Source organism: Rhopalosiphum padi, chromosome 1 (assembly GCF_020882245.1).
Source record: "Rhopalosiphum padi isolate XX-2018 chromosome 1, ASM2088224v1, whole genome shotgun sequence".
Lineage (NCBI taxonomy): Eukaryota > Metazoa > Arthropoda > Insecta > Hemiptera > Aphididae > Rhopalosiphum > Rhopalosiphum padi.
Window position 1 is genome coordinate 45,028,080 of NC_083597.1, and position 144,179 is coordinate 45,172,258.

General features: G+C 28.6%; 1 protein-coding gene across 1 annotated transcript; it reads left to right on the plus strand.

The window, feature by feature from the left end:
• Window positions 1–51,772: 51,772 nt before the first annotated feature.
• LOC132923206 (death-associated protein kinase related-like) lies at window positions 51,773–108,568 on the plus strand. Its single transcript, XM_060987063.1, has 6 exons — window positions 51,773–52,537; window positions 97,503–97,715; window positions 99,108–99,246; window positions 104,161–104,336; window positions 104,458–104,637; window positions 106,022–108,568. The coding sequence occupies exons 1-6, from the start codon at window positions 52,374–52,376 to the stop codon at window positions 107,370–107,372; spliced, it is 2,223 nt and encodes a 740-aa protein (XP_060843046.1). The 5' UTR covers window positions 51,773–52,373; the 3' UTR covers window positions 107,373–108,568.
• Window positions 108,569–144,179: the final 35,611 nt, after the last annotated feature.

Sequence of the window (144,179 nt, forward strand, 5' to 3'; positions counted from 1 at the left end):
AACCAATATTAGTAAATTATTCAATAACCATAAGACATGTACAATATGTCCGACGTACCAGCATGCAGTAAAAATACTTGTTTTTTTTTTTTAATGACTCGCAGGGACAAGTATTTTAAGTTCACGCGTAGTAATTTTTCGTCGAGTACGAACGGAATCACCCGTACAATATACCTTAACAATTTACGATCCACAATATTTATAGTATTATGCCCGTACTGCTGCATTATTATAGCCGTCTCGAGGAAAACATACCTGCGTTATCCTGTGATCGGTGTGTGTACACAAGGACGATTTAACCTTTTGCATACCTGACATAATGATGCTCTGCAGTACTGCGCATAGTATAATACGTATGGGCCGCAGTACGCGTATAACGATAATTTACTAAATAATTATTTTATACCGATTCCCGCACTGTACTTTATGGTATTCTACAGTGTTTAACGTATCCAGTATTATATAGGCATTTCACTCGCAACAGTGACGCGCGTATATTTTGATATTATGCAATAATATAATTGTATTAGTCGCATAATATTATATTTTATACAGTGGATTCCGCTTAATGTGGAGACGCCGAAACAGGGCTTGTTTGCTCACGTTTAGCGGTTGCCCATAAAAACCGAAATTAGCGGTATTAATTATTTGGTATTGGGACCAGACCATTTTGCCCATTTTGCCCACGTTAACCGGAATCCACTGCATATTATGATTTGGCATATCGTAGAGCCAATGAAGTTTGCCGAACGTCACGACAGCTGATGGATGCAGACATACGGCGCTCGGTGCAGATCTGCATGGAGTTTTATGTAATATTTTGTCGGCGACCCGTATAGCGTGCCGGCCGCGTGACCGACTGTCCGATTACATGACGTGTCCTCGCGAAACTGATTTTTATTTTTTCTGCGCGACGTTTTGTAGCCTAAAAAATCGTACGCTGTCGTCGGTGCCATTCCGATCTGTCGCAACGAAAACGTTTGCTCTGTGCTCTGTCTCGCGGTATACCCATAATCTATACGTCTATACGTCGCACAAAACATTAATTGTATACATAACGCGACCATATGGTGACTCTTCGCGTTTTTTCCGCAAACACAAAAAAGTGACGTACACAGCGGTCACCAGGCTCAGTTCCAGGAGGACACATACAGATTATATTAAAATATTATTATATTTAGATGATTTATGACACGCTTATTTTTTTACAATAAACTTATTGTTTTATTATTATTATTCGCGGCAATTATGCCTCCTCATACGGTTATTTTTATTTTTATAAATTAATTATAATAATTGTCATTTATTAATAATATTATTTAATAGCACGACAATACGAAGCTGTACATTTTGAACGCTTATAATGAAATTTATCGCGATTTATTTAATAAATTTCATTTATCACGAAATATCAAATCCATGATTAACTATATCAACAAAAGTTACGCATATCATATATATATATACCAACTATCATACTTCATGTAATACTGTGCCAATGCTTATGTATTCTACAAATAACATCTTTTTTATTCAAATAAGCCTGTATTAATATATGTTTCTATGTTTATTTATTTATATTATACTTATGTCATAAACTGATAAATAAATAACAAAATGGTGAAAAACGGTCGTTATTATCACGTTATTAAAATAATAGTATAATATTTTATTGTTGTTTAAAAGCTATATAGTATATACGCCCTTAAATTTTACGCGCACAATATATATATTATGAGTCATAGTTTAAAAATTATTAACGATTAATTATTGAAAACAATTTTTTACAACATTTAAGTTATTAAACCCAACGTTTTTCTAAAATAAGTTATACTTTACTATTTTTTTTTTAAGTATTTTATTGTTTAGAATGACAACATAAAAATACTTAAATTAATAATACCTAAATAAAATATTATTTGGAATATTATTATTTTTCGAATAATAATAAAAATGTTGTTTTGCAATAACGACTTAAAAATATACGCAAAAGAAATATTCTCAAAAACATTAATATATTTTTTTTTAAATAATGATTGCTACATTAAATGGATCACTACATATAGATGTATATATAGTATATGATAAATACAACATTGGAGAGAACGTGAGTTTTCTCAACTACCCGTCCTTGATAAATCCTAGTGAAACGAATAATATTTTATCTAGTTAAAATGCATAAAGCATTTTTTCTTCTCGTTTAGTTCACACGTCGTATTAATTCTTCGTTGGGAACGAATGGAATCGTGCATAATAATATTACCTTAAACTTCATACCCATATAAAACCCACAATACTAATACATTTATAATATCATGTCTGCACTGTTATAGCTGTTTCGAGGAAAACATACCTGTGTTATCCTGTGATGGTTGTCCTTCAATGCTAACGCTCTGTAGTCTGTACTGTATGTATGTGAATAAGCATAATGATAATATTTTAATAATTTATATTATATTGATACCCAAGTTATATTTGGTATCCATACGGTAATTAACGGGTGATGTTTTGAGTAGGCAATTTCACTCGTGACGATGGCGAGTACATTTTAGTAATATATTAAATCGCATATTTATATAATGAACCTATACTCGATGTTATATTCTAACACGTCGTAACGCCAACAATATTTGTCAAATAAAATAATAAAATATAGAAATAATTGGTAATACATTGTTATTATTATATACCAAAACTTGCTCATAAACGACATAAATTGTTGTAAATATTATTTTTATATTCAATTATAATATTATATATTGTTGATCAAACGGCCGACTTAAACCGGTCCACAAAATATTATATGAATCTATCTGTAAAAAATATAATATGCAGCGCAATAATTCTTTCAACTGTAGTGAATCTGCACTTTATTTTTTTTTTTAAATCCGAGGTTTACAAGAGGAAAGCTACGTATGCGGTTCCAACATTTTTAGAATTATTATTTCATCATTTTTGATTTTTAAATGATAATCTAGCTACAGATTTTGAATTAATTTTAAATGATCATAACAGTTCACATTATACATTTCGCAGGATATCCACACTTGCAACTATTATTATTCACTCCTCTTATCAGCTAAATGTATAAAAACAAACATTTAAAATATTTACGAATGTTGAAGTATATTTCGAAACGATGTTAAAAACAAAACAAATCATTTTATATAAAAGTCTTATATATGTAATAGGCATGTGTTAACTATTAACGTCACTAAAACGTCATATTATGTATGAGATAACCAAAATCTTGAGATGTTTCTTTTTCATACTTGCAATAATCACAATGATTCACAGGTATCTTATGCATAACCATTTTGAGAGTGTAAACTAGCACGTATACTAATGATTTACATATTCCAGGTGAGGTTAGGTTAGGTTAGTACAGACGTATTAATTTCACGCAAAAATCGAAATCATCGCAGTTGGAATAATGCGGACGAGTATAATTAGAATTCTAGTCATCCATTATATATTAACGAGGATGCGATCGAAACACTATTATTATGAAAATACTATTACTGCAATCGCTAGTCGTTTTACCGTCGTTGAATTGGTTATTGATCAGCTGTGGCTTATCGATTGAACCGGTCAAATACAGCGAGGTATTTACGTGTTTGACAATTACACGGATACGTGTTTGTAATTCAAGATGAAAATCATAAACATTATTTTTTTTGTTTGGCAGTTAATACTATCTAAAGACTTTCTAATCAGTATTCTCCGTATCACCCGCTTCAAATTTTAGAGAAGAAATTTATTTTCGGAATAACATAGGTAATAAGTGTACATTACTTTAAAAAGTAGATTTTGCAATATTTTCAGAAATATACTAACGCAACAAGCGATAAAGAATGCAATGTGATTGGTTTTTATAGTTCCCTGTTCCCCACCCCTATATTTATTTATTCCACTTGAATAGTATTATTCCTATAAAATATAGTATAATGGACACGACTTCGATACTTAAAATAATACTCGATTAAATTTTATTTTATTTTTAAACTAGCATTATTTGACCTAAAATATTTTTATGTTAACAAAGTTCGTACAAAAAATATGGTGTTGTTGAAAAAATACATTTAAAAATGAATTGTATTACATTAATTTATCACCGGGATTAGGATATTACCATAAATATAAAAAAACTGTAATTAAAATAATGGTTCAGACTTAAAAATTATTATAATCATATTTCTATTATTTTTCGTCAGTATAATTTTCCCAAAGAATTTTATAACAAAAAAAATGTAAAAATAATGAATTAATTTCTAAACGTTGGTGTTTTTAATATTGGTATCATAACATAAAATAATCTACCTGGGAAAATTGTAAATTTCTTCAACGTGACCATTATTAATTACATAGAGTGGTATATAATATTAAGAAGTTAAGAAGTAATGATTTTAGTTTTATATATTATTAATCATTATGGAGTAATTTTTAATATTATTTATTATTATTAGCTATAATATCCTATCTCGCTCGGATAAAAATTGGTAAAACACGATTTCGTATGGTTTTTAATGTACGCAATACTAATAGTGAACATTTGATGTACATGCTATGACGTATGATAATTACTTGCAAATTCATAAAAATATTGTAACATATTTGTCAAAAATTAATAATTTAAGGTACTCATAAGGTATACAATTTTAAATTGAATATATGTATAGATAATTCAAATTCGTCTTTACTCTTTATTGTTTTTAATTGTTGTATTTTTTTAATAGTATAATATTAAATAAAAAAATAAATAAATAAAATAAGCGTTTTAATTATGTTATTTATTTTAAGTGAAAATCTTAAATGTGCTAGCTTTGAATAGCAAATCATATGCGATCGTTTGACTTTTTGGGATGCATTTTGAAGTTAATTGTTTTATGAAATACGTATGCAATCGTGTGGTACTCATAAAAATTAATCTATTTTTCTATCGTTTTTCGTTTTGTTTCAATTAAAATAATAAAATATATAATAATTACATTACAATAATTAATTGTATTACTTACCACTTTAATATTCGATACTTATTTTTTATGTAAACACAAAAAACTGTAGATAGATTCAACAAATTCTTTGAAGCCGACGTCATTCCAATATTGTTCAGATCGGTATTCATTTTTGTATGCGTGTTTACATAAATTCTAAATTTAGAATAAGAAAAGAAAATCATAAAAGTAATCGCACTATGATAAAATTGTGTTCATAATAATTATTTGATTTTAAGATTTGTTTTTTTTTTTAATATATTTGGAACGATTTTCATATGCTATATTTCTACTAATTGTAATAGCAACATAGTAAACCTGCAACAACTTGTAACAAAAAATTAAATAATATATATATATGTTTAATTTTCGTAAGCCAAAATTAAATTTATGTGTGATCCACCTATGACCTAAATTAACGTATAGGAGTTGAAAAAATTAGCGATAAACGCCCTTTGTATTTCAAAGAATCTATAGATAACGGTTTATAGATATCTGCTATTAATAAATTATGTTATCAATTTCTTTTGGTCTTATGTTTTCAATAAAATAAATCAATTTTAAATATGTACACGTAGGAAACCTAATTATTAGTTTTTACTATTTAACGGAATACTTCCAGTAACGCGTTTCACCGAATATATCGTGTTTTACTATTAAACCAATCAACGATTTTAAATTTTACTTAATGCACGTGTACTGTGAAATAATACCGTGGTGATGAATTGTTAAAAACAAAAATCAATTTATATATATATATAGCTAGGGGTAGAAAAATAAATTATATAAACACTCCAAGTCTCAGGGAATCTGTAGAAATAATTTTTATTTAACACGATTAAGTCATTCAGAAATAACACGATCACAACAGACCGACATAGAAGAATTATATAAAATATATAATGATATGTATTAGGTAATTATCAATACTCATTATAATTAATATGGCATTCAATAGTACGTATAACTGTATAAGTATGTAATTTTCATTGAATACAGATTATTACCAATAACGATTTTTTCTGAAATATGAATATTATTTAACAATGATGCATTTTATGAGATCTTATGTTAGTCATTATAACATAAAAACGTGAGGCTTAAAAATTGCATATAAATAATTGATAATAAATCAAATATTATTTTCCAATAAATGCAATCAGTGTATAAAATAAAACTGTTTCCTTGCATATGAAATATTTAAGCTTCTTGATTTTGAAAATAAATGTATATAAAATACCTAATATCATATATTTTTTTTAAATGTAATAATCTATAAAACCAGTTTTTAAAACTCTCTAAGTTGGTATTTAGCACTTGTAAATACGGAAACTAAACTATAATAATTTGCATAAATTCCATAGTTAATGTTGAAAAGTGAACACTTGTACCAACGCTACTACGTGCAGTTAATATATTTTATTGTTTAAGTGATAAGGAAGCAATTTTTAATGCAACGGTCAATTATTAGAAATTAATAATAATTTAATTAATATTAATTAATTAATATACGTCAATCAATTTTTATGATTATTTTATTCAATATTTATGCATACAATACAATTATCATGATGCACATTCGGTATTATGCTACCAAACGCGTGGAATAGTCAAATAAAGTAATTACCTAAGCCCACTTTATCATAATTTATAACATAAGTAGGTACTATATCAAAACACAAATATATTCTTGATTTCAGATTTCAGTATAATACGATACCTAAATTGTATTTTTATTATCATAAATTATTGATGAGTGTTTAACTTAACACTTAGCTCATCTGAATTATTTCTTAAATACCTATAAACAATTATTTAATAATATTAAATTAAAATATATATGTGATGTGTATTGTGTATTTCGAAACATAACATAACAACGAAAATCGGGGACAAGAGTGAATTTGTTGTACAAATAATAATTACTTTTCAAAACGTTAGGTATACATCATAAATGTTACAATTAATTTTTCATGACAAAATCAATATAAATTATACTAAAATGTAATTTATGATTAATCATCACTACGTAGCAGGTATATATATTTATAAATAATCGTATTATTGTAGTCCCGGGCTGTAAAAAGAAAAGAAAAATACGATTTCATGTTTACATAACCACGCCAATGCCACAACGTATGAAAACATTTTTAGAAAAAACTAATTCTCAGCCCCGTCGCATCATACTGTGTGCAGAATAAATGACAGTATTAAAACACGAATGTCACGATACATAGAAGATGCGGACATGTCGCCACATGTCGGTGCAGATCTGCATGGAGTTTTATGTAATATTTTGTCGGCGTCCCGTATAGTGTCGGCTGTGTGACTGACTGCCAGATTATAGCATAATATGTGTCCTCCCGAAACTGATTTTTATTTTTCTCGCACGTCGTTCTATAGCCTAAAAAATCTTACGCTGTCGTCGATGCACTTCCGATCTGTCACAACGAAAACGTTTGCACTGTCTCGGTTTACCCATAATCTATATGTGTATTGTACTGTCGCATAAAACATTAATAATTATATATATATAACGCGGCCATAGTGTCTCATCGCGTTTTTTCCGCAAACGCAGGAAAACAACGTATAATGGTCACCTGCAGGCTCAGTCCCAGGAGGACACATACTGATTAAATTAAAATATTATTACATATTTTAGATGTCTTATTATGACACGTTTATTTTTTTACAATAAACTTATTATTTTATTATTATAATTATTCGTGGCAATTATGCCTCATATACTACAGTCATACGATTATTTTTATTTTTATAAATCAAGAATGATTATAATATTGTAATTTATGAATAATATTATAAAATAGCACCACAACACGAAGCTGTACATTTTGAACGCTTATAATGAAATTTCTCGCGGTTTATTTGATTTTTTTTTTCATTACTTACAAAATACCAAATCTGTGTAGTTACTGTGTAATGTGTACCTATACGGTACTGTGTTAATACAGATATATGTTAAGTAACGAATACAACTGTACACACAAAATATATTCGACCTTCAAGCGTAAATATTTATCATAATAACGCACTATCAATGCCATGATAATGCTGATTATACATTTTATTATAATACACGCGTTCGAAGAAATTATTATACCACGTATCAATTTGTTTATCGGTAAATAATTATCGAAAATTATACTCACGGTAAGAATGCATATGATTTATTGATAATTTTTTTTTTTTTACATATTACAATTTGTTTCACCTCACACTTTCGGTTTTCCAATGAACAATATTATACACTGCATTGTATGTGACTGCAGTTGTTTTGTTTGACACATTATTCAATCGTCATTCCGTCGTACTATACCGATGTCAATTAATAATTATTATATTACACGCGCTCATTGCACGAACTTTGTGCGCAGCGGGTTTAGGTATGTATACTATATGATGTTAATATACGCATTGAGTTTGGTTGGCATTTAAATTTAGCAACTAGTCGACCTAAATTTAGAGCACCGCAGGTACGCAGATACGCGGCCGAGATAAATTGCTCGTCCTACGGAAGAATCGCACAACACTTCATAATATTCAGGGGACAGCGAATAAATGCGTATGACTTTAGTTTTTGTTTTTTTTTTTCACGCCTAAACAGGAGAGCTGCGTGGGACATAAATTATTACACGGTTGACAGGTAGACGGTCGTTTCGAGGTAAACGTGTTTAAACTCAGGTAGCATATTTATGTGAAGTCATTGAGAAAAAAGTTTAGGAAAAAGTGAAACACGTTGCTAAACCTATATAATATGTTGATATAAATGATTTATTTTAATTAAAATAAACTGTTTGCCATTATAATAATATGCGATTGGAGGTATTTTCATTATTTGTTTGGTACAGCAAATTTCTCAAATTATAATATTGTATATACAATATACATTTTAATAATTAATTATCAAAGTATGTTAATAATTCTATAATCGACCAAAAATCTATAATTGAATTTTATAGTCATAAAGTATTAAGTACACGACGATGGTATAAGTATAATGCATGTTAAATTATATGCTTAAAATTAATGCTTTAATACTTTTCTAAATCCATTATGGTTGTTTTCTAAATTCAATTTTAAACTTGACCCGAATATTTTTTTTTCTTAATTTAGAAAAAAACAATATCTATTAGAGTCTAGTGGTCAAACAAATCCTATTATAAATAATATAATCGAGCTGTTCGTTTGCTTTTTTTTATATGTCAAATATTTTCGTTTTACTCGTACTTTGTAAAATAGGTAATGATTTTTTTCAATGTAGTCCGTATAATTTACAAAGTGAAAATATCGACAATTCTAAAATATTATTATTGTGATTATTAGTGATAACTGATAAACAATTCTGATGAGTACCTATCTAATATATAATACAAATACATTGACTAACTTACTATACTTACTAAATTATAGGGACTATATAAATAAATTTTGGTTTCGGTTAATATCATGATAAAAATAAACATAATCATGATACTATGATAGAAATAATGATTATTTCTATCATATACAACAGTATATAATATTTATTATTTACCTACACACTGCATAATGCAAGAGAATAACCGAATAATAATAATTTATACTCTGGTATCATAATATTAATATTATTATATACAAATTTTAGAACTGATATTTTCTTTTCCTATAATATGTAATACATTTTATGTTTATAATAATATTTATATTAGGTATACATTCATTAAGTAGCTATATTAATTATTTACAGTCGACTAGTGGTAACCAGAATTAATAAACACGACCGCCGCGATGTGTCCGTTCTCTTTCGTGACCACAAGCGATAAACATATCGAATATAGGTAATATATAAAATATATAATAATAATAATAATATAATAACCCATTTCTCTAATATCTATCGGACTCGCAACAAAACCGGTCGATCGCGCATTTAAGATCGGTGTGCATTTCGAAATTTCGATTTTCTATCAATACAGTTATGCTTTATGTACGTCCATATTGGTGCGACGTTATCTACTACACTTATACCAAGTACTTACGTGGCAACGGCTACTTTTCAAATATTTTCTAGTTCTAATTGTTCTAAACCGTAATAAATGTTGTGCCGAATTGGCCTTCGAAAATAAATCAATGATAATGATTTTGGTTTATACTCTCTAATGCTCTACGCTGTACAGTCTGCAGTGACACATTACAGGTTGATGCAAACAACGTGCGCGTTATACACATTTTGTTGAGGCCATCGTTCCAAGTTAGTACCTGAACACTACTTGGGTACTACTTGCGCACACCATATTTACGAAAGTATGGACAGAATATTCAGAAAGCCGACTTAACATTACTAATCATTAGCACGTATGATTACCCAAACGAAAGTAGTTATTTTTACATATTATACAATTACCACTAATTATAGTAACCATCTATACTAATCGTAGGTAATGATGATGTTTTTTCTTGAAAATCATTTGTGTCGTGATTAATTATTATATTATTTTGTTCGGAGAAAAGTCAATACTCGATTATAGTGATATGAGTGATATGACATACTTGAGTTAGACTAATTAAATAATTTGTGTATTCGATTCAAATGCGTCAATTATCTGATTTAAATTCAATTTAATATATAATTTAATTCATTAAGATGTATATTGAAATTCATGTTTTAAGTACCTACTTGAGCTATACAGTCAACAACTTATTTATAACTTTGATAAATAATTTATTATACTTGCAGTTAAATAATTAAATACCAATTGGCAATCATCACTAGATATACACTGCAATTTATAAATGTTTGTAAGTTCTGCGTAAGACAGTAAATTATAGGTAAGTACATCAAAAATAACTTAGAAGAAATGGACTATATAATGAATTGAGTGTATTATTTTGTACTTTGATATTAAATCATATTGTAAACAATCATGAATGAAACTATCGAATATCGATTCAATCAGTATTTAGCTATAAATATATTAAACTTTTCGACACTTTTTTTGTATTTATTATTCGTAAATAAATAAATTTAAACAAAGTATGTCAAATTATCAATAATATGCTAGATTTTCTATCATAGCATTGTAATTTATGGCATTTAGAAATATTCTGAATATAATTCACATAAATAAATGTTTTTAATAACATCGCAAATGTGAACGGAATACCCATATGGCTTGATAAATTAAAAATTCTTTCTTCGGAATCCAAAATTGAATGATAACAGACAAAAAACAAAATAAAAAACAACTATATTTTCGACCAGAGTTACCTATTATACTTACTCACTCTACTTCTCCCTACCCACCACTAAAACAAAAAAATTGCCTTTTTAATTTGATTGTGCTCATTATATACTATATCGAAATCGTTTGTTTGTTGTCGTACGCGAATGATGCTATTTACACTCGCAGCGCGTTCTTCGATTGCATGTATCATAATAATTCATAACTATATAAACGTCTGTCGAATTTTTGTATTCTATATATTATTCTAATTATACGATTCTTTGACGAGTCGTTTTCACACGCCCAGAGTGCCCGTAATATCAGCAAAACCCACACAAGGTTTATAACATTCATTCAAAAAGGATAACGCGTACCGCTGCTTTCGGTTGTTTTCAATATGCCGCATACAAAATACAGCTAGGTAAACGCCCGTTAAATTTTTTATTATATTATTACTATAATAATAACATTGTCTAGGCGTGGTCGGTCGGCTACTATGTAATACGTCTAAACCTACTTTATGCTATACGCACGCGGCTAGGTTACTATATAGCCTACTCGAGTGCACCCTAGGCAAAACAAACATTTTTATTCGGATAAATCGTGTGTTGCACGTGTTATGACGTGTATAAACGTTCGCAGTCGACCATATTATAATATCATGCCGCTGTTATAGTGTTCGTCCGAAATGATGTATTGTTCCCAATAAACAATATAATAATATATACTCGATGTTTATGATATAACGAGGTGATTCTTTATTTACCCTTGTCTGTGTAGGCCAAGCGGCCATTATGTATATGGATAATAGACAAACCATTTTTTAAATGATTCTTATAAATTAGCAATCCCCGAGATCTGGCCGATAGTAAATATTATAATGTAATCGAACTCGATTGATCGTGTACCTTTATATCAACATGATTGGAAGGTATAGTAGTAGTTATCCTGCATTTGATCTTTCGACACTGTTAATTATGTACAGGCGCATCCTATGTTGTCATAAGCGTTACTTTCTGATGATTATCATCTTATATATATTGTACCTACAAACGACAAAATCAACTTTATTTTTCTAAATAGTAGCGACTATTTTTTTCAATAGATTCCGGTAATTAGTGATTTTTTTTTTTAATGTCGATGACCAAATCATCAATTTTCGCTTACTATTTCATTGACTATAATATAGTAATTTAAAGTTTAGTAAGTTTAGTGTTCATAAAACATTTTAATTAAAATAACTATAATTATAAATTTATCTAAATTTTCAATCATAAAGATTCATTAATTTTGGTTTGTATATAATATATATACTTATTATCTTTTTTTAACACTTTTATCTAGGTGCCCATATACCAGGATGTAAAACTAATAATTAACGATCAATTTTTTATTGAATCTCTAAACTCTCTTATAGTATACCGTATTAAGTTGAATAATTCACTTTTAATAGGTACAATTAAAAAAATATAAATATTATTTTAAATTAGCTAGTTAACACATCGCTGTCGCTTAAAAATTGTAATCAAGTAAATCAGCATTAGCTTTTAAATATTTAGTTTTGTTAATTAATTCAGGTTATCCCAATACGAGACATATCATATATATATATATATATAATATAATATATATATTAACCAGCATTCGGCAGCTTGCGCAATCATCCACACCGCTGTCAATCTTAATAATAATAATATAATATTATTTAAGTCAATACATTGTTTATTTACGTGATGAATATAAAATCCTAATTACTTCGGTATATTAATACCGCTGTACTAAAATATTGTATTCGTGATGTCTAAACTTGCGGACAACAAACGAATTCGATAAACGCGTAAAGTCATTGCACGCGTATTTGATTAAGTCAACGCGTGTTTATAACATATTATAAACAGAAAGAATTAAAAGTTTTCATCTGAGTTTAATATGTGTAGTTCTTTAAAAGCGCTTTATTGTGCATTTGTACGATCCCACCTTGAATACGGTGTAGTGATCTGGGACTTATACTGCATATTGACTGCCTTCCACACGATTATACACGTTTTAGTGAAATTAAATTTGGAGACGTTGAGTGTTAGAAGAAAAAAGGCAAATTTGGTTTTCTTGTCGAAACTCATAAGTGGGGAAGTTGACGCTCCAGATATGTTATTTTAGGGAGGATTAATTTTAATGTTCCCGGTGCTAATTTGCGCAACTTTTCTGCTTTCCGGGTCCCGTTCTGTGCGACAAATTATTTATATAATGAACCCATTTTGCGTATGATGACATTAGCTAATGAATCAAATTACCTCTAAGCAACTTCTTGTTCTTATTATTTTATATTATATTATTGTTATCTGTTAAATATTATGTATGTATTAGTGAATTATTATTATTAATTATTATATTATTATGTCATATAAGTGTCAAGGGCCTGTCCCGTTTACTATTAATAAATAAATAAATATTATATTATAGTATATATTATGATATCATTATAGAATAACATAAATCAACGAACGTTTAAATAATTATACGAAATATACTTATATACCCATAATTTGAGGTAAAACGTATTTCTAATGGGCACTGATAATAATGCATCGTGCAACAAAAATAAAAAACAATAAAATCACGATATTTGATGGTGGTCGCATATAGTATAGTTCAGGTGGTGACGGTATACTCGTTTAATACATACACACACACACACATATATATATCGAATTTGTGCCGTTGCAGGTGATTCGCGGCGTGTCTGGCGCGTGAACCGACAGCGCGAAACGACCAAACCGTTCACCGACACGCCTTGTGGCCACGGCGCACGTGCGGGGTGACCGACGGTAGGCACTGCACTTGCAGGACTGTCGCACTACCATATTCATAGGGGCGATCAGAGCCCCGAGTATCACCACACGCATACGCGATGGTGTCCCGTCCGGGTTGGCCACCGCGCGGCCGCTCGGCGAGCAGCTAGACACGCGACATCGACATATTATCATGTCGGACGCGGGTTTACGAACGCACACTACTACGGGACAGCCTGTCGCAGCTCGACCAAGACGACAGCCTGGCGCGGTTTTCCGGCCATACGACGGAATTCAGCTCCACCGGTCACCGCGGGACCGGCCGTGCGTGTGCCTATACAACGTAGTTACTCGTCGACGATCAGTTCGCACGTTCCAAACGTTTTCGCTCTTCACTTCCGCAGTCGTGGCCCTATTCAGCATGCACGATGATCCGGCGACGCACTGTCCACTGTTCCCGCGCCAGTGCCCGGACGGCGATCGCCGAGTCGTGCACGACTGTCGACTGTATATACGCCGACGCCGAACGGTTGCGTGGCCGGCAGATGGGCCGCCCGAGCGTCCGGTCATCGGGCCCAAACTGTTTCGCACACATCATCGGCATCACTATATAATATCATACTGACACTATATCGTCAGCCCCGTATGTACGTCACGACGTGTTCGCGTTCCGCGCGTGCCGATATAATATTATGGACGAATACAGTATACTATAAGCATGCAATCGCCTATCAAACTTTGTTACAAATATAATTTGAAATAACTAAATAAGTCTTACAACTTTTTAAAAATAATCTAAGTAAGTACACGAAAAACTACGAAAAATAAAATAAACCAAGAGAAGAGTCATGTAGTTAAAATGGTCAATTATACATGGTTTGTGAAAAAATATTATAGTTTTTCACATTAATTATATTGCAGTTGAACTTTTAGCACGACCTAGTACAACGCCCTATCTATATATTATATATATAATTAAAAATAAGTTTTCTTCTAAGTTCCAAGAACCGATAATCAAATATGATGTTTATTATATGTTTAACCTAACCTACTTAACCAAAGAACAATTAAACTTCACTGTATATTTTTATTTTTTTATTTTTACTGGTATACATAGAACTTAAAAATATATCGAACGAGTCGAGAGATTTGTAATCATTTGTATTTAAATTATTCCGTCATGTTTACTCCCTCGTACAATTATTCGCAAGGATGTCCATTAACATAAATTTCGACTATTCATTTTTGCACATTCAAGTAGGTTACGTTGTTACGTATAGATCAGATATCCATTTATATAGCCGGGCATCGTGGGATTAAAGATCAATTAGATTGTGATCTTTCTCGATTTATCATATTGAATCAATTTAATAATACGACACGTCTTAAACGAACGATCTATGTTGTCATAATATTAAATATTAGTAGACTGACCTTTTGTATCCATGTTCCGTATCAGTTAGAAACATCATTGTATAATCTTATATTTGTATATGATACAATATGATTATAAACTCTTCATGAAAATGTGCTAATCACAGATTAAACGGTAAGTGTGCTAATGATTATCAATACCGAGTATTTCAGCATTTGATTACTGTCAATGTTAATCGTATATTTCCGAGGTTCGTGCAGTTCTCGGAAATAATTCGCATATATTGTGCTCTTTGGTACACTGTTATACTATGTAGGAATTTATATAAGGTGTAAGTTCCACAGTATTGACCTTGGAAAACAGTTATTAATGCGGTCAAACCCCATAATATAACAATATATAATTCAGTTACAATTGGGATTTTTATAGTGCGGAGGTGGTGAATATTGACACATAGTCGAGTCAATTGGTACATTTGAGTGATGGGAAAAAATTGAAAATCGAAAATTTATGATTTTACGGGTAATTCATATAGCATAAATATTATTTATACCTACCTATTATATTACATTAGTGCTTACAATCAGTGACGTTATTTCACATTTCGAGACGAAAACGCGTGTGTTAGTCTACCAAGAAATCGTTCAACTACAGTTTAAACGTTGTATGTACAATGAAAATTCATGTCACAGACATTCAGTGTTTTTATAACCTTTACGCACTCGTATATACCAGTAGTTGTATAATAATACGTTATAATATTATATCAAAGGCTATTATTTTAATGGCTTCGTTGCAGATCGAGGGGAGTCTAATAACGAATTAATTCTAAATTGAGTATTCGTAATCGAAGTGGAACGTTGCACGTGTTAAGTTTCGTGTGTCAATAACACGAGCGAACATGCCATGTGTATACCACGTCTGTAGTGTTTCGCACACGGTGAAATTATAGCAGGTACATATACACATATATATATATATAAGTATATACATTATATTATTTATAGCTACAGCAATGATTACAGTTGTAGGAATTTAATTTAGCGGCGACGGGCCCTGCGTGCTCAACCAAACGTATTTTTAATCGGGATTTACGAAATGACTTGCGTACCAAAGTGTCCATCGATTCAATAATATTATTATAAAGTGCACGTCCGTTTCGTTCGAAACGAATGCGCGTTTACCATTTACCATAACGCTTATCATAAATCAACCGCTTGCGAATAACCCTCTGACGTATCGAATTATTACGCGATAATCCAGTCAAAAAAAAAAAAAGACAATCCTTTTTCGACTATCCCCCGCACAACATTATTACGTGGCCGCGTATTATATTACCGTATGCATCATGCACATGGGGTGAGAAAGTTCACCCTCGTTCGACCGCGGAGAGGGGCGCACTTGCAACGGGGAGTCTAGTGATGCGCACTTGTTGCCAGATGTCCGTGGAAAATCGTTTGTTGAACCCAAAACACTATACTGATCGTAGTCATAATCTGTATATTATTACAATTTATAATATTAATACTATACAAACAAAAATTCGATCACTATATGTGCTATAATTTATAATATGATAAACTGCAGTTTTTATTATTATCAGTGTAAGATTGACTCGATAAAAAACACCAAATTATTGAAGGTATGCATTTTTGTTATTAATATATTTTTCAATATCCTGATTTTACGTCGTCGTAAAAAAAAATTCGTAGTAATTATTAACATATACTTTTTTTAAATTTAGAATTTGTTATTAGTATCATATTATAATTAATATTAGAAGTATTTAATTTATAACAGAATATTAACATGTTGTTAAATTTACGATGGATTACTGATGGACGGTCAGAAGAGTTCAAGAATAATTATTTTGAATAATAAATAGTTATAAATAATAAACTTAACGAAAACTAATAGGCAAAAAATTTAATACTCAGTACAATATTAATCGTTTATCACCTATATATACTTTAAAGGTATTCGATATTTTTAAATACCAATAGATTAAGTTTTTAAAAACCTAAGTATAGTAATTTATACGAGTAATATGTTAATTTCTATGTCGTTCAATATTTTTTTTTTACTTTGATAAGACTATACGTATTATACTATACTTAAATGATAATGAAAAAATAAAACCAAACGTGTTAATAACAAAACAGTATTCAAATATTAAACAAATGATTTATACGAATATGGCGAATTATTTTTCATAAAGTAATTACTGCAAGTCTGAAAAGTATACTATACACAATGGTATAAATCAAAATTATTAGTCCGATAATGAAATTCAAATTATCTTAATTGTTGTGATAACAATAATAATAGTTATATGAACCCATGTTATTAAAAATTAACTACGCTGTATTAAAAGTTATAATATAATATGTTTTTGATATTAGGGGAAGCTAACATGCGATTTAAACGAGCATATGAAACTGTTGGTTTTACTGTAAAACATTATACACTCGTACTGTATGTATAATAACGAAAATAAACAAAAATAGTATGGGAGGTCGAATAATTCGATTGTAATTTGTTTAGAAAACATAACTCGTTGTCAATGTTTCGCCTGATGTACTGTAGCGTATGTGCGATGTATAAACAAATTCCACAATTTATTATTCGTTGTTTACGGTTTTGATAAAAAAAAAAAACCTATTTGTGTTGCTGTATACATTTTATACCTATATGTCAGTGGTTACGTGGATGATGATAATATACGAATTGTAATAAATTATCCACAAAACATGCTTTAAATGACTGAGTGAATGTGAAATAAAAATATATTTTTTATTATAATAAAATGTATAATTTACTGTAATTTTGTTCGTATTACAAAAGTGAAAACTGTCAAATTAATATTAAGTACAGACATATTATATGATGTTTCTTAAATTATGTTATATAAATTTATAAACCATTCAATATTTATTGTTCATTCCTCTATGAGTATGGAATAAATGGTTTGGAAAACGGCGCTAATAATATTTTAATGTATTAAATAACCAAACATTTTTTTTGGTAAACCTTTGAATCAACGTTATTTATTGTACTGAGTGTAGTTTATTGTACAATTTATCTTTCAGTTTTGATAGTGACTTATGTGTTTTGTTGACTTAAAAAAAAATAAAATAAAAAAAACATTGTTAAATGTTAAATTACATATCGATTATATTGAGTAATGTATAAGTTATTACTCACTTCATAATATTATTCTATTAAAACATAACATAATGGAAATATTTTTAGTTAAATTGAATTATATAAAATGAAACAAATCGGATATTGTTCACATTTTTAAAATATCCGTGAAATAATATTAAATATAATATGATATAATATTATGATCCTAAATATTTTGATGGTACCAAAACCACAAGGACAAGGGGCTACAAGCCCATAAAACATATTCGATTCTTCGTGTATCACGTCTTACGTTTATAATTAATCACGTTTTTGATATTGTAATACAATTCACCAACTGTAAAAATAATGCGATTGTGCAATGTGCCAATATTAAAATATTAAATATAATAATTATGCAGAATATAATATTGTAATATATTTTATGTAGATAATATGCTATTTATTATCTGTTCCACTCATTTGATGTGATTGAAGTGTTCGTATATTATCTATAACCCAAACTATAGTAGTTATTATACTTTGTTATTATTAGATATAACCACCGAAGGACTTTCTGGTCATTCAAACCCTCTGATCTTAACGATCTAAAATATTATGTTTGATATTTGTATAAAAAAATGTCTATAAAAAAAAAATAATAATAAACTTTATACAGAACAGAAATAATGTTCCAATCATAATTGATTCTTTGGACAAGTACTACTTATATAGAAACTGCACAACAGAGTGTACAATTAATAGTTTTTTTTTTTTTTTTAAACAATTATATTAAATATATATAACTGGTCGTACTTGAAAACTTTAATCGTATTAATTAATTAATCATATAGTCATAAGTCTGTAGGCTTATTTTTAAATATTTATGGTATTCTTGCAGTGTAATAATTTTAATTCACGCACTTTTAATGTAGTGTTCCTGCACTGGCCCCGAATTAAATCATGACGTATAATAATAAACAAATATCCATTATACTTAACGGCCGGCCGTCGAAAGTTCAGTCTAGACCAAATTACGCGTAGACACTAGACAATATAAAATCACGTTAAAATAGATTGATGCTATCAATTCATTACGTTCTTCAATTGAATTCAAGGTTTGCTGCCCCTTAATGTAGCTATTTTTTAATAACGAGATTCGCATTGATTGTAATTATTGACATTAAACAGAGTTGTTCAATTCGTTTGTCGTAGATATCCAACAAATTAACACGCGGTCCTGCGCCGAATCGCGCAATTGTCCTAATGGCAAAATGTGTATTTTATATATATTGTGCACGCTTATAATGAGAAATTGTGAAACAGTATACAAGGTTTCCTTATTAAAACGAAATTATCCTGCATTTTTTTTTCCCAGAAGAGTGCAGTAGTTCACGCTTAAGATGGTCTAAATATACTGAAACAGTACGAATTCAAAACAAAATGTCTACTATTCTACTCACGCAATACGTATTATATTAATATAATACTCGTGATATATTTTGGAAACAATTATGTTTCTATTTCCAAGGTTCAAATCAACGCAATCAATTTAATGTCAAAATGAGTAAGTTGTATAATTATTGTAGTTGTGTCGGTACTTTTATAATCTAAATCTAAAATATATTATAATACTATATAGTATAGAACAAGACGAGTTTTTCATTAATGAATTCGGCTCGTTTTGTCTGTAAGCATAATTTTACTTTTTATTTTTTATTGTATCTTACAAAAAAATAAAAATAATACGTTACTACATATGAATAAATATATTAGATTGAGTTATACAAATCAATAAGTTTTAAAAAATAAAATAATTTTTTTGCTGCTATTTTCATTGGGTTCAGAGCTTCGAAGAGTATGTCTGGTAGCTACTTCTGGTTTCCATATGGTTTCGACAGTGCACAAGGAGGTGTTTGACTGTAAGGAGTTCTCCGCAGGTAAGGCACTGTGTTGGTTCTTCCCTTCGCATAAGATGTCTGTGGGACATCCTTGAACGTTTTACTTTTTACACCCTTCATTCCACAAAATAAAAATAATAAGACATAATATTGTTTTCCAAAAATTTGACGCTAAAAGTGTAATATGATACATGTTTTATCAAACAACAACAACGTAGTGTGAAATAATATACTATCCAAAGAAAACTTAATAAAATCAAGCACATATAAGGTGTTTGCAATTGCACTAACTATATAGAGCACAATAAATCATGAAAAATCCATAACAATCCATCTTCATTACAATAACTAACAATCACTCAAAAAAAAATTACTTAAACCAATATAATAAATATGTTTCAAAAAATAAACTAAGCAAAATTTCTAAACTATAAAAATTGTCATTTTTTTCAGATATACCTATCTGATATAACTTGTATTTAGATTTAAATTTAATAAAACGTAGGAAAATAACCAATGTTTATGAAACCTTTTAAAATAATAATAATAAAAAAGTTTAATTTTTTTTTTATTGTGATGATTCATTTTAATAGACGGAATTTTGTTCCTTTTATTCCTGTGTACCTACGTTAAAATCGCAAGATGCAAATTTTTACGACACAATCACTGAATCACATTTATAATTTTTAGATTTTCCCATTTTAGCATACATACTAAAATTGATTATTCTACTATAAATGGAGTATTATACTAAAAATAAATAAAACATACCTACTTGTGTATATTTTTTTAAAAATGTTTTCAATTAATCGTTTCTTCTATTACATCAATAACCACAAGTTGTATTCGCTTAGTCATTACTGCATAAATGTATAGGCAAGGGCGTACGTGTATTAATATTTATAATAATTGGTTTTTAATTAATTTAAACCGTTTTTTTATTATATAAAAATATTAATCAATTTTATGTACAGTAAAATAAAAAAAATCCTATACATGCTAGATAGGTAATAATAATAAGTTATTTTTAACTTAATTATAGTTTTGTCTGAATATTATTGTTAGTAAAATTAAATATATAATCATAATTATATATTATCAATGATATAATACATATATAATAATAAGTATTTATAAAATAAATAATGACAATTAAAAATAGTTCATCTTCATAAGCATTTCTATACAGAAAAATTCTACACAACCATTTAGATTTTAGAAAATTCAAAAAACATAGATGTGATTAAATATTGTGAAAAAAATTTAAATACTAAACAAATCATAATTCATAATGATATATTATTAAGTATAATATGTCAACTTTAATCATATGCATTTTTCAAGGATTTATTAAATATTGGTATCTTAATAATATATTAAATTATTAATAGTATATTCTTCATTGGCTTCAGACTATAATTTGTATTCGCTGACCTCTGTAAAACAGTGGATATCAGTTGAAAATAATACATATTATTATGATTTAACTTTAACAATGATACAAAATAATTTCTATATTAAACATTAGTTAAATTTATTACATTTGATATATTATATTTTAATTTTAATTGTAGTTAAAGTACCTATAATTTATACTTACTATAATAAATTGTTTATGACTCGAACTTGAAATATATCACATTAAAACTAATAATTAATTTTGTCTTTGTTAACGGTTTTAACACATGTGTTTTTAATTATGCTCAACAGTTGTACATATTTTTCCTATGTTTAAATAGTATATATATTATATACTCATTATACAGAATGATTCACCGAGCAAATTCACCCCAGTTATTTTGTTTAATAATTAAATTATTCAATTTCTAATTTTTGGAACTTATAAGTATACCTATATGAGATGTTCAATTCTTTGATTTATTTATGGTTGATGTATTTATACCAAAATTGGACGAATGAGTAGTTTTTAAGTTATACCTATAACTTCATATATTAAACTTAATCATTAAAAACGTTTATAGTTTAGAAAATTGGGAGATATGAGACGAGATCTATGATTATTTGAAAATGTTAGAATAGTTAGTAATATTAATTATAATCCATCCATCAATATTTTAAAATTTTGTAGCTATTGTCTGAGTATAATAAATATTATATCCAGTATAACATCTATTTTATATTTTTCCAATTTTTAAGGAATATTATTATTTTTATATTTTACACTTCAATAACTCAGAAACTATTCGTTAAAATTATGATTTAGATATATCTTTTTTTTTTTTAACAAAATTGTTTGATTAAAAATGTACAATAAAGAACGTTATTGGTTCTTTTTGAAAAAATAACTTTGAACTATTGTAAGACATTTCTTAAACGATAAAAAAAAATCTAAATAATATAATTTATGGCCGTAAAGTTTATACTTAATAATTAATTATTAAATAAAAAGCTGTAGATGGTGCGCATCATATTCAGTGAATCATTTTGTATATTAATGATACTTACAATACTTAGATAGATACGCGTTAAAAATGTTTGTCAAAAAAACTGAATAATATATATATAGATATTATAGTATCTATTCAGCATAAAATACACATCATCATTACATTCATAATATCTATAAATGGGCCTTTTTTTATTAATCAAGACGTTAAAAAATCGTATAATGTGTTAAAACATTTATTATAATAAAAACTTGATACATTTTTTATTCCATTTTAAATAATTACAATTTGCAATGACAAAAAATGCGCTTATTAATTATCGTCGAATTAACACTGTAACAATATAATATATAATTGCGTTTAAATACACGCAGATAAGACTATAGAAAAACAAATAATAGTAAAATCACGACCTTACGGAAAACAACTTTTGTGTTGCACGTTGTATAAATCGAATAATCTACGATCGCCGTACGCGTATGCGCGCGCAATAAGCGTTTAGCCTTATCAGTTTACAGTAATAACATAACAACCATAGACAGACCGCACGCAGACGCATAATATTGTCATTGAAATCGGAGAAGAAAATATTGGTAAACAACATCCGAAAAAATCATCGTCCCCAGCCGATGCATTATGGACGACGGTCAAATATATTTTTGTTTTTCGGCATTGAGAACCTACACGGATAGCACCGCCATCAGACTTTTGGCGCGGCGCAGGTCAGTCGTCGTCATAATCGCCGATTGTTTTTTTCCGCGTACGAAATGCCATTTATAAGGATATAAGATCGTAGGACGAGCTCCGGACGAGGTCGAGCGCGGACGCCGTTTTCGTGTGGACTATACTACAATATTATGTCGTCGACGCGTCGACAGCTGCAGACTTATTATAAATTACCAAAAATGATGAAACCGGGAAGAAACAAAAAAAATCACGTGGCACATAATAATATTCTACCGACGTTTTTCTCCGCCGCACTACTGTTATAATACACAAGTATAAGTACGCATATAAAATATGCCAGCGGGTACGTCAACAGTGTCATCGCACTCAGCGGCACACACGCACGGTCGTCTGTATAGCAGCGCTATCCACCTCTTCCGGTCGGAAGCGATCGACAACGATATTAATTTGGACGCGAAAATTCGTTCTTCCGCACGCGCGACCGACCGACCGCTGCACGACCCACCGAATAATACGGACGGCGGTGGGCTTAAAAAGCGGGGCCGGCACGATCGACGGTCGACCGTTTTTGGACAATCGGAAGCGCGACGTCCATTCAATGCTAATGACGACGTCTGCCGCAGAAAATATATTATTATATACGTATTATCATATGTATATATATATATATATATATTTATATATAATTAATAAAATACATAAAATTATGTATTATGATATCACGAAAACATTTGGGTGACACGCGCGAGGAGTGAAGACCCGAGTGCGTTGTACTTAGCGACGTGCACTGTTCGGTAATGTGATATTGTGAATTTGTGATAATATTATTCCTTTTCAATAAAACACAATAATAATAATTGTCGTGGAATCACGACTACCTATAACTGCGCGTCTCCGCAGTCTGCCACCGTTCCAATATTCGGGTGATCGAGTGATAATTGTTTCAAAGCGTAACGATAATTTACTGTAAACGACGTGTTCATATTTTGCAGAATGACACAGGAACTGAAATCTCGAATAAAGAACAGACGTGTTGGTTCAGGTCTCGGTTTGGTTTTTACTAAAAACGAAATTTCTGTTTCATTAATCAGCAGTGGATGTTAGTTCCATTACAATTCATGTATAAATCGACACAAATGATAACGAAAAGAAACGATTACAGACATTACGTGAAAAAATATCTTTGGTACCTACTCTCAAAGTCTCGACTGTTATCAATTTCAAAAATATTTTCTGTTTAAACGAGGTTTCCATTGATATTCCGATTCCAGAACTTTTTATTTTCCATATGCTAAGGCCTAAGATCCTCTGATTAAAAACATATTATAGGTACTTATTACATTTAAAAAAATAACTTTAATGTGTATACTTATTTTCGTATAGTATTTCTGACTTATCTTATTATTTCATATTATATTTAAATTCGGCTATACCAGTAGTAGCTAAATTGCGTATATAGCCTATACAATATATTAGTAGCCACATCTATAGTCTATACCAAAATCATTTCAAATGGAAATAGTGTTTTAAGTTTTAAATTTAAATCTTAATAAAATTCATTAATTTTAAAAATAAAACACACTTACTTATGATCTTGAACATTTACTTAATATAGCATTATAACCATTGCTGATCAGCCTATAATGTACAGAATATAACAAAGTAGAACATATTATAATTTCTAAAACTAAAAAGTTTATTCTCAATGTAAATTTTAAATTACAAATTATGTTATACCATTGATAAATAGTATTTATATATAATCAATGATTATACTAAAGATACTCGGTGTTTGAGGATTTTCACCAATTTTTTCTATAAGTTTTTGAAAGTTTTTAAGTAACTCCATAACTACCATCAAAATGATAATCACTTTATATGTTACTAATAAGTTATTAGTTGTAAGTTAGTACTTATATACTATTTACCTACTTATATATTTTGGTCTTTATTTTCTTTAAATCTTAAACCGTTTATATATTGATAAATATGAATTTTTCATTTTAATGGTACTATGTCTATATCTAATACATAATATTTTATATACCATTTGAAAATGAGGTGTTATAATTTATAGGTTCATAACTAATAATAAATAACAATCTCGAATCCTAAAGAAACAAAAACATATTGAGCATGACAATAAGTAACATAATTACTTTACAAAAAAAAAAAAAAAAATCGAATCGTTTGACATGAGATCACCGAAGCTAATAAAATTATTTTTGTCGACAAAACAGTATAAGTATCCATATAATAATATACGTCACACTTTTGCAAATTTTAAAGTGCGCTATTAAAAAACTATCGAGTTTTGTTTACCTACTATTGCATTATGTAATGTATAATGTACAGAATGTGTAGGTGAGTCATTTCTGTTATGTACTGACATACATAATAATTGTGTAAAATAATAACCATTGGCAGTGTTTTGCACTCTGCAACGTTAAATAAATAGCGTAACGCTGATTTGATTATTGCGCGACGACATTACTGAATGTATCGGATAAAATAATAAATAATAATAAATATTATGCGTTATTTGTACAATTAAAGCCTTTAATTACACACTACCTGAATATTAATAATTAATTTCAATTATACCTGCCGGTGATATACTGATATATTGTTGTATTCGAGGTACGGTATACCTATATTATAATAATATAATATGCGAGCACCCGAAATACAAACAGCTCATTTAAAGAAACCTGTTTTTATTTTCTGTCAGATTTACATAATATTGTATTTTATTTGTTTTCATTAAATATCGTAATAGCAGTATAATAACGCCAATATTATAATACACCGGACGGAGAGTATTAGATACGTAGGAGTAGAGTGTAAAAAATATGGATCCAAACAATACACCCAGTCGTTCGAACAGTCATAATTTTTTTATGTAAAATAAAAATCAACCTAATGCGTTATTTGAAAAAAATGTATTAATAAATTATAGTTTATGAAATTACCATTTATGAAATTTCTTAAAAATACGCCGCAAAAAGATTTTGTATCTTCTTGTACTTATTTCGGACATGTGAATATATAATTGCAAGACAACGCTTTCACGCAGATTTTTTTCGTATATTAATAATTTAACCAAGAAGTTATTTTAAAGTTATGTCGCCGCTTAATGACCAATTATAAAACGACAAAAAAAAAAGAAGACTGCATAATATTTTCGCCAGAGCCACGACATACAGAGTCATTTTCTGTATATTTTATTAAAGTCGTATTTTAATGAAAAAATCTGTTATTAAATTAAAAAAAATAAATATTTACTGAAAAAAAATAGTTAAGTGAATATTATAAATTTATAACATGCAACCAACTCAATCTATTTTTAAATTCTGAAATAATTTCCCTGTTGTATGCGGTTGATTTATGTAAGTATATACTATATAGTATAGTGTGAAAATGTTTTGTAATGTCACATACAGGTAGATTGATACTCGTATTAAAGTAGAATGTGATAAGACAAAAGTAATAAATCTTGATAAAGTGTCGTTTTAATCATTTGCAACTTAGCAAGCAAATGCAATTGTATGAAAACTAATTTTTTTTATTTTTTTAAATTTTAAACAATATATATATATATATATAATAAAATATCTTATTAGTTTTTTTAAAATAACTTGTTTATTCACTCCACAAACTTAGCATGTTTAATATAGGTATATAACAATATGTATATTTTACATATTTTATGTAGGTACTATATAGTTGTACACAGTATGTTTTATAGTAACGACTATAACAACGTTCAATAGTGGTTACATCTTACATGCGTATTTTTTAGTTTATAACTTTGTCGTTTCAAATATTATTTTATATAAACCGATCACAAACAAGTAAAAACAGTACATTGTATGAAAAAACTTAAAAATAATTTTAAAAGTCAACATCCGAGTAGGTACGTAAATATAGAATAATTTATACTATACAATTTATTTTATTTTAATTTTAAACTATATATTGTTTCAAGAATTTTAATATTATTGTAAATATGCATAAATATAATATTATTTTAGTAGAACTTCGTGAACTAGTCAAGTACTAAAAGTTATTAGAAGTCGAAAAGATGTATTGGGCTCATACAATATTATTAAAACTATAATATATCAATTATGATTTGGACGGAACGGAAATGTTGCAATATATAGTATTAATCAGTAAGTAGTATGCACTATAATAGATAAAAAAAAAGATATGAACTTAAAATTAAAAGCTGTACAAACGACATTTTAAAATACGAAAGCATTTTTTTTATCAGTTGTAATTTGTAGCACAAAGAAGATTTATTTATTGTATTTTATTATATAATCCCGTTGATAAAGAATACAATTTAATTTAATTATAATATTATATGATAATAATATATTATATATATTTATTTATAAGTTTATCAGCAAGATGCACTGCTTTGATACGAAGAACAAGAACGACAAAGACTAAAATATTATTATAAATATTATAATACTGTTTGATCAAGATTACGAAACCGACAATTTTTTACCGTATACACTTGAAATGAAATTGATTTTGATTCGTTTAATTTATTTCAATCACATAATACCACAGCTACTGAACGGAACGACAGGATACGGGTGATGGCGACGATATTATATTCGTGTATTATATGTATACGCCACAACGAAAGTATGGCAAGGACTTGTAATAATAATTTATACACGCGAAGAAAAATATCGGATCGACATGGGAATAGACACGCGGAATATAGCACTATAACATAGTATGTATAGTACTTTTTTTTATTTATTTTTCATTCGTTTTTAATTCGCGGTTTTCCAAAACGGCATTATTTTACAGCTTACAACGGTTCGATCAGTCATACAAATAAAATTACTTAACGGAAAAATTGTAAATTATAACACACTGCAATACAATGTATTTTTATACATGATTATAATATGTGCACACATGCAGACAAACTAGACAAACTGAGGATTATTTTAATAAAATAGTCATAACTCATTATTTAAGTATTTAATTTTCTTAATATTATCATTATAAACAAAATCTGAGGTCGATAAATTGTTGATTGATAAAAGATTTTAACATACTTCATGATATCAAATAAGTATATTAGTTTTTTTTTAAATAAAAAAAACACAATAATATAATATCAGTGTTAATTTTTAATTTTTTGTCGCTATTCATATATTTTATTCATTATAATACACATTTTAGAATTTATATAGGTCTTTACTATTAATAACTAATATTATTAGTACTTAGATTTTCAATTATATTTTATATTTAAATTTTAAATTTTAAAGATTTATTATTTTGATTTATGTACAGTCTATGATAAAAAATAATGAGTATCTATTTATATCCAATGTTAATTTAAGTAAGTGCCTAAAAGGAGTCTAAAAATATATTTATATTTTTATAATTTTAAATTTGAATTTATATTATCTCGATAATATTAAAAATTATTAATTTGTATCAATTTAAAAATTATCTATATCATATCAATGTTACAGGCAATATAAGTGAAAATTCCAAGCTATACCTATCTACATATTTTAGCATTAGATTATTAAAATTGGTCTTTTAAATGCATGATGTGTACCTATAATGTATAATTTTCATAATTTTTTTTTCTTGTCAATTCGACACCTAAGACAATATACGAATTCGAAGTAGTTGACAAATTCTGTGTGTGGTGGCGAAATGTGCGGGTAAAGTACAATAATATTAGAATAATTTTAAGCATCAATTCGTCGTATTTTAACAACAGTGGTTGCTGTAAATATTATGTATAAGAATGATAATAATATGTATATCAAACGTAATCATTATGTTATACACCAGTTTTGTGGTCGAGAACGTTATTACTTATTAGTTATTACTTATTACTATCGCAAACCAACGGGTAAAATCTGAATTATTGATACATCAACCTGATAGAGTCATCTCCGTTTGATTATATATATATATAGATAGATATTGTATTTGTATATACAATATACATAATAATACGTGTAGGTACCTATAATACGCTTCAAAACGAGGATGACACGTCGAAAAATAAAACTAATGATAATATCTATATCGCGCGTACGGTAAAAAACGATCCGATAATAATAACAGTACGTGTCCAAGCAACGATAATGAATAATAATAATAATAATAATATATTATATATTATTGACTTGGCGAGTCATACCGTTGGTTTTCCGTCGTCGTGACGAAAGTTTTACTAATTTCAAACCACCCGAATAATAAAAATCAAAAAAAAAAAGAAGAAGATCATCGCTCCACCACATTTATATTAGCTGTGGTAATCGTACCTACCTATCCGTATTACATTAAGCCATTACGCTACCTACCTAAATATAATGTCACGTTTCGCGTGTACATAATGACTTATGCAATATACGAATATTATTATGTCTAGTCGGACGGGAATATAGGTATTCAGTGGGTATACAGATCATTACGCACTCGTTGTATTTTCAAGTCTAAACTGTCGGACAAAATAAATATGCAATACTATATGTTTTGATCATTTTCGATTACATAAATATGCATGCCTGAGTACAACTTTAACGTGATATTTTATTCGTGTGTGAATGTGTTAAAAAAATAAATTTAGTATACTAGCAAATTTATGATGTTTTTCATCTGCACTTTTACAGTCAAAGTTTATGCTAAATTAAAGACACCGCGCTGGCTGAAACGGAGATAACTAGCGCATAATTAAGTAATATATTATATCGCTTTATTATGTATATTTTATACAAATGTAATTATTGTTATTGTATTCGATGCAGGCGGAGTATTCATCATAAATGCGTTTCTCTATTTATTTTAGCAGTATAATTTTATATATTAAACATTTTTAAATAAAAAACAAATAATTCAACAGTGAACGAAACTCGGAATGATATAAATATGTATAAATAATAATTCATTGATCAAACACTATTGAATATTTTTAAAAATGGTATTCATCTCATTTCTATTATTAGCAAAAATAATAATATGAACTATGAAGTCGGAAAATAATGAATTGGTGAATGATTGAATGAACAGAAAAAAATTTCTCATACAATATTTATTTACAAATTAAAAGTATATGTATCTATAATATAGGTATGTCAAAAAATTGTGACATATCTTGGAATGCACACGTCTTACCGGTTTTAAGTCACGTATAATATCGGTTATGTTTTTCTCCAGATTCATGTACTCGTATATATATTATATTGTAGTTTTTTTCTCTTTTCCGTAACTATAGAACGGCTTTAACAAGTTTTACAAGATAATATAGAAACCAGCTTAAAGCGTGGCTGTTATTATTGTTATATATTATGCATTTAAATTTTGAATTTCGCAAACATTTAATTGGCCAACCCTGTTGACGAGCAACTGCGCACAAATTTTATATTACCTATATATTGTAGATAAAAATGTATAATATACTTGAATATTTATCGCTACATCGCTGCCAAAACCCACGAGAACTATGCTTTTATTTCCGTTTATTTTTCTATATTTAACTTCAGTCGGTAGTTATTTATAATATAATATAATATTGACAATTGTATATTAATAATATAATAAACCATTTATGGCCCATTTGGTAGCATGGTAGCATTTGTTTTTCGATTTCCGAGAATTCGTATTGGCGCCTTCCGTATGTTCTAAAAAAACAACAACAAGGTTGCCTATAATAATAATATTATAATGATATTATTATTTTCGAAGAGAACTCAAATTAGAATGTACAGTTGTAAAACTTTTTGTATTTTTTTTCAAATAGGGAATTGTTACTATATTATATAGGTTTTTCAATTTCGACTTCTTCCAGAAGCCTGTCTCATTAAGTGCAAAGTTTTATAAAAACATATTTTTAATTTTAAATAACAACAATGATGGCTATTATGATCTAGATATTATTGATGACGTTTTGAGACCGCTATATGGTAGAAATTAACGCATGGCCTACCAAACAAATTACAGTTAATTGTTGAAAAAGTTCAAAACAAAAAACTTGTATTGAGGACTTTGGATAATTAACAACCAACTGGTTGACTGCAGGACAATGGGTTTTTAAATGCATTCATCTGAAAAATGCCAAACTAAAAAGCGTACTTATTTCAAGAATAATTAAAAATGAAATTTTAAGTGTCATTCTTCTCATCCGTATTTCAAAAAATATTAATTATAAAGAATGTATAACTACTGTATATTGTATAACTATTGTAAATGTTCTGTGAAATTACTAGTAATTTTATATATTGCCTAGTCAATATAAGAATACAATTGAAACATAATATTTTTATTATGTGTATTGCTAAAATTATTCACATAGCCAATAACGAATTGAATTTTCACTTGTATTTTATTTTATTATTTTTAAAATAGAAATGTTAAAACCATAATTGTTTTCAAACATTTTGTTAGTATAATAATATGATTGCGAGGAAATTATAAGCAGCGTTATACTTTTTGCTTAGTACCCATTTAAAAATCTCACACGAGTTTCAATAGACCGTTTAAACGTAAATCGTCAGTTTGAATATAATTAAGTGTGGCGCGGAGGCACGCATTGTACCAATAATAGGTACATTGTATAAGTTCATTAAGAATTTTTACAGCGTGTGTGTTATAATACTTACAGTTTCAAGACTTTATGTATTGCAACACGTCCATTGCTTGGTGCAATTTTATAATTCGCGTGTACCATCATAATATAAGTACAGAAAAATATACACATGTGGCAATGGTCGGAAAAAATATGTAAAACCTAGTTTCACATTCTAATTTTTAGACTATGGCAATATAATATTGTATTCTACGATATTGTGATTATTATATATTAACGAGCTGCAAGTGCCTCTATTGATTGATTACCCATGCCTAACATAGTGCCCACGAAAATTGATTCGTTTTTTTGCAAATTTTGAACAAATTGCTTGTCCGTCAGTCGCACACTCGCCCGTCTTCGGAATAAACAGCATTCTTCAGCCTTCGCTGAAGCACATGCAATAATTGCTGATTATAAAAATGTATTAAACTTTTGTCGTGAGTTGTACCGGTTATTTGTACTTCATGTACATTATAATTTTTCGATATCCAATATCGCTTTGTAAACGTAAATACACCTAAATTATAATTTTTTTTTATTTAAAATTATTTTTTATGAATTTTATTTTTTTTCTCCGTTAGTCACAATTCATAAAATATACTTAATTGACAATATTATGTAATATTTGACTTTATTATCCATGAGTAGGTATTTGGTCTATATTGTTCTAGCTTATAATTAATATTAAGAACTTTTATGTTATATATCTATGGGTATTAATTAATTGTAAAAACGTATCTATTACCTATACTATCAGACAATTTGTAATAAACAATTATTATTAGTATGATTAATAAATAAAATTATTATTTTTCCTAAGATACGAGATTGGATGATCAAAGTGTTATATCTTTACTTAGTTAACTGGTAATTTCATTAATTTTGGTTAGATTTAGAAAAAAAAATGGTTAAGTTATGTAGAATTATTTATTGTAATAGGTAAGCAACCATTTTAAACAATGATTAGCAATTTTTGAATGATTTTCAATACCCAACTGAATAGAAAAATATCATAACCCCAATGCATCGGTCTTAGGTATTTTAGATTTATCTCTTCGATGACTACTAAGTCCTACCTATTGATTTGTTACTGTAAAGCGTTCTTTTTTTTTTCATCTATTATATTTTAAATGTGTCAACATATTACATGTTATTACAAGTTAAAGCGTTCATAAATGCTACAGAATATTTATACCGCAACTGATTTGGTAAACATTTTAAGTTCAGTCGGTCGAATCTATATAATAATAAAATATAATACATTATTAAAATTCAATTTGTACGTTTAATATGCAATATGCGGACAGCCTGCTTATAAAATATACCACACACGTCAATGGAGGATCAAAAATCACATAACATTATTTTGACTTTGTTAAAACGGGAGACATGCGCTATTGTTTACAGTTCCTATGTTAAATATTATATATTTATATATGCATTTACTGTAGTTCAGAAACAATACGAATATTACAATAATAATAATAAAATCACGATACGTTCACTTTGTTGTCGGCTCTGACGCTGTCAACCAGAAGAGTTCAACAAAAAAAATCACGAAATTCGCTTCTATTTGCACCCCCTTCAACACCAATCCATAGTAAACAAGAACAAAACCGATTCCACCGTTTCCGGTATCCGATGAAACGCGTGCTGAAATCTATTCATGCTAATGACATCGCACTGCAGCTATACATAGGTTTATAATTTTCGAGTTTAGACCACGAAACGTCGAGCAGGGTTACCATATTGTTATTCGTTATTACTTATTACGCTGTAGATACATATAGATTCGATTAGGATGTACAATAATATAGCTAGGTACAAAATGTATTAACAATATTTAAATTTTTTAACATCAACCAAACTCTTTTGGGTAATTGAGTAATGCTATATTTTCCAGGTAAAGTCGAAAATAACTATCATAATTAACATTATATATAATCAGGTAATTATGTTAACTAAATTACCCACAATTTATTCAATATTATTAGTAATATAACTATGCTAACATTATTTCCCAGGTAAATTCTGTTTATACTGCTAGTATAATAATATATAGAAATATAAGTATACCTACATAATAGTTTCACTGTAAAAATGTTATTGATTTTTTATAAAATTATTATATTAAATTTATACTATACCATCATATTATTATAGTATAATACGTCACTGACGTATGTGTATAACTTATCATTTAATGAGTATAAATGTATAATATTAATTTAATTTAAAATAAAATAATCATATCGCATTATATATAGTTAAAAATATAATATGATATAATATATTATATTACACTGTTCGGTTTATATTTTAGGTATACATTGTACGTATATGACGTGCCGTGTAAAATATAGCGTTTGTGATTTATTTCTATCGATGGACGTTGTATGATATATGAGTGTTTTTGAGAGAATCGCAAAGTCGAAATAATCAACTTGAACAATGACTGATTCTCATAAAAATCAAAATCAATGTCACTACTGTTAACAAACCTACTTGTTTTTCTCCAACGACACCATTCATAACAAATTGTTTATTAAATCATAATAGTAAATAGTAATATTAAAAAAACAAAATATACTTATATTAAATACGTTATCGTTTAATTTGTAAATTGTCTATTTAGTCGCACATCTAAAATGCTACCTGCAGTATCTTCATTATAATATTATCTGATACGCATATTAATACAATAATAATAGTTATAATAAATAGTATGGTCTAGTTAAATATTTTAAGAAGTGAAAACATTATATTATTACATTGCGTTCAATTAAATGAATTTGTAGTTTTGAAAGTGGTTTAGAAAAAATCTCATGTACCTACATAATAAGTAAAACTAAAACTCCAAATTATCTAGGTATTTTTGTACATGTATATTGTATATATATTTACTATTCGTAAATAATTCATTACATACTTAGGCACATTATACATTAATAAAATAATTCATCTTCGCGCATTTAGAATATGCTTAATAAAGTACATTTAATAAGAAAATAAAAACATTTTTGGATTATATGAACGAATTTAGAATATTTTAATAATTTGTATCATGAAAGCCGAGTTATTGGTACACTTTTTGTATCTCATCCAACATTCGGTCTCCGATTTCTTTATTATTTTGTAGTCTAAGTGGAAGTATTAGATTAATAGTCATACAATGATATATTTATAGTATATATAATTTATTTTGTATATACTGAAAAATATCAAATATTGATTCAGTGTATGTTTTCATAGGTTATGATTTTTACATTAATTTTATATTTTATAAAATATGTTATGTTAGATTAACGAATTAAATAATTAATATTTTTTAATTTTTTTACTTTGATCAATTTGGTTTGTATTTTAATATGTTGTATTATAGAACCGGCAATCCCCCGAGTAGTATTTATTTGTATGTCCACAGTACCTTTTTGCAGGGAAATTTTTCATGTTCAAAGTGGAATGTTCCACTTAAAGCTATTTATTTTACTATGTAACGCAATATAATAATAATTCTCAGTAATACTCTCGCCACCTTTTTTTTATGAGGTGTATAGGTCAAATAGGACTTAGTGTTTGACTGTCAATTTCTTGCGCACATAAAAATGTTTATTGTACACACATTATTTCACGTATTAGATTGTCTATACAATGAATATTTATTTTGACCAAGCTTTTAATTTTTAAACCTTTTTATGAAAAATGAAATAGTTATTTCAAGTTATAAAAAAAGCACAAATTGTTAATAATAATTTGTATTGATATCATTTTTTGTTTTGTTTTGTTTTTGTATAGGTACGTCATTTAATATTATTAACACAATTCTTTTTACTTCTCTAGTATAAAATACATCTTATTATGCAATACGATCATAAATTAATAAACAAGAAACAGTTACGTCTGTTAATGTTTCTGGATGTATCAATATGCATCATTTTCTGTTTTTTTTTTTTAGCTTTACAATATATTATATTTCAACTATAGGTATGTAATTTACAGTTACCACAGTCCATAATTATGAATATTTTTATTTAATACTTTGAATTAAAATTCCAAAATTTTCACGTGAAAATAAACGTAATTTTGTACATATAGTTTTAAATATTCACGACCTATTGATGTGTTTGATAGAGACCTTTTAATAATTCATAAGTGCCCTTCTATTACACTATATTAATTGAATTATATTATTGTGGATGATGAAAATATTAAAAACGCTGACGTGAATTAGTGATTTCTATTTCCGAAATCTTAAATCGAATTTTTACTACGCCGAATTGACTATCAAGTACAAGGTATGTATTTGTACCATAATTGATATATAAATCAGATTATGATATTCAATTAAAAATCGTTATTAAATCTATTTGATGTTTGAAAGGATGAAATCAAAACATATTTATATAATATCATCCGAAAGTTATAATCTGATTTTGCATCTAATAGTAGAAACATCATGACCATACGATTATAATATAAGCCTCTGATAAAATTGTCGCCCGTGAAACGGTTGATTTATTATAGTATATAATATGTACTATGTTATACTAGTTATATCTATTAGGAACGCAATTGATTTTTCGTTTTTCGAATTTTCTTCTATATGACTCCTAGCGGGTGTCAGTGTTAAACAGTGTTATCTGCAGCCTCCTCGGGCCAAAACCAACGCGGGTGTTTGCCGAAGCGGGCACGACACAATTGGCAAGGTCAAAGACATCGACGGCTGCATCGTAGGTACCTGTAATAGCGCGAGGCAGCCTGGGCACGGTTGACAGTCACGACCGCATTCGGATATTCATGTTTCAAATGTGTATTGGTTCGTTTACTCGTTACGCACGACATGTTCATTGTATGTATGTACATGTATATACTATATATATTATTTATTATTATATATATGTGTGTATTAAGGAATCGTGGTTTTTGACGAAAACAGTACTCGAATGGTATCTATAATATATATTCTTACGTGGAGTAGTGAAGAGAGAGAGAGAGTGTAGGACGAAGAAAGACTGGAAAAAAATCATCCCGAAAAACTCGTCATTTTCCAAAGTGTTATGGCGAAAAATTTACGGTTTGTTGATAATTTTTCTGCCGTATCTCCTTGACACGTTATAATGATAGTAATAATAATAATAGTATTACTATTACTATATTATAATTTTAAGTCTTATAAGTGATAATCATTTGAGGGTCTCGTCTTCATGACCACGCGCTCGTATAATATATAATATATATTATTAAAAATTAAAATACACATTTAAAGGATCGTGAATTCAAGTGCACGAGGATATATGTAATTCATAAGTACCAAAAATAAAAAATGTTATTATTTTATTTCACGCATGTCGTGGTATACTCGGTGAGCTAGATTAGGTGAGTCATTTTGAGCGTTAATCAGTTCCAATAGGTATTTTAAGTATAAAACACCAGGAAACTCCACATGATAAAGACTTAAACCTTGACTGGCTAAATTCAATTATTATGTTTACTGAGGGAAAATGTTCCGTGTTTAAGTTTCCGGACTTTGTATTTACATTAAAGTCGGATTTTTATTATTGATTATACGTAAGTACACTGATAAAATACGTAAATGGAATAAAGTACCTACATATTATATTTTACCTTTACACATATGTGACTTGCAGGAGATCGAGAGTTTAGCCTACTTCCCTAAAAAAAAAAAACAATCATTCCAGTTTTTTTTCATTTAGTAATAATAAAGTAGTAACTACTTTATAGAAGTACGAATGAAGATAAATACATGGTTACTTTCAATCATAATTTTTCCTTCATGCTGTTATCAATAATTTAAGATCCGTGCAAGTGATCAAGATAATATACTTATAGTGAACCATATGATTATTGTTCATTACAAGAGTAGATTATATCGAATACTATTTAAAATAATATTATTATTGGCGTTGTTTTCTAAAGGATTTATACCTTGTACGGATGTGTTGCTATATATATAAATGGAGTTTTTTACAAATTATTTATCTATTTGGTTAGTAACAAAGAAGAACAAGTAAAAAAACAAATATTGAAATTAAAGAGAAATCCTAGTACTTAATTGTATTAATTACCTAATTTATTTTTTGAATTTGCAGTTTTTTAATTTAATATATATTTTTAATGAATAAAATGTACCTACCTAAATCATATAGGTATACCGACCTAATCATAAGATAATAATAGGTATAGGCACTAGGAATGAGGAGAAAGGAAATTTATTTTTATTATTATTCCTCAGAGTTTTATTTTGAGTCTTATTAAACCTTAACTATGAATGTTGAATAATTTATTTAAAACAATAACAACACTAAGGTATACATATAGGGACATAATTATTGCAATGATAATCAAATGCAGTTATGCCGCTGATGCAGTTTATTGAGTTATTCGTAGAAATTTTACAGACGTTTAAAAAAAAATAACAAACAAGCAAAACAAAAAATTAATTTACTTTAACACATAAATAAAGACCGGATGTTGTGCAAAATTAATTTAAAATCATGTTTCCTTTTCCTTTCAATGACATTTAATGAATAATGATCAATTTTATAACAATTTTTTTTTCGTTTATGAGTAATTTTATACTGTCATCTACAAAATGATTAATTGATGTTTCTATTACATTTTTGGTAAAAATATTATAAATACATAATATGCAAAGTAATAAACAAACAATATATAGAACTATTTTTTAAAAACACATGTAGAATGATTTATCTATATAGGTTTTCTTCTTGTGTAAAGATGTATGATCGTGCGTTTTATTATATGCTTTTCTACAGAAAAATTATATTGTTTGATAAGCAATATGCCAATATTTTACAAAATATTAGCTTTTCAATTATTTGTTATCGAATTGATTTATCAGTTATCACTATAATACCATACTTATATATGATGTGTTGAGTGTTCTATTGTAAATATTATTAAAACTATTATTATTATTTATTAAATATTCACCGATAAATATTAAATTTAAATTACACACCTATAAAATCTATTAACCTACAATTTTATTCAAGGTTATTATACGAGGGTTATACTTATATGTTTTAAGATAATATAATTCGAATTAATAAATAAAAAAACTGCAATTTTTTCAAAAATGTATTTACATTTAACTTTGATAGCCAGAGGTCTCATAACACATTATACTTTATACATTATGAAATTATTATCGTGGTCTGTGAATTATGCGGCATTGATTGTGCCGATAACGAAGGAGTGTGAAAGGACATACAATTTTCCACAACGTGGAAATCGAAACAGTTGACATGCAGTAGAAAACTTTTAGCTTTTGTAAACATTAAATCACTGTAACTGCGATTAAAAATATTTTCATATTATCGTTGTATTGTAAATAGTTTATTCATATTTTTATTTTATTGATTATTTAAAATACTGAAATACATACTTAATTATATTATTTTTTGGAGGAACAAAAACTGAAATAACATTTTTAAATACAAATATTATAAATTATTTTCTTTTTCACAAACCTCGCGGTGTCAACGTTAATACTGAACAGTGTAATTAAAATAATCATACTACAGCAGCAATAACACTATGTCCTGTACTTGTACTTTATCTTTCACACATTTTTCAACTGGGTCAACAAAATATATATCAAAAAGTACCTACCTAATTTGATTCTGTATTTGTAACAAATACCTAGCATTATAACAGTAGCTTATTATATATTATATCATTATATATTAATCGATAAAACCTATAATAATAATTCGTATACGTTCACAGAGATAATGTGCTGTGGATATTACATGGCTAATATAAACGATTTCCGAGAATGAAAACAAATTACACGATGACAATCGGTCTTCGTCGCACGTCGTCGACGAAATTCCACCGCATCATTGTGCTTATAATATACTAGGTATATACTTAGCGTTTCTATTATATTATTTTCGCCTCACCACCGTTGCCCACCGAGTATACCAAGATGACCGGCCGGCTAAAGCCTATTGACCTCGAGTGATGTCCATCTATGAAATAATAATAAGGTACGCGAACCGGGATGCTGATGGATTTACGACGACACCATAATAATATTAATCCGGACAAGCATTGCAGCAGTGGCGGTAAACGACGGTTTGGATTGCGGGCGAAGGTAAAGCATAAAAACGTAAATAAAAATAGGGCGCTTTGGAAAGGGGGACAAAAAAATTCCATTATGAAAAGAATTTAAAACAGTTGTAATGTATAACCGGATAATTAGAGCCTCGCAGCGAGCGTAATAATATGCAAATGTCAAATAATTGTTTTGCAAACCATGTCTGCTTCTCTGCCGCCACAGTGCACATTCCGCAATGGGCTAATCTAATAACTTCGTCATTATTATAAATATTACACTATAATGCCGTTCTCATTGAACTATAATAATAATAATAATAATAATAATAATAATATTATATTCTCACACTGGTGGGCGGGTCCCTTGCCATAATTCCCGAGGTTGTCCACGGCAATGTAAAGCAAATATCTATACCATATATGCATACTATAGTAGATACCCAAAATACGTACACATACAGCTGATGCAGCGTAGATATTCCCTTTTTTTATATATACTGTATATATATATATGATTCGTCTTTGCAGTGAAAAAACGTGTCCTAACTGAAATCTTATGAGGTGTGATGGTCTGCAACAGTGTAACATATAATGATTTATTGAAAAATAATAATAATAACGCCGCTCTCGCGTGCCCATATGTCTGCTGAAAAATGTAAGCGAATCGTGAGTCACGAGCTGTTCACAAAAATAAAGCCACTTGTAGGTACCTATATATATATATATATAGATCGGTTCAATCGATTAATTTTGTATATTATACAATGTATACGAATATATTATATTACGCGCGTACATTTGACGAGGGCAATGCTTCGTATTTAGGTATTTGTTTCCGCGAGTTCCTTTCGAAAAGTCATTGTGGTGTGAAATATGCTCGGAATTTTGAAAGTCTGCTTTCGGTCCGTTCGTCGTCGTCATTTGCGGTAGTCGTGGGCGCACGTCTAACACTTCTAACGCGCAGTCAATTAAATCGGTAACAGTCCAATTTCGTACAAACCGATTTTTACTGACAGATTTAAGGGTGCGCTGGCCGAAAACATTGCCGGTATGTCATAATATTGGTTGTATTAAACGGTGCACATATGAACGATTTAGACTCCGAAATGAAGCAAACAAACTGACAAGTGGAATAGTGCGTATATTATACTATTATTACGCTAATAGATCGGGTTCAGTTTATATATAGCTCAATATTAGTAATTGTTTTTATTTGAGGTTATAATAATAATAAGAGTAGTTTAAAATAATTTATTATAGGAATGTCCTGATTGCAGAAAGCGATAACTAAAAAGTAATAAAAATAAAAACCATATAATACTAGTAAGTTGTGTATACTCGTAGATTAAATTTAGAAAACAACTATAAGTTCCATAATGCATTTTAAACCCATGTGAGGTGATAAAACCCTTCGTAAACTTTAGTATTTAAAAATTAATAACTCCTCGGCATTAAATTGTTTAACATTATGACTCCATTATGCGTGTGTATAGTGTATACCCATGTGTACACTGTATATATATTATTTTTACATTTTTATTACCGATTGTTCGTCAAACACTGCGACATTCGAAAATAAAACACAATTTACTGGTATACCTACTTGTGGAAATAAACAAGAAGATAAAGTACATTGCAACGAATATTTTTTTTAAATAAACATTTATCTAAAAATATTGGTATATTATATAATATACAATATATAATTAGAGGTTTCGATTGAAAAAGTGGATTAATGCGTACTTTAATATTGAAACATACTGCTTAAAGCAGTTATTGTAACACCATTTTATAAATGTATAATACAAGTTATTTTTTTTTATTAATTATTGTTCATGCCTCAAATATAGTAAAAATCCACTTTTAAAATTACTTTTAGGTTCCTGTAATTATTATAGTTATATTTTAATGAAACAAAATATGACAACAAATTTTGTGTACATAAATATTAATTTACAATATGTAGAATAACAATTAAATTACAAGTATTAATGATATAATATAAAACCAACACAGAAAGTTGCCGTTGGTAAAGATATATTCATTGTGCAGTACCTATACCTACCATCGTATAGGATTTTTTCTATATTATTATTCTAATAAAATTTTTACTAAGAAAATAAACAAAAAGTCTACTTCAATTCAACTTATTTTTAATATGTCATTATATTTATTGTGATCAGTCCATACAGTTATGTTGACGAAAAAATTATTCACAGATCTAAATATGTGAAGCTGTATTTATGCGTGACATGAATTTTCATTATCTCCATAAATCATGAATCATAGTCATACACATAAAATGTATACAATACATATATAATACATATTATATATATATTGAGGTACTGTATAATATCTTCGAAAATTATACTTTATTGTAATTGTTTTGAGTGTTATTTCTTAACTATATGAGTGGTATATATTATAGTAATTATCAAAACATTTATTTATAATATCCATTTTGTTTGTATATTGGATATTATTTTTTTACTAAAGAAAAAAATTACCCATCCAAAGAAACGTTTATATATATATTAAATTATATTATATACATAATGTAGTCTTGTGTATAAATATCATCAAGAAGGTAATCCGAAAAAAAATGTTTAAGATGAATATAAAAACGTGAAAATGTATCTAAAACATAATAACTAATAAGAATAAAAATAAATAATTATTTATAGTTTATCGTCTATGTTTTAAAAGATTTTAACATCGTTCGTGAAAAAACAAAACAGAGTTTAAAATATGATCAGAAAGAGTCACTATGAAAGTTTCTTTGGTACGTGGGGTTAACCGGGGTAACCGAAAGGACAGGTGCGTGTTATGTAGGTAACACTATAATACAGAGGAAGTTGATAAGTGTCGAAATAAGTTTGTATGTCCTCCGCTAGACGCCACTGATTTGAATCTGTATCAAATGGTTATTTTTATTTCTTTAATTAATTTTGTTTAAGAAAAATATATAATATACATATATGTGCGTTTGATATGACTTAAGTTATACGTGCTGTAAAGAAAAAAACTAGTTTTTGATTTTATAAAAAATAACCTATGTAATAACCTCAGGATCCATTTTAATAATAAATACTTAATAACATATTATGCCATACTGGTTATTATGAACTACTCATGAGTGGGTAGTAAATGAGTATCGATATATTATGTTTTTCGGGATTCAGGAATGTATCGATTAATGTTTGAATGGGAGAAGTATCAAGTTAATTGTTTCCAGTAAATGTATGTCCTCCAATCCTTTGGTAGACATATAACGTACAAACTATATATTCAATATCACAAATATAATAATTTTCAAATGCTTTGGTACATAAGTTTAAATTAAATGTTGTTGAAATAGGATTTTTTTTTGGACTCACCCACCTATATTGATATAACTATCACAACAACGGTCCACATTTTCCCTTCGAAAATATTTACAACTCTACGTACCTATATGTACATATATTTAATTTTGTATTTTAAAAGATGTTGCGTCTGCTATGCCTAATTTGGCACCTATATAGTAAAACACGAATATACCATCATGAACGTAAATTTATAATAGATTATGGGGTCGGCGCGATTATAATATTATATATGTTTCGAATATCATGAAATTTAATCACGTCCTTATGGATTATTCGCCAAAAATGCAAAGAGATTAACCGAAAGACTTATTGCACAGTAAGTTATACGTACAATATAACGGTATAGTTATATTTTGGAATTATACATTTATATGGTGTATTATATTTACATAAATTTACAATAGTAATATTTTGGTCTTGTAATAGGCAAGTGTTTTTACTGATTTAAAAAAAATAATAATAAATCGACTCATTTTATAGTCATTACTCATTACATATAATATAACTTATGCAAAGAACATTTAAACAAAATAACCTTCTAGTCTTATCACAAGCCACAGCTTAAGTTAAGTGCAAGTTGTTTAATGAATAATGTTTTACATATAATATATTTTATTATGCATATTATATATACTGTAATAGACAATAGTATTTATACCTACACATGTGATTGTTTTCCGTAAACAAAAAGTGCATTCATCATGATCTTAATACACCTGTATAACGTTATTATCGTTTACCTATTAAGAAAGTGTTTTAGTTTACCATTATTATGTATATAGCTATGCTGAAAAACAAGAGTTAAAAGTTAAAACTAATATAATACATAAATACATTACATTTTATTGTTTTTGTTCCAACACTATACGTATTAAATTTACATATTACACAGAATGTGCATTTCTTACGCCGTAAACATCTTTTACTTATGCTGCTCATTATTGTTGCACTTAAAAAACATAGGTTATGTAAAAAAAACTGTGATAAATTGTAAAACCGTCGAATAAAACAATATAGTTTAAATACTATGGGGTAACGACTACATAACCATAACCACTTATTATGCATACCAAATATTTGCTAGTAAAAGTAAGTCAGTAATTATATGCGTTTTGATCATCAAACAAAAATTAGTTTTTAAATTCTTATTTTACTTATTTTCCATGACTCGATGTCAACGACTATATTATCTTTTTAAAACACAGTATGATAAATTGTTCTTAAGCAATCAATCAGTCATTATAATTAGCTTGAGTATGAATATAATATATCCAAAGTATCCCACACGGAAGTCTATATTATACTTATTGACATTTTTTTAATTTAGGCGCCTGCATATTGTTGTAAAAATTAAACCATTACAATATATTGGTCTTCGTTATTCTTTGGATAGCTATTCTAAAAATAAATATGTTAATGGGTGTTATTAAGAATATATAATGAAAAATAATAGATGCAGGATGCATTTATTTTGATTTGAACTTAATGACTTATCGACAAAAAAGGTTTCAGCTGTAAACCCCACGCAATATATGAACATAATATAATATACTTTTAAAAAAGCCCACATAACATGCATTAAACTTTATAAGTAAATATCTAATAATAAAAAGTAACTCGTTTCAAGAAAATACTTGTATATATTGACATTTTACTATATAACGCACGTTTGTAGACAGTATAATAATTATTATTATTATACTGTATATTTGTACTATATATTTTTTATATTTAACTGGACATTAAAACAAAATTTCACTTTGTAGTTATTGTTATTACAGTTCTGTCAATCACATATTTAAAAGAGCAAAAACAAGAAGTATCATTAACACATTTTGTTTTTATACGATATACGAATCCAATTGGATAATTTTTGATACTGTAATACAATGGATTATTGTATTATATTATGTAGGATGTGTATGTGTTAAAACTAAAATTAAAACAAAATAATAGTAAAACTGATTACGGAAACTAAACAATATAAACCGTAAATGAGTTAATATTTTTTGCAATCGTCGTTACTCGTTAGTTTTTCCTTACATTGTCATTAGGTCACGGGAAAATAAATTATGATGAAATTAAAAAAATACTTCTATAAATAGTATTGGTAAAAGATAGGTACATAATATATATATATATATATATATATATATTCCGACTATGAGATAAAAATATTTCCATTCGATGTGAATAAGGTCATGCGATAGTAAACTTTTGGGTAGGTACCTGGAAATCTGATGATAGAAGACAAGTGATCATGACGGGGAAAACAAAAATTACCACTTAATTGCAACAAAACGTGCAATAACTAATAAGTATAATAACATAATAAAATATTATGTATTATTATATTCTATTCACTTCACTATAGGAGTTATTAAATAAAATCAATCTATATGTTTGGTACACATCCCATCGTCGTTCGAACAACACTACGGGCACCATATTATTTATAAAGGTTTATAATTTATTATAATTATAATATATAATTTATAATTTATAATTATATTATAATATGGATAGATTTCTGAACAATTATTTTTTATTTTATATTATTATTTTATTATTCACGTGTTACACCCGTTTATACAAAATAATGTATCATTTAAACTTTGCAATGGTTTTAATATTACGTGGCTACTGTGTATTATCATATATTATGGCTATATATACTAAACATTTGCACCGAAGGATCGAATGGGGTGTTTTGGAATTTTACTACTGTTTTCAGCGTGCGCACATATTAAAATGTTATTAACAACGTGCAATTCTAGCACGTGGCTCGAGTATAACGAAAGGGTTGCACTCGCGTGTATCTATTATTATTTTGGGGGTGAATTCCGCCCTATGCACGGGTCGACCGTCTGCACAGTGAGGTCCGCCTGGTTATATCATGAATATTATTTATTATATTATTATTATTATTATGATTATTTTAAATGTAAGTGTACATCAGGCTTGGACTTGACCGTCACGCCAGAGTTTTCATATTGCAGACAGCCAATAAAATACCATATTATACTATATACACATGCGGGTAGTACGACGTGACAGAAAATAAATTGTACCTATATTTTTTATACGTATATACGTCGCCTTTAATGTGCATAATAAACTTATGGATTATATAATATATAATATAATATTATTAGGTACTTGTTTTCTTCGCCTATATGTAAAGCCAATTATTCATAAAATTAACCATTATAAATAGAATGATGAGTATAGTAAATAAGGATCCATCAACTCTATTGGTTTAATTATTTAATATTTTGTATGTATTTAATATCTAGTATTAATTTAGGTATGTACTGTGTTGTAATAAAAATAAAATATTGTCTGTGGTGAAAAATTAGTTGTTTCACCCCTAACTAATATTATATTAACATGATTATTAAAATTTAAAACTCGAATAGGTCTAGATAAATACTATAAATAATAAGTATGCTTATATACAGCGGCGCATATAGAAATTAATTTCAGGGGGGGGGTTAAAAAAATTTTTCATTCTTAAATTAAAATTAATTATACAATCAAAATCAATGCCTGTACCAACCATACATTTCGGGTGGTGTTTGAACTCCTAACCTCCTCTATATACGTCACTGCTTATATATTGATTATATTTTATTTAATATATTATATTTCATTAAATCAATCTATATACTAATGCAACATGCAACCGTTATAAGTTGTTACAATATTATACATGTGCAATGTTATGATTATGTATAAAATAAATATTAAATTTATATATGAACAAAATAGAAAATTTTTAATATCATACAATATATACCTTCCTAATTATGCATATTATCTAAATAAGATAGGTGATCTTAATAATAATAAAATAATTTAGATTGTCTAAATTAGACTCTATAGTTAATTCAATATTATTACTGAAAGTGAAATGTCCGATCGCAATTTTGTTTAATACACATGAAATATAATATGTAATAGGTATATTTATAAATATTTTTTGTGGTTTTCTCTAGTTTTGCTAATGTGGTTAAAATCTTTAATGTACCAATAGTATAGTATTCTAACAGAGAAAATTCATGCAATGCCGGAAGAAATAATCTTGTTAAGAAACGAACTAGTTAGAAGAATATAATATTAAGTAACCGGACGTCTGCGTTTAAATTAAAAAAAATACAGTAAATAATACGTGGTCATCATTCAGATTAAGTTCGTTTCGTTAGCAAATAACTTGATAGATTATAACCATATATTTTCCATCACAATTTTGTAACTCGAATTTAAATTATAAGAATACCAAATATTTTAATTCCATATATCATATGTTTAATTATCTATACCATACAAAACAGGAATTTTAAAACCCCATTACATTTAATAGTGGATCTTAGCTTAGTTATGTAAATACTGAATAAATAGATTATTTATAAGAATTACAAAAAAAGAGGAATGTCACTAAAAAAAAAAAAAAAACGTATCCACCTTATTGACAATAACTATCAGTAATCATTGTAAAACGCAATTTTATTCGTTACTATTTGAAAAACATATTGTGTTATTATAATACTATAATATTATGCTGATATTAAAACAGTGACTGCAGTTTAACTTAAAAAATTGTATTCTTAGTGTAGTTAAGTGTATAACTTAGTCTATAGTGTTACTTAAAAGACTATTGCAATATCAGTTACACGTTTAAAAAAAAAAACTATAAAACTTTTTCCAAAAAATATTTTACATATGTATATTGACTTCAATATAATATAATAATTATGATATTCGTTATAATATTTTAATATCCTAAAAACAAAATATTTTGATGATAAATGTTCTATAGATTGTATTTACATTAGGTATTATAAAATAATAATTTTAACTGTTGTAAAAAAGATATATAGGTGTTAGGTACAGTATTCTTGAAATATACAGCATATACGAGCGAATTTTTATGGAATACTAACAACTATTGAGAGCGTCTATATACAAAATGCAGATGCATATTATATTTAATATATCTTGTGAGAACCAAAAATTATTTTAGTTATTACTTTTGTTATTTTTTTTTTTTGTTTGTTTTTTTTTTACGATAACACATGTGTGCTGCATGTACTTCACAGACAATGTCATATTTATTCATCACTCATCAGATTATATCCAATGTCAATCTATTGAGTATTATATACTATATATAGAATGCTATACCCTATAAAAATATATACTTTATAATGTAATTTATTTTAAACGTATTTTGCATGTTGAAAACTATAATACAGTAAATAAAATATATCATATTAAGAGTCAATAGAGTATACATTGATAAAAAGACAAAAATAATAGTAAAGCCAAAGTGTGTAATATTAATCATGTTTGTTTCGTGCCCTTACCATATTATCGCGTAGTTATCATAAGTGAAAAACTACAATCTTACATATATGTTTTATATTTTTTAACTATATATCGTATATAAATACATAAATAAAACATTAATATATTATTATATATTGGAGTATTGGTATAGACTATAAATACCAACAACCAACTACAAAATATTAATGTTATTCCAAGAATTCAAACACGTTATTCATATTTATACCAACTTAAGTATTATTTATTTATTTACTTTTTAATATTTACAGGCTTACAGCAATCAGCAGTTAAAAAATAAATGAGATATCACGATATTGATGGTGGATTTAAGTATATTTCTGTAATATATTATAATAGTGTACATATTATCATGTTATCTGAAGAATATTATCATTTATAAACAGCAAATATAGTTGCTGGTACAAAAATTATATACCTATTATATAACTTTTTAAATAGCTACCTATATATTTTTATAAATTGAAAAAAAAAATGTTATGTTATTTTTATTTCTTAACAGTTTTTAATAAAATTTTCAAAAACATATACTTTGCTAATAAAATAACACTATGACAGTCAAAGCACTTTATCTGCTGGTGTATAGATAATAGCTAGATGCTATTATAATTACCTATATATACTTATTTACTATTTACTTATTGTACTAATGTAATACAAAACCAAAATTGTATTATAAATTTGAAAAATAATAAATCAAATGACATGTGTATAATATGTTCTTCAATAAATTCGTGTAGAGAAAGTGGTGAGTTGAAAACCAGTTTCAATATTACAATAAAACAATACATACATTTTCGAAAAGATTAAAAATGGTATTATTGATTAATAATTTATAGTTGATTAACAATATTATGCAGGTATTAATTAATATTACATGAAGATGACTTGTACATCTTGTTTTCATCATGGTTTTTGGTAATGAAGTTAAACCACAAAAACCTGTAACATTGTTTATGATGGCGTTAAGAAGAGTAGGGGAAAATGTTGCACTTTATCGGTCTATCGCTCAAGAAATTGGGGGGAATTGTTAATTGTAATAGACATTTTATCGATAAGATTTAAAAATAAAAGTAAAAATGTTTTTCGGAATATTTGGGTGTGTAGCTCGTCGAATATCAGAATAATATTTAATACATTATATCGTTTCAAGTTATAGAGTTATCTATTTAAAATAAAATATGAAAAATGCCTCAGTCACCTCACTCTTGCTAAGGCCATGATTGTGAAAATCACAATATATAATATTATTGATTGGGTTATAATCAACGCTAAACTGAATCCATTATTGTTTATATATTTAATTGTTTAATACATTTCAATACATTTCTATGACTTTTGGTAAATACTATATACTATTTATATAAAAAAAAATATTATCCATATAGTATTACAATTATTACTTACTGAAGCAAACCATCAATTTATTTACAAAGGATACAATAATAATATAATATATTAATACGTTTATATATATATATATATATATATATATATGTGTGTGTGTGTGTATACACTGTATATAATGTAGATACTATAAGTATATAGTACAATATTGTTGCCATTCATATTATTATGAAATAATATTTTCTTTTACACACACACATTTATTTAATATATATATATATACGTTTATACATAACTATAATTTTGTTATTTTGTAAAATTAAAGAAAACAATTTACATAAAATGTTGATGTTTATTTTATAGTTATCCATTACTTGGATTGTATGTAGTTCACCTGTTCAGTGTTTTTTTATGTTAAAGTCATACGTCATAATTAAAATTATTATAAATCTTAAAAATGATAATAATTTATTATTTTTTAGTGTCTCAGTATTACAACGGTAATTTACTGTAAATTTGTTTAAATTATCTGGCATTTCTGTCTCAAAATTGTCTATAAAATTATTCATGACTAATGTCTTATACTAGTATACACTATTATACAATTATATATTTAAAAATATATTTATCAACTTCGTTAACCATTTAGTTACCAAGAGACTTAATAGAAAAAAAAATAAAGCTGTAATATGAGAAGATACCGATATATACTGATGAGGACAAAAAACAATTAAACTGTAAATAAAACTATATAGAATATAGATTATTACTACATGTTAGTTATTGATTTATTATTTGTTTTGAATACAAAATACGCACTTTTGAGTTTATATAAATAAATATTACAGTTATATACTATATTATTATGAGTTATAATATTTTATAAGTTTAATTTGCATTTATTTAATTGCAGTGTAGGTGTTGAACTTTGAATCAATCTGCAGATAGATAGCTTGGGATTGGTGCTATTAAAAAGGGGGAAAGTATCAAAATGCATGTGTGTAGAGGACAATCGAAGGGACAACGAGGGCTCGAATGAGCGTGACAAAACTACGTAAGTAAGGGGAAAATTTATTTTTACTACTACAATAATTACGGTGTGTTGATAATAATATTGTGCTACTAAAAAGTGAAAAAATTATAACAGAATGTGGTTGTGGTGAGAAGCTGGAGCAACATTACATCAAGGGCGTGAATGAGTGAGACGTAAGGGGAAAATATTTTTTACTGCTTACGTACAATAATTATGGCACGACGATAATAATATTGTACCGTCCGCTTTCGTGGTCTGCGAGCGGCGGGGGAAACAAGGAAAAAACCGTTGCGGGCGCCAGCTGTGTGGCGGTCCCCCCACCATCGCTGACATCACAACCCCACTGCTGGCAACACCGACACCGCATGGTTCGCGGCGGACGTTCTCGAGCGGACCGGCGCGAGGACCGCGTTCAACACCGCTCCACGGGGCCCAGACCAGTCGCGGCGGCCATTTGCGGATGCGTAGTCGGCGGTATCGGTTGTTCGTGTCGTTGTGTGTACGTGCGTGTGCAGTCCTCATCGAGTGCGACGCGAATATTCGTAATAATAATATTATATTTTTGTGTCGATATAAATGATATTATCATTCGTTTTTGATAACGCGGAAGATTTTTGATTTCATCGCCCTGGTTAATTTGTTGTACCGTCCGTTTTTCTCATCCGTACTATTACCCGATCTTCGGTCGACGACAATCTATAATATTATATCCGTTCATTGTAATCATCGTTATCGTTGTTGTCACCCCATAGAAGTATATTATGCGATTCTCGAAATTTTATTTTTGTATTTTATTAAAATTGATAACGGAAAATAAAATTTACAGTAACGTTTAATAATCCGTTTCGATTTGTGGCTGGTGTTTACGCATATTCTTTTTGTTTTCGGTTGAAACCGCCGACGGGTTGTGGTAATTTGTGTGCGAGTTATTTTTTTAAAAAAAATTTTATTTTTACTTACCTTACGGGTGGCGTCACCCGCACCCGCATTGTGCGCGTTTCCCACAATCGTGTGCCGGCATGAAGGAGGTGGTGTCCGTTAACCCGTCGCCGCCGCCGCAGCCGCAGCTGATAAGGGCCAAACAACCAGGATACTTGGACCTGACGGCCGAACAGATAGACAGACTCATCAGCAAGGATCCCATTGACAAGGATTACGACGTAGAAACTGAACCATTTGCCAGGTAAGATGTGAATTATATTTTAATACTTAATACCTTATTATTGCCCACCGAAAAATTTTTTTTGAGTTTTAAAATGCTGCGAAAAAACTGTAGAAAAGAAACTCGCCAAATGAAACAACTTAATACAATATAATGTCAATTGTTAGCCGTATTTTATCTGTGGATTGTATTTCATTTAATACTTATAAATAGTACCAACTAAAAAGCCTTTATAATATTAGGTACTATATTTTTATATAGGTTCTTTTGTACCTACCTACCTACCTACCGCCGTCCATTGGGTGAGAAACCGTTTTTTTTTGTGCACTTGCGCGTCGCCACACATATCAAAATGCAATAACAATAATAGGTAACTGTCGTTTCCGGCGACTTGGAATGATTTACTATATTATTATGACCAGATACTAATGTATACTGGTATAGATTATGATATTTTCTCCATGTGCATTACGCTTTGTATCATAGTGTGGGGTACTTTTTCAATGATATAATATCTGCATAATATACATAATATTATAGCCTTGAACATAACGTTCCTTTTGTAAGATTAATGCGAATTTTTATTATTATTTTTTTTACTATTATAATATCGCGTGAGTGGATTCGAAACACACGCATACTACACCTATGTGCGTTTCTGTGGTACTATACACGTTTGTAATAAAATTGATGAGGTTTAGCCCATTCATTGCTGTACCGTATATACCTACTGCAACGCTACAACTGCTGTTGTACGTTATGCTTTATGACTCATGCCGATTTACTCACACACTGGTCCGGCAGGTACAGTGCGGCGGCGGCGTGTCTTTATCGCGTTTGGGATAATAATATAATAGTGTAGGTATTACTACCTTCAGTGTTATTTATGTAGGAGGGGAGAAAAAACGGTTATTCTGACGATGAAACGTTGCACATTTTATCGCCGCAGCATGCGTGTTCTACCTACGCGTCTTTGGGGTGGTTAATTAAAACCTCAGAATTCGAATTTTATATTCGTAGATAATATTTACACACAATACTTATATGTACACACATACGTACATTTATATATATACATTTATATTTAAATACGGTTAATACATTTTTGAATTCAATTTATGTTAAACTTGTTTGTTTTTTTCCGTTGGCATTTATATTTTATTTCATTGTATACGTTATGTTATATTGTGTGTACTCGTATATCAAGCGGCCCCTATAATTGGTACTCGTAAATCTTCTTTGGAATTTCTATATAACCGCCATTACAAAAAAAAAATGAATAAAAGGGTGGGTGGCTGGCGTGTGATCGTAAAAGAGTGTATATAATAGTAGTATAATACATGATATAAGATTTGGTGTTATAAGTTCCGAATTAAAAGTATGATGCTATTGGTTATTCTTGACAAGTGCGCTCGTGTAGGTATCAAAACGATTGTAGCGCGTGACACTTGAGTGATCTGTGAGTAGTAAGAATTCTACATAGAGTTTACTGCAAAACAGCTAGCAGACACATGTCCATTATAATATTTATATGCTTTATATGTTATGGAATAAAATGTATTTTGTTTTAATATAACGGTGATGCATATTAGAAAATTTCATTAGAGTTCAAACTTCAAACTGATGACATCAAAATTACTTTTTATAAAATAATTATACATTACTATTCATTTGTATTTTACCAGAGTGTCATAAATGCATTTATAGTAAGTACAATACTATCAGAAATGTTAATTGTAATAGGTAACTATAGTATATTTAGGTATATATATAGCTTATAATATTAATCTTAGTTTATATTGTATAATAAGGTAAAATATGATGTGTAATTTTAAAAAACAAAATAAAACAATTAGAAGTTTATTAAACGATTATTTTCTGACGTTAACATAATAAATATATTTGTGTAGCGTCATGATTTTGGGTTGAAAATTTGTTTTAATATAGTCATTGTTCTTGTTATTTTATATTATCACGATTTTGAACTTTTTGAATGGGTACTTATTTAAATGATAATTGAATAAAATCTACATTTAAAGTGTTTACTTGAATTTTCATCACGATTTTTTAATTATTTACTATGCATAAAAATATATTTTATACTAAGCTTCCAAAGCATAGGTACCTACTTTTTACATAAAAAAATTAATTAGTTGTTCGTGTTAACTATATTACCTAAAGATAATGTAATATGCACGAGTGTTCCATTAGCTTTCATATTTTAAAAATGACGTCTAGATGCATTTAAAAGTCACACATATTTATAAACATATATTTTTATTTAATTATTCAATTTTATTTATTAATGTTTTGACCTCTATATATAATAATAGTTAATATGTACGCTATCTATAAGTCATTTCAATAAATTTCTAAATACCACTTGTAAAACTTTTTTATTTGTTTGCGAGTTCATAAAATGTTTAAAATGTTAAAATGTTTTCATGAACAGTCATTTTGAATCGACATTTAAATTTAATTAGTTTAAAGAATTAAAACAAATTATTGACTAAAACTGATTGCAGCAAGTACATTATTATTCATGGACATTCGTTGTAACTAGATAGGTATATATATATAATTGTTATTGGTTTTGTTTTTTAAAATAATTTTATTCGCCTTTTAGTTGGAAACCACATGAACACGCATGTCTGCATAAAAATCAGCTTATAAGTTATAAGTAATTTTTGTTTCTTACTGTTTGTTATCTACGCGGGAATAAAAATAAGTGCAGTCAGTGCATGAAGGTTCGGTGTATTTAGACGTTGGTTGTTCATGAGGTAGTTTTTTGAATATATGAGCTTTGTTATATTATTTTATTTCATATTGGTACCTACGTTTACCTCCGCAGGAATTATACTATTAATAATTATCTTATTATTTAACGCACGCGTATTCGTGATATAAAAACACTTGTTTTCACTCTGTATGAGCCATCGTATGCACATTATATTGTATAGGTACCATATGAGCAGACGAGTATTTTTTTTCAAACAATAATGGTATCGATTGGATTCGTGCAGCGCGCATCTCGCGTCGCATAGTGTCCGTCCTTGGCAAGGTCGCCGCTGTGCACACCGAGTTAGAGGAGGACACCCCGGCGCGGGCGCACTCCGCCACTGATTCCATTCGATCCCCCCGAAAGACGCTGCCACAGCAGCTATAGCCGTATTGCATATTATTTTCTGCCAACTCTCGTGTCGCCGTTGGTGGGAGAGATGTGTACGACGGAATGCCATCCGTCGTCGTGTGTATTTATTTGTGCGTGTCTGTTCGTATATTTGTGCTATGTGTGTGTGTACGGGTATGTTTGTTTGCGTGTGCGTGTTTCCTACGCGCAGATCGACTTAGCAACACGAGGAATGCGGTCCGCTCGGTGAAAGCACACGCGCCGCGCGTATATATTATTATTATATGCATCGTGGAGACAAAAAAAAGGGAAGAAAAAACTGGATGCTATAACGACTTCGTTTCACCGTCTTTGAACCCTCCTCCTATATCAGCTCCGCGAATCCGTCCTTAGATATTCGCAAATTATTATAAGTAACTATTCTCGGTGTACCTGTGTATCTATGTAAACATAAGTTATCACATCATTTTTTTTTAAACTTATTATTTTTCTATCTTAAATCTAACATAAATATCATCATCCTTTCGGCGATTTTCGATACCGCCATATGTCATCCACAGTATTGTTTGTAACTACGAACTGTGAATTTACAACGAAAAGCCCTATAGATAAATCATTCTATAATACTCGTGAAATATTGTGAATTTACATGTCTGGTAAAAGCATTGCAGTTTATATTGCAACGATGATTAGAATTAGTTCCAAAACAAACGTTATGCAATTATTGTGGTGTCATAAAAAACATTTAACTAGTTGCCTTATAACAGTTATAACACATTGTTGTATAAAAGATATCTATAGCTAGTTGTCGGCGCTATTATACTTTAAACGCTTACTTTATTATATTATTATTTGGTCTTAGAATTGCATAATTCGCATTCTTTATGAACAGCATAATACGATCTATCGCGTTTTTGGAAGATTCCCAATTCTGATCGTGTCTTTGATTAAATAAAAACGTCGCACTGCCTCCGCTGCAATTGATAATACTAAAATCAGTGTGACTTTCTAAACTCTCTTTCGACCGCATTCTGTTTGTTTTTTTTATCAATTTCCACGTGTTAACAAATGTTGTGGCCGCAGAGTTCCTTTTATTGATCTTGTAAATATAATTATATTATATTATTCTTTTAGGAGTTTAATTTATATTATAAAGTAAAGCATGGAATAAAAATATGTACTTTATTTAATTACATTTAAAATAGTCTATGTATAGTGTATACAAATATAATTTTAAACATTAGGCATAGTGTCGTAGTGAGATAAATTAAAAACACTAATATGGTAAGTAACACCTATAGCTATAGGCTATATTATAGTTCTGACATTTTATATAGGTAGTCCATACATTTTTTTATAATTTCCAATAACTAAATTAATACAGCTCAACAATTCGAAACGGCCTCCGAGTAAAAGGGGTTAAGTCCATTTTTGTTGAAAATGGGGTTATGTCACCGTACAATTCAAGTTGTAATTCTTAACAAATGGGTATAAGGGGTTATCTTAATCATTAATATGGCGATGTTATTATTAGAAAGAGAATTATGAGATAACACAAATATTATTGTCTAAAAGAAGGTTAGTTGACCAATCTCTTTTGACCATCGGTATAATTTATAGGAAATAATACAATATCAGTTTGTTTAAAATGAGATAAGTCGAGTTAACTCTTTTTACATTTGTTTTATTTTATGAAAAATATGATATATCTAGTTAACCTTTTTTACATTTAAGTGTTTCGCTTCATATAAAATAGTATTTAACCATATTATATCATTTAGTGGTTGGTTATTATATCTATTCTGTGATTATTCGCTGTTATTATCTTGATTTAAGATATCCTTAATAATATTATGTATTATCATACCTTATTCCCGCCAATAATAATATTAATAATTAAAAGGCTTATCAATTGTATTAGTTATATAAAATTAATTATTTAGGTATTTTAGGTTTTTGCTAGACAAATAACTGTACTGGAATAGAAAACAATTTTTCCGTTTATCGATCAAAAGTATTAAACGAGGTAATAAATATTATCTTCTATAAATAACAACAAAATCGTCAAAATTTACCATCGTCCCATCATAATATTATCGTATTTAAATGCTTTTCATTCCTTGTTAGTTGAACTTTGCAGGGGTTAAACTCTTATAACTTGGACGTAATAAAACTCGTCAAAGTTATTTACTCGAGTAGCTATTTAATAAAATATTACTGGTATATCATTATAATATGCAGAAACCCATTTTCTATAAATTCTATTGCCATCAACTGTGTTTAGAGGTCAGCTAGTAGTTTCGCTAATTATTAATTATACTTGTGCTTTATGGAAGTATATTTTCTTTTTGCCGGATATCACAGTAACTATACTACCTATAATGCTTTTGGATTTGTACTGTCGGTAAATTTCCTTGGTATTTTCGTTTAAATTAAACTTTACAGTTATATGTAACGAAACGTTATTGTAAAATTATGTATAGGCCCGCGGTGTACTTGAATAATACAGAAACCAGCTTTCAAAAACCTCAACTTCCGGTCAACGTTTGGGGCCGCCGGCCAGCGCAGTTAGCCAGGACATCAAACAGCAACCTGTGCAGCAGCGTGCACTTTTATCTTGTCTTAAACTCGTTTTCTTATGCTGATAAGTGATAATTATATACAATTTCCTTTGATAGACTAATATTTTACCTTAGATTTTACATATTACAAACATTATTATATGTAAAACTATAATAAGTATCAATGTTGAACGTGTGCCCGCAGTATGTATTTTAGTGTGTCTATACGAGAAAATTCAGTGACGATATAGGCAGTTCATTCATGACCTTGTTGACTCCCCCTCACGGCATTTCCGGTAAACGGAAATTCAGCAGATGTTCTGTTTGCTTGAAATTTTTTTAACCAATGACTCTCATCCCTATATGACATATATAGAATTAACATATTATTATGCGAATCGTCACAAGACAAATAGAAAAAGAATAATAATGTATTTAAAACAATAGCTTATTTTTATTTAAGTCGTTTATCATCGAATTCCCAAGTTTTTATTGAATGGCCTAATAGAATAATTGAACGCTAACGTTTGCATAAATACATTTTTTAGTTAATGAGCATTAATATTCTCCGTATGTATGTTACGTTTATATGAAATAAATACTGTTTTATACGTATAGTTTAATCCTAAGTATAATATATTGGTAAATTTTATTTCTGAAGTTCCCAGAAATGGTTGAATATAATATTATTGTACACGTTCATTATTATATTATTATTTTTTATTTAATCAATTCAACAAAGTTAATAAAATATACAATTTAAACTTATATAGTATATATAAGACTTGATTACATCCTCTCTTTAAGCAATCTGGTGGTGAGGGGAGTCTCTTAACATAAATATTATAACAGAAACAAATTTGTTTTTATAATTACTACAAAAACTAAGAATAACAACATGATAACAAGACATTACAATTAATTAGAGTATTAACAAATAGGAAAAAAAGAAAGAGAAAAAAAATTAACAAACATTTGGTAATAATAATCAGTAATAGCGTTTATGAAATATAATTTGTTTAACCTTAGACTTAAATAGTTTTTTGTCTGTAATTGATTGGGCTTCTTTAGGTAGATTATTAAATATTAACATGATGGCTCTATGAATATAATAATTCTGCAAAGCTGCAGTATTGTATTTAGGGATTTTATTGTTTACATTTATTAATTAGCCACTCTTGGTATTATATTATTAATGTAATTACTATTGCTATCTTTTTAACGTTTAGATAACGGATATATTCAACGTACTTAATCGTTAGTGTCCCAGTTTTGTACATTTATTTTTATAATTCTATGTACACGAATTTTTTGCCACGAAAATCAGTCGCGTCCCCGTTAAATTGATACGGTTGACGACAGATGATAAATCCATTTTGGGTCTGTATCCAATTAGACAATAAGATGCGGCTAAAGGAAACCCGGTATAATCTGTATATATTTGAGTAATGCGGTATCGTCGTAGAATAAGACCATTTTTATTATCGATTAATTGTACAGAACTAACAAAGGTATTAACAATAATTTTGACTATAACAGTTAAGTACATAATATTATTGTATATAGTATTTATAAGTTACATATAAATTCGTAAAATCAAACATGCTGCTTAAATAACCAATTCTATATCCTAAAATAATATATGCATTTTATACGTTATATATAATAAGATATAGAAAAAACGAAGGTTTACAATTTTTAAAACTGACAAGGCTTCACATTTACTTATAAGTGTAACTAGTTATTCTGATTTTTACTATTCTGTTATGAGTTTTTGATGCTTAGTTTATATTTAAAAATAATTAGTTTACCAACTAACTTATTGTCGTTTAAACAATAACGTATAAACCTGTATTAATGTTGAACGATGTTTATTTGTATATCGTATTTCTTAAGCTATGCTAAAATATTTAAGTAATTAGGTACTTATGTAATTTGTTAGTGGAATTAACTTTGTATGATTTTTCAGAGATTACTTTTAACTGTTTAGTTTTTATTATTTCACATTTTTACGCATATACGTAAAGTTTCTACCTAGTTACTATTTATGAATACAATTAAACAAATTACTCAGATTTGAAATAAGGGCGTTGTAAATTAATTTAAATTTATATACATTAAAATATGTTTTATACGTTAAAGTACGGTTTTATAGTGATCACTGTTCATAATAATGTAATGTTCTTCAAATGACGTTTAATTTTCGATAACAATACTGTGTGAAATATTATATAATGTTTGTTTTAGTATAATTTAAATTTCAACGAACACCACAAGCTACTATGAGCTCTTTTGATGGTAATTATTTAAAATATCCATAGAAATATTGCATGAAAATAACATTTACCTAGTTAGGTTACTTGTCATACGCATTTAAAAGGTATAAAATAAAATTAAAATAAAATAAATAAAATTATGTTGAAACTTGCGGTGTAAGTCCTAATCCATCCATTACCATTTGTATAATATTATTTATTACGTTTTATTCCTCCTACACATTTTTCTAACTGTTAAAATAGCCCCGAGAAGGATTGTTTTATTAATATGTTTTGCTGTATTGTGTAAAACTGTTTATCTATTGATCCTTAACCGTGATGTATATATATATATATTATATATAGTTAAATAAAATATTTTTCGTCTCTAATTTTTTTAGAACAGGTTTTGGGTTCATGCTTAAGCGTTTTTATCCTTTTCTCAATGCAACGGCCTTGTTTATATATATATATATTCGCTCGTGTTTATATCACTATTTAAACTCACCGATCAACAATCATTATCCGATCATTTGTCTGATAATTGTGTGTGCGTCCGCGTGGAAAAGAATACCGTTCGCTGGCCTGTCGAATTGCCATTTTCTTATAGTCCTTTTGTTTGGAAACGGTGATAGCAATTAAGAACACCCAAGAATAATATACCTTTAGTAGCATGCCCGTGATACCGGAATAGTTTATATTTTTTAAAACAAAGATTAAAGGTTAAATTCTATTGTTATAATTAAAAATAAATACTAATTTTTACATAGAATATTAAAAACAAGATATTAACTATAAGATTTTTTTGTGAAAGTCAATTTTTATCAATTACAAACCAATGACTGTTATTAAATTACTATTAAAACTTACATTAGTTTACATTAGTGTTGAAAATTTGATTGAAAATATTTAAATTTTACTTTTTATTTTTAAGATAATAAATTAATATATTTTTTTTTTAAATTTGAAGAAGAGTATTTGCTCGAGTATTTGGTGAGCGTTTCTGTTGTTAATAGAATATCTCAAGGTGTGTGGATCATTACATTCATATGTAATATCTGAAAATCAAAACTTCCCCGAGGTCTTTGAATTTAAATGCATATTATTACCTACTCAGTTATCATGATATAATTTTCATATTTCAATCAATCCCTAAGGTATAAAACAACAATTTCTTATTAAAAAAAAATATATTTATGTATTTTAATAAGAATGAAGTATATTCTGTTTAGTTGATTGTATCGTCCAATAGTTAACAAATAAAAGATTTTTAATTTGATTACAAGTACCTATAATTGAAATGAATTATCGAGTTGCTGTTGAACAATGAAACTCTTTATAATTTTGTCTAAAAATATGATGTACCTACATCATATAACGTTTCTTAATGTAATTTATAACGAAATGCAAATATCGAAGCAAATATATACTATGCATAGTTTATTAAACAAAAACTAAGCACTTTTTTATGATATCATTTCGTAGAGTTAGTCATGCCAATAATGTTTAGGTAAATCAACACTGAATTGAAAATAAAAATAATAATTCAAATTCAAAACCAAGTGACTCTTATGTTTAGTGTTTACATGTATATATAGTGTGTATATAATAGTATATCATACGCAGTATATTAGGTACATATTATATTATTTTTTACTTACACATGTTAAATTGTGTTTAAAAACAGTTAAAATCCCATGTGCCTTCGCCCCGCTATCGTTGATAGACGGTAGAAAAATTCGTGAATCGTGCCAAGGAATCCAGTGTATTTTCGACCGTGACGGTCATTATCCCACACCTCTTAGACGAGTATACGTATAAAGAGAAGAGGTCACTGGAGAACTGTTCCTTATCCTACGAACTTATAGTTCTCCGCCTACGCAACTGGTGTCCGTACAAGTACTGTAATAATTTTGAATGACAAATATTTAACCTATTGTTAATATAGGTATTTAGTACTAATGTACAGTTTTATAACCTATACACATGTAATAGCGTAGAATAATAGAATACATTTTTTTTCTTATTTTGTGTCTATATTTACATTTGCGATTTGTAAACCAAATAATATAACATCGATGTCGATTTTATTTGTGGTTTTGATAAAATAAAATAATAAAATTAGGTAATACTGTGAATTCTTTAGTATAAAGTTTACTACTATAATCTGCCTCAGTTTTTTTTTTTTTACAAATTGTATGTTGAGTTTACAAAATATATCATAATAATGATATTAACAATAATAATAATAATAATAATTCAATTAAAATCGAAATAGTTATGTTTTCTATACTCATCGATAGTCATGTGTAAATATGTATGTGTCTATAATTGCTGAGTTTCATAATTCAAAATTTAAATTAGTCAATTTCAACTCGTCCTTATTCCTGTCTTTGCACCAGTGTTTTCTTTTTATATAATTATAAATTTAGGGATATTAAGCTAATATTAAATTGATGTAATGAGGAGGGCAAATTTTGTTCATTGAAAGAGACATGACTTTTTATAACCTTAAGTATTGTAGAGAAATTTTATAAAATATTAATTTGTTATACAATAAGTACGTCACTGTGCTGCATATGTATACACGATATATATAAATACATTTTTAATTCTCTGACAAAATTGGATTAAGTAGTAGTTAGTAGCTACGTTTTAAAATCCGCTTATACCACATATAAATAATTCGTGTTATTCAAATTGACAGTTATAGTTGTAGTAGTAAAAGTAGACAGTAGTAATAATAGTAATAATACATAATAGTTGTGGACTGTGTTAAACACGCGTGTCGACAAATCCGTCTAAACTTATTTGTTTTAATCGTACAAAACAGCCTTATTCCCTCCTCTTAGATTTAAATTTTTAAATATTCTATACTTAGGTCATACGTATACTTTTTTGTAAGTATTCTGGAATAATAACTGTTTATCTCATTCAAAATTTTAACACCAATTACAAATATCGCAAAACCACAATATTAACTGTTTCGTTGTACTGTTTTATCTCTGTATAAATTATATTATTATAATAAGTAATAATTTTTTCTGGTTATCATCGTCATTGTTATTGATGACGTCAATAATGTATGGTTAAGGATTAAGTGGAAAAAATAATATTCAGAAAAAAGTGGATGATTCGTTTTATGTCAATTTAAAGCCTCAATAAAATTGTTATCGTTAATTATTGTTATTATAATGTTGACATTTTGAAATAATTACGCTATCGAGAATTGTGTGTGATGGGATTAGTAAGAGTTCATTAATTTTTGTTGCTAACAGTTTATAAGTGGACGTTGAATATAAACTAAATTGTATATACGCTTTTTATTAGTACGAGTATTATGATCGGAAGAAACCAGTGCTACACGATTCTGAATGTTTTACGTTTTTTATAACACGATTGCGAACAATTATTCGTGGATAAAAGAAATAGTATAGTATACCTGAAAATTAAACGAATGCAAACTTTTCGAACGAAATGTCAATTGTCATTTTTAATATTATTGTATAGAGATTATTGTAATAAGTTTTTTTTAAAACTTATGAATCGTAATTTCATTGTACGCAACCTCCAACACGTTTAGTAATAATTTCGGCGTTGAAGAAAAATCAAAACACAAACTTTAGGGTATTTACTAAAAATAAAAGTCTAAATTGCTTTATTTGTAATTATTATTTATTTATTTGTTAATTATTTTTGGTTAGACAAATACCTAGACACAACCCTCGAATTTTATTAACTACGTTATTAATATTGTATCGTGACGTCTTAAAGAATTCATCATTAAATATTATATTATCTCGAATAGAAAAATGAATTTAATGGAATTTTTAATTTTTTTTTTCTGGCAAATTCGGGTTTTTATAAGCCTATAAAATTAGCTGAAATGATATATAATAGTATATAACTATGCTATTTATGTTATTGCTTTTTGGTCAATATTGTAAAGATATATCTACTAATATTGGACATTTTAAAATACATTAAATTGTGACTTTAGTAGAACGATTAAAATTAAAAATGCATTGTAGTGAATTCTGGAATTGAACAATAATTCGTTGTATTTGCGGGTTTATAGATATTTCTACGTCCCACAGGTTGTCACATAAATCGTTTTGGACCTTACCATAACTGTTGTTACTGTAGTAACGGTGAGTCGGTGGTCACCTGCTGATTACAAGAAGAACCGAGGGGAACGTTATGATTATAATAACCGATGACCTCCATATAAGGTTTGTGTAACCCGAATACATACATATTCGGGTTACAAACTGTGTGCCGTGTGGTCAAAGATGTACCGACGCAAATTATGTTTTTTCTCCAATAGTCCACCACTTTGACCACCACTACCAGTCTATCCACTCAACGGGTAAAAAAAAACCCGTATAACCTGGGTGTTTAAAACACACGATAAAAATAATAATAATAAAAAATATTAATTTACCTAACCGGTTTTCATGTGCCGAAGACCTCCTATACTATATAGGATTATAGATATATCGCTTCGTCAATGCTACTCATCAAAGCTGTAACAGATATAATAAAACATAGGAACTCGTGATCTCCACAATATCGCCATAATAAATCCTACTATAATATAATATAATATAATATAATACAGCTATACGTTTGAGTCTTTGAATAATATGAAAAATGTAAATATGGTGTTACAGCACCTATACATATATAATACCTATATTATTAGGTACCTAGGCAGTATTTATCACGTACGAAACGAAATATAATGTATTCGGATCACTATTGGATAATTAATAATGTAAAAAGAAATCATTATTGCACAGGTGTGTGAAATAAGTCACTATAGGAGACTATAATATGTCGAATTTAATTTCGTATTCTCTTCAACTGCCACTGCGCGGGTCTTTTGAAAATTGTTTCGCATTCACTTCGATACCGCCTCGGGTATAGTTGCTGCCAAAAAAAAAAAATGCACGAAAAATCAGTTGACATACATTTGTTGTTGGGACATGTGGTATAACATAAAATTTAAAATTCGTAATCGTCGGAAATTCATGCTTGAGTTATTTTACATGAGAAAATGCAAAACTGCTACTTATAATTCATAGACAGTTCTTCCACATACTTCTTCCTAATCACCATTATGTAATTTTTAGTACCTACGTATTTTTATCTTTGATATGAATACTTGATTTTTGTTGAAGTTGAAGTGGGTTAAATATGTAAGCAATAAGAATATATATTTATTTAGCTTAACTAAAAAGAAACTTTCTCTTAGTTATACTAGATATACTTTTATATTCTTATATGTAATTTGGTAGGTAATTATATTTGGTTAAAATCGATATATGTATATATATATATATATATATAAGTCGTAATAATTAAAAACCTTTAATTTTGAATGAAAACATATAAGTAATGGATTTATATTTATATTGATAAGTAAAAATCTAATAAATATTTAGGAAAGTATTTAATACCTATTAAAGCATTTATCTTTAAAAGAAAAACCATACACAGAGACATGGATATATGTTATTACGGCTTACCTATATCAACCGTTATAAGTTTGAAATTAATAGTTAATGGAATTTACATTAAGTAAAATAATTATCAACTATTCCATTAATAATATATTATTGGGAATTTATATTGATGAGTTTTGACTCGTTTTCACGAGTACTTGTATCTATCATTAATTTGTGTAACCGGTTCAATACACTGAAATATAAAAGAAATATATCAAAAACATAATGATTTGCAATTAGCTCGTATAAAAAACCGTCAACTAAACGTTATTTAAAATGAAAATCGTGGTTTGAAAACTGGATAATCTGCATTTCTCTCGGTACAGAATTTTTAGATACGATTAATACGAATAATTACTTGTATGTTGCCTATTTTATTTTCTAACTTAACTTATCCTTTGAAATAATACGTGTTTGAATAAGACACGAGTATATCATATTATTATTATTATTGTTTTGTTAAAACTATAGAAATCTGTAAACTCTTTTAAGGACCACAGGTGATTTATACATATTATACGTACTTTATAGCATGGTTTTGCTATTGTAATATTGTACACAGCAATGATGTCTGTAGGTAATAATAATATCAATAGTATAATAACGGTTCACACTAAACGAACGATCGTTTTATCTCACTTATTATTATACAAAATTAATAGTAAACGTGTATCGTAATAATTAGAAATCGCTATCGGAAATAAAACTCATGGGTTAAATCTTCTTTATCGTCGTTACGGAATAATCGTATGTATAATAATAACATCGTGGGCCACGTGACACGGTCGACCGATCTCGAGCGGTTCTGTCTTCTTCACTATCTTAAACACATAATACATTGCATATTATATTCAGGATAATTATATTTTGTATATAAATGACGTGATTTTTTCGTTATCGCGCAACAACTAGTCTGTACCTTAAAAATAACTGTACATTATTTTGCTGATGGGTTTAATTAATAAACGATATTTCATAATGTATGCTGCATAATATGTGTGTATGGTAATCATAATACATATTAATAATATTTGATGAATGTACCATCCTCCTTCCGGCACTGCAGATGTTATGTGCTACATGGGGGTAAATTCGACGGGCTTATATCAATAAATACATCGCATTAAGATCCGTTTTATGAGAAGAGACTCCGTTATATGTCACGAGCGTGTGCAAGTTGAGCTAGGTGCATATAGTGTAAAATGTATGGTCGCGGGGTCAACGGGCGAAAAAAATGAAGAGAAGAGAAAAACTTCTTATACTATCGTGTATAGCTAATTTCAGTCACGGCGTACATGGTTATCTGTATATATATATATATATATAATATAAATATATATGCTGCCAGTTCAAAGTGATTTATGTATCGCTTGTGTGTGGACCGGACGTGGTAACAATGGCGCATGAGAAAAAAAATCATAATGTAGAGGAATATACCGCGTGATTACGACGACAACGACTCTGTACCGTTTCGTGCAATAAGAGGCGGGAGAAACGCTCCAGATTTACTTTTTTTGATATACGCGCGTTACCATTAGATACATTATTATGAACTTGTTGTGTCATAAATAGTAAGTAATCTGCTGTGTTTACTGTTTACTATGATGTTATTAAATTACAATCGAGTATAATATAAAATTGAGGTGTTAATGTAAATGCTAACCTCAATAACTGTAAATAGGAAATAAAAGGATTTTCTACTACTTACTACTTATGTATATATATTATTTTTATATTATACAGGAATTTTATATGGTATTAATTAATTTTTGTATAATTTAAGAAACTTGTTTTTGAATCATTTTATTACGTTTCTAAACAATTTCTTATGGAGTAGGTACAAACATTGAATAGTATAAATTATCATTATTTTGCATTTAGCGTTTTAAAACAATGTTGGTTTTGTTATTACTTATTTATAATATAATCAAGTAAAACGCAGTATTAATAAGTTAGAAATAAGTTAAGACAGTTCGATAGTTTTGACTGCTAAATTATAGTTGTATACGATAAATATAAACTACAAAAGATTAATTTTATAAATGCACATACTCAATATATATTTAAATGTATAGTATATCGATTTAAAGGCAAATTATGATTTATTGAAGTAGGTTTAATGAAAATTATAAACTAAAAACTTTTTTTAGCGCATTAAATTTTGCTACATCTCAATGGACTTCTTTCCAGTCAATGATCATTTAAATTATTACCTTCAATTTGAAAAAACAATGGTCGTGACCTTGGTGATAAAAACAATATCATGTTTTAAATAGGTAGCTCCTGTTAGGTCCAAAATACGTAATTTACTTGGTAGCCCACTCGAAAATTGTGATTAATGATTCACTTGTTATGTTATGAAGGTGTTTGTTTGGCGACACTGTACACAATTTGCATGCATTGTGTTTAAAGTGAAATTTTGCCAATTGAACATCGTTTTAATCGTAAAATATCATAGACTAAACGTAAAGACACGAATTATTTTAGAAACCATTTTCGTTTATACATACAAGCAGCTGTTTAAACCGAATTCTTGTATTATTTTCCGCTGACCATAAACCTAAGGGCATTGGTAGTCACTAATCAATTTTTCAAAGAACGTTTGCAGCGCTATATGCATTTACACCCAGTTAATATATCATATTATATGATAGATATATATTAGTTATTATATTAGTTACGTATATACATATTATAGTAACAACTATTTTTTTTTTGGCAGTTAAGAATCGTGATAGACACAGATACTTCTGATTAACCAAAAAAATGTGGGTCATATGCCTACAGCCCTTAGGGCATAGACTAAAATTTGCTATAGATGTATATTGGAAATGAAATCCTTTCTCGTTAAATTTTGACTATGCAATTCATGTATTCTCACCTTTCATGTCATTAACCTTACATGTAGGTTATCGGAAGTTGTTTCACATTCGTTTTTTTTCAGTGGATTAACATTTATTTTGGTAATATATTTTTATTACTATAAAAGCACGAGTTTACTGCTCTTTGACAAGTTAAGTAATTTTAAATTATAAATATTTAAATACCTTTTTTTTTTCGCCAAAAAAAAAAACAAGGAACGGGTAGGAACTGTTTACCACAATACTGCCACCAAATATTTTAATACCTACCTAATATATTAAGTATAATAATAATTTTTGTAAATTATGATTTTATGAAGTAGGTAGTATATTTTTGTGTAATTGTATGTAGTGTGTGTATTTATATTATATACCTATAATATAGTATTGCAAGCATATAATATGCAGTAGATATTCAGTAGTTATAATATATTAAATAAACTTATATTTAGCAGTTTTCATATCCAGAATTTAATTATATTATCTATGATATTTTAATACTTAATACTATAGTGCTATGATTTTCTCGATTTTAGTTTGTATATTTACTATTACTAATGAAGATAGAAGTCAATGTTAGAATTTAGTATAGTTATTCATAAACCAATTAATTACATTTGGTTTATTAAATTTTCTCTCTGTTTCCTGTTATTTTTAATGTATAAATGTATAATTATAAGTGTTTTTGAGAAGATTTCATGTGTTAGAAATGATCAAGTTCATTGAATGTTGTACTTACCACTCTCTTTTCCATGGGTCAGCATAAGTTTAACTAAAACCTATTGTTGTATAGCAAACCAGTTTCTAGCGAATGCCATATTTAACGAATTATTGTAGTTATCTGATTCAGAAATTGGTAGTTTCATCGTGGGTACAACGCTGCAGGCTAATGAATTTGCATATACCAAAAGGCCTCAAAATAAAAACTATTTTTTTAACAAGTGATTACTTTTAAACAAGTTTACTTATTAGTTATTTAAAAATATAATTTACGAATTGATAAACTCTACACCACTGGCCAAAATTATGATTGACGTAAACCAGTATAGCATGGTCTTTCATTAGTTGTGAAATTTATTAAGTCTTGTCATGCGATATGTCTTTATATGATTATTAAAGCTCAAATCACCCGTTGGTCAATCAAATCAAAAGAAACTAATTAGATTCATATTTATTACCAACGTGTAGTAATATAAATATATAATATAGTATTAAATACGTAGTACTTACCTTTAAGTTTTAAATAATCTGTTTAGAAAATTCTTTGCCAATGAAAATCACTATAGATTGGAAATTGTGTACCACCATTCGAGTAAAACACTTCCCATAAAAATATCTAAAAACCTTAAAATATGTTATTTTGATTTTAAATGATTGTGTGTTATATTCAACAATTATTAATTGTGATCGAAATCACATCCTAAAAATTCTCAGGTCAATTTCCAACGATTTCAATATTTTATTAAAATTGCAAGCTTCCATAATTTACTGATATTTTATTTTAGTGTTAAGTACGTATTTTTATTTGTATTTAGTTTAATATCCAACCATCTTCTTTTTTGTATGTACTTAAAACCATAACGCCAAAACGAAGGCCTATTTCTAAACGTATAAATATAGATTTATTTTCTCTTCACATATCACAATAATATTGTTCGGCCGTTATACGGTTTAAGTCTATCATGTAAGTCATACATAAACATATTATATTATATACATAAAACGTATGCATTATATAAACGTCTCATGACAACGGTGGTCGTCGGCAGAAACTAACGAATCTCCCGCAGGGACTCGGCCAGGTCTATTCTAGTCACAGTCTGATCGTAGCTGCAGGGGGTAGACGCACCGCCTAAAGGGATGCTGTGGAATTCCGTTGTTGAATGCATAGGGTTTTTTCTGATAAATAAGGGATTCGATTCTGTACATACGTGTATATTATAGGAACATGCCGACTGCCTATATTATATAACCACCCACGGGGCGGTTGCCAGTCGACCTATGGAAAATAGTTAAAATACACACGAGTACACAACACAACACACTGCGATGCGACTGCTCTATAGAGCCATCCGTTTTTACAGACAATACGTTTAGTTCTTTGTCGCAGTCGGTACGCGTGGTTTGTCCGTTTTGTCCCTTTCTACGTAAAAATGTAGAACGGAATAAATCATTGACGACAACAATCAACGTTTGTTGACTTTATTTTTCTTTTACTACAGATCCGTAAATTTTATTGTGTATTATTTAAACCACATTCATATATTCAAAACCTCATAAAAGGTTTTGTTAGTTTTGGCTTTTTATTATTTATTTATTATTAATTTTTTGATCAATTTAAGTTTTCATTTCATTCGATTGTTTCATGAAGGTGAAACAATAATCGGTTTATTTGCTTTATATTTGTTATTTGTTAATGAGCATTATAACTTATATGATTACCATATGCATATCTAATCTAGACACACTCAAGAAGGTAGTTATCTTATTCTTTATCATTATATTATATTCTGTATGCACATTGGTTAATGTTTCATTATTTATCGGGTATCTTAGTTATTTTATAGGTATGCTGCAGGTACTCACTATGATGTAGGTAGACATATTTTTATTGGTATCGGCTGGTACGCACAAGTATTTTTTTTATTTAGGTATATTTTATAGTTTTGCAGAATTGTGGATTATTTTAAATATTTGAAAATTAATATCTTTTTGTATAAATTAATATTAATAGGCGATTGAAATCAAAAAGATGTTTCGAAAAATACAAAATTAATTCGTTTTATTTTATTGTTTATTTCGTTTATAAAATATAAACTGTAAATTAAACAGATTTAAATTCTGTCTTATATTAAATTCGATTGTTCGATTGTAAAAGAGTCTTGAATCTTGACATTTTCACGTAAAAAGTTGATAAAAATACAAAATAACGAAGAATAAGAACATAATAATATATCATATTATTTTTCTGCATGCGTAATTGATGTTAACATTTGTTAAATTAATTGTTTGTGCTTGCAATTACATACTTACATTTTAACGTGAGAAATGGAGTAGTGTGCCTGACTACTTAAAGTTATATAACTTAAAATAATTAACCTAAAAAAGTATATATAATATTCGAGAATATTTTTCATGCTAACAATAAACCTATCAACAATAAGGCAATAGGTCTTATATATTTTATTTTCTATTGTTTATGTCGGTCATTTCGTTGTTTTTATATATTATACTCTCAACCTTGGCATTTCTTAGTGTCGAAAATATGTCTTTAGTTGGTCAAAAAAAGGCGCTTATATTCCCACGTTCTTTTCCAGTTTTAAAGTGTCACTTTATAGTTAGATATATACTTGTAAACAGCTAGCTGTTTACTATACCTATACATGCCATCCTAAATAATTTTAGCCTATTTCGAGCTAAGTTTTATCGCATTATTTTAAACCGTCAAGTTCAGGGGACAGCTAGAAAAGTCAATGATTCTACGTATATTGCATACATATATATATACGTATACTATATATTATATATCACATATTTATACCTATATACAGCCATACAGGTACAACGAACGCCTCACGGGAGACGCCTGCTGGAATCCATAATTCTTTTGTGTGTTCGCCAACAGCCCCGGCGGATAGTTATATATTACGGCATAATAACATCACTATATGTGTGGCTCACAGTATTTTGGTGGTACCCTAATAACACGGCAGTATAATGATTACTCAGCGGCAACGACCTTGCCAAGGTGGTTCTATCGCATAACGAATTCATATGCGCTCCAAGCATTAAAGCGTTTTTTTCACGGTTTTTTTTTTACTATTATTAGTATTATTATATGTATTAAGTATATCGTTACTTATTTATTTTTTTTTAAACTTATATCACTAGAGTCTTAATATATTAATAATATAATAATATAATTATTAGTAGGAAATTGAGAGTTATTTCACGTAAATCCTACTCTATGTATATGGACGTATCACAACCTAACTCTGAGGGAAATTAATTTACACTACATAATATGTATATATATGACAGGTGTGTTAAATCATAATTCATGTATTTTAAATTTGTCTGTCGATTTTATAAAAATACGTTAATAATAATACGTTATAGAGGTACTGTAACGTGGTGAAGTTACCATATTACGATATTAGTTATCCAGGGAAATATTTTTATTTCTTATGAATAACTTTTTCGTATAGTTGAGTGTTTGAGTACTTGAACAAGAGTTTTTTTTATCAATAATAAGATACTTTTGATTTATAAATCTTTAATAATTATTTATATATTTTAAATAGTAAAGAAGGTATTATTTATCTAATGGTAAGATTGCTGTTAATAATTGTATATTTGAGTTATATCGTGATTATGGTGATTGACAAACTACCTGCCGTATTTCATATTATTAATAAATAATAATTTGAATAAGTCGAAAATGTCGAGTGTGTATTTTGTGTTGGTCAATTTTATAGTGCGTATATTAATATTATATAATATTTATTTATAGTTTTTTTTTTACAAATCACTAATAAAAACCACTCAATAAACCGTTATATTTGTGAACTAATGTCAAAATTAATTTCAAAAAAAAAAAAAAATTCTAAATTATTTCTATGAAAAATCATTTTTTGGTTAACTAATTAAAATATTTTAACTTTTCAATTTAGTATACTTTAATGTAACTATAATATTTACAATTAAATTTAATTCATAAGTAGAGTGTATATAAATCATTCTACGTGTTACAGGTACCTTAAGTAAATATGGCGTATGTATAATGTATATTATATTGTAGCGCATTCATAAGAAACACTGACGAAATGTATATAATATGTATTTTAGTTATTCGAAGTGTGTTCACCTCGACCAACGGTATTTATTATAATCCAAGGTTTTGTTTTCTGCTACAAAAATGAATACTCTCATTAAAAAAATTCTAATGCATTTTTTATTACTTTTAATTTTCTGCATTCCCTGTAGACGCGTCAATATACCCGTGACCCGCAAAATTGTGATGAATGCCACGCCGACCCTGAACTATTGCCCTTAGCAATGTGTGTCCGGTTTATCTGTATACTTATTTTTTTTCTTTCCTCATTTGACAACAGCCGACTCGCAGATATAGGATCCTTAAAGAATATATATGTAAGTTTGCCTGATCATAATAATACATCGACTGGACCATAAATCGTCGGTAATTCTCACGGATGTTATAATCACGAAGACGAGAAATTTATAAAAAAAGGAAAATATGAAACAATTTACTCAAATGTACAATCTCATTAATTCAATATAATATCTGTTTAGTAACCTAAAAATAATTCATTATTAATTAGTATTGTTAATTCTAATAACAAATGTTTTGACACACACACCGTGAGGTTTTGATTGTATATACAATATGATCGTTAATAAATAATTGTAAATTTCAATGTTATAGTTTTCGTATATATTTTTTTTTGATATGTAAAACCTTTGTTGAATGCATTAATATTCAAATCTGAGTGTATGATTAATTTGAGATATCGATATTGCTTTTTTGTTGTTTATATGCTCATTTTTTTTTTTAATATTAAAACATCCATTCTATACGTAGTAATGAATCTATCAATGTATCGAGTATGAGTTTAATTACTGACGTGTGAGCTTTCGTGTATTAGTACGTTTTGCCTAACTTTTATGGTTTGAATCCCCATGATATTTCTGTTCTGAAAAAAACTATAGATATATTATGTGTATATAAGATTATCTTGAAGCCATCAGAATATATTAACGTTATTGAATTCTGACACCGCGAAAGAATCCATAGTAATGTGTGTTCATAAATAGAAGGGGGTCAAAGGAAGCTCAAATTTATGGTAAAACAACAAAATATGTATAATTTGTGAGTTTGCATCAAGTTGCAGCAAATGTTACTAAATGTTTGCGCACGCCATCACACGAAAACCTTATGATACCCCTACACACACACACACACACACACACACACACACACACACACACACACACACACACACACACACACACACACACACACACACACACACACACACACACACACACACACACACACACACACACACACACACACACACACAAATATATATTACACCTGAAGACACAGATTAATATTTTCTTTCTTACTTATTGTTCTCTTATGTATTAATAACATGTTAGTGGCATGTAACCGATACACATAAATTTGTAGTTTTTCAATGTATTATATTTTATATTGGTATGTACTTATATATATATATAATAATAATAATAATTGTGTTAGAGCAATTAATTTTGAAACGGCTTCCCGGCGAGTTGACCCAGATTTTTGCTATTCACGTACTTCGTGTATGCACTATAATATAATGTTTGTGCATATGCGGAGAGGGCTGTTGCAAACAGTATCTCGTTCTACTGTGGCAGGTCGGCAATACATCGTGACTACCGTATTTTTTCGACCCCGGGCAGTACGTCACCCACTTGTGTAAAATACCAATACACAAATCATAATAACCATCTATTCATTTGAATAATAGTAATAATAATAACAAAATAAAGTAAACATCGATGTATATTATAGATAACTAAAAAATACTGAATTATATAATACATCATAAGGATAATACTATAGGTAACTTACATTTTATTGTTTGCTTTCAATTGCAATGAGCTCTTAAAAAAAAGTTACTTTAACTTCTTTATAAGTACCTTATACGAGGTACTTTATAAGTCTCCTTAATACTAAAATATTATCTTATATTAAAATAAGTAATACATGGGTAATAAATTAATGGATAATAAAACATTTTTCACTAGATATACAACATATATGGTAAGTATAGTTATAATTAAATTTTTTAATCACATTTTGATAAACTGTATTATTTGGAATTTGAACTTAAGAATTATTTTAAAGTATAATATCAATGGGATGTAATAATTAGTTATATCGTCGTCGTTACGTTACCAATTTTTAACTATTAAAATTTTAAATAGACAGCGCCCCACCATTGATTTATCGTGGATAAGAATCTATATTATAACAATTTATCCCCTCGTGTTTGTAGCATCATGAATTACTTACGAGTGTCACGTACCTATGCATTCTAGAATTCTTCACATAATCGCTTATAGACAGTATAGTAGAAATATATACTATACATTTCCACTTATTCATACATTTCAGTATTTCCTATGTAATAGTAGTTATTACTAATCGCTCTAAAGGGTCACACGTGTCCTAATTTGTGTGTACATATCGTATAATATGCATTATTTAAAAATATTCCATATATTTTTAGATATATATATATATGTGCATTATAATATATATGTATTGTTTGGTTTGTTACAGGTAATTAAAATTGTTCATGTGTCAGATATATCTTAAGTTTTACAAGTTTAGTACGACTTCAGCGAGTGAGTACAATAATATTAGATATTATAATCTTGTATAAACGGTGAACACCTGGAAACAGCAAACAAAGTAAGATAACATTTAAACGGGTCGTTGACTTTCGAAAAACATTACAAATTATATATTATATTATCATATGTAGATGCTACCCATATATTTAACGACCATCTAAGTATCTATATTAAACAAGTCACCTTTTGCTAAAAACAATTCACTTTAGATTATAATTTGTTCAGAAATTCGACCGTTACAAATCCGACGATAAATAGTCATCGTAAACTATCAATGTGCGTAACTGTTTTGAAAATTATTCATTGAGCTAATGTTAACGTCCATCTATATTGTATATTACACACTTCGATTGCGTTTTAAATTACTACTACAAAATTTATCTTGCTAACAATTTAGATAATATTCCGTAATAATATAAAGTCGTTATGAAATCTTTAAATCAATTTTTTTTTTTATTTAACGCCTATCCGGTATTTAAGATAAAACAAATTAACATATAAATGTTTCGTTTTATTGCTGTAGCTTTACACAAATGAGTAATAATTTATGTTAAATCTGACGATCGTTGTGATTAAATTGCATAAATGAGATAATATATCATACGACGAAGAACTGTAGGTATGTACTTGTAGTGGAGTACCTAATCGTTTTTAAATTGAATGAAGAAAAATTTAAAGTGATATAAAACGCTCGATTTATTCAAGTATGATCATGTGGTCTTTGTTTAATCTAGATATAGTATCTGTTTATTCGAATGTGGTGTCTATATAATATGTATGGTCTATACATTGTGTAGTTGTACCAGGGTCCGAAAGCGTTTGAATATATATGGCATTTATCTATATCATATTTAATAAATATTATTTTCTTCGACATTTATGTGTGAACAAAATAATTACCTATACATAATATTTAAAGCAAATTGTTTGTCGAATGAACTATGAAAGTGCAAGTCGGATAACGAGAGAAATATATAATACCGATGATGCCGATGACTTGTCCGAGTAGGGGAGAGCTACCGCAGTGAAGCTGCAGTAGAGATCTATCACACCGTCGTTTGACCGCGTTGCGCTCTTCGTGTCCGGATGTGTATACCTACCTATAATATTACGTACGGTTGTGTGTGCCACTTTGCGAGAAACATTGATAATAATTTCGGGTCCCGTTTGCCCGTTCAGTAAAGGAGAAGCATTAGCTGCGGATTGACTTCCGGCGGCAGTTATAATAATATTCTATCGTATGGCCCTAATCTGCAGTGCCGCTAACGGTATAAACGGCCCATTGTAGTGTAGGTATAAAATAATATATAGTGTTTCTACAACCATCCCGATCGACAGCCCATTTCCGGATCCCGTTTATAGACGTACATGATGATATTACATAGATATTATATTATAGTCTTATCCAGAGTTTTACCCGTTTGTTCTGGGCGTGAACGCCGTCGCACCCAAAGTTGAAAAACCTGTAAATCTTCACGCGCACCCGGCTAATTCTTATAGTCGATTCTTTTTGTCAAATTTGCAAAACTTTCTGTTTTATAAAATAAATGTAGGCATAGATTAAATATATTTAATTGACAACGGTTAAAATTTTTTTTGGTAAAATTATTATAATATTTGTAATTTTTCAATTATTTGGTATATATTATATTATCACGTATATTTTTTATAAATAGTTTAGATTTACTCAAAACTTTATTCTTTTTGAATGTGTGTGTAGTATAACTTTGTTGTGAAATTTCTGATTATACAATTTATATAGGTACTATTCCATTGTAGTCGTTAATTCTATGGATAGTGATAATAATATAAGTAATTCATAAAATACACACAATGTATGCATATTCCTCATGTATACGATTTAGCCTTTTTTACCAGTACATACATATATGAACATGTATGTCCAAGTGTACAACAGCAGTGACATCGAAATAACTGAATAATTAAACTATAATTGAAATTTATCCGTGAGAAAATATAACAATGTGTGGGTATAAAGTAACTTGAATTAAGTAGTAATATAGAATATTCTATACATATCTATATAATATAAACACATCTCATAATTGAAAAACTTATTTTTATTTTTTTATTTATTTTAGTATGTTTAACAAAGTTTTTAGACAAGTCTGTAGTGAAATCATAATTGTATGCGTATATTTTGCGCTTCGTTTTTATAAGTTGAACTTCTAAAGTTATAGAACTACCGGTTCTATAGCTATAATGTTATGCGTGTTGTTCTGTGGTTTGTATAAAATACTATGTTAATAAATCTATATAAAATTGAGATTTTCATCCCGATCGTGTGTATCGCTGAAGTCACGATATAATAACGTGTTGTTTCTATTGAGAATTTAAAATTTAAAAATCGAGTACTATATCAGATGAACGCGCTGAGGTAAAATTTGACCTAGAATTTTTAGTATAAATTTCTATTGAAACAATATGGTAGCTATTTCTATAGTTTATTAAATCTATATTATAGTAGCTCTTTCATTACTCATGCACACGTGAACTTGTATACATGGCTATATTACGAATTAACTATATGATGAAATCTATATTATCTAATAATTTATTTGTACGCTATTGTTTTTCGCTTGAAACTTTATATTATGCGCATGTTCCGTGTATAATATCTTCAAATGTACTGTTTCCTTGTCGTTGAACTGTCAGTTAATCGTTTAATGCTTTAGAAAACAGTGACGAAATCTTCATTACTCGGAATTAGACCTTGACTCGATCAGCTATAGTTAAATATAATATATATGTGCTAAAATCGTGATTCGGCATTTTCTTCTTTGATGTACTCCAACACCCGTATCGTTAAGTATAAAAAAGAAAAATAATATAATATTCTCTTACCACACAATATAATATTGTAATATCATATATTTATATACCTATAAGTATTAATATAATTGAAGAGTAATCGTTCGATATTCCTACCTAATCATAGCTCGAACTATAAGTTTTAGATTTTATTTTAAGTTTTAGATTTCCTTATAGGTTGAAAAGAATCACAACCTAATTGGCGAGTCTGTACATTTAATAAGACTATTACAATAAGTATATTAAAGATGTTTTATTATCATAGAATTATTTTTTTTATATATAAAAGGCTAATTATTGTTTTAAGGATTAAAATTGTTTTCTATAATTTTAAATTAAGTTTTAATGTAGGTTTTTAATTTAAATGTATATTATAAAACTTACAGTTGCTTATAAAATCCGATCTGATATTTGTGTTGGAGCTATATTAGATGAGGTGATTATGTCGCAATGACCACATTTACACACTGTGTACCGTGTACGTGTGTAATGTATAACACTTTAGCAAAAACCGCGCTATAGAGATAAATCATCATTACTAGGTTACGCGAGTGATATTATGTATAAATATTTTATACACAATTTGTATACACATACCGGGATTACATAACTCTTATATCGTGTACTATTTTATAAGAACAACATATCACGGGTTACCTATATGGTCTATCGCTTAAATAAGTACAACGTACATTTTGTTGGTGTTTTTGTTGTCACGACAATTATACCTAAATAGTAAATACATTGTCGTTTTGGCATTGGTATTACTGCATAATGTATAGATAATAGGTATTATGACGAAGTGTGCAGTTTGCATCGGCACAGGGGTCGAAGGTCTTCTTTTATTTATTTATTTTTTAGCGCACATGCTTATATTATATAGCACGGTACATGTATTACTATATTATTGTTGCATAACTGCACCGCAAAGTTAAATTACATTTAAACGAAATTTTATTTTTATATAATCGTTGCGATTTTTTTTAGCTTAAAAACAGATCAGTAGATCACAAACTCTTGCTATGATTTATATTATGTAGAACTCATAAAGATGAGCGACGTTTCTCTAAAACGATGACAGGTCACGATACCGACTTCGGATGACGTAATGTGTGTATTTATTGCTGCATTGAGCCTACACGAAATCGATAAATTCGAACTAGTGAATAGTTTTATAGTGGTATAATAGTAATAGTAATAATTTATATAAAGCATGAATATTCTTATTGCGAAATATTTTTCATTTGAAACAGAAAACTCCGTTCTTCTTCATAGTGACCTTAACTTAATCATATTATTAAGAAAAATTGTGATGATTTTTCTAAATTTGTGAGGGTTGTTTATAATAATTATAACGACAATATCACATTATGTTAGTACGTTGAGTATATTTATTTATATTTCAAAATAGTTATCCTTAATAAGATATATTATACGATATACGTTTTAAGTGATCTATAAACTCTTATACAAGTTCACTATATACTACTATCGTAGTCCAACATTAACTTTTTGCATAACTATTATTGAGTTTATTAATAAAAAGTTCAAAGCAATAATACATAATAAATACTTCTCATATCTTAGATTTAAAACACATACCATTAAATTTTAAATGTTAATATATCAATGTTCAGCATATAACCGATATATGCCTTGCTAATGTTTTTATAATAATAGTAATGGATTTATTTCTAAAAATTAAATATTTATTATATTTTTATTTATGTGAAGGGATTTTCATTATTTAAACACTTATACTCATAATTTTTACAGCTATAACATTATATAGTCAACTATTTTACCATTAATCATATGTAAAATATATTTATTATTATAATTAATACAATAAGTTTGCTGTTACTTCTAAACAAATTTAATTTCATAATGAATAACATATATGTTTATTATTTTTATTGTATCCCACGTAGTTTGTATTTATTGAATAAATATTCATGTCACATAATTATAATACTATTGCAATTTAATACTCAACACCAAATAAGTTTGAACTGAAATAAATAACATTTCTCAACTAAGACGTTTTATAAATTGCATTTTGGTTTCCTAAGACTAATTGTATTCACAAACTATAATGCAATGTTTTTTCTACTTTATATTAGAAATTTAACACTTTGTACTGATTGCACACGTTTATTATTTTTGGATTTAAAATTGTAATTAGTTATCACCAGCACAAACTATTTATACTAGTTACCTAAACAAGTGTGCATATAGCTAATATAGTTTTTGTTGTCATTTTTTTTTATCGAAAATTATCGTAGATTTTTTTATTGTATTCGTATCGTGTCCTAGTGATCCGATAAAATGATATGACCTTCAGCAAAAACCAGATTTGCTCATCTGGAAATAGGGTGACAGACGGGAAGGGGAAAGAAAGTCACTGAACTGCGGAGAAATCGGAAACGGCAGCCGAGATGTGGCCAGCCGTGAGTGTGTATATATATACATACAGTCGTGTGATGGAGTACCTCAATGGGTTATCGCGTCTAATAACTAACATCAAGCAAGTTTGTTATTGGCGTAGAAGACGTGTGTAACAGTTTTACCTAAACAGTTAGTTTATAATGGAACCGTGGGCAGAAACATATATATTCCGGAAAACAGTGTAGAAAAATCTCACGATCATCTTCCTCGTGTATTATAATTAAATATTAAATCCTTGGATATCATGTCATCGTGTCAATCTGCAGAGAGCATATTATGGATTGTATATAAATCTATTGGTATATTACTTTGTAATATTTAAACCCGTATTTAAACAATTTTAATAAACGTTCCAGTTTTCTAATGAAAATTTTAATTAATAATATTATTTAACTTAATAGTTTTGTGTTAGGATAACTTTGTATAAAATCACGTTGCATTTCGTAGTATTAAACTTCTTGAAATAGTTAAAGTTAGTTTACACAGATAAGTTTAAAAACTAATTTTGGAAGTTTTGCTCGAAATGTTCAAACTTAAGCTGTATAGGTAGAAGGAAGCTTGCCAAAAATGAACATAGGTACCGAGATAAATCGATTCAAAGGAACATTTACTACGGTGTTTAAGTTATATATTATTCAGTATTTAGCTGTAGCAAACCCTCTTTGAGAAAATACAATCATCCGTTTGGTGTGGACCATTGCGATGTCAGTACGGTTCTTTCAAAATTGAAAAAATTACTTGATAATAATGCGACTGTGAGATTATACTAAAAAAAAAAATATATATATATATAAACAATAATTCTACAATAGTTTGTTCCAGTTGTATTATCAATCGTTATTATTTAGATGTAATATTATATAGTTTAAAGGTTACATGAGCGTTCGGCCTCAAAATAGAAAAACGCTATACTTATCGGTTTACTGCACTATACACATGTGGGTCATGTTAAATATTTGTTTTGGATGACTGTGAGACGCCCTTGTCATGTTATGCCTTCAAAATACCGGTAAAAACAGTTCGATAAATGAATGACAATCGCGATTGTTTTATCGAATAATTCGCGATCATTCGCATTTCTTAAGAACAATGATATTCATCAAACACAGTGTCTAGTTATTTAACGATTGAAATATTACCTCGTAAATCATCGTAATGAATTGAATTATCTATTTATACAATTTTCAGTTAGACGTTTAAAACATATAGAAGTTATATTTTATTTATTGAAACTTGTTACTTTTTTCCAACTTTAAGTTGCACGTATATAGTCAAAATGTGTGACGACCACGTTGTTTCATAAATTCATAACCAACAAAACTATGAAATTTGACATTCCACATTCCACGTGGGCTGCAGGTCCCACGCGAAAATCGTACAAACTATTTCTAATATGTCATCGTCTACGCGCTAATGCACCTGCATCAATTCTCGTACACATTCTTTGGTAGGACAATAACGTTTAATAATTTTTCGTTTTCTGTTATTCAGATTTTAGTGATAAATGCCTCACCGCCTTAAAAATTTCAAAAGCGAATAAACTTCTATCCAATCTTTCAATAATATTAATTGTAATTGCTCTCCTAGAGACTAAATAAATCAGTATTCCAACTTACATGTAGTAAATTAATATGTATATATTGAAAATAATTTAGTGAGTACTAATTTTGTGCATAACAAATGTTGCTAAAATATATACAATAAAATACATTGTAATCAATATAGTGCTCATGAAAATAGATAATCAATTAATAGAATAATATTTAAATAAAAAGAAAACGGGATCGTTGTGTATTTGTTGAGTTAATTTTCAAAACCGTTAAGTCAAACACCGCAAACATCACAGGGTATAGTCGTGTTCCTTCAGCAATCAGCCCATCTGTCGCAGGTGTGAGTCCACAGATGTGGAACAAGCAGCAGACCGTCTGTTTTATACTAACCAAAAATATACGATAATACCGTAGGTATAATGTTATAATACATATTGCAGCTTGCACATATATCAACCGGTATACGTATTTTTAAAAATAATAAATTAAAACTTAATTATTATTCAAATGACGAACTATAAATAAAAACGGCGTGTGCCAACAAATAACACCTCTATTATAATACTGTGCGTGTATTATATTTGTTGTCGATCATATTATTGTAATATTATTAACATGATGATTATTTATTAATTTTTTTGCGTATCGGTCAACCGGTCGTAATTCCCGGTTGTTGCTGCTGACACCTTATACGGTTAGCCAGACGACATTGCGAAAACGTTGGATCACACACAGCCGGAACGACCTTGCTTAGTCAACAATATCATTATTATATATTATATTTATAGACATATATACATAAAATATAGGCTCTATTGTTTTTGATGCAATTCACAAAACTATGTTTTTTTTAAAAAATTATATATATTTTTTTAATAAATTGCTTACGGGAGTCAATAATATGCGGCCGTAAACGATATATACCTGTATAATATAGTGTATATATAATATGTACGCTGTATGACAACACGTCTTATATATTTATCATTTTTAATTTTATCTTTTTCCCTTTGTTATATAATATAATTAGGTATTGTGTTTAATTATTGTATATTGATTCAATTACTATTTTTTTGTTTTATTACTACGAGTATTAATTTTATAAAATTATAAGTTTAATTTAATTTTTTTTTCATATTGGATCGTACTTTAGTGTTTATCTTTATAGTTTTTTTTGTTTTTGAATCGATGTTTTTCGTTTTTATATTTTTATGTAATGTACAGAAATAATGTTTACGTTACGCGTTAAAAACTACAAATACGTTTATAATAATATTAATATAATATATATCCATAAAAATAATTAGAAAGTTTAAACTCGTGTTATATCAATGAAATTGTTAGTATTGAAATGACCAGTAGCCGATTATTATACGTAAATACGTTTACTTTGTTTGGATAATCAATGCAAAATGCCTACAATTTCTCTTTGCGTCTGTTTCTTTTTTTAATTTATCTTTTGTTTAAAGAAATTGGTATAATATATTATTATTATTTATTATACTTATAATCATAACATACATAACGCACAAACAAAATATTTATTGACCTATTTTGATTGTATGTAGTTATGTATGATTTTTAAGTATTTGTATACATAACATAAAGGCATATGTGTAAATATAATCGAATAAAAAATATTATTTTTTTATTTTATTGAATTCTCTCCATAATTTGATTCAATTTGATGTAACAAATTCAAATATACGTGGTTTATCATTTAAATTATTTTTAAAACAAAGTACAACACGATGGAAGCAATAGGTACTTTTTGTTGGTCGGCCATACTTAGATAGGTAACCATCTTTATAGAATTAGTCATTTACTTATGCGATATATATTGTGTGATTATCACACCTACCGCTGTTAGTACTATTATCATCGTTATTATCGTTTAAGCTTATAGATATAGTATAATATAATCCGTATAATATATTAGTTATGTCGGCAATGAATTGTTTCTACATGTCGCTTGTTGCTATGTGAGAAGTATATAATAAATAATACAATTATCTTTTAACATTGCACTTTCAAAAATGAAGAAAACTCATTATTTCCCATATTTTTTACCTTATACTTATACGTATATGCGTATAATATGTTTATATTATGTTCATGGACATCTGTAAAAAAAGGACTAATATTGTTTTTAAGGGCTAATCATGGGACTGATAAAGTGATAAAAATCATAGTACCTATAGGTTTATTATATAGCAATAGGCGATGTTCTAAAAAAAATTCCCAGTTTTTGGAAAGGATTTTACGTAATCCAAAATATTATAGACGTAATTGGTATAATCGCACTGGCGTTTAACTGACAATCGAAATTCAAGTACACGCCGTTGGACAGGTTTATCTTGGACGTCGCCTCCTTAAATTATTACGTAATTTCACGTATACATATCATCGCTACAACATCAGCAATTTCCCGCAGGAAATCGTAGGTCATCCGTTGTCGTTCGGCTGTTTGAATCTCGATTACTGCACATACATACTGCACATAATTATAATAAATTATTTATTATCTTATCCTATATTACTGTATAAGATTCAGCCCACAGGTCTACACTAAATTTTAATTTCCATAAAAAAAAAATTAAATTTGTCTAATTATCTATCTTGGATGATAATGCATCCGTGGTGCAGCCGTAACATTGTTATTATTTCTGACTTCGGCGGAAAAGTTTTCGTTTTGCCTTCTTCCCGCTGTAGATACCCTGAGCCCAGAACAGGTTTATTCTCTTCTCTACAGTACATTATTATTATTATTATACCTACGGCCGTTCGTCGTCCGGCCGTGACATTATAATTTTATATTATAGTGTCTCGTTGTTTTTCTCCGTTCCCCTCCGCGGTCCATTTGCGCCCCGGATCTATTAATAACACCTCTATGTATGCGTGCGTGAGTTGTGGGTCTCGGCGGTCGCTCGTGTTTTACGATAACACCGAACGAGGGGAAGAAATATATTATATTATGTGTATTTAAAAAAAATATATATATCCATTGCAAACACGGACGACGATTGTATGTGCTATTAATTATTCATTAAACACGTATATATGCACCTCGTGTGTGTGCGTCACACTGTCGCCCACGCCAACTGGTTCGACGCTACAGCCATCTCTTGTCCGTGGAAATGTTACTGTCGTTATATATATTGTTGTATATATGTATCTATTATACAATGCTGTAACAGTCGTGCGTGTCGGAGGGTTATTTTTTACCACCACAGTGCCACGGGGTTCGAAGTGAGATAAAATAATAATAACGTTCGTTTTTTAGCTTAATACTCGGAAGCCCTGCAGTATAATGATCATTTTTGAGAAAACCCCTATCGAGACTAGTCTGTTTCTGTATAATATTCTACGACCTTATATCATTTAAATATTCGGTTTTGTTGTTAGTTATTTATTTACGTGCATAAATATTATAAATTCAATTGATAGTTCGACGATTTAAACATATAGTGCTATACTTATAATGTTTATGTACGTGTAGTCGACGAGAAAGCTTAATATATCATATATTGAGTTTAATGTGTTGAAAATGGTAAATTAAATTAGTATATAATTATTAAGTGAAGCGCAACTCCTATTCGCGTGTATTTTTGTATTGGATGATTGAGTATCCGTGTTATTTCATGATTATTAGGAAAATATCAAATTATAATATTAACAATATTTCGGATAAGCTTTAAATAATAATTATTGATAATATATTTTTATATTATGCATTTAGCTATAAAAATAATGTTATTATAAATTATTTTGTTTACAGTATATACTCGTAAAATTCAGATATTATGTTTTAGTTTTATACATGTGGTAAAAGATACGTTGCTTTTATGTTTTTAGGTTTAAGGAATCATACAAAAATTATAAGAATATAAGAAAAATATAGGAACTATATATAGGTACATATATAGTTAATATATTATCCATGTTTTATTGAACAGTGGAATTCTTTGCTAGAGTAGCATCTTCATTACACTTCGATTTGTTTTGTTACGTATAGTATACGTTGCAGACTTTCTTCCAACAACCAAGTTTTGTAATGTTTTTTCAGAATTGTTTTTATTATTTTTATTAATATTTTGAACATGTACATTCACGTAAGATCTACATTACGTAATTGGTTCGTTAAATAAATTGTATGAGTATATATTTGAAACATTAAAAATTGCAGTGTGCTTATGGAAAATGATCCCATGCCCTTGTGTATGAGTATATAGGTACGTACAGCATATGTGTGTTTATCTATATGTATATTGTATACACTAGACGTACCTATACATAATATTATGTGCAGTGTGTGTATGTGATCGAGATCTCGATAAAAAAATACACATTGTTGCGAGGTATGAAACAAAATAACAATATATGGTTCTATGATGATGTGCTTTTTATAATATGGTAATACGTAATATCTATGCAATACAATTATGTGATTGCGATTACTGAAAGATAATGTAATAATTGTCGTTGTTATCCATTATGCTAAACAGCGGTGAATATACGGGTTATGCAGATACGCACACTGGATATATAATATATATATATGTATATATGCGACGTGTATATATTATTTATTAGACAAACTGCATTTGTCTTTCAATAAACACTGTATTACATTTGTTATTTGGTTATCTACGAGTTATGATAATATTTGTTGAGAGCAAGCAAGCAAAACGAGTGCATCACGTTTTACGCCATACCATTTTTTTACATTTAAATAATTCCGTAATTGAATTGTTACTTCCAATTATTATTTTTTTATTATTTTATTCAAGTGACAATTAATATGAAATAATACGCCTATGTGCGATATATAAGCAAACATAATATATTTTTTTTAATATCATAATTCATCATCTGGATGGAAAAAATGTGCACTTGTATATTTTATACATCATCAATAGCTATTATATAATATAGATATATACCATTATATATATTATAGGTACCTATAATACAAATTGTATGGAAAACCATAAATTATTTAAACGATTTTGTTTATGATGTTGTACTCGTATATACAACATCTCTTATAATTCAATAAATATCATACATCACTTATCAGTGGTTCACAAATTTTCATATTAGACATGACCCACTTTTTACTAACAGAACACTTCACAGCCCACGCCTATGTCTTAGTTAGTATATCCATTGGTCATTAAGAAAGGGGAGATTAGATCAACGAATATTCTATTATATAATACATATTTATAGTAAAAGACCAGTAGTAGTAACCAGTAGGTATGTAGTGTGATGGAAATTTAATAATCTTGCTGCGCGTGATAACTTAACATATTATTCACACGTAAACGCTGAACTTCTTTTTAAAGATTACTAAAATAGAAGTGATGATCAACCAAAATCAACCAAAATTAATACAGCTTACTACCTGTATATAAACAATACTTTGAAATTTATTATAATTTACAAACAAATTCGAAAATTTTCATCAAGTTTTTTGCTATCTTCATTTACACCTTTAACATGACAAATTAGTGTTATATTTTAATGACCGGCTCAAACATTCCAATATCAAAAAAACATTTTTGTTTTGGCGAAACAAATGAGATAAAATAGCGTATAATTATAGGATGCAATTAAATCATTATGACTCGTACGGAGTTTGATGACTACAGCGTAGTGTGGGGGGATATCTTATATGCATTATATTGTTATGGTAATAGTGATGCTTACGCATAATATAAAGAGTGTGGGTGATGTCAGCGACCGGGAATTTTTCGGATGCGCGCCGCTGCCGTTTCCGGACTGCAGCGCATCTCCTCGCTTTATCCCGCGGCGGCGTTCGCAACTAATTTCAATTAGACTATACGGCACGCGCGCACGGCTGAAATCTAATCTTCGTAATTTATGAATATAGTATTCTAAACATCCCAACTGTATACGTTTGTAGCCCATGGAAGCAAAACCCTGACGAATTTTCTCTGTCATTCAGCTACACCTCATGAACCGTGAACCCGAAAACACATTATCAACATAATAGGTTAATAACTGATTTCGACTTTATTGATATTTCTTGAACATAGTACCTATATCACATATGTATTATTATTTATGATTGTATTATGAACTGTGTAGGACTGTTTATAATTTAATAAAAATGTTATTATTATTGTTTGTGATCGAAAATCGTTATAGTAATAATAATAATAATAATAATAATGGCAGGTGGTGGTAGTGGGAGGGTATTTTAAGTTTAAGTGTGACGGTGGCTGTTGTGGTGGTGGTAGTGGAGCAGGGGGTAAAGTCAACGTCCTGGTGGCGACGGCGGCGATGTGCGACCATTGGAAACCGCATCGGCAACGGCAGTAGCATATAGTGTCCTTGACCCGACAACAGACGGTCCGATGTCCTTTCGGACGTGCAAGTCTCTTTCTTAAACACACGTATATATATATTTGCGATGTACGTGTACAAACTAGAGTCGTATGTATGTATGTATGTATGTATGTATGTATGTATGTATGTGTGTGTGTGTGTGTGTGTGTGTGTGTGTGTGTGTGTGTGTGTGTGTGTGTGTGTGTGTGTGTGTGTAGAATGATTGAACAATAACTGTCATATCTCTCTCTCTTTCTCTCTCTTTTTTAAATGCATAAACGTATTTTTCGTACAGGGATACACTCGTACAATACAAAGTACGTGAGTATATACATAATATATATACACACGAATCCAACATTTGACAATCATGAAATCGAACACATTTTTTTACGTAAATGCAAATAAATATTTATATAAATGTGTGCGTGTGTGGGCACAAATTTTCACTACAGTGACTTAAAATTGGAAGAGAAATATAAATTGTGCGTTTTTTCTTCATATATACCCCACTGACCCTTCGCGCAGACTGTAATCCTAACTTGTCTCAGACAAGTTGTCTGCTGTGCCCACTCGCGAGAAACTATAATTGTTACCAATTATTATATATATTATTATTATTATTATATTATGTGATATAAATTATGAACACTTTACACTCAAATTATTGTTATTAAAATTGGCTCGCTTGGTTTTCGCCGTTGCCGTTTCCCGTTATCGCCATGTCGTGTGCATTAATCACAATTATTATATCTCTGCTAAATTAAAAATTGTAATGGTAAATTGAACATTTATTATCTAATTATTATCGTTCAACCTAATGATATTCCGTGTTCGAAGAATAGAGCTGTAATAATTAAATATAGAATTATTTTAAGACTGCGTATAAGTATTATAGTGTTGTAATACAAAAACGTACCTGACAAGCCGAGACTACATGTGTAGAATTCCTTAATAACTTAATTTTTTTACATTACATATATATTAGTGTATAATAAGGTACTTTGTATTTTTCGTGTATGAATTATAATATGTCCTATTAACACTAAAAACAAAAATCAATACATTTTTGTAAGGTGGTAGTGTTCGATATGGAACTAAAATAATTATGAGACATGCGCTGTAGGTACAACGTATACCCATGTAATAGTAAAACTATGTAATAAACTAATAACATACAAATCTACCTTGTAGTCCTGACTGTATATACTATATTATAATATATGCACTGAATATGCCACGTATAATGATAATATTAACCTATTTAAGGTGTCTAATCTGATTTCAACTATGGATTATGTAGCACAACAAAGCATCCAGATCGTGGGTATCCCTTCGTACTATAATATAGCAGTCTCGAGATGGTTTTATAGAATTCTAATATCTGGTCAAGAAGTAGAAATCATTCATTTTGTAGAATTCTTATTGTATATATTAAATTGGAATGTACTAGTGTTTCTACATTATTTTAAGCATTTATGTTTACAACAATTTAAACTATATTATTTGATGAAATAGTCATAGTGGTTGGTTAAGGCTTGTTGCTGATTGATGCAGTGATGCAGATTTCAAATTTAATTTGTTGTAGGTTCGACGGTCATCTTACATATTTGCGTTTACTGTTTATTATTTATTCAATGTATATGACTAATTATAAACTAAATTCTTAATCGAATAACAAATTTGAATGCATATTATTTTATTCTTCTCAGTGCCTCAACATGCGTTGCTTAAATAACATTTATTTTTTCTATAGCAGCGTTATAAGAAATAGCTAAGTATATAATATTATTTTATAAACGAGTCACACATTTTATAAAACTAATTATTATATAAATATATAAATCGTGCTGTATAAAATATAATATAATACAAGTATTAGGTATGTATACCTAAAACAATTAATTAAATTAATAATTACCCATGATCGCTTTAGAAGATTTAATAAAATTGTTTGACTTTGAAAGTGATGATTTTCATGTATTATAATATTCAGATCACACATCGAGTTCCCCTCCTCACCACACTAGTCATTACGATATTCAAGAGCTACAAATTTACCCTGTGCTTTTCTATTTTTTTTTCACTAAACCACTGCAGTCGAGTGCGTTTAAGTCTCCGAACTCCAACAACTACTTGCAACTCGCGTCCCTGTGCAACGTGCGCCCCGCCTCATTTCCTGTCTGGCTGTCAGTACTATTGCGTGGAGGAGTGGGCGGTCGCGATTAAAATAATAATAACAACAACAAAAGAAACGAAATGTACGACGGCGACAGTGTGTTTGCACAATCCGACGGAATGATTGGCGTCGGCGGTCGCATATAATAATAGAATATTATTGTATTACCATTAACCATCGGTGTAGCGAGTACCTCGAGCAAAAAAAAAATGGAACAAAAATAATTTTTTTGCGTCCGGGCAAGGACAATGCCGATAATATTATGTAGTATAGTAGTATTATTAGTAGTAGTATGCGTAAAATACCACGTGACTGTCATCATCGGACGACTCAATTTGCCGGACGAAACGCGGTCAACAGCCGTGTGTGTATATAATATATTATGATAATAATAATAATATTAATAATAATAAATCGTTTTCTTTCCCTCTCGGACAGACCTAAACGCTGAATGACCTCATCGCCTAGTTGCGTATGCGGGACGCGCGCTAACATATACCGTTTTGTCGTCGCGCGTATTCCTGTTTGCTATATACAAGGCAGTGGAAAGGGAGGGTCACTGCAATAGCAATGGCAATAATATATATATATATATTATATATATAGTACACGCGTCCGGGGAAGGTCGTTTTTTAACGATTACCGTCACGAACTCGCGGTCTATGAGTCAACATATATAGGTATTACCATAGGCGATACAGCCGCTATTTGATATATAGGATATCCGAAAACAGGTCGCGCAAAAACAAAAGTCTTCCTGGACGACTATATCAAGACTGGATTAGGTGGTTGTCTGCAGATGTAAATCATCGTATTTCCACCATTAAATTTTAAGATTAAATGTTACACAAAGTTACAAAATATAAACATAAAGTCCATCCTTTTTAAACCAAGCTTAGCTATGATGTAAGCGTATATAACCGAAAATTGTATGTTAACCGCTCTGATTTTCCGTGCTTGACCCGTGGATAGTAATATTTGATCGCTTAAGCCGTCTTTCGTTTGTAGTTTTTATTGAGTAAGTAAAATATTATAATACCTACCACGATCGCAGCCATATATATCATGTCGTTCTCTGTCCGTCATCGGCCCCGTCGAGACATTCTCGTCTAGAAAGTATATATACGAAGCGATAAAATCCATACGGACGAGACCTAATTCCGCGTCGCATAGGCGGACGTGTACGCTGTAGCTTGTCCGTCAAAGTTTTCGATTGTATAGCTAACCCGGTTATATTATTATTAAAGTAGACACGGGCGACGCAGTGTGTCGATCAGTACGATCGATTAAGTCGTCGTCTGCAGTTAGTCCGATGATTAGTTTTGACACACTGTATATTATAAAATATTGTGCATGAATATGTACACAATAGTATTAACACGTCAAATCAGTTTTTTTCTCTATTAATATCACGTCTTCGTTTCTGCATAATTGATTATGATAGATATATGCACGGAGAAACGCGTAAAACCAATCATGATTTTATATTGTTAAAAATAAAAAATAAATCATGAATCGTAAAGATTACGTAAACCTTACCTATACATACATGCATTATGATCATGTCCGTTACATTCTTATAAATAGTATGTGCTTAAAAATTACTTTTAATGTATTATACGGTTTAATGTTGTTTTTATACGCCCAATGGTCGTCGTAATTAACTGCGCCGTTTCTACTCGGTGTGTCCGGGACGAAATGGTTATTTTATTCATTATGTTTCAATCGAAATATTAAAACAATTATAAATTAAATGAAAAATGTTTAGCCGGGTGGCGTTGTTAAAAACATGTCGCGTTCACAATTGCGTTGAAATTACTCTTTTTTTCGTTACGATACGCACAAACGTCTGTGTTTGTTCTATAAAGGCGAGGGCATAAATTAATTTTGACTTAGCAATTAAAATAAAACTTATAATACTATGAGGTAGGAATACACTGTACTTAATATAGTATTATATCTCACCTAACTATATGTGTGTATAGATGTTGATAATAAACACACATTTGTATACTGTTATCAACGCAACGTTATGAATCAGTGAAAGTGTACATATACAGTTGAAAATCCGGTGACAATGTAACGTTGCACAATAAACCGTTTTCTATATGATATACGTACGCGTATATAATATTATGTGTGTTCTATAGAAGTTTGGCGGGTACGTGTTATTATTATTATTCGGTCATCATAAATATGTTTTGTGCGGCTGATCTTCACTGCGGCGCTTGAGCCGCAGCTATTATATACTACAGATACATCTATATATATATATATATATTTATGTATGTATGTAATATGTGAGTGTATAAGCAACCAAGTATTTTCGTTAGCGATTGTTTCCATCGCATATCTTTTATAATAACATACGCAGTGTTAAAAAATACGCTTTTGATTTGTGAGTGTTTAATGTACGAGTATATATGTGTATAATAATTACATTATTTTCTCGGCAATGATACTTTTTGAATAACTGTATACCTTTGTATATATCGTATACGACCGCCTTCGATTTTACTATTCTGCATTTCTGCCTAATAACATATAATATATATGTACGTTATTAACACATATTATTTTATTGTCTTATAATAGGAGGCGATATCAATCTGTGACACGGTCGGTTCGGTTCGCCGAGGTGTTTATAACATAATTATGTATATAATATATTCTGCTTGCGGGTCAAATAGAAAGTTGAAACCGATATATACAAGTCAACTTTCAACCCGAAGACCAAAAGTATTTTTTCTACGCGCACGCGGTCCAGCTATTGTTAAATGTGTATTTTTGATATATATATATATATAATATACCTAATATAATAATGTAACCACTGCAGGGACACATCTCAGTATTATGAACGAATATTATTCAAACATGTATATTACGATATACTGTACATTTAATCGAAAATCAAGTGCATTCAGTGAGTTTCAACAATTATAATATCCTCTGTATTGTTGCAACGACGTACGCGTTTCCCTCGTCAATAAACAAGAAAAAAATTTATTGATTCTTAAACCTGAGCCATAAAATACTTGATGTTCAATTTCTCTCATGTGCCTTTTCGCTTGTATTTGCAGTTATAAGCTTCGTTAACCTATTGAATATCATATTTAATATAAATAAAATAATGGTAATGGATGCTAGTATACGACGTAAATACGACGGCGGTGTACTTAACAACAAATTCAACCTTGACATGTGACGAGGTGAAAAATAAATTTGTCACATCGATCGTTTTACGACTTACAAGCGCGTTTGTACCGACACCGCGAAGGTTGTAAATCGCGAATTCGCGACGAGATTTCCTCTCATCTTGTCGATCCTATATGTTTAATATCGTTGGGTCATTGTCCAATCGTGTCTGTAGTGTGGATAAGTGATTCCATATTATTATTTTTATTATTATTATTATATATACCAATATACCTATAGGTAGTATATACACCTAATGTATTATGTTCGTTTTCCGTGTGCCGCATTTGTGTCTGAAGCAAAATGATACACTATCTATGTGACTATATATGCATATATACATTATATATAAATTCAAGACTTCGTTCCGCTGGTAAAACGGGGTTAACGCGTGACGAAATGACGACGAGTAGTTAGTATCTATACCTATACTCCGACGTGTGAAAAAGTCCATATTTCAACTTTATACCGCTGACAATAACGCGTATTCGTATACATCACACTATATGTATGTATATATTTTGTTGACACGTACCTCCTTACATACTAGCAATAAGAATTTTCCTGAGAATCCGTTCGTCGATATACCGTTTCAACGTCGTGCGGAAAAAAATAAAAATCACGATTCGCGATAACAAAATAATATACAAACTATGTCTGGACGAGCAGTGGCGGTTATCACAGCGTCTTAGTTTATATAATATATTATGTATACATTTCTACTTTTATGATGTATTTGCGTTAACCGATCGTCTCGGTCGATTTTACAACAACTGCGTATACTGGTAGTAATATCTAAGATTTTGATTCTGGGGAAGAGACTGAACGGCCATAGTGGTATATATTTACTTTGCGTAGAATTTTTTTTTTTAACTAAAAAATATTCCTAAATTGTGTAATTACAAATCATTATATATGCGCTGAACGATTATCTTATTGCAGACCAAATTAATACATAAATTGACCAAAAATCACATACATACAGTTAGGAATGATCTTAAGTTAATTTCACTAAAAATACCAATCTACAATTTCAGTAAAACTATTCCACCGCACTAACTATCTAGTATTATGTATTTATGTCTGATTTAAAAACTATGTTACATTTAACATACTGGTGTATCGTTAATTATTATTTTTCGACGTAAACTTTGTGCCTGGCATTTTTCCAAAAGTGGCAAGTATCTATGTGTGTGTGTATGTATGTATGAAGAAGTGGCCAACTTTTATCGTCGTCGTGTGTACTCATATCCTGTTCCTACATATATATATATATATATATATATTACATTACTTATTGTATCACATGTATATATATGTGTGTGTGTTTGTGTGTATATAAGTATAGTAGGATGTTCGGAAAGCGTCCTTGATTGGCGCCATCGGCGCGGTGATACGTGTCGCAATGCCGCGGTCGTTTTGCCGCACTCGTCGCGAGAAATTTCGCAAATTCCGATTTACTTATTTTTTCATTATTATTATATGGTCACCGTTGCGCACAAACCACCACTGTGTATTACGAGCGATGTGTGTGAGTTTCGAAAGACTAAATGGGACGAATAGGACGGCGATGAAACATAAGAACTGGTCGTATACGCACGTCCGCGGAAATCGGATTGACTCGCGCGTGAGTGGCGTTTCTTTGTATACGAGTTTTCCCGTTTTGATCCATTGCGCCGTCGTATCTACACAGTATATGAGCCTAATTAACGTAAAATAACGTCTCCGAAGAGATCTATATATAGGTACATGTATACTACTTATACCTATGCAATATTCGAATGTCTTACGAATGTACGATTCGTAATATAATATTATTGTATACGTTTGCGAGGTGTAGGCGGTATAAATAATGCCGAGCATCTGGGCTAGGCGCGTCCGAGGTTTGCAATCGAAACGTCCAATTTAAATTCGCGCGCGTTTTCTCCAGCAATCGTCATTGTTTTAAAAAGGTGTGTGTGCCACATTATTATATATTATTATAGATGTCTACGGCCCCTTCATTATGCTCCACGCGAAAACTTCCTGTCGTCGCGACTATATTATAATATATAATATATATTATGTATATCTTTCGTCCGAATCGCGTTGTCGTTGTGACTTGTGCAAATTACTCGCTATCTTTGTATACTATATTACAGTTTATATTATTTCAAAGTTAAGCAATAATGACGAAATCGACGTCCGGTTGCGGGCGCCCGATAATCTTTGGGCGTGAACATTCGGTATATATTTTTAAAATAACTATTATATACGAATCGAGTATATAACAACATAACATATTATTATAATCAAAGTGCTGTATGTTATAAGTTTATAACCTGTGTTTCCCTTTACTGAAAAAAATACACAACTACCTAAAACTATAAGTATATGCTTAGCTATAGCTATATGCCTATATAATATTGATAGTACTTTGTTAATTTTGGGATTCTGATTAATCCTTTAGAGAGAAATTATTCCCATTGTTAACAGTAATATAATAATTATTATATCATAATTGTTTATTTTAGTATATTATGTATAAATCGTTGTAAAGTATACGTTTTTCTCGCTGCGTCCCATATTTTGCAGTATATACCTATTATTATTCAGCCGCATGTTATGTGCATATCTATGTAAAATAATATATTTATACTGTAAACTAACGTTCTTGGTTTTTTTTTTCGTATCTCAGGGGCAAATATGCGACGGTCAGGAGGTGTCGAGACAAACAGACCGGTAAACAGTATGCGGCTAAGTTCCTGCGGAAACGCCGGCGGAACGCCGACCTGCGACCCGAAATCCTACACGAGGTGGCCGTGCTGGAAGCGTGCACATACAACAGCCGCATCGTCAACCTGTACAAAGTGTTCGAAACCAGCACCGAAATGATATTGCTACTAGAACTGTAAGTACACACGCTAATGTAATAATGTAATAATATTAAAGACCATCATATATTTATTAATACACAGAATAATTCGCACTATTTACTACAATTGGCTTTATTCCGGTTTATGGAATTTCAAAATGCATTGTCCTGTAGCTCAAAATTTAAACCTAAAGTAGCTCTGCATACTAAATATTCCCAATGTTAAGTAAGTTTATCTGTATAAATCTTAAAAAATGATATTGGTGAAAAACAAAAATTTAACTCAAATTCTTATGTTTGCACCTTGCACCGTTTGCAAATATTTGTACCTATATAAGAAATCCAATTATAGCCGATCTATCATATAAACATAAACTACTGGCTGAATACCGAAAGATTTTCGAATATTGCATTGAAGTATATTATATTATACTTATACGTGATTCGTATCTATACTATATTCATAATAATAAACTACCTATATACGCGTCTGTTGTATTGTTTGGTTCAGACTTTGGCACATCATTTTTTCGTACTATTATAATTGTTATTTTCTACGTCGACGATGTTATGGGTCGAAATACTATTATGGCATTATTATTTGTCCTTTACATTATATTATCGCTTCATTGTTATTATATATATATTGATCATTAAATATAATATGATCATCATTTTCAAATATATATTGCTAATTCCGTGCCACAATATTGCTGCAAAGATAAAAGTCACAACGCGTATGACCATTATCCGACATAATATTATTATCTAATGATTCAAAATAATTATTATTTCAGATAATATATTTTTTTAAATTTTTTTTAGAGAAAACGAACGATACAATACGTATGTTTTTTTTTAAAACAACTGCGTTGGTCTACTTTTTAATTGCACTTATTGTCTGTTCTGTGTTGTATATTTTATGTGTGTACATAGTATAATATACTCACAGCATATATTATGCATAGGTATTATTTATTTTTGAAAAATAGGATTAAATAGGTTAGTCGACATCTGAAAACTGGGTGTATTTAATAAAGTGAGGTTTAGTGTGTGAATAATTGTTAAAATTGTCTTACGATGAAATACTAGTAAAAATATAATATACGAACTCGTTCAACCGCTAATTATAAATTCGTTTTAAAATAAGTAGATATATTTAAATGTAATTTACAGCACTCACGATGTGGACTTTTCATTAAATACGTCAGGTTATATCATAAAACCTAGTATTAAAGATAACTTTATTTTTCCAAAATATTGAGGAACATATTATGTTCTTAATATAAGAATGTAATTTGAATATAACATTAAATTTTAACTGCCTAGTTTATAGAACGATATAATATAATATTTTAGATTTTATTTATCCAAAATTATTATTTTCCATATCCTAGTTATTAATAATTTTTTCCGTTTATTTTCCAGAGCACCTGGTGGTGAGCTACAAATGGTCCTAGACAGGGACGAAGTACCGTCTGAACCAGAGGTAGCCCGACTTATGCGACAGATACTTGACGGGTTGCATTACTTGCACACCATAAACGTGGCACATCTTGACATCAAGGTAAAGTCGACTATAAAACAATATAATAATAAGACGATGATATTATTTTCTAATAACATTATACTAATACGCACCCACCATTGCCGTTCGTTGTATACATATATAATTTCTCGTAACATAATAGCTATTCATATCGTTATTATTTAAATATATCGTATATAGATTTGCTGTATAGGTTGTTTAAGTGTGTTGGTTTGTTTTTTATTTTTATTTTACTATAATAAAATCGTTAAACCACCGCAGGATCCGTTAGACTTAGAACGGGACAAACGGTTGTAAAACTCTAGTGCGTCCCTCTTCTTCTCCCCCTACAACTACATCGCCACCGGACGTCTTGTCAGCTGATAAATAATATTATTCTCCTCCCTTCTCTTTTGTTTGTTATTAATGTAATATTCTTATAACAATATATGTGTGGGACTGGTGATGAATGAGGATGTTGAAATGCGTATTGTATAAGTGTACAATAAATGACATCCATAAACCTCGCAGCAAGAGACAATACGGTGTTTTAAATAACACGCATTTATACATATAAAACTTGATTTTTGACTAAAAATATTATTATTACCGGAAACGAGTAAAAAACTGCTGGGCATTATTTGATCATATCGAATTATCTCACGCGCACAAATAACTGCTGCTGCATCTTAGTTTTGAATAAATGCGATATTAAATGTATACCTATCATATAAATAATTAACTTATTGAAAAGAAATGGAAAGAATGTGTGTATAAGACTTGGTCTTTTAATTGTTCTTATATTTTACGCTTTTTGTTTGATACAATTATTATATTATCGGATGATTCGTATGGGAAACTATTCGTTTCTAATGCCTTTCAAATGAACACAACAAATCAATTAGTATTTCCTGGGAAATTTATATCGAGATAATACTCATAATTTTAATAGTCATTAATTACACACGTTTATATTCCCAAGACCATTATGCTCTAATTAGCGTCTATCTGACTTACAACAACTTTTAAACTTCTATATAATCTCCTTTTGACCGATTAAATAGGTATCAATTGTTATGTTTTTTTAATTGTTCGAATACCGTAATAATTAATATATTATATACGTAATAGCTTAATACAATAATACACTATTTTTTTAGTTATCTTCTTTAAAATTATTATTCTCATCATACAGTTTTTCTCGTTCCGCTATAGATGATAAAAATTACTTGTATAGTTTAACGTCCGCAATGAAGCTGGTTAGGTCGACGTTTTAGTTGTCAAGTCGCGTTATTCGCCCGTTATTTGTTTTTTTAATTAACCGCATGCGAGAGACCTATGCCGCTGTAAATTAATTCCCCCCCCCCATACAACATTATTATAACATGAATAAATTATCATTTTGTCGCGCATAAACATAAAAAAAATCTTTCACTGTATCTTCGCAGGTAGTGGATAGTTTGTGTCCATGTACTCACTCAATGATGTGGTAGTATTTACGAAAGATGTATAGTTTTTATGTGATTGAAATAAGATTGGTGATTATTTGGGACGACCAAAGCAATAAACGACGTGAACAAATTAGTTTTGATATAATAGGCATAGTTACCGAAAAAAATAAATCCCAATTCATTACATAATTACGATTTCTATGCTTATATTAAACTACGTACAAGGACATATTATTTTAGTGGAAAAAAATCAGTCGAAGACCGGAGCGATGCATTTTCTCCTGTTCCTTCCTATAAACCTATTATATACCTACAGTACCGGTGAGAACTGTGGCAGGATATGAGCTCGTCGGTTCTACGATGCAACTATGTTAATATAATAATTTAATGTTCAGGCAAACGATTGGTATATTATAGGCATTGTTGTCGGGGTTAGAATATACATATGCGCGATGATGGAAGTACCTACTGCCCATTAATGATGCATCCTGGTTCTCATGTTTTAATATTCACGCTCCGATGGGTTTTTTCGTCCGAGAAAGCAATTAAAACAATAACTCGAGCGCTTACGACAGGTTTGCGCTGTGTGTCTGGAATTCGGACCGGATCGCTAGAAAACTTCTGTAGTGTCACTAGGTAGTACAATACAGCAATATAATATTATATAGTCTGTATAACGGCGTCTTCATCCTTATGTATAAACTTTCTTAGATGTCGTCGGACCATTTCTAAATATATTAAAGTATTCGAGAACATATTCAGATATCATAACACACGTAAATCTTGACGTTTTGGGTTTCAACATGTTTAAATCACGACTTGCACCATTCAAACACATATCGGATAAAGCTATAAAATGTGTATTTTATATTTTTATTAAAACAACGTTTGTTTTGTTTTTGCCAGTAAGTGGCTTTGTTTAGTTCATCATTATAGGCCTTTTTGATTTGATTGATGAAATTAATTTCGTTATTAAATTTGTCTTTAGTTTTAAGTATAAATACGCACATTTAGGAAAAATACTACAGTAGCGTTGTGGTAATCCGAAGGGAATTGAGGAAAGGGGTAGAAAATTGTCTCGCAATTAAACTTTTAAAAATGTTTTCATTAATGTGTGTATTAACTATTTGAGTACAATAAATATAATAATTGATCATTTTAAATTAATTAAAATTATTATTATTATTTTAAATTATACACATAGAACGGTGGTGATTAAGCCGTTCGGATTACCTCGTCTTTCGGATTACCGCGACGCTACTGTATTAGTATTAACAGCTCACACTTTTTTTTTTATATAATTTTGGACAGATGTCTGAAGTCTATTTTAAAAATTCAAATTATTGCAATTTTATAATTATAGACTTAATGTCGTTGAATTTTAGTCGCTTATCATTTAAATAAATATACAGCTAGTGTACATCACGTTATAGTATAGTGATTATTCTAAAATTTAACACTCATTGTTTTCCAAAGTGTTAACTTTTTATTAAGGTTTATATTACTGTTATCACAAAACAAAATTGTATAAGTTATATTTTTTGTCGTTATAATTTTTTGAGCTTTTTAGTTATTTGAATAACAACATCTATTTTTATTTCGTTTATCCGAAGCAGACAATGTTTTTGAATTTTAATTTATAGAAATTTAAGTAGGTATTTAAAGCTTTTTTGGGCGGAGTGGTGTGGACTATTCACTTGAATATAAACTGTAAATACATTTAACAATGGAATTTAAAATTTAATTTTTATAAATAAAAATTTCAGGAAAAAAATCTACGTCAGTATATAAAATATAAAATATATAACTGTATTAAAAAAACACATTTTAAGATATTGATTTACTGTTAAAATAATCGCCCAGTATAGAACACTACGATGGGACTTATTACTTTCAGATTATGTCGGCTATGGACAATAGCTTTGTAACATAATTTTATAACAATGGACAATGACAACATTTTGATTATTATCATTGGTTTTTAATTATTACAAATCAGATCAGCTGTTATGTAGTCGTGAATACTACCTGGCTCTTCAATACATTATGCCTATTATTATTTTTGTCTAGGACGTTTGCTGTTAAATAATAATTGTTATACCATCACAACAGTATATTATATTGTAATAAAAATATTTGCCGATTCTCGCTCTATTTCTTTTTATCGTTCAAACTGTCGTCAAAAACCGCCTTTGGCCTTCCGACCACTAGTCATGACTACAAAATAAAAATGACTTCGTACTATCGTATTCTTGTGCGATCAAAGAAACTTACACCTGTGATATCCTATGCAGTCAAATATGTAATTCTGTAATTATCTTGATAACCGCAATTTCCCGTCCGCAGAATGCTCATCAATGTTATATTACGTTTACGGTGAGCTCTTTTCGTCGATTTCCTCGTTCGGTCGGATAGGTACACGCGAGTAAAGATGGCGTCGGTAGATGACTCTGTTCGTCTGTGCATAATGCGTTTCAAAACGCGAATAGGCACCTCTACTTGCGACGTTCACGCAAGAAATAAAAATGAAGGTACTTTACGGTCATCGTGTATTTTACTACATGCAGTAAATTGCTTCAAAAATAAATTGGTAAAAACTCGTTCGATTTGTTTCTGTCGGCGTGTATTATAAGTATCCAACATAATAATACATTGTAAATATATTACGGAAATCAATATAACCACGCTACTGCTAGAATATAATAATAATGAGCAATAACAAAAACAACGACCGTCGCTAACGCGGCTTGTGTAGGAGTCGCATTTTCCGACAAGATAAATCGAACGGCGTTCATCTTCGGACGATTACCGTGTCGACAGTTTGTCTTTTTCTCGCACCCGATAAGTTTGCCCTTTTGCTGTCCTAATAAACGAGTCTATTTTAAACGCAGCTCTCATGTGTGAAAATTTCAATTGTTGAACGATTTGTATCTTAGAAATCACACGCACGTGGATTATATAATTTATATATTTTAATCGTCATCGGTATTGCATAACGTGGTTTCTGCCGCGCTCATGTAAGTTTTCCGTTTTCGCATATTATGATGTTTACCATAATTCTCCTAAATAGTATACAGTGTTTGCTGGAAAATGTAACCATTTTTCTTAGTGTCGTATTTTACGTATATCGCTGGATATAATCTGTAGAAATAATTATTAACTGTCAATTTTGACTATATATGTATTGGTTTGCGAGTATGGATTTTATGCGATTGATGAAGCGTGAAAATGCGTGCAGGCCCTCCGCTCTAGGAATTAGAAAATATCTATGATTTTATGTTTGTCGGTGATTAAAGTTTCATAGAAACTTAGTTGAGAAATTGTATTTATCAACTACTGTAATCATCTTTTATGTTATAATCTTTTTTTTAAGTAGGTTACTTCGCCCAGATGATTTTAGTTATGTATTATTCTTTTAAAAATGTAATTATTTATCACTAGCAATCGCTTATTAAATATTAAAATATAATGTAATAATTTTGACTGTAATTATGTGTTGCAGCCACAAAATCTTGTATTGACTGCCGACTTCCCAAACTGTGATGTAAAACTATGTGACTTTGGCATATCCAGGTACCTGAGCGAAGGGGCCGATGTGCGAGAAATACTCGGCACACCCGACTACGTTGCCCCCGAAGTGCTAAACTATGAACCAATTGACGTGCAAACCGACATGTGGTAAGGAATACATGCAATGGCATTTATCACAATATTATTTAATATTTGAAAGCCATAATGTTACGAAAACTTTGTACTCCACCAACTGCTGTCCGCTATAATGTATTGGTTTTCATCACAGGTCCATTGGAGTCCTACTGTACGTACTGTTGACCGGGTGCTCGCCGTTCGGCGGTGACACCAAACAGGAGACGTTCTGCAACATATCACAATGCAAACTCGATTTTCCTGAAGATCTATTTCAGGATATATCTGAGGATGCTATTGATCTCATGAAGAAGCTGATGGTGAAAAACCCAAGGTGAGTTGTCTGGGGTGCATGTACATGTTTAAAATATAAATGTGTTGTTGTGATCAATATAATTGTTGTGTCGATTAACATGATGTGCCTAGAAAGTAAAAAAAAAAAAAATAGATAATAACATATGGTGTATACCTAAGCAATAATATTGTCGATTCGAGGAGAAAAAACATTTTAGTCGTCTCCCGTAGGTATACATACATACTATAACACGCCCATAATATTATTATATATTAACATTATTAACCCGCGATGAACTCTTCCATAACACACATACATAAAGATACTCGTCCGTCATTTCGATGATATACACTCGACCTAATATAATATTTGAAACAGATAGATACACGTAATTATTAGTATCCATTCACGTATATTCGGTTATAATACATTATACGTATAGTTTACTCTGAGGGGTTATGTAACTATCAATACGTGCAATGTTTTAATTGAAAATTTTTTTTTTCTTTAAATACGATTTGGAGTAGGTACACTTTGTTTTGTACAGATAATATTTCATGTAAAAGCTGTTTAACCTAATTGCAACAGCAATGCAATGTTATAGCTAATTGACCAATTAAAAAAAGCATCTAATTGGAATAAAATAATACGTTACGGAACAGTGTAGTCATCGATTTGTTCCAACAAGATTTTCTCTCAATATTTAAAATCGACTTGACATGACATACACGAGTTATTAATTTTGTTATTGTAGGGGAGTTGTCAAAATTGGCTTTGGAAATGACATCGTAATTGGTTTAAAAAAAATAAATATTACTACATTCCAATTTTTGTTCTGATTTTACATTATTCGATGTAATAATATGTTATGGCCTCACAGAAGTCAAACACATATATTATTATATTTTACTTTTTTTCACAAAAGTAAATTAATATTTCAAATTGTTTTTACTTGATTTCTCAAATTAACTCGTAGAAAATCGTTAGATTATTAAATGTAATATCTATTCTTAATGTGTATATCAATTTCTGTTATATTATTGGAATTGTATATAGTTAATATAACTCTTGGAGGTTTTAAAAATTGTTCCTCTAATAAATCATATTGTTTCTCGAACAGCGTTAGCCGTATTTTACTTTACTTCAATATTTCTGACATTTGTATGTTATCGATTAAAAATGTCGTCAATTTTCCTATTCTCAGTATATTTTCGTCTATAGCGTATAACAACACTGATGGCCTACAATATAATATATATTATCTAAACACTAAACCAGTCGGTGCACATTAAAGGGAATAACATTTCGAAAAAAACCGTAAAACTAATTTTCGTGAAACTCACATGCTCATAAATCCCATATAACAATTCAAATTCAACAATGTAACGCAACGCCTAATTTATAATATTGTTATGATTCGCAGGGATCGCCTCACTGCCAAGGACTGTTTGGAACACAGTTGGTTTCATAGAACGCAGACGATGACGTCGGCGGCGTGCACTACGCCCTCGAGAATATTCAACGGACAAGACGGTGGCGGAAGCAGCAGCAGCAACGCGTCCGACTCGTCGATTTGTGCGGTGGTGACCAACACACTCTCAGACGTCGTAGACCGTGTCACGACCGGAAACACCTCCCCCGTGACGACAGCTATCAAGCACCAGCAATATCAACAAAATCACCAGCAACACCAACAAAAACCACACCACCTACATCAACAACCACAGCAACAGAAAAAGTTTGCCGCCCTGTCCAAGAGCTGCGACAACACGCCCGTGCCGGCGATGAGCGCATCTCGGCGCAAGTCGTTCAAGGACAACATGGAGTCGCTGGTCCGGCGGTTAGATCGCGAACTTGTCGACAGCTGTCAACGGACGGAATCGAATCCGTCACCTTCGCACACCGCTGCCGCCGCCGCCGCCCCGTCGTGTCGGACGCTGAGTCGGGCCAACGGCACGCAGACGATGCCCGTCGGAGGGCTGGCACGCGTCAACGGCCGCGACATGGTGCCGTTCACGTTCCGCAGGGTGTACGTAGTGGATGAACCGTCACCGCCGCCGTCGCCGTCGTCTCAGCTGCTTAACCACCCGGAATACCACCACCGGCCGCGGGCGCCGTCCACGTCGTCCACGCCGAACAGCAGCAGCGCCGACACCTCGTCCGTGAGCGACTGCAGCAGCGACACCGTCAGCGAGTTCTCTATCGATTCGAGTAGCGACCGGTCCAGCATCATATCGCTGGAAGACTCGCTGGACCATCCTTCGTCATCGTCTTCCTCTTCCTCGTCGTCGTCGTCGTCTTGGTGTCGATCGACGTCCGCCGACCTGTTGCAGCAGTCCCGGAGGCTGGGCAAAATGTCCGCGTCGTGCTTCAACGTCTGGGACACTTCCGGCGGCGACCGCAGGAAATGGCCAAAGGAGTGCAGCGGCGCCGTGGCTCGGGCCATGTCGCAGTTCGCCAATGGATGCGGAGACTGTCGGCCGGCCGCCCGACTCAGGGTGTTCGACGACAAGTCCGGTAGCGTGTCCCCGTCCGGACCGCGGGACAACCGGTGCGTGGGCCTGGAACTGATGCGCGAGCGTAACGGCAACGTGGTGGTGATACGCGAAATAAAGGCCAACGGCGGTAGCGGCCGATACGCCCGATGCAGCGAGCTCAAGTGCGAGACGGTCCAGTCGCGGATACGCAAACTCCAAGTGCACCGCGCCGTGCCCGCCGCTGGAACGGTGCTGGACAAGTCGTCGTCGCCGCTGTCGACGTCGGACCTGTTCTGACGGCCCGCCATCGCCGCCGCCGCATCTAGTCCGCAGCCTTATTGTTATTATTATTATTATTATTATCACACGGTTATTTTTCTTATTATTTTACTAATATTATTACTGTTATCATCCTTTTTGTCGTCGTCGCCACCGTCTTTCTCTTTCTCTTCGTCGGCGGACGGCGGTGATCTGCGAATTCGTTTCGACTCTCGTCCCCCGTCGTGCTCGGAACCCGATAATTATACGCGTTTTAGCCTGCCCATTAACTATTAAAATATTATATGATACTTGTAACGAAATGTTGAACGTAATACGTTTGTATGAGATGTATTATAATATATGCGATTCTTCGTCTATTTATTTATTCCTCCTCCCCCCAAGACATTTTATAATATAGTCTCTTCGCTATCATCGTATCTTATATAAACGTGTCTATTATAATTAATATTAATATATATATTTTTTTTTTTTTTATTTTTTTCGAACTCAAATTATGATTTATGATATTGTCAGCATTATGTTTATAATATGAACTGATTTTTGAAAACTATCTGCACATATAAATGTTTTTTCCTTGTAATTTTTTTTTTTTAATTTAATTAACTACTCTTTATAATAATATATATCTATACTCTATACATATATATGTTTATGTATATGTATATTTGTGTGTGTAATAATTTATAATTCCAAATGAATAATGATTATTATGTGAGAAAATGTGATAAATTGCTCAAAACATAAAACTCTAACGTTTGTTATTTGAAAAAAAAATACATTGATTTATCTTGAACAAAGCAACCAATTTATTTATATAGACGTTTTTGTTTTTATTTTATTTTTTTTGTATATGTACATTGAATCTAGCAAAATTCAAAATTAAATTTAGATAAAAATATGTATTATCACTTATCATTATAATACATAGACTTTGTTTTTTTTTTTATGTATATTGTATAAATATATAAGCCAATGTAAGTTAACTTTTATACGTTTTGTATTAAATATTAATTAAATACAAATTTGTTCTTATTAAAATTTGTGTAAAGCTAGTCAAAATAAGATTTTTTTAAACAAAAAATATGTATTGCATAATATTATGTTATATTTTTGTTTAAATTCATTGTTTTAAGTATTCTCATTTTATCGTATGATTATGATTACTATTTTCTCTTTTGAATTTAAAATTAAAGAAAATCATTAAACCCGAATTATTGTATACTTTTTTTCTATCAAACTATGCTAAACACGTAATATCCTGAAGTTGAACGAAATAGAAAAGAACGGAGTTGGTTTATTGAAGTGATTCTCTTAGAAATCCCTACTGTTTATTTTATTTTTAAAATTTTTGTCATAGGTATAGTCCAAATAAAATTCATAAGTTTTTTATTACTATATCATATTTTATTAATTATTCCAACACATATAGTAATACTGCTTGTTTGCAATATTTTTGTTGTGCTTTCGAACTACATTTTTAATATTAATTGTGTCGTGAAATTATTTGATATACGTAAATTATGTTTATATTTTTAAATTCAATGTGTTCTAATATCTGATAATACAGAGTAATTTGATTTTTGATTATTAGATATTGTAATATGTTGAACATTTTATTTAACCAATAAAATATAAATGTTTATACATTAATATCGAAATAGCATATACTATAGTTAGAGAGATTTTAACCCTGTTCATATAAATATTATAATGTAGGTACTTTTTCATCATTAAATTATAATATTTTTTAAATTTTAATTCACATTATAGTTATTGGTGATAGGAAATCAAAAAGTTTCATAATCCGTTCTATTTAGTTTTTTAACCGAAACTTCAATTTGAGCATTTTGGTGTATTCTGTATTTCTGTCTATTTTTGATAAAAATGCAAATAATTTTCAATATACTTTTTTTTTAACACACACTCCTAATATATATTATTTTAAGTAAATTTGCTTACTATTAGATTTAATTTATACGCGTTGTTGCATTTGAGAATAGGCCAAGAATGCTTACTTAAACTAGCGGTATTACGTATCTATTAATCTATTATCAATAACCAATAAAGAAATGGCTTTATTGACAAATTGTACATAATTTAAATGGTATAGATACAGGTAGCAGCTGGTTAGCTAAAGCACTCCGTAAAAACCGAGTAACTTTGTTTTATATTATATTAATGTATTATAATTCGTCGTCAATGTCGAGCCAAAAAGGGACTGCAGTATTAACTATCATTGTTTCTATCTGTTGTGCCTTCTGAGTCGTAGGCATATTACCTATAATCTTATATTACTCCTTATCGAGTCGGAAAGATCGCTATTATAGTGCATTAATCGATCGCCAAACCCCTTGTATTACTATACATAATATTTTAGATACTAACCTTTATGGGCTTTACGTCCATTTAGTTATAATATAAATATACACATTCGCTTACACATGCATTCGTGGTGTTGCGTATACACTTAGCTCATCAGTTTTTGTCGGGCGATCTCGACCACTGCTGGTCAAGCAACGCACATTTAAATTCGGTCGGTGGGGTGGTAAGTGTAGACGCCGATACGAAGTATTTTGTTAACCGGATGTACGTTATTATGTTATTTTATGTCCGCTACACGTTCACAACTATATAATGTGAATGATATGCTGTTCGTTGGCAAGCACATAACTCGAAAAATTATGGACTGATTAGACTCGTTTTTTTTTTTTAATATTTGTCATAAAATGAGGTTTTACTGATGGACAAATCAGAAAATGAACAAATTCGAGTACAACAAAAAATGCTTTTCCGGTAAGCTTTAACTTGTATGAACTCGCGACCACATGCTTGTATTTTATGAAACTTGGAATACATGTAAAGTACTCAAGATGTACTCTGAACCACTATCAAAACAACAGTTGTAATAAAAATAAATAAATTCTATTGTTTATCCGATTTCTATTTAAATATCTATTGTTTCATAGATAATCCTGCAGTACCGTATGGTCATTTATATTGTGGTTATCTATGTTAAATATTTTGGAATATTAATTTATCAAAATTTAAAATGGAATATTCACATAGAAAATATATTAAATAAATTGAGACAACTAACATACTTTTTTCTAACAGCTAACAAAATACTAAACAAAAACTACCTAAGAATAACATACTTTGCAATGATTCAATCTTTATTACAATACAGAATAATTGCTTAGGGAGGTTGCAGCATAACATTAAAAATTAAAATATAATTTTTTGGTAGCCCAAAAGAATATAATACAAATTATCTTAATTAAACCAAAAACTTTCCCTTCAAAGGAGCTACTCAAACTATTACGAGTACAAGAGATTGAACAACTATATAAAAAGCAAACGATATGTTTTATTCATAAAACTAAAGCATTTAAAATTAAAAACAATCCTCATAATCTTAAGAAAAAACATTTTGAAATTCCATATACTAACACCAAGAAAGCATCTAATATATATTAATATGTATTCATTCAAGTTGGTCTAAGGATATTAGAGATCATCCCAGATGAAATAAGAAAGTGTTCAAATTATTCGTAATTTAAATACAAACTAAAAAATTGGTTTTATGATAATCTGTAAAAATTATTTTATAGTTCAAAATTATTATTTATGGGAAGTCATACTGAAAGACATTTATTAAATAGCTTACTAAATATTTAACTAAAAATACTAAACATTCAATTACTAAACGATATTTTATATAATATTATGATTGTTACTATACTCTTAAGTTCTTATTGTATCCCTTTTATATCAATATCTAATTGTGGATTTTTTCTTTATTGTATTCTTAATTTTAAATTTACTTTTTAGTTTATTTATTATATATGTATAATGTATATACTTTCTCCTTTTCTTTTTTTTCTTCCTTATATTTAAAATAACATCTAGATGAGTATTCTTGCTCGACGATAAGAAGTTTACCTCAATGTAGAGCAAATAAGCTAGTAACTTCATATATATTCATCCATTATACTTAGTACACATTTCTGCTACTAAAAATAAATAAATATTATTATTATAAACAAGATTTTACTGTACTATTAAACATCACATGAAAGATTATAGGTATATCTTCTGAGCTATAATAAAACATTTTAACTACGGTTAAACAACATACCGCACCAAACCAAACACATTACGAATTTTAACCTTTTCAACGTTTAAAACACTGGAGTTCATACTACAAAACTTTTTCCGCTATAGAATTTCCTCTATGAAATACGATTATACACACAAAGAATTAATATAAAATGTATGTAAATAGCAATGGTAATACAACATATTGGTCTACACTTATTATGAGAATTAGTGAATGTGTGTACACTACAATGAATAAAAAAAGCGAATGGGTAAATATCGAAAACCTACAACATTACAGTGATGTACACAATTTGCCTAAACACTACGCCCGGACATTACTAAATGCATGAGTAATAATATATTTTTTTAAATATTTATACTATTTTTATCAGTATTTGAAATTTGTATAGATTTTTCGATATATTCAATGTCTGTACTCTGTATTATACATACTACGTATAAAAAAATTAATAATCATAATCATTTCATACAATGAGAATAATTAAAATAAAATATAATATAACAGGTGATGGGATTTAATTTCAAAACCGGATAAATGATAGTCAAAAATAAATAAAATTCAATTAAAATCATTAAAATTATTAATAACTCAATCAAAAAGCCTTTAAATTCCTAAATTATTCAATAAAAGAGTAGTAAAATCGTTAAAAATTTCATTTACCCTGATTAGAAAAAGAAATGCATAATCCCGTATCATTTTTTTACTTATCAATAACTTTTTCACTTTTTCACTTAAGACAACGTTTATAGGTGGTGATGTAATCATTATTATTTTAACAAGTCTTAAATTTATTGATGCAACTACCCAGTGGCTTGCCCAGGAAGTAGCGGGGGAGTTATATGTTTAAAATTTTAAAGTAATAATACATTTAAATGAGTTATGGTGATCCAATAACAATAATTGCCCCCCCCCCCCAAAAAAAAAAAAAGCTTATGGGGAGATATATGCCCCCCCATCATCACCTCTTGCGCACACCACTACAACTGCCGGTAGGGTTGAGAGTGTCAATCACCTGGACCTCTTCGTCACTGGGACTTCTGGGGCCAGTGATCCCAGTTACCCAACTATAACTAATTTCCGTAATATTGATAAATACAAAATACCAACATTTTAATGTTAATCACCAAACACGATTCAATACCTATTTAATAATAAATACAAATTATCAACGGCAGAATATAAAAAATTTAATATTATAAAATCATAAATAGGTACATAAGTCATATTACTATTTGTAATCGGAAAATGTATTACCGAACTATAAATTATTCTATTAACAGTGTACAGTCAACGGTGTATTTCTAAAACAATATTATGCGTAATGAGTATCCGTTGTTAACACCTTTTTTTTAGATATTTTCGATAAAAAGATAAAAATGTTAACAATTTAAAACTTAAGAAAAAACTAAATATTCTTGCTATGCTCGTAATCATTATTTTATTTAACATCGTGTTATTACAAATATAATTTGTAATTTTTGGAGATTGTTTTTAAATTTCTATGAGAATCATGAAAATACTATAAAATACTAAAAATTTAAGGTGATGCGCATTACGAATAAATTAATTTATGCTAAATAATGTACTTTTAAATATGTTTGCATTATTATTTGTAAGATAATAAACATATAAAGATAGATAATTTGTAATGTTCGATAATTAATAACTAGTGATCTTTGAGGTTGTTGATTCTCAATTTTAGTTGGTCTTTAATTAAAATTTAAAAAATCAAAAGTATAATATTTTATCATTATTATTAAATTATTTTTAATTTTTTTAGAAGTTTCTAATGGTAAGTATCTTGTTTTCATATTGGTACTTTTAAGTACCAATAGACAATAGTCAGTCATACATTATTTTTCTAGTACTTTAATATACCATCGGGTATTTAACACATTATATATTTACATAAAAATAAAAAATAAATTTACTGATTAACTGTGGATAATAGTAAATAATATATTATACTATTGTCTATTAGAATATTAATGTGTATATATAATTTAATAATAAAAATTAAAACTAAACACTCAAATATGTGTTCTTATTTTTTAAAATTTTAAAATTGTAAATATTATATATTTATTTTATATTATGAAATATGTTAAACATCTGTCGTTCTACAACTTATCGACCACAATTTTTCTTTACAAGAATAAGATAAGCGTAAAAAGTTTCAAAAAAACTTAAATTATGGTTATTTCATTAAAAGTGACACAGAGGTCCCAATGCGACTAGTAGCACCACTGTTCACGACCACTCATTCAATTAACACAACAAAATAATACAATTTATTCGTATATTATAATTTAGAAAACAAATTATTGTCATTAGATACATTATGGCTATAAACTATATAATATATTATTATATTATAATTTATAATAGAATTAAAGAATTTACAAGTTATATGATAAAACCCACTCTCTCCTCCGCAATAAAATAATATAAATGGGGGCCAATTATGATACAAACATACAAACAAGTATGTTTATTTTTTTTATTTGAGCGGTTGTCCGTTGGAATACACTTTGAAGTACCTATTTCTGGTATCTCTGAAACATTTTTTTAAAATCTTCTATTACTATTTTATTACCTTACTAAATCATTTTTATTTATGATTGCGGTTTTAAATCGTAGGTGCAACGCGTATTTTAATTTATTTAATAAAATATATTTAGTTGATATATTATAATATTCGTGAACAACATATTTAATTTTCGTTTATTTGGTTATCAGTCGTTTAAAGTGGAGGGTGGAAGATGGAAATATATAATATTACATTTCCAAATTGTATGTTTATATATATTCCAGATAACGCACCTACTTAGGATTTTATGATATTTTTCTTTGCTACGTTTTTCAATGATGATGTTCACGTACGACAGATATATTATTATTATTATTATTATTACATTAAATTCGCAAGTAACGATTGTAACGACAATATTAAATAAGTTGATACTATCCTTGTACGTGGGTAGCCATATTTTTGGGTAGGTCACCTTCTTAGGGACATGCATGTATGCATAAGATTTATGTTATCAAGATAACGTAAAACTAGTTATGTAGTATGCGGCATAATGATACTCCTCTTTGTTTAGTAAAAATAAAAATTGAAGTAATTATACTTAGTCAGGTGAACCAACGACTATACAAGATAAAATATATAGTTATACAGAGAATTTGCCGTTTCTTATGAAATTCAATAAAAAATAACATTTTTGAAACTTTTTGTTTACAAAATCAATTCCGAAGAACGCATAATAGTTTTAAATGACATAGTAAAAAAATATGCATGGTATAATACAAAATCTAAATAATTGTTTTAGTAATATTCTAATATCATTATAACATATTTCATTAGTGATTTATAAAGAAAAACCAATCTGTTAAATGCCTTAGAATATGTCTTTGCACAACTACAGATTTTGTGCATAATTTATTTATGAATGCATCACGTCGTATACATGTAATTTTGCGGAATAGACGGCGACGGGTAGTAATTATAAGCACAAATAAAAATATAGGTATAAAATAAAAAAAACATGAAATACGTGCACACAACAAACGTCAATGACGCAACGCTAATTAATAACAATTATAATAATGAAACGTCGACGTAACATGGACAATGATACCACTGTAAATAAAAAAAAAATTAAAGCAAAAGAATCATAATTTTAATAGGTATTATAAACATTAGTGTGTTATGACAAACTCGATTCGAGAAGACGATTCAACAATTAAACTATGATTATTATTACTGTAGTGCTATCATTACATGATTGTACGTCTATCGATACAAAATCTGATTGTTAAAATCGATCACTATATATTTTCTATTTATTAATTAAGTTTCAATTGTACAAAAATTGTTGTTATAGTTAGTTGAATTACGAGTTTCTAGTAACTTCACGCACGTGTAATATTGATATGTGATGCGTACCTATATTTGGTTTTGTTGACAACATTTAAGAAGTTTAATATGTTTGACCGTATGGATATTAGCGCTTAATGAAAACTCCGCAAAAACTCCTCGCGGTTTCTTTATCTACGACTCTTTGAGTTGGCTATACGTATAAAATACGGGTGTGGTCTATACGGAGGCCGGGAATCGGCCAATTATAACTTCGTCCTTTCTGATAATTTCGTATGGTTTAGATAATGATAATATTGTACGTTCAATTTTATTTTCGTTTTTTGTTTTTTTATTTTAATGATCCCGTAATTTTCCTATTGTTTGATCACTCTTTTGATTCTCATTTATAGATAATTTAGACAAAAAAAAATACACCAACATTTAACCAGAATATAAAATAGAAGATATTATATTATCCTAACAAGACCATAATTAGTAAGTCAATAAAATTCCAAATATAGGAGAGCCGGTTGACCAGTTGGTGATGACGATTATATAAAAGCTGAAAAGTATTCACGCTTAAAATATTTTTTAAATATGAATTTATATTAATTTATCATAATCACCATTCGTCATGCATATGGTTGAGTAAATTGTAATTGAATTTTTCGCAACAACATACCTATTAAACAGATATTCAAATTTAAGTATATTATAGTATATTTGAGTAAGATCCTAGGATCCGTAGTTCTTCATAACAACTTTGACGACATCGCAAATAATATAGATGATGTCGAAATTATCTTAGTACCTACATAACATTAAACGAACTTATATCATAAGTACGTAATTGGTGAAGAATAATATTGTTTTTTTATACAATGTACACGCGTTGTTGTTTGATCGAAATGGATATTAGAAAAAGTAATAGAAAAACACAAACTCCCTCATACACACACAAACACGTCACGTCAGCACTTGTTTACAAGTATAAGTAGCTATGTCCACGAATTAAGCATGATATCCATAATTACTATGTATGACCTACCCACACTTATGTTAATAATTAGCAAATAATTTACTAATATTTTACACTTTTTGTTGAATTATATTTATATATTACTTTTTTTTTTACAGATATAGATAATAATAAAAGTAGACATATAAAAAAATTAAAAATCGATATTTGAGGTTGGCCAACATATACCTACCAGAAATGACTTATTATAAATCTATACATGGTTAGATAAAATGACTTGATATTATACTTAATTTTGTAATATTTTTAAAATAAATATAGGTAACTGTCACAATAAGTAAGTAGGTACCGTTTTGTTGTACATAGAGTACAAGTATCGAGTTACCCACTAGTACGTGTGTTTTAAATAGTAAAATATTATCATTGTATACGTAAATCGATTCTATGCTAGACGGTCTGTTAGCTTTTAACACTGAGTATATTTCATGATCTGGTTTTTGGATATAGCTATAGACTATTGGTTTTATTTTTACAATAAGTATAACGGTAGAGTGATTTAATTTTTACCAAAAACATTACATTTATTGTATTACAAGTTATTTAGTAATTTATTATCATAATATTATACATATGTCTACTAGTATAATATTATTATTATTGAATTTTGAGTTGATAATAACGCCTTTGTAGCCTGTAAAACAGTATGAATAGATTTATAGTATAATTAATGGACAATATTTTAAAATTAAACTACATTTTATATTGAAAATACCATTGTGTACTTAAAGTAAAATTCATAACTTATGTTAATAACTTCATTAATTCATAATTTAAGTTCTTAGTTCTTGCGAATAATGTTTAAAATTATAAAAAAATGATTAACTATTATTATAATATATATTAACTTATATATAACATGATTTTGTTCAAATTTTCATTTCATCATAAATGTCTATAAAAAATAATTTATTGTGATTAAATAATATAATGACCCAGCAATAAATTTTTTATGTCATGAGTAAAAATAAAATAAAAAATAAATTAGTCGAAATATTTTGAAAGTAATGATACATATCAAAAGGAAATGGTATCATAAATAATTTGTCGAATTTTAAGTTAAATACACTAAAAAAAAAACATCGATTTTAATTAATTTTTACTTTCTTTTTCCTAATTCAAAAATTTGGTTAACCAAATTTGCACATTTGGATAAAAAATTGGATATTCAAGTTTACTCATTTGGTTAACCAGAATTGCTCATTTGGTTAAAAATTTGGGTTTTCAATTTTGCTCATTTGGTTAAAAAATTGGGTTTTCAATTTTGCTCATTTGGTTAACCAAAATTGCTCATTTGGTTAAAAAATTGGATTTTCAATTTTGCTCATTTGGTTAACCAAAAATGCTCATTTGGTTAAAAAATTGGATTTTCAATTTTGCTCATTTGGTTAATCAAAATTGCCCATTTGGTTAAAAAATTGGAAATTTAATTTTGCTCATTTGGTTAACCAATTTTGCTCATTTGGTTAACCAGAATTGCTCATTTGGTTAAAAATTTGGGTTTTCAATTTTGCTCATTTGGTTAAAAAATTGGGTTTTCAATTTTGCTCATTAGGTTAACCAAAATGGCTCATTTGGTTAAAAAATTGGAAAATCAATTTTGCTCATTTGGTTAAAAAATTGGATTTTCAATTTTGCTCATTTGGTTTAAAATTTGGGTTTTCAATTTTGCTCATTTGGTTAAAAAATTGGGTTTTCAATTATGCTCATTTGGTTAACCAATTTTTTAACCAAATTGAAAACCTGAAAACCCAAATTTTTAACCAAATGAGCAAAATTGAATTTCCAATTTTTTAACCAAATGAGCAAAATTGAAAATCCAATTTTTTAACCAAATGAGCAAAATTGAAAAACCAATTTTTTAACTAAATGAGCAATTTTGATTAACCAAATGAGCAAAATTGAATTTCCAATTTTTTAACCAAATGAGCAAAATTGAAAATCCAATTTTATAACCAAATGAGCAAAATTGAAAAACCAATTTTTTAACTAAATGAGCAATTCTGGTTAACCAAATGAGCAAAATTGGTTAACCAAATGAGCAAAATTGAAAACCCACATTTTTAACCAAATGAGCAATTCTGGTTAACCAAATGAGCAAAATTAAAAATCCAATTTTTTAACCAAATGAGCAAAATTGAATTTCCAATTTTTTAACCAAATAAGCAAAATTGAAAATCCAATTTTATAACCAAATGAGCAAAATTGAAAAACCAATTTTTTAACTAAATGAGCAATTTTGATTAACCAAATGAGCAAAATTGAAAATCCAATTTTTTAACCAAATGAGCAAAATTGAAAATCCAATTTTTTAACCAAATGAGCAGTTTGGTTAACCAAATGAGCAATTTTGGTAAACCAAATGAGCATAATTGGTTAACCAAATGAGCAAATTGAATATCCAAATTTTTAACCAAATGAGCAATTCTGGTTAACCAAATGAGCAAAATTGGTTAACCAAATGAGCAAAATTGAAAATCCAAATTTTTAACCAAATGAGCAATTCTGTTTAACCAAATGAGCAATTCTGGTTAACCAAATGAGCAAAATTAAAAATCCAATTTTTTAACCAAATGAGCAAAATTGAATTTCCAATTTTTTAACCAAATGAGCAAAATTGAAAATCCAATTTTATAACCAAATGAGCAAAATTGAAAAACCAATTTTTTAACTAAATGAGCAATTCTATTTAACCAAATGAGCAAAATTGAAAATCCAATTTTTTAACCAAATGAGCAAATTTGATTAACTAAATGAGCAAATTTGGTTAAACAAATGAGCAAAATTGAACTTCCAATTTTTTAACAAAATGAGCAAAATTGAAAATCCAATTTTTTAACTAAATGAGCAAAATTGAAAAACCAATTTTTTAACGAAATGATCAATTCTGGTTAACCAAATGAGCAATTTTGGTTAACCAAATGAGAAAAATTGGTTAACCAAATGAGCAAAATTGAAAATCCAATTTTTTTAACCAAATGAGTAAAATTGGTTAACCAAATGATCAAAATTGAAAATCCAATTTTTTTAACCAAATGAGCAAAATTGGTTAACCAAATGAGCAAAATTGAAAACCCAATTTTTTAACCAAATGAGCAAAATTGAAAACCCAAATTTTTAACCAAATGAGCAATTCTGTTTAACCAAATGAGCAAAATTGAAAATCCAATTTTTTAACCAAATGAGCAAATTTGGTTAACTAAATGAGCAAAATTGAAAAACCAATTTTTTAACCAAATGATCAATTCTGGTTAACCGAATGAGCAATTTTGGTTAACCAAATGAGTAAAATTAGTTAACCAAATGAGCAAAATTGAAAAACCAATTTTTTAACCAAATGATCAATTCTGGTTAACCGAATGAGCAATTTTGGTTAACCAAATAAGTAAAATTGGTTAACCAAATGATCAAAATTGAAAATCTAATTTTTTTAAACAAATGAGCAAAATTGGTTAACCAAATGAGCAAAATTGAAAATCCGATTTTTTAACCAAATGAGCAATTCTGGTTAACCAAATGAGTAAAATTGATTAACCAAATGAGCAAAATTGAAAATCAAATTTTTTAACCAAATGAGCAAAATTGGTTAACCAAATGAGCAATTTTGATTAACCAAATGAGCAAAATTGAAAATCCAATTTTTTAACCAAATGAGCAAATTTGGTTAACCAAATGAACAATTTTGATTAACCAAATGAGCAAAATTGAAAATCCAATTTTTTAACCAAATGAGCAAAATTGGTTAACCAAATGAGCAATTTTGATTAACCAAATGAGCAAAATTGGTTAACCAAATGAGCAAAATTGAATTTCCAATTTTTAACCAAATGAGCAAAATTGGTTAACCAAATGAGCAAAATTGAAAATCCAATTTTTTAACCAAAGAGCAATTCTGGTTAACCAAATGAGCAAAATTGAAAATCCAAATTTTTAACCAAATGAGCAAAATTGAATTTCCAATTTTTTAACCAAATGGGCAATTTTGGTTAACCAATTGAGCAAAATTGGTTAACCAAATGAGCAAAATTGAAAAACCAATTTTTTAACCAAATGAGCAAAATTGGTTAACAAAATGAGCAAAATTGAAAATCCAATTTTTTAACCAAATGAGCAATTTTGATTAACCAAATGAGCAAAATTGAAAAATCCAATTTTTTAACCAAATGAGCAAAATTGATTTTCCAATTTTTTAACCAAATGAGCAATTTTGGTTAACCAATTGACCAAAATTAAAAAACCAATTTTTTAACCAAATGAGCAAAATTGAAAATCCAATTTTTTAACCAAATAAGCAAAATTGAAAAACCAATTTTTTAACCAAATGATCAATTCTGGTTAACCAAATGAGCAATTTTTTTTAACCAAATGAGTAAAATTGGTTAACTAAATGATCAAAATTGAAAATCCAATTTTTTTAAACAAATGAGCAAAATTGGTTTACCAAATGAGCAAAATTGAAAATCCGATTTTTTAACCAAATGAGCAATTCTGGTTAACCAAATGAGCAAAATTGGTTAACCAAATGAGCAAAATTAAAAAACCAATTGTTTAACCAAATGAGCAATTTTGATTAACCAAAAGAGCAAAATTGAATTTCGAATTTTTTAACCAAATGAGCAATTCTGGTTAACCAAATGAGCAAAATTAAAAAACCAATTTTTAACCAAATGATCAATTCTGGTTAACCAAATGAGCAATTTTTGTTAACCAAATGAGTAAAATTGGTTAACCAAATGAGCAAAATTGAAAATCCAATTTTTTTAACCAAATGAGTAAAATTGGTTAACTAAATGATCAAAATTGAAAATCCAATTTTTTTAAACAAATGAGCAAAATTGGTTTACCAAATGAGCAAAATTGAAAATCCGATTTTTTAACCAAATGAGCAATTCTGGTTAACCAAATGAGCAAAATTGGTTAACCAAATGAGCAAAATTAAAAAACCAATTGTTTAACCAAATGAGCAATTTTGGTTAACCAAATGAGCAAAATTGAATATCTTAATTTTTAACCAAATGAGCAAAATTGATTTTCCAATTTTTTAACCAAATGAGCATTTTTGGTTAACCAATTGAGCAAAATTAAAACACCAATTTTTTAACCAAATGAGCAAAATTGAAAACCCAAATTTTTAACCAAATGAGCAAAATTGAAAATCCAATTTTTAAACCAAATGAGCAAAATTGAAAAACCAATTTTTTAACCAAATGATCAATTCTGGTTAACCAAATGAGCAATTTTTGTTAACCAAATGAGTAAAATTGGTTAACCAAATGAGCAAAATTGAAAATCCAATTTTTTTAACCAAATGAGTAAAATTGGTTAACCAAATGAGCAGTTTGGTTAACCAAATGAGCAATTTTGGTAAACCAAATGAGCAAAATTAGTTAACCAAATGAGCAAAATTGAAAATCCAAATTTTTAACCAAAGAGCAATTCTGGTTAACCAAGTGAGCAAAATTGGTTAACCAAATGTGCAAAATTGAAAATCCAAATTTTTTAACCAAATGAGTAAAATTGGTTAACCAAATGATCAAAATTGAAAATCCAATTTTTTAACCAAATGAGCAAAATTGGATAACCAAATGAGCAATTTTTATTAACCAAATGAGCAAAATTGAAAATCCAATTTTTTAACCAAATGATCAATTCTGGTTAACCAAATGAGCAATTTTTGTTAACCAAATGAGTAAAATTGGTTAACCAAATGAGCAAAATTGAAAATCCAATTTTTTTAACCAAATGAGTAAAATTGGTTAACCAAATGATCAAAATTGAAAATCCAATTTTTTAACCAAATGAGCAAAATTGGATAACCAAATGAGCAATTTTTATTAACCAAATGAGCAAAATTGAAAATCCAATTTTTTAACCAAATGAGCAAATTTGGTAAAACAAATGAGCAAATTTGAATTTCCAATTTTTTAACCAAATGAGCAAAATTGGTTAACCAAATGAACAATTTTGATTAACCAAATGAGCAAAATTGAAAATCCAATTTTTTAACCAAATGAGCAAAATTGGTTAACCAAATGAGCAAAGTTGGTTAACCAAATGAGCAAAATTGAAAATCCAATTTTTTAACCAAATGAGCAGTTTGGTTAACCAAATGAGCAATTTTGGTAAACCAAATGAGCAAAATTAGTTAACCAAATGAGCAAAATTGAAAATCCAAATTTTTAACCAAAGAGCAATTCTGGTTAACCAAGTGAGCAAAATTGGTTAACCAAATGTGCAAAATTGAAAATCCAAATTTTTAACCAAATGAGCAAAATTGAAAATCTAATTTTTTAACCAAATGAGCAGTTTGGTTAACTTAATGAGCAATTTTGGTAAACCAAATGAGCAAAATTAGTTAACCAAATGAGCAAAATTGAAAATCCAAATTTTTAACCAAATGAGCAAAATTGAATTTCCAATTTTTTAACCAAATGAGCAAAATTGAAAAACCAATTTTTTAACCAAATGAGCAAAATTAAAAAACCAATTGTTTAACCAAATGAGCAAAATTGATTTTCCAAATTTTTAACCAAATGAGCAAAATTGAATTTCCAATTTTTTAACCAAATGAGCAAAATTGAAAAACCAATTTTTTAACCAAATGAGCAATTTTGATTAACCAAATGAGCAAAATTGAAAAATCCAATTTTTTAAACAAATGAGCAAAATTGGTTAACCAAATGAGCAAAATTAAAAAACCAATTGTTTAACCAAATGAGCAAAATTGAACTTCCAATTTTTTAACCAAATGAGCAAAATTGAAAACCCAATTTTTTAACCAAATGAGCAAAATTGAAAACCCAAATTTTTAACCAAATGAGCAATTCTGTTTAACCAAATGAGCAAAATTGAAAATCCAATTTTTTAACCAAATGAGCAAATTTGGTTAACTAAATGAGCAAAATTGAAAAACCAATTTTTTAACCAAATGATCATTTCTGGTTAACCGAATGAGCAATTTTGGTTAACCAAATGAGTAAAATTAGTTAACCAAATGAGCAAAATTGAAAAACCAATTTTTTAACCAAATGATCAATTCTGGTTAACCGAATGAGCAATTTTGGTTAACCAAATAAGTAAAATTGGTTAACCAAATGAGCAAAATTGAAAATCCAATTTTTTAACCAAAGAGCAATTCTGGTTAACCAAATGAGCAAAATTGGTTAACCAAATGAGCAAAATTGAATTTCCAATTTTTTAACCAAATGAGCAAAATTGAAAATCCAATTTTATAACCAAATGAGCAAAATTGAAAAACCAATTTTTTAACTAAATGAGCAATTCTATTTAACCAAATGAGCAAAATTGAAAATCCAATTTTTTAACCAAATGAGCAAATTTGATTAACTAAATGAGCAAATTTGGTTAAACAAATGAGCAAAATTGAACTTCCAATTTTTTAACCAAATGAGCAAAATTGAAAATCCAATTTTTTAACCAAATGAGCAAAATTGGTTAACCAAATGAGCAATTTTGATTAACCAAATGAGCAAAATTGAAAATCCAATTTTTTAACCAAATGAGCAATTTTGGTTAACCAAATGAGTAAAATTGGTTAACCAAATGATCAAAATTGAAAATCTAATTTTTTTAAACAAATGAGCAAAATTGGTTAACCAAATGAGCAAAATTGAAAATCCGATTTTTTAACCAAATGAGCAATTCTGGTTAACCAAATGAGTAAAATTGATTAACCAAATGAGCAAAATTGAAAATCAAATTTTTTAACCAAATGAGCAAAATTGGTTAACCAAATGAGCAATTTTGATTAACCAAATGAGCAAAATTGAAAATCCAATTTTTTAACCAAATGAGCAAATTTGGTAAAACAAATGAGCAAATTTGAATTTCCAATTTTTTAACCAAATGAGCAAAATTGGTTAACCAAATGAACAATTTTGATTAACCAAATGAGCAAAATTGAAAATCCAATTTTTTAACCAAATGAGCAAAATTGAAAATCTAATTTTTTAACCAAATGAGCAGTTTGGTTAACTTAATGAGCAATTTTGGTAAACCAAATGAGCAAAATTAGTTAACCAAATGAGCAAAATTGAAAATCCAAATTTTTAACCAAATGAGCAAAATTGAATTTCCAATTTTTTAACCAAATGAGCAAAATTGAAAAACCAATTTTTTAACCAAATGAGCAAAATTAAAAAACCAATTGTTTAACCAAATGAGCAAAATTGATTTTCCAAATTTTTAACCAAATGAGCAAAATTGAATTTCCAATTTTTTAACCAAATGAGCAAAATTGAAAAACCAATTTTTTAACCAAATGAGCAATTTTGATTAACCAAATGAGCAAAATTGAAAAATCCAATTTTTTAAACAAATGAGCAAAATTGGTTAACCAAATGAGCAAAATTAAAAAACCAATTTTTTAACCAAATGATCAATTCTGGTTAACCGAATGAGCAATTTTGGTTAACCAAATAAGTAAAATTGGTTAACCAAATGAGCAAAATTGAAAATCCAATTTTTTAACCAAAGAGCAATTCTGGTTAACCAAATGAGCAAAATTGGTTAACCAAATGAGCAAAATTGAATTTCCAATTTTTTAACCAAATGAGCAAAATTGAAAATCCAATTTTATAACCAAATGAGCAAAATTGAAAAACCAATTTTTTAACTAAATGAGCAATTCTATTTAACCAAATGAGCAAAATTGAAAATCCAATTTTTTAACCAAATGAGCAAATTTGATTAACTAAATGAGCAAATTTGGTTAAACAAATGAGCAAAATTGAACTTCCAATTTTTTAACCAAATGAGCAAAATTGAAAATACAATTTTTTAACTAAATGAGCAAAATTGAAAAACCAATTTTTTAACGAAATGATCAATTCTGGTTAACCAAATGAGCAATTTTGGTTAACCAAATGAGAAAAATTGGTTAACCAAATGAGCAAAATTGAAAATCCAATTTTTTTAACCAAATGAGTAAAATGGGTTAACCAAATGATCAAAATTGAAAATCCAATTTTTTTAACCAAATGAGCAAAATTGGTTAACCAAATGAGCAAAATTGAAAACCCAATTTTTTAACCAAATGAGCAAAATTGAAAACCCAAATTTTTAACCAAATGAGCAATTCTGTTTAACCAAATGAGCAAAATTGAAAATCCAATTTTTTAACCAAATGAGCAAATTTGGTTAACTAAATGAGCAAAATTGAAAAACCAATTTTTTAACCAAATGATCAATTCTGGTTAACCGAATGAGCAATTTTGGTTAACCAAATGAGTAAAATTAGTTAACCAAATGAGCAAAATTGAAAAACCAATTTTTTAACCAAATGATCAATTCTGGTTAACCGAATGAGCAATTTTGGTTAACCAAATAAGTAAAATTGGTTAACCAAATGAGCAAAATTGAAAATCCAATTTTTTTAACCAAATGAGTAAAATTGGTTAACCAAATGATCAAAATTGAAAATCCAATTTTTTAACCAAATGAGCAAAATTGGTTAACCAAATGAGCAATTTTGATTAACCAAATGAGCAAAATTGAAAATCCAATTTTTTAACCAAATGAGCAATTTTGGTTAACCAAATGAGTAAAATTGGTTAACCAAATGAGCAAAATTGAAAATCCAATTTTTTTAACCAAATGAGTAAAATTGGTTAACCAAATGATCAAAATTGAAAATCCAATTTTTTAACCAAATGAGCAAAATTGGTTAACCAAATGAGCAATTTTGATTAACCAAATGAGCAAAATTGAAAATCCAATTTTTTAACCAAATGAGCAATTTTGGTTAACCAAATGAGTAAAATTGGTTAACCAAATGATCAAAATTGAAAATCTAATTTTTTTAAACAAATGAGCAAAATTGGTTAACCAAATGAGCAAAATTGAAAATCCGATTTTTTAACCAAATGAGCAATTCTGGTTAACCAAATGAGTAAAATTGATTAACCAAATGAGCAAAATTGAAAATCAAATTTTTTAACCAAATGAGCAAAATTGGTTAACCAAATGAGCAATTTTGATTAACCAAATGAGCAAAATTGAAAATCCAATTTTTTAACCAAATGAGCAAATTTGGTAAAACAAATGAGCAAATTTGAATTTCCAATTTTTTAACCAAATGAGCAAAATTGGTTAACCAAATGAACAATTTTGATTAACCAAATGAGCAAAATTGAAAATCCAATTTTTTAACCAAATGAGCAAAATTGGTTAACCAAATGAGCAATTTTGATTAACCAAATGAGCAAAATTGGTTAACCAAATGAGCAAAATTGAATTTCCAATTTTTAACCAAATGAGCAAAATTGGTTAACCAAATGAGCAAAATTGAAAATCCAATTTTTTAACCAAAGAGCAATTCTGGTTAACCAAATGAGCAAAATTGAAAATCCAAATTTTTAACCAAATGAGCAAAATTGAATTTCCAATTTTTAAACCAAATGAGCAATTTTGGTTAACCAATTGAGCAAAATTGGTTAACCAAATGAGCAAAATTGAAAAACCAATTTTTTAACCTAATGAGCAAAATTGGTTAACAAAATGAGCAAAATTGAAAATCCAATTTTTTAACCAAATGAGCAATTTTGATTAACCAAATGAGCAAAATTGAAAAATCCAATTTTTTAACCAAATGAGCAAAATTGATTTTCCAATTTTTTAACCAAATGAGCAATTTTGGTTAACCAATTGACCAAAATTAAAAAACCAATTTTTTAACCAAATGAGCAAAATTGAAAATCCAATTTTTTAACCAAATGAGCAAAATTGAAAAACCAATTTTTTAACCAAATGATCAATTCTGGTTAACCAAATGAGCAATTTTTGTTAACCAAATGAGTAAAATTGGTTAACCAAATGAGCAAAATTGAAAATCCAATTTTTTTAACCAAATGAGTAAAATTGGTTAACTAAATGATCAAAATTGAAAATCCAATTTTTTTAAACAAATGAGCAAAATTGGTTTACCAAATGAGCAAAATTGAAAATCCGATTTTTTAACCAAATGAGCAATTCTGGTTAACCAAATGAGCAAAATTGGTTAACCAAATGAGCAAAATTAAAAAACCAATTGTTTAACCAAATGAGCAATTTTGATTAACCAAAAGAGCAAAATTGAATTTCGAATTTTTTAACCAAATGAGCAATTCTGGTTAACCAAATGAGCAAAATTGGTTAACCAAATGAGCAAAATTAAAAAACCAATTTTTAACCAAATGATCAATTCTGGTTAACCAAATGAGCAATTTTTGTTAACCAAATGAGTAAAATTGGTTAACCAAATGAGCAAAATTGAAAATCCAATTTTTTTAACCAAATGAGTAAAATTGGTTAACTAAATGATCAAAATTGAAAATCCAATTTTTTTAAACAAATGAGCAAAATTGGTTTACCAAATGAGCAAAATTGAAAATCCGATTTTTTAACCAAATGAGCAATTCTGGTTAACCAAATGAGCAAAATTGGTTAACCAAATGAGCAAAATTAAAAAACCAATTGTTTAACCAAATGAGCAATTTTGGTTAACCAAATGAGCAAAATTGAATATCTAAATTTTTAACCAAATGAGCAAAATTGATTTTCCAATTTTTTAACCAAATGAGCATTTTTGGTTAACCAATTGAGCAAAATTAAAACACCAATTTTTTAACCAAATGAGCAAAATTGAAAACCCAAATTTTTAACCAAATGAGCAAAATTGAAAATCCAATTTTTAAACCAAATGAGCAAAATTGAAAAACCAATTTTTTAACCAAATGATCAATTCTGGTTAACCAAATGAGCAATTTTTGTTAACCAAATGAGTAAAATTGGTTAACCAAATGAGCAAAATTGAAAATCCAATTTTTTTAACCAAATGAGTAAAATTGGTTAACCAAATGATCAAAATTGAAAATCCAATTTTTTAACCAAATGAGCAAAATTGGATAACCAAATGAGCAATTTTTATTAACCAAATGAGCAAAATTGAAAATCCAATTTTTTAACCAAATGAGCAAATTTGGTAAAACAAATGAGCAAATTTGAATTTCCAATTTTTTAACCAAATGAGCAAAATTGGTTAACCAAATGAACAATTTTGATTAACCAAATGAGCAAAATTGAAAATCCAATTTTTTAACCAATTGAGCAAAATTGGTTAACCAAATGAGCAAAGTTGGTTAACCAAATGAGCAAAATTGAAAATCCAATTTTTTAACCAAATGAGCAAATTTGGTTAACTAAATGAGCAAAATTGAAAAACCAATTTTTTAACCAAATGATCATTTCTGGTTAACCGAATGAGCAATTTTGGTTAACCAAATGAGTTAAATTAGTTAACCAAATGAGCAAAATTGAAAAACCAATTTTTTAACCAAATGATCAATTCTGGTTAACCGAATGAGCAATTTTGGTTAACCAAATAAGTAAAATTGGTTAACCAAATGAGCAAAATTGAAAATCCAATTTTTTTAACCAAATGAGTAAAATTGGTTAACCAAATGATCAAAATTGAAAATCCAATTTTTTTAAACAAATAAGTAAAATTGGTTAACCAAATGAGCAAAATTGAAAATCCGATTTTTTAACCAAATGAGCAATTCTGGTTAACCAAATGAGCAAAATTGGTTAACCAAATGAGCAAAATTGAAAATCAAATTTTTAAACCAAATGAGCAAAATTGGTTAACCAAATGAGCAATTTTGATTAACCAAATGAGCAAAATTGAAAATCCAATTTTTTAACCAAATGAGCAATTTTGGTTAACCAAATGAGTAAAATTGGTTAACCAAATGAGCAAAATTGAAAATCCAATTTTTTTAACCAAATGAGTAAAATTGGTTAACCAAATGATCAAAATTGAAAATCCAAATTTTTTAAACAAATGAGCAAAATTGGTTAACCAAATGAGCAAAATTGAAAATCCGATTTTTTAACCAAATGAGCAATTCTGGTTAACCAAATGAGTAAAATTGATTAACCAAATGAGCAAAACTGAAAATCAAATTTTTTAACCAAATGAGCAAAATTGGTTAACCAAATGAGCAATTTTGATTAACCAAATGAGCAAAATTGAAAATCCAATTTTTTAACCAAATGAGCAAATTTGGTAAAACAAATGAGCAAATTTGAATTTCCAATTTTTTAACCAAATGAGCAAAATTGGTTAACCAAATGAACAATTTTGATTAACCAAATGAGCAAAATTGAAAATCCAATTTTTTTAACCAAATGAGTAAAATTGGTTAACTAAATGATCAAAATTGAAAATCCAATTTTTTTAAACAAATGAGCAAAATTGGTTTACCAAATGAGCAAAATTGAAAATCCGATTTTTTAACCAAATGAGCAATTCTGGTTAACCAAATGAGCAAAATTGGTTAACCAAATGAGCAAAATTAAAAAACCAATTGTTTAACCAAATGAGCAATTTTGGTTAACCAAATGAGCAAAATTGAATATCCAAATTTTTTAACCAAATGAGCAAATTTGGTAAAACAAATGAGCAAATTTGAATTTCCAATTTTTTAACCAAATGAGCAAAATTGGTTAACCAAATGAACAATTTTGATTAACCAAATGAGCAAAATTGAAAATCCAATTTTTTAACCAAATGAGCAAAATTGGTTAACCAAATGAGCAATTTTGATTAACCAAATGAGCAAAATTGAATTTCCAATTTTTTAACCAAATGAGCAATTTTGGTTAACCAAATGAGCAAAATTGAAAATCCAAATTTTTAACCAAATGAGCAAAATTGAAAATCCAATTTTTTAACCAAATGAGCAGTTTGGATAACTTAATGAGCAATTTTGGTAAACCAAATGAGCAAAATTAGTTAACCAAATGAGCAAAATTGAAAATCCAAATTTTTAACCAAATGAGCAAAATTGAATTTCCAATTTTTTAACCAAATGAGCAAAATTGAAAAACCAATTTTTTAACCAAATGAGCAATTTTGGTTAACCAAATGAGCAAAATTGAAAATCCAATTTTTTAACCAAATGAGCAAAATTGAAAAACCAATTTTTTAACCAAATGAGCAAAATTAAAAAACCAATTGTTTAACCAAATGAGCAAAATTGAAAAATCCAATTTTTTAAACAAATGAGCAAAATTGGTTAACCAAATGAGCAAAATTAAAAAACCAATTGTTTAACCAAATGAGCAAAATTGATTTTCCAATTTTTTAACCAAATGAGCAATTTTGGTTAACCAAATGAGCAAAATTGGTTAACCAAATGAGCAATTTTGATTAACCAAATGAGCAAAATTGGTTAACCAAATGAGCAAAATTAAAAAACCAATTTTTTAACCAAATGAGCAATTCTGGTAAACCAAATGAGCAAAATTGATTTTCCAATTTTTTAACCAAATGAGCAATTTTGGTTAACCAAATGAGCAAAATTAGTTAACCAAATGAGCAAAATTGAAAATCCAAATTTTTAACCTAATGAGCAAATTTGGGTAACCAAATGAGCAAATTTGGTAAAACAAATGAGCAAAATTGGTTAACCAAATGATCAAAATTGAAAATCCAATTTTTTTAATCAAATGAGCAAAATTGGTTAACCAAATGAGCAAAATTGAAAATCCAAATTTTTAACCAAATGAGCAAAATTGAAAATCCAAATTTTAAACCAAATGAGCAAAATTGATTTTCCAATTTTTTAACCAAATGAGCAAAATTGGTTAACCAAATGAGCAAAATTGAAAATCCAAATTTTTAACCAAATGAGCAAAATTGAATTTCCAATTTTTTAACCAAATGAGCAATTTTGGTTAACCAATTGAGCAAAATTGGTTAACCAAATGAGCAATTTTGATTAACCAAATGAGCAAAATTGAATTTCCAATTTTTTAACCAAATGAGCAATTCTGGTTAACCAAATGAGCAAAATTGGTTAACCAAATTAGCAAAATTGGTTAACCAAATTAGCAAAATTGGTTAAACAAATGAGCAAAATTAAAAAACCAATTTTTTAACCAAATGAGCAATTTTGGTTAACCAAATGAGCAAAATTGAAAAACCAATTTTTTAACCAAATGAGCAATTCTGGTTAACCAAATGAGCAAAATTGGTAAACCAAATGAGCAAAATTGTTAACCAAATTAGCAAAATTGGTTAACCAAATGAGCAAAATTGAAAAACCAATTTTTTAACCAAATGAGCAAATTTGGTTAACCAAATGAGCAAAATTGGTTAACCAAATGAGCAAAATTAAAAAACCAATTTTTTAACCAAATGAGCAATTTTGGTTAACCAAATGAGCAAAATTGAAAATCCAAATTTTTAACCAAATGAGCAAAATTGATTTTCCAATTTTTTAACCAAATGAGCAATTTTGGTTAACCAATTGAGCAAAATTGGTTAACCAAATGAGCAATTCTGGTTAACCAAATGAGCAAAATTGGTTAACCAAATGGGCAAAATTGAAAACCCAAATTTTTAACCAAATGAGCAATTCTGGTTAACCAAATGAGCAAAATTGGTTAACCAAATGAGCAAAATTGAATTTCCAATTTTTTAACCAAATGAGCAAAATTGAAAATCCAATTTTTTAACTAAATGAGCAAAATTGAAAAACCAATTTTTTAACCAAATGATCAATTCTGGTTAACCAAATAAGCAAATTTGGTTAACCAAATGAGAAAAATTGGTTAACCAAATGAGCAAAATTGAAAATCCAATTTTTTTAACCAAATGAGTAAAATTGGTTAACCAAATGATCAAAATTGGTTAACCAAATGATCAAAATTGAAAATCCAATTTTTTTAATCAAATGAGCAAAATTGGTTAACCAAATGAGCAAAATTGAAAATCCAAATTTTTAACCAAATGAGCAAAATTGAAAATCCAAATTTTAAACCAAATGAGCAAAATTGATTTTCCAATTTTTTAACCAAATGAGCAAAATTGGTTAACCAAATGAGCAAAATTGAAAATCCAAATTTTTAACCAAATGAGCAAAATTGAATTTCCAATTTTTTAACCAAATGAGCAATTTTGGTTAACCAATTGAGCAAAATTGGTTAACCAAATGAGCAATTTTGATTAACCAAATGAGCAAAATTGAATTTCCAATTTTTTAACCAAATGAGCAATTCTGGTTAACCAAATGAGCAAAATTGGTTAACCAAATTAGCAAAATTGGTTAAACAAATGAGCAAAATTAAAAAACCAATTTTTTAACCAAATGAGCAATTTTGGTTAACCAAATGAGCAAAATTGAAAAACCAATTTTTTAACCAAATGAGCAATTCTGGTTAACCAAATGAGCAAAATTGGTTAACCAAATGAGCAAAATTAAAAAACCAATTTTTTAACCAAATGAGCAATTTTGGTTAACCAAATGAGCAAAATTGAAAATCCAAATTTTCAACCAAATGAGCAAAATTGATTTTCCAATTTTTTAACCAAATGAGCAATTTTGGGTAACCAAATGAGCAAATTTGGTAAAACAAATGAGCAAATTTAAATTTCCAATTTTTTAACCAAATGAGCAAAATTGGTTAACCAAATGAGCAATTTTGATTAACCAAATGAGCAAAATTGAATTTCCAATTTTTTAACCAAATGAGCAATTCTGGTTAACCAAATGAGCAAAATTGGTTAACCAAATTAGCAAAATTGGTTAACCAAATTAGCAAAATTGGTTAAACAAATGAGCAAAATTAAAAAACCAATTTTTTAACCAAATGAGCAATTTTGGTTAACCAAATGAGCAAAATTGAAAAACCAATTTTTTAACCAAATGAGCAATTCTGGTTAACCAAATGAGCAAAATTGGTAAACCAAATGAGCAAAATTGTTAACCAAATTAGCAAAATTGGTTAACCAAATGAGCAAAATTGAAAAACCAATTTTTTAACCAAATGAGCAATTTTGGTTAACCAAATGAGCAATTTTGATTAACCAAATGAGCAAAATTGAATTTCCAATTTTTTAACCAAATGAGCAAATTTGGTTAACCAAATGAGCAAAATTGGTTAACCAAATGAGCAAAATTAAAAAACCAATTTTTTAACCAAATGAGCAATTTTGGTTAACCAAATGAGCAAAATTGAAAATCCAAATTTTTAACCAAATGAGCAAAATTGATTTTCCAATTTTTTAACCAAATGAGCAATTTTGGTTAACCAATTGAGCAAAATTGGTTAACCAAATGAGCAATTCTGGTTAACCAAATGAGCAAAATTGGTTAACCAAATGGGCAAAATTGAAAACCCAAATTTTTAACCAAATGAGCAATTCTGGTTAACCAAATGAGCAAAATTGGTTAACCAAATGAGCAAAATTGAATTTCCAATTTTTTAACCAAATGAGCAAAATTGAAAATCCAATTTTTTAACTAAATGAGCAAAATTGAAAAACCAATTTTTTAACCAAATGATCAATTCTGGTTAACCAAATGAGCAAATTTGGTTAACCAAATGAGAAAAATTGGTTAACCAAATGAGCAAAATTGAAAATCCAATTTTTTTAACCAAATGAGTAAAATTGGTTAACCAAATGATCAAAATTGGTTAACCAAATGATCAAAATTGAAAATCCAATTTTTTTAATCAAATGAGCAAAATTGGTTAACCAAATGAGCAAAATTGAAAATCCAAATTTTTAACCAAATGAGCAAAATTGAAAATCCAAATTTTAAACCAAATGAGCAAAATTGATTTTCCAATTTTTTAACCAAATGAGCAAAATTGGTTAACCAAATGAGCAAAATTGAAAATCCAAATTTTTAACCAAATGAGCAAAATTGAATTTCCAATTTTTTAACCAAATGAGCAATTTTGGTTAACCAATTGAGCAAAATTGGTTAACCAAATGAGCAATTTTGATTAACCAAATGAGCAAAATTGAATTTCCAATTTTTTAACCAAATGAGCAATTCTGGTTAACCAAATGAGCAAAATTGGTTAACCAAATTAGCAAAATTGGTTAAACAAATGAGCAAAATTAAAAAACCAATTTTTTAACCAAATGAGCAATTTTGGTTAACCAAATGAGCAAAATTGAAAAACCAATTTTTTAACCAAATGAGCAATTCTGGTTAACCAAATGAGCAAAATTGGTTAACCAAATGAGCAAAATTAAAAAACCAATTTTTTAACCAAATGAGCAATTTTGGTTAACCAAATGAGCAAAATTGAAAATCCAAATTTTCAACCAAATGAGCAAAATTGATTTTCCAATTTTTTAACCAAATGAGCAATTTTGGGTAACCAAATGAGCAAATTTGGTAAAACAAATGAGCAAATTTAAATTTCCAATTTTTTAACCAAATGAGCAAAATTGGTTAACCAAATGAGCAATTTTGATTAACCAAATGAGCAAAATTGAATTTCCAATTTTTTAACCAAATGAGCAATTCTGGTTAACCAAATGAGCAAAATTGGTTAACCAAATTAGCAAAATTGGTTAAACAAATGAGCAAAATTAAAAAACCAATTTTTTAACCAAATGAGCAATTTTGGTTAACCAAATGAGCAAAATTGAAAAACCAATTTTTTAACCAAATGAGCAATTCTGGTTAACCAAATGAGCAAAATTGGTTAACCAAATGAGCAATTTTGGTTAACCAAATGAGCAAAATTGGTTAACCAAATGAGCAAAATTGAAAATCCAAATTTTTAACCAAATGAGCAAAATTGAATTTCCAATTTTTTAACCTAATGAGCAAATTTGGGTAACCAAATGAGCAAATTTGGTAAAACAAATGAGCAAATTTAAATTTCCAATTATTTAACCAAATGAGCAAAATTGGTTAACCAAATGAGCAATTTTGATTAACCAAATGAGCAAAATTGAATTTCCAATTTTTTAACCAAATGAGCAATTCTGGTTAACCAAATGAGCAAAATTGGTTAACCAAATGAGCAAAATTAAAAAACCAATTTTTTAACCAAATGAGCAATTTTGGTTAACCAAATGAGCAAAATTGAAAAACCAATTTTTTAACCAAATGAGCAATTTTGGTTAACCAAATGAGCAAAATTAAAAAACCAATTTTTTAACCAAATGAGCAATTCTGGTTAACCAAATGAGCAAAATTGGTTAACCAAATGAGCAAAATTAAAAAACCAATTTTTTAACCAAATGAGCAATTTTGGTTAACCAAATGAGCAAAATTGAAAATCCAAATTTTCAACCAAATGAGCAAAATTGATTTTCCAATTTTTTAACCAAATGAGCAATTTTGGTTTACCAAATGAGCAAAATTGAATTTCCAATTTTTTAACCAAATGAGCAAATTTAAATTTCCAATTTTTTAACCAAATGAGCAAAATTGGTTAACCAAATGAGCAATTTTGATTAACCAAATGAGCAAAATTGAATTTCCAATTTTTTAACCAAATGAGCAATTCTGGTTAACCAAATGAGCAAAATTGGTTAACCAAATGAGCAAAATTGATTAACCAAATGAGCAAAATTGGTTAACCAAATGAGCAAAATTAAAAAACCAATTTTTTAACCAAATGAGCAATTCTGGTTAACCAAATGAGCAAAATTGGTTAACCAAATGAGCAAAATTGGTTAACCAAATGAGCAAAATTGAATTTCCAATTTTTTAACTAAATGAGCAATTTTGGTTAACCAATTGAGCAAAATTGGTTAACCAAATGAGCAAAATTGGTTAACCAAATGAGCAAAATTGAAAACACAATTTTTTAACCAAATGAGCAAAATTGAAAACCCAAATTTTTAACCAAATGAGCAATTCTGGTTAACCAAATGAGCAAAATTGGTTAACCAAATAGGCAAAATTGAAAACCCAAATTTTTAACCAAATGAGCAATTCTGGTTAACCAAATGAGCAAAATTGAAAATCCAAATTTTTAACCAAATGAGCAATTCTTTTTAACCAAATGAGCAAAATTGGTTAACCAAATGAGCAAAATTAAAAAACCAATTTTTTAACCAAATGAGCAATTTTGGTTAACCAAATGAGCAAAATTGAAAATCAAAATTTTTAACCAAATGAGCAAAATTGAATTTCCAATTTTTTCACTAAATGAGCAATTTTGGTTAACCAAATGAGCAAAATTGAAAATCCAAATTTTTAACCAAATGAGCAAAATTGAATTTCCAATTTTTTAACCAAATGAGCAATTTTGGTTAACCAATTGAGCAAAATTGGTTAACCAAATGAGCAAAATTGGTTAACCAAATGAGCAATTTTGATTAACCAAATGAGCAATTCTTTTTAACCAAATGAGCAAAATTGGTTAACCAAATGAGCAAAATTAAAAAACCAATTTTTTAACCAAATGAGCAAAATTGGTTAACCAAATGAGCAAAATTGAAAATCCAAATTTTTAACCAAATGAGCAAAATTGAATTTCCAATTTTTTAACCTAATGAGCAAATTTGGGTAACCAAATGAGCAAATTTGGTAAAACAAATGAGCAAATTTAAATTTCCAATTATTTAACCAAATGAGCAAAATTGGTTAACCAAATGAGCAATTTTGATTAACCAAATGAGCAAAATTGAATTTCCAATTTTTTAACCAAATGAGCAATTCTGGTTAACCAAATGAGCAAAATTGGTTAACCAAATGAGCAAAATTAAAAAACCAATTTTTTAACCAAATGAGCAATTTTGGTTAACCAAATGAGCAAAATTGAAAAACCAATTTTTTAACCAAATGAGCAATTTTGGTTAACCAAATGAGCAAAATTAAAAAACCAATTTTTTAACCAAATGAGCAATTCTGGTTAACCAAATGAGCAAAATTGGTTAACCAAATGAGCAAAATTAAAAAACCAATTTTTTAACCAAATGAGCAATTTTGGTTAACCAAATGAGCAAAATTGAAAATCCAAATTTTCAACCAAATGAGCAAAATTGATTTTCCAATTTTTTAACCAAATGAGCAATTTTGGTTTACCAAATGAGCAAAATTAAAAAACCAATTTTTTAACCAAATGAGCAATTTTGGTTAACCAAATGAGCAAAATTGAAAATCCAAATTTTCAACCAAATGAGCAAAATTGATTTTCCAATTTTTTAACCAAATGAGCAATTTTGGTTAACCAAATGAGCAAAATTGAAAATCCAAATTTTCAACCAAATGAGCAAAATTGATTTTCCAATTTTTTAACCAAATGAGCAATTTTGGTTAACCAATTGAGCAAAATTGAAAATCCAAATTTTTAACCAAATGAGCAAAATTGAATTTCCAATTTTTTAACCAATTGAGCAAAATTGGTAAACCAAATGAGCAAATTTGAATTTCCAATTTTTTAACCAAATGAGCAAAATTGAATTTCCAATTTTTTAACCTAATGAGCAAATTTGGGTAACCAAATGAGCAAATTTGGTAAAACAAATGAGCAAATTTAAATTTCCAATTTTTTAACCAAATGAGCAAAATTGGTTAACCAAATGAGCAATTTTGATTAACCAAATGAGCAAAATTGAATTTCCAATTTTTTAACCAAATGAGCAATTCTGGTTAACCAAATGAGCAAAATTGGTTAACCAAATGAGCAAAATTGATTAACCAAATGAGCAAAATTGGTTAACCAAATGAGCAAAATTAAAAAACCAATTTTTTAACCAAATGAGCAATTCTGGTTAACCAAATGAGCAAAATTGGTTAACCAAATGAGCAAAATTGAATTTCCAATTTTTTAACCAAATGAGCAATTTTGGTTAACCAATTGAGCAAAATTGGTTAACCAAATGAGCAAAATTGGTTAACCAAATGAGCAAAATTGAAAACACAATTTTTTAACCAAATGAGCAAAATTGAAAACCCAAATTTTTAACCAAATGAGCAATTCTGGTTAACCAAATGAGCAAAATTGGTTAACCAAATAGGCAAAATTGAAAACCCAAATTTTTAACCAAATGAGCAATTCTGGTTAACCAAATGAGCAAAATTGAAAATCCAAATTTTTAACCAAATGAGCAATTCTTTTTAACCAAATGAGCAAAATTGGTTAACCAAATGAGCAAAATTAAAAAACCAATTTTTTAACCAAATGAGCAATTTTGGTTAACCAAATGAGCAAAATTGAAAATCAAAATTTTTAACCAAATGAGCAAAATTGAATTTCCAATTTTTTCACTAAATGAGCAATTTTGGTTAACCAAATGAGCAAAATTGGTTAACCAAATGAGCAAAATTGAAAATCCAAATTTTTAACCAAATGAGCAAAATTGAATTTCCAATTTTTTAACCAAATGAGCAATTTTGGTTAACCAATTGAGCAAAATTGGTTAACCAAATGAGCAAAATTGGTTAACCAAATGAGCAATTTTGATTAACCAAATGAGCAAAATTGAATTTCCAATTTTTTAACCAAATGAGCAATTCTGGTTAACCAAATGAGCAAAATTGGTTAACCAAATGAGCAAAATTGAAAATCCAAATTTTTAACCAAATGAGCATTCTGTTTAACCAAATGAGCAAAATTGGTTAACCAAATGAGCAAAATTGAAAACCAAATTTTTTAACCAAATGAGCAAAATTGAAAACCCAATTTTTTAACCAAATGAGCAATTTTGGTTAACCAAATGAGCAAAATTGAAAATCCAAATTTTAAACCAAATGAGCAAAATTGATTTTCCAATTTTTTATCCAAATGAGCAATTTTGGTTAACCAAATGAGCAAAATTGGTTAACCAAATAAGCAAAATTAAAAAACCAAATTTTTAACCAAATGATTAAAATTGAATTTCCAATTTTTTCACCAAATGAGCAATTTTGGTTAACCAAATGAGCAAAATTGGTTAACCAAATGAGCAAAATTGAAAATCCAAATTTTTAACCAAATGAGCAAAATTGAATTTCCAAATTTTTAACCTAATGAGCAATTTTGGTTAACCAAATGAGCAAAATTGAAAAACCAATTTTTTAACCAAATGAGCAATTCTGGTTAACCAAATGAGCAAAATTGGTTAACCAAATGAGCAAAATTAAAAAACCAATTTTTTAACCAAATGAGCAATTTTGGTTAACCAAATGAGCAAAATTGAAAATCCAAATTTTCAACCAAATGAGCAAAATTGATTTTCCAATTTTTTAACCAAATGAGCAATTTTGGGTAACCAAATGAGCAAATTTGGTAAAACAAATGAGCAAATTTAAATTTCCAATTTTTTAACCAAATGAGCAAAATTGGTTAACCAAATGAGCAATTTTGATTAACCAAATGAGCAAAATTGAATTTCCAATTTTTTAACCAAATGAGCAATTCTGGTTAACCAAATGAGCAAAATTGGTTAACCAAATTAGCAAAATTGGTTAACCAAATTAGCAAAATTGGTTAAACAAATGAGCAAAATTAAAAAACCAATTTTTTAACCAAATGAGCAATTTTGGTTAACCAAATGAGCAAAATTGAAAAACCAATTTTTTAACCAAATGAGCAATTCTGGTTAACCAAATGAGCAAAATTGGTTAACCAAATGAGCTATTTTGGTTAACCAAATGAGCAAAATTGGTTAACCAAATGAGCAAAATTGAAAATCCAAATTTTTAACCAAATGAGCAAAATTGAATTTCCAATTTTTTAACCTAATGAGCAAATTTGGGTAACCAAATGAGCAAATTTGGTAAAACAAATGAGCAAATTTAAATTTCCAATTTTTTAACCAAATGAGCAAAATTGGTTAACCAAATGAGCAATTTTGATTAACCAAATGAGCAAAATTGAATTTCCAATTTTTTAACCAAATGAGCAATTCTGGTTAACCAAATGAGCAAAATTGGTTAACCAAATGAGCAAAATTAAAAAACCAATTTTTTAACCAAATGAGCAATTTTGGTTAACCAAATGAGCAAAATTGAAAAACCAATTTTTTAACCAAATGAGCAATTTTGGTTAACCAAATGAGCAAAATTAAAAAACCAATTTTTTAACCAAATGAGCAATTCTGGTTAACCAAATGAGCAAAATTGGTTAACCAAATGAGCAAAATTAAAAAACCAATTTTTTAACCAAATGAGCAATTTTGGTTAACCAAATGAGCAAAATTGAAAATCCAAATTTTCAACCAAATGAGCAAAATTGATTTTCCAATTTTTTAACCAAATGAGCAATTTTGGTTTACCAAATGAGCAAAATTAAAAAACCAATTTTTTAACCAAATGAGCAATTTTGGTTAACCAAATGAGCAAAATTGAAAATCCAAATTTTCAACCAAATGAGCAAAATTGATTTTCCAATTTTTTAACCAAAGAGCAATTCTGGTTAACCAAATAAGCAAAATTGAAAATCAAAATTTTTAACCAAATGAGGAAAATTGATTTTCCAATTTTTTAACCAAATGAGCAATTTTGGTTAACCAATTGAGCAAAATTGGTTAACCAAATGAGCAAAATTGGTTAACCAAATGAGCAAAATTGGTTAACCAAATGAGCAAAATTGAAAATCCAAATTTTTAACCATAGAGCAATTCTGGTTAACCAAATGAGCAAAATTGAAAATCCAATTTTTTAACCAAATGAGCAAAATTGAATTTCCAAATTTTTAACCTAATGAGCAATTTTGGTTAACCAAATGAGCAAAATTGAAAAACCAATTTTTTAACCAAATGAGCAATTCTGGTTAACCAAATGAGCAAAATTGGTTAACCAAATGAGCAAAATTAAAAAACCAATTTTTTAACCAAATGAGCAATTTTGGTTAACCAAATGAGCAAAATTGAAAATCCAAATTTTCAACCAAATGAGCAAAATTGATTTTCCAATTTTTTAACCAAATGAGCAATTTTGGGTAACCAAATGAGCAAATTTGGTAAAACAAATGAGCAAATTTAAATTTCCAATTTTTTAACCAAATGAGCAAAATTGGTTAACCAAATGAGCAATTTTGATTAACCAAATGAGCAAAATTGAATTTCCAATTTTTTAACCAAATGAGCAATTCTGGTTAACCAAATGAGCAAAATTGGTTAACCAAATTAGCAAAATTGGTTAACCAAATTAGCAAAATTGGTTAAACAAATGAGCAAAATTAAAAAACCAATTTTTTAACCAAATGAGCAATTTTGGTTAACCAAATGAGCAAAATTGAAAAACCAATTTTTTAACCAAATGAGCAATTCTGGTTAACCAAATGAGCAAAATTGGTTAACCAAATGAGCTATTTTGGTTAACCAAATGAGCAAAATTGGTTAACCAAATGAGCAAAATTGAAAATCCAAATTTTTAACCAAATGAGCAAAATTGAATTTCCAATTTTTTAACCTAATGAGCAAATTTGGGTAACCAAATGAGCAAATTTGGTAAAACAAATGAGCAAATTTAAATTTCCAATTTTTTAACCAAATGAGCAAAATTGGTTAACCAAATGAGCAATTTTGATTAACCAAATGAGCAAAATTGAATTTCCAATTTTTTAACCAAATGAGCAATTCTGGTTAACCAAATGAGCAAAATTGGTTAACCAAATGAGCAAAATTAAAAAACCAATTTTTTAACCAAATGAGCAATTTTGGTTAACCAAATGAGCAAAATTGAAAAACCAATTTTTTAACCAAATGAGCAATTTTGGTTAACCAAATGAGCAAAATTAAAAAACCAATTTTTTAACCAAATGAGCAATTCTGGTTAACCAAATGAGCAATTTTGGTTAACCAAATGAGCAAAATTGAAAATCCAAATTTTCAACCAAATGAGCAAAATTGATTTTCCAATTTTTTAACCAAATGAGCAATTTTGGTTTACCAAATGAGCAAAATTAAAAAACCAATTTTTTAACCAAATGAGCAATTTTGGTTAACCAAATGAGCAAAATTGAAAATCCAAATTTTCAACCAAATGAGCAAAATTGATTTTCCAATTTTTTAACCAAATGAGCAATTTTGGTTAACCAATTGAGCAAAATTGAAAATCCAAATTTTTAACCAAATGAGCAAAATTGAATTTCCAATTTTTTAACCAATTGAGCAAAATTGGTAAACCAAATGAGCAAATTTGAATTTCCAATTTTTTAACCAAATGAGCAAAATTGGTTAACCAAATGAGCAAAATTAAAAAACCAATTTTTTAACCAAATGAGCAAAATTGGTAAACCAAATGAGCAAATTTGGTAAAACAAATGAGCAAATTTGAATTTCCAATTTTTTAACCAAATGAGCAATTTTGGTTAACCAATTGAGCAAAATTGGTTAACCAAATGAGCAAAATTGGTTAACCAAATGAGCAAAATTAAAAATCAAATTTTTTAACCAAATGAGCAATTCTGGTTAACCAAATGAGCAATTTTGGTAAACCAAATGAGCAAAATTAGTTAACCAAATGAGCAAAATTGAAAATCCAAATTTTTAACCAAAGAGCAATTCTGGTTAACCAAATAAGCAAAATTGAAAATCAAAATTTTTAACCAAATGAGGAAAATTGATTTTCCAATTTTTTAACCAAATGAGCAATTTTGGTTAACCAATTGAGCAAAATTGGTTAACCAAATGAGCAAAATTGGTTAACCAAATGAGCAAAATTGGTTAACCAAATGAGCAAAATTGGTTAACCAAATGAGCAAAATTGAAAATCCAAATTTTTAACCATAGAGCAATTCTGGTTAAACAAATGAGCAAAATTGAAAATCCAATTTTTTAACCAAATGAGCAAAATTGGTTAACCAAATGAGCAATTTTGATTAACCAAATGAGCAAAATTGAATTTCCAATTTTTAAACCAAATGAGCCATTCTGGTTAACCAAATGAGCAAAATTGGTTAACCAAATGAGCAAAATTAAAAATCCAAATTTTTAACCAAAGAGCAATTCTGGTTAACCAAATGAGCAAAATTGGTTAACCAAATGAGCAAAATTGAATTTCCAATTTTTTAACCAAATGAGCAAAATTGAATTTCCAATTTTTTAACCTAATGAGCAAATTTGGGTAACCAAATGATCAAATTTGGTAAAACAAATGAGCAAATTTAAATTTCCAATTTTTTAACAAAATGAGCAAAATTGGTTAACCAAATGAGCAATTTTGATTAACCAAATGAGCAAAATTGAATTTCCAATTTTTTAACCAAATGAGCAATTCTGGTTAACCAAATGAGCAAAATTGGTTAACCAAATTAGCAAAATTGATTAACCAAATGAGCAAAATTGGTTAACCAAATGAGCAAAATTAAAAAACCAATTTTTTAACCAAATGAGCAATTTTGGTTAACCAAATGAGCAAAATTGAAAAACCAATTTTTTAACCAAATGAGCAATTTTGGTTAACCAAATGAGCAAAATTAAAAAACCAATTTTTTAACCAAATGAGCAATTCTGGTTAACCAAATGAGCAAAATTGGTTAACCAAATGAGCAAAATTGAATTTCCAATTTTTTAACCAAATGAGCAATTTTGGTTAACCAATTGAGCAAAATTGGTTAACCAAATGAGCAAAATTGGTTAACCAAATGAGCAAAATTGAAAACACAATTTTTTAACCAAATGAGCAAAATTGAAAACCCAAATTTTTAACCAAATGAGCAATTCTGGTTAACCAAATGAGCAAAATTGGTTAACCAAATAGGCAAAATTGAAAACCCAAATTTTTAACCAAATGAGCAATTCTGGTTAACCAAATGAGCAAAATTGAAAATCCAAATTTTTAACCAAATGAGCAATTCTTTTTAACCAAATGAGCAAAATTGGTTAACCAAATGAGCAAAATTAAAAAACCAATTTTTTAACCAAATGAGCAATTTTGGTTAACCAAATGAGCAAAATTGAAAATCCAAATTTTTAACCAAATGAGCAAAATTGAATTTCCAATTTTTTCACTAAATGAGCAATTTTGGTTAACCAAATGAGCAAAATTGGTTAACCAAATGAGCAAAATTGAAAATCCAAATTTTTAACCAAATGAGCAAAATTGA

Coding starts and splice junctions, on each gene's coding strand:
- LOC132923206 (XM_060987063.1), top strand. CDS start 52,374: ATGAAGGAGGTGGTGTCCGTTAACCCGTCGCCGCCGCCGCAGCCGCAG. Junction 104,337..104,457: donor GACGTGCAAACCGACATGTG/GTAAGGAATACA, acceptor TTTTCATCACAG/GTCCATTGGAGTCCTACTGT. Junction 104,638..106,021: donor CTGATGGTGAAAAACCCAAG/GTGAGTTGTCTG, acceptor TATGATTCGCAG/GGATCGCCTCACTGCCAAGG.